The sequence below is a fragment of the Pseudorca crassidens genome, chromosome 17 (genome assembly GCF_039906515.1).
Source record: "Pseudorca crassidens isolate mPseCra1 chromosome 17, mPseCra1.hap1, whole genome shotgun sequence".
In the NCBI taxonomy this organism is placed as follows: domain Eukaryota; kingdom Metazoa; phylum Chordata; class Mammalia; order Artiodactyla; family Delphinidae; genus Pseudorca; species Pseudorca crassidens.
In genome coordinates this window covers 48,325,440-48,443,155 of record NC_090312.1, presented here as the reverse complement: position 1 = coordinate 48,443,155, position 117,716 = coordinate 48,325,440, and the positions used below count along the sequence as shown (strand labels likewise).

Genomic DNA, 117,716 nt, shown 5'->3' with positions numbered 1-117,716 from the left:
GCCACTTTACCAGATTCATTGATAGCTCTAGTAGTTTTCTGGTAGCATCTTTAGGATTCTCTATGTATAGGATCATGTCCTCTGCAAACAGTGACAGCTTTACTTCTTCTTTTCCGATTTGGATTCCTTTTAGTTCCTTTTCTTCTCTGATTGCTGTGGTTAAAACTTCCAAAACTATATTGAGGAAGAGTGGTGACAGTGCGCAACCTTGTCTTGTTCCTGATCTTAGTGGAAACGGTTTCAATTTTTCACCATTGAGGATGATGTTGGCTGTGGGTTTGTCATATATGGCCTTTATTATGTTGAGGAAAGTTCCCTGTATGCCTACTTTCTGCAGGGTTTTTATCATAAATGGGTGTTGAATTTTGTCAAAAGCTTTCTCTGCATCTATTGAGATGATCATATGGTTTATCTCCTTCAATTTGTTATTATGGTTTATCACATTGATAGATTTGTGTATATTGAAGAATACTTGCATTCCTGGAATAAACCCCACTTGATCATGGTGTATGATCCTTTGAATGTGCTGTCGGATTGTGTTTGCTAGTATTTTGTTGAGGATTTTTGCATCTATGATCATCAGTGATATTGGCCTGTAGTTTTCTTTCTTTGTGACATCATTGTCTGGTATTGGAATCAAGGTGATGGTGGCCTCGTAGAATGAATTTGGGAGTGTTCCTCCCTCTGCTATATTTTGGAAGAGTTTGAGAAGGATAGGTGTTAGCTCTTCTCTAAATGTTTGATAGAATTCGCCTGTGAAGCCATCTGGTCCTGGGCTTTGGTTTGTTGGAAGATTGTTAATCACAGTTTCAATTTCAGTGCTTGTGATTGGTCTGTTCATATTTTCTATTTCTTCCTGATTCACTCTTGGCAGGTTGTGCATTTCTCAGAATTTGTCCATGTCTTCCAGGTTGTCCATTTTATTGGCATAGAGTTGCTTGTAGTAATCTCTCATGATCTTTTGTACTGCTGCAGTGTCAGTTGTTACTTCTCCTTTTTCATTTCTAATTGTATTGATTTGAATCTTCTCCCTTTTTTTCTTGATGAGTCTGGCTAATGGTTTATCAATTTTGTTTATCGTCTCAAAGGACCAGCTTTTACTTTTATTGATCTTTGCTATCATTTCCTTCATTTCTTTATCATTTATTTCTGATCTGATCTTTATGATTTCTTTCCTTCTGCTAACTTTGGGGTATTTTTTGTCCTTCTTTCTCTAATTGCATTAGGTGCAAGGTTAGGTTGTTTATTCGAGATGTTTCCTGTTTCTTAAGGTAGGATTGTATTGCTATAAACTTCCCTCTCCCTCTTAAAACTGCTTTTGCTGCATCCCATAGGTTTTAGATCACAGTGTCTCCATTGTCATTTGTTTCCGGTATTTTCTGATTTCCTCTTTGATTTCTTCAGTGATCACTTCGTTATTAATTAGTGTATTGTTTAGCCTCCATGTGCTTGTATTTTTTACAGATCTTTTCCTGTAATTGATATCTATTCTCGTAGCGTTGTGGTCGGAAAAGATACTTGATACAATTTCAATTTCCTTAAATTTACCAAGGCTTGATTTGTGACCCAAGATATGATCTATCCTGGAGAATGTTCCATGAGCACTTGAGAAAAATGTGTATTCTGTTGTTTTGGATGGAATGTCCTATAAATATCAATTCAGTCCATCTTGTTTAATGTATCATTTAAAGCTTGTGTTTCCTTATTTATTTTCATTTTGGATGATCTGTCCATTAGTGAAACTGGGGTGTTGAAGTCCCCTACTATCAATGTGTTACTGTCGATTTCCCCTTTTATGGCTGTTAGTATTTGCCTTATGTATTGAGGTGCTCCTATGTTGGGTGCATAAATATTTACAATTGTTATATCTTCTTCTTGGATCGATCCCTTGATCATTATGTAGTGTCCTTCTTTGTCTCTTCTAATAGTCTTTATTTTAAAGTCTATTTTGTCTGATATGACAATTGCTACTCCAGCTTTTTTTGGATTTCCATTTGCATGGAATATCTTTTTTCATCCGTTCACTTTCAGTCTGTGTGAGTCTCTAGGTCTGAAGCGGGTCTCTTGTAGACAGCATATATATGGGTCTTATTTTTGTATCCATTCATCCAGTCGGTGTCTTTTGGTTGGAGGATTTAATCCATTTACATTTAAGGTAGTTATCGATATGTATGTTCCTATTCCCATTTACTTAATTGTTTTGCGTTGGGTATTATAGGTCTTTTCCTTCTCTTGTGTTTCTTGCCTAGAGAAGTTCCTTTAGCATTTGTTGTAAAGCTGGTTTGGTAGTGCTGAACTCTCTCAGCTTTTGCTTGTCTGTAAATGTTTTCATTTCTCCATCAAACCTGAATGAGATCCTTGCAGGGTAGAATAATCTTGGTTGCAGGTTTTTCTCCTTCATCACTTTAAATATGTCCTGCCAGTCCCTTCTGGCTTGCAGAGTTTCTGCTGAAAGATCAGCTGTTAACCTTATTGGGATTCCCTTGTATGTTATTTTTGCTTTTCCCTTGCTGCTTTCAATAATTTTTCTTTATATTTAATTTTTGGCAGTTTGATTAATACGTGTCTTGGCATATTTCTCCTTGGATTTATCCTGTATGAGACTCTCTGTGCTTCCTAGAATTGATTAACTATTTCCTTTCCCACATTAGGGAAGTTTTCAACTATAATCTCTTCAAATACTTTCTCAGTCCCTTTCTTTTTCTCTTCTACTTCTGGAACCCCTATAATTCGAATGTTAGTGAATTTAATGTTGTCCCAGAGGTCTCTGAGACTGTCCTAAGTTATTTTCATTGTTTTTTCTTTATTCTGCTCTGTAGTAGTTATTTCCACTACTTTATCTTCCAGGTCACTTATGCATTCTTCTGCCTCAGTTATTCTGCTATTCATCCATTCTAGAGTTTTTTGGTTTTTTTTTTTTTTTGGCAGTACGTGGGCCTCTCACTGTTGTGACCTCTCCCATTGTGGAGCACAGGCACTGAATGTGCAGGCTCAGTGGCCATGCCTCACAGGACCAGCCACTCCACGGCATGTGGTATCTACCCAGACCGGGGCACGAACCCGTGTCCCCTGCATCGGCAGGCGGACTCTCAACCACTGCGCCAACAGGAAGTCCCATTTTTTCCTTTTGTGTTCAACCGCAGTTGTCTTTTTCACTTTTAAAAGTTGCCAAAGGGCTTCCGGGAATATGGTGGAATGGTAAGATGGGGAGATCACCTTCCTCCCCACAGATACACCAGAAATACATCTACACGTGGAACAACTCCTACAGAACACCTACTGAACGCTGGCAGAAGACCTCAGACCTCCCAAAAGGCAAGAAACCCCCCACGTACCTGGATAGGGCACAAGAAAAAAGAATAAACAGAGACAAAAGGATAGGAACGGGACCTGCACCAGTGGGAGGGAGCTGTGAAGGAGGAAAGGTTTCCACACACTAGGAAGCCCCTTCGAGGGCAGAGACTGTGGGTGGCGGAGGGGGAAACCTTTGGAGCCACGGAGGAGAGCACAGCAACAGGGGTGCGGGGGGCAAAGTGGAGAGATTCCCGCACAGAAGATAGGTGCCGCCTGGCACTAACCAGCCCGAGAGGTTTGTCTTCTCCTCCGCCGGGGTGGGTGGGGCTGGGAGCTGAGGCTCGGGCTTTGGTCGGAGCGCAGGGAGAGGACTGGGTTTGGCTGCGTGAACACAGCCTGCAGGGATTTAGTGCGCCACGGGTGGCCTGAGGGAGTCTGGGGAAAAGTCTGGAGCTGCCGAAGAGGCAAGAGACTTTTTCTTCCCTCTTTGTTTCCTGGTGCGGGTATTAAGAGCGCTGCTTAAAGGAGCTCCAGAGACGGGCGCGAGCCGCGGATGAAAGCACGGAACCCAGAGACGGGCATGAGACGCTAAGGCTGTTGCTGCCGCCACCAAGAAGCCTGTGTGTGAGCACAGGTCACTATCCACACCCTGCTTCCGGGGAGCCTGTGCAGCCCGCCACTGCCAGGTTCCCGGGATCCAGGGACAACTTCCCGGGAGAACGCACGGCGCGCCTCAGGCTGGTGCAACGTCACGTCGGCCTGTGGCGCCACAGGCTCGCCCTGCCCTCGGTGCCCCTCCCTCCCCCCGGCCTGAGAGAGCCAGAGCCCCCGAATCAGTTCCTCCTTTAACCCCGTCCTGTCTGAGCGAAGAACAGATGCCCTCCGGCGACCTACATGTAGAGGCGGGGCCAAATCCAAAGCTGAGCCCCTGGGAGCTGTGAGAACAAAGAAGAGAAAGGGATATCTCTCCCAGCAGCCTCAGAAGCAGCGGATTAAAGCTCCACAATCAACTTGATGTACCCTGCATCTGTGGAATACATGAATAGAAAACGAATCATTCCAAATTGAGGAGGTGAACTTTGAGAGCAAGATTTATCATTTTTTCCCCTTTACCTCTTTTTGTGAGTGGGTATGTGTATGCTTCTCTGTGAGATTTTGCCTGTATAGCTTTGCTTCCACCATTTGTCCTAGGGTTCTATCCGTCTGTTTTTTTTTTTTTTAATTTTATTTTTAATAATTACTTTTTATTTTAATAACTTTATTTTATTTTACTTTATCTTCATTCTTTGTTTCCTTCCTTCCCTCCTTTAGACAACCAATCATCCCAAATTCAGGAGGTGGACTTTGAGAGCATGATTTATGATTTTTTCCACTTTTCCTCTTTTTGTGAGTGTGTATGTGTATGCTTCTGTGTGAGATTTTGTCTGTATAGCTTTGCTTCCACCATTTGTCCTAGGGTTCTAGCCGTCCGTTTTTTTTTCTCTTAATAATTTTTTTATTTTAATAAATTTATTATATTTTATCTTATTTTATTTCATTTTACTTTATCTTCTCTCTTTTTTCTTCCTTTCTTCCTTCCTTGCTCCCTCCCTCCCTCCCTCCTTTCTTTGTACTGCTACTAATTCTTTCTTTCTAATTTTTCTCCCTTTTCTTGTGAGCCGTGTGGATGAAAGGCTCTTGGTGCTGCAGCCAGGAGTCAGTGCTGTGCCTCTGAGGTGGGAGAGCCAACTTCAGGACACTGGCCCACAAGAGACCTCCCAGCTCCACATAATATCAAATGGCAAAAATCTCCCAGAGAGCTCCATCTGAACATCAGCACCCAGCTTCACTCAATGACTACCAAGCTACAGTGCTGGACATTCTATGCCAAACAACTAGCAAGACAGGAACACAACCCCACCCATTAGCACAGAGGCTGCCTCAAATAATAACGAGTCCACAGACACCCCAAAACACACCACCAGACGTGGACCTGCCCACCAGAAAGACAAGATCCAGCCTCATCCACCAGAACACAGGCACTAGTCCCCATACAACCATACAACCAAGCAATTCCACTCAGGTAGTTACCTGAGAGAAATGAAAACATATATGTTCACACACAGACTTGCACATGAACAGTCATAGCAGCATGATTCATAATAGCCAATGAGTAGAAACAATCATAATTACCACTATTACTACAATAATATATGGACCTGTTGCTTAATGGAGAGGCCAGGGCTCTAGATATAAAACTGAGCATCACTAACATATAGATGGTATAAAAGCCATGATCTGGTCTGGATCATCTAGGGGGAAAGTACAGATGGCAAACAGTAAAGGACCCATATTAGAGCTCTGAGGCATTCCAACAGTTAGAAATTGAGCAGAGGAAGAAAAAAAGAGGTAGAGGAAGAGAGGATAATAGGGAGTATGGTCTCTTGTGTCTTGGAAGGTATCAGAGGGAACGTTTCAAGGAGGGAAGAGTCAGCCATATCTAATCTGCTGAGAGGCCAAGTAAGATAAGCAGTATTTTCCAAAATTGCCATCCTTGGTAACTTGAACAAATGCAGCTTTAGTGGAGATATGAAAACAGAAGACTGATGGAAGTTTGTTAAAAATTGAATTAGAGGTGAAGAAGTAGAGACAATAAGTATGGACAATTCCTACAAGGTGTTTAGATCTAAATGGGAGTAGAAAAATGAGGTGGTAGCTGAAGGACGATATGGGGTCAAGAATTTTTTTCCTATATAAAGACAGGATATAATAATAGCATAGATCTGTATGACAGATGAATGATCCAGTAGACAGGCAGAGATTGGCAATGCAAGAGCAGAGAGAGAATATAAAGAACAGAATGCTGAAGAGAGTAAGGGATTGGCATCCAGAGCACAAGTAATACTGTTTACAATTGTGTAAGAACACTTTTTTCCCACTGTAAAAGAGATAAAGCAGGAAAGACAGGTCAAGTACAACTAAGTTTATAGATCTGGTAGTGGAACTACAAGGGAGTTCTCTCTCATGGTTTCTACTTTCTCAAAGCTCAAAAGAAATACAGAACATAGGGTGTAGGAGGTTTAAGAAGGGAAGATAAGGTACAATATGCATTGCAGCGAGCCGTTTCCGACCAGCAGAATAACGAGCCGCCACACGCAAGATTCTTCTCGTATCACACTTTATTGGAGCACAGCTTGGTTGAAGAAAGATGGAAGGAAGACCCTACGCAGCAGAATATGGCAGGCTTTATACTGGCCAGAAGGTCCACACAACAGCCCTGGATTGGTGTGTGTCAGTACATGTGACAATATATTGCTACGCCTACAATCCACGGGATGCACGCGTGGCGCCTTACGCGGCACTCCCGGGTAGTGCAAGCAAGATGCAACAATGTAATTTTGCCTTGCTCTGGACCAAGAATCCAGCTCCTTCCTGGCGGCGTCCCACATCTCCCCCTTTTTCTTTATGTCCTTAGACCACATAGCGGTCGCCCGTACAAGTCTTGCCCCCAAGGGGACATGGCTGTTCAAGGGCTATTGTCATGGGCGGCAGAAATCACCCTCCCATAGTGCAATGCTGCTTACAGCGCGGGGTGCAAGGGCTGATTTCAGGCAGAGGCTCCCACTAGGAGTGCAATGGCTCATGGCCATCCTGTGCAGGGGCAACCTCTAGGACTTGTTTAGCAGGGAGATCCAGGCACCGGCAGGCTGGCCATTTTCAATGGCCACCAAGGCTTGCATCAACATGATCTTCTGTGTGTGTGACTTACGTTTCAGACGACACACCAACCACAGGCATAGTGCGATCCCCACTGCACAAAGGATGCCAAAAGCCCCCATGCCTACCCATTCTTTAAAGAAAAGAAAAGTAGAGGATAGCCATGAAGCAAAATTCCCAAAAGAAATAGGGTGTAACTCGGTAGTATTAAGATGAATAATCTGTAATCGTTGTTCAAACAGCAGTCTTTCTGCTTCTTCAGACCAATTTCCTTTTAAATATTCTCCAATCAATTTACTTTGGTTCAAACGTCCTATAATTTTATAGGGAGTAACACAAAGATGATTAAATTTAGCAACACAACCAAGCTGAAGCATATCATACAACTCTTCAAAAGCATCTTCCAGCAAATCCATCCGTTGATTTAAAGATAAAATGCCAGCATGTAAATGTGTATTAAAGCGATTCTGATTTTCTAATGCTAGCGACGTTTGCTTTACTATACCATTAATTACAGCAGCTGATTGTACCTGATTCACCATTGCTGCAGCAGCAGTGGCGGCCGCCGTCACAGAAGCAGTTAAGGCAATTATAAGTGCAGCAGTAATCCCAAGATCCCGCCGCTGCCTCACCAAATTAACTAATGGAAAAGTAGCGGGATCTGCCTTAACTGGAATGGGAACAAATGTAGGTATACGTAGTACTACAGCAGTCTGCACGATTGTTCCATTCCAACATTGTGAAATCCAGCAAGAAACGCCCTTATTACATCCTTCTGTATCATTAGACAATAAAAACATAAAAGGGGGTTGTACACATATCACAGCTGCAGGCTTGGAATAATTATACAAAGAATTTAGTATATTACGTAATTTCAATTTATATATTTGACTTTTATTAGCTAATTTAACCTCCCCGCTCACATTATACAAGGTGCCATTACTAGAATAAATCATGGCCAACGCAGAAAGATCCATGCTAGCGCCAGCATCATTAGTCACAACCCAAGAATAAAACGGCCACCCTTCATAATACCAGGTAACATTAGAAGCATTACAATTTTTCCTGCCCGCAAAAGACTTTATATTAAATGATAATCGAAAACCATGGGCAACTTGCAACGATGCAAAATCCTTACCAGCACAAGATGTGAATACCGGAGGGTACCTAACATTTGGAACACAGGATAAAAAATTTAACGTATTATTTCCCCTGGTGTGATTAACTTTTTTATTCCTTACAGGAATCACTCCATCATGATAAAATAATAAAGTAGTCACATTCATTAACTCTAAGCCATTTGTTCCATCACCTGAGCCAGATTGAGCACCTAAGGATATTTTGGATAGGGCTTCAGACAGCATATTAAACGGCATTTGATTATGTTTCAATGGATTATCCCAGGCAACAAGTCTTTTCCATAACAAGCCTATACAGCTTACATTCAAATCCCAACTAAAACAAAGGGTTTTATTAATTCTAACAGAACTGCCATTATACAATATCCAATCCATATTCTGTGGATCTATACAAGGAGTATACATAGAGCAATCACTAGCATATAAAATTGGGAGTACTCGACTCTTAGCATGGACTGGCATGGGTACCGGCCAGGTTCTACTTATTCCCCAAAAGGTGTCTTCCATTGTCTGCATTGCTCCCCACAGGCAGCATAGTAGAAGTAACTGACGTAGAAAGGCCATCACTCTTCAACCGTTCTAGTGCAACGTACCGGCACCCAAACTGGTTCTTGACCCTGCGGGGAAACACATAAGGACCCCCTAGATCGTGTAAGAACAGCATCCGGGCCTCTCCAGGTGTTGGTTAAAACATCTTTCCACATAACTTTCCCATAATCCTGCAACTCCCGCACCGAATGGCGATCAGCCGCAGTACTAGCTGCAATACCCTCTTGTAAAAAATTTATTGTATATAGGGCAAGCGAAATTCTTTGTTTTGGAGTACAGCCTTCAGCAATTCCCCCTTTTTGTTTAAGTAAAACAGTTTTAAGATTTCTATGAGCACGCTCAATAATACCTTGTCCCTGAGGATTATAGGGTATGCCCGTAACATGGGAAACACCCATACGCTGACAAAATTGCGCAAATGATTTTGCAGTATATGCAGGGCCATTATCTGTTTTTAATTGTAATGGTTTGCCCCATGCAGCCCAGGCCTCCAGACAGTGAGTAATTACATGCTGTACTCGTTCTCCAGCCAACGGAGTGGCATGAAGGACGCCAGAGCAAGTGTCAATAGAAACATGAATATACTGTAATTTCCCAAAAGAGGAAAAATGAGTTACATCCATTTGCCACAAACTATTCGGAAGCAACCCACGAGGATTAACTCCAACAGGAGAAGCAGATGTAAAGGTTACGCAGACAGGGCATTGCTTTACAATTTTTCGAGCAGCGGCACGGGAAATAAAAAACTTTTTCCGAAGTACCACAGAAGAAACATGATATAAAGCATGAAATTCTTGGGCCTGCAAAAGGGGATCGAAAATGGGAAAAGCACGAGTTGCCAAATCTACTTGTGCATTAGCGGACGCCATTGGTCCAGGCAATAAACTATGTGCACGTATATGAGTAATATAAAAGGGATTTACGCGCTGTAAAATACAAGCACGTAACTGTACTAATAAAGGAGCTATAATGCTCGAGGGTTTAATAAAAGAAACTAATTCTAAACTTTTAACAGCATTCACCACATATAATGAATCCGAAACCAAATTAAAAGGCTGAGGAAATCTATTAAATACCGTTAATACTACTTCACACTCAAACAATTGAGGGGTATTAAGACAAAAATTTAAAATTACGGGGTCATTACCCTCTACCATATAAGCACCTTTCCCCGACTTAGAACCATCAGTATAAATGGTCAATGCATCCTTTAAAGGAGCTGAAGCAGTTATCCTAGGAAACAATATGGGATGATTTATTACAAATTTCAATAATTCACTTTTAGGCAAATGATTATCAAAAACATTAGGAAACATACACGCAAGAACAGACCACTCAGTCACAGTAGCTATCAAAACTTCCATTTGCTCTTTAGTATAAGGTATAATTAATTTATCAGGCATCACTGCAAAGCAACTCAAGCACTGTTTAATGCCTAAAATAGCTACTTCAGCAACCATGGAAGGATAATGGGTTAATGTTCGTAATCCAAGAGATTTAGTATGGATCCACAATAAAGGTCCATCCTGCCATAATACAGCAGTAGGAAATCCAAAAGTTGGCAAAACACATAACCAAAGGGGAAGGGATGAATCAAATCTAATCAATTGTGCAGCACTCATTGCTTGTTCCACTTTGGATAAGGCCGTAATAGCTTCTGGTGTTAAACTTCGGGGAGAAAGAAGATCGGAATCTCCTTCTAAAATACGAAATAAAGGCATCAAATCATGACGGGTTAATTTTAAATAAGGACGTAACCAGTTTATATCACCTAATAACCTTTGAAAATCATTCAAAGTTCGTAAATGCTCAGTCCTGATTATCAATTTCTGTGGCAAAATTGTATGATTAGTAATCCGCGCTCCCAAAAACTGTGTTACGTCACCCCTCTGAATTTTCTCAGGAGCAAGATATAATCCTTTCTCTTGCAAGCATTGCACTAGCACAGTCAAAGCATGTTCCAAATCTTCCATAATAGGAACAGCTAGCAATATATCATCCATATAATGAATGATACGTAAAGATGGACACAATTTTCGAAGGGGCTGTAAAGCGGTATCCACATATAACTGACACATAGTAGGGCTATTTGCCATTCCTTGAGGTAACACAATCCACTGGTACCGCTTATCCGGGTATTCATGATTCACCGTTGGCAAAGTAAAAGCAAAACGCTCCCTATCATTTTTATGTAAAGGGATAGAAAAGAAACAATCTTTAATATCTACTACTATAATCGGCCAATCCCTAGGAAGAGTGGACAAAACCGGTAAACCACGCTGAATAGGTCCCATTATTTGCATCTGCTGATTGATGGCGCGCAAATCATGTAGCAATCGCCATTTACCAGATTTTTTCTTAATTACAAAAATAGGGGTATTCCAAGGTGAAGTAGACTCTTCTAAATGTCCCAAATGTATCTGTTCTGTAACCAATTGTGTGGCTGCTAATAACTTTTCTCGGGATAAAGGCCACTGAGGAACCCAAATAGGGTCAAAAGTCATCCAAGTAATAGGAATCATAGACTCAGTGGCCTCTAAGAAAAACCCAAGCCTGCCCGATCTCTTTTTTGAATCAATTCCAAAGGGGATTGTGTACCTTGTAACCGCTGGCCTAGGCCTCTGTCGGGAACATAACCTTGCTTCAGCATTATTCTCTGGGCTGCTTCAGAATAATCATTGGTCAATGCCAACTTCATTTGAGATTGAACATCTCGGCCCCACAAATTAAAAGGCAACCCATCTACTACAAAAGGCTGAAAACAACCACTATGCTTTTCAAATTTCCAAGTCAACAATTTTAAACTAAGATTAGGTGTTTTAGCATATCCCAAACCTTGCAGAGTTTGTGAAGACTGTTGAAGGGGCCATGCTTTTGGCCAATCTTGTTGGGTAATAATACTACGATCAGCTCCAGTATCTATAAGACCTACAAATCTACGGCCCTCAATCCATAAAGTTATCATTGGCCGATCATCAAGAGACAAAGAAAGAAAGGCTGAATCAATGCCTGATGATCCAAATCCATGAGAGCCCCGTTCAGCGGGCAAAGAGGGATATTTATCATGGCAAGAGGGTAAAATTAAAAGTTGTGCAATACGATCACCAGGGGCAATAACTATTATTCCCCTAGGTGATTGACATAACACCTTTATATTACCTGTATAATCAGAATCAATTACCCCTGGGGAAACTATCAAACCTTTCAAGGTACAGGAAGAACGGCCCAACACTAATCCTACCGTGCCCTTGGGTAATGGTCCATGCATATCTGAATCTATAGGCTGAATGCCCATATTGGTTGTCAATACCATTCGGGAGGTGGCACGGAGGTCCAGCCCTGCGGAGCCTGCCGTGGCTCGCCGCGGGGCTTGGGTGGCTGCAAGTTCACATTCTCGTGGGCCCCAAAAATTTTCGGGCCCTGAGACCGTGGGCCCATTAACCCTTTTTTTGACTGGGCATTTCCAAAGGTTGGTTGAAAGCTCTTGGATTGAGTTAGGGGTAGTAAAGGCTGGCCATTAATATCCTTCACAGATTTACATTCATTAGCCCAATGCTTCCCTTTCTTGCATCTTGGACATGTCCCAGGAGGGCGTGCCGACTGGGACGTCTTAGGTTTAGCTCCTAACATTCTACATTGTTTCTTTAAATGTCCTGGTTTTCCACAATGGAAACAATTCCCAGATCGCACAGGATCTTGCATACCTTTAGCAGCTGTCATTACCGCAGCGGCAAGCCCTGCATTAGACAAAGGGCCTCCAATCTCCCTGCAAGCTTTCATCCACACTTCAATGTCCTTTCCTTTAAAAGGTGTAATGGCTCGGCGGCATTCTTTTGTACATTGTTCATAAACAAGTTGTTTCACTAGAGGCATCGCCTCATCCACATTACCAAAAATTCTTCCCGCCGCTTCCATCATCCGGGCTACAAGATCAGAAAATGGCTCTGTGCCTCCCTGTATTATTTTTGTTAAATTCCCTGACACCTCCCCTTTATTTGGGAGGGCTCGCCATGCACGCATATTAATCTCATTTATTTGATTATAAACTTGTACAGGGAACATAGTCTGATTATTTATCCACTGTCCTTGTCCTAATAACATATCTACATTCCAGGCAGGCTGCCCATTGGCAGCATTTTCCCTCGCTTGACTGTGAGCCAAATCAGAAACAATAGACTTCCAGTCTAAATATTGCCCCATCGTTAAACACGCACGAGCAATATCTTGCCAATCAGTAGGGGTCAAGGCATTTCTCGTGAGCCGCTGCAAAAGCATAATAGTATAATTAGCAGAAATGCCATCTCGTTTGGAAGCTTCTGCAAGATCTCTAATTAATTTATGAGCTATCATATCATAATATCGCTGGCTGGCGTGTAGCCGGATCTTCAAATACTGGAAACGCATTGGACAAAAAAGAAGGAACTTGAAACCAAGCCTCGCGGGGGATAAAAGTACATTGCGGGGAAGGAATGGAAGGCGCAGAACGCCTAGGTTGAACAACACTCCTTGAGGCAAAAAATTCCTGAGGTCGAGAAGGGGGCAAAGCCCCAAAAGGGCCATAACGCTCCTCCTCATATTTTGCAGCAGCTTCTGCCAAATCCGCAGCATCGCCGGGATCTAGCTCCTCATCATCTGATAAATACATGGCTTGCAAGCCAGACAATAGCGGATACATTGGTTCTCGCCCAGTCTCTTGGGCGTCTGGTTGTTTAGATTTTAACTTTTTCTTAACCTTATTATCTACTAATTCTTCTTTTGTAGGCCTATCATCTGTAGCCTTATGACTGCCTGCTTCAGAAGCACTATCTTGATATGACCGCAAAACTTGCGTCGCTTGTTTCACTATGTCTGTACACTTTCCCTCCTTAAGACAAGATCGAACTAAATTCCACAAAGGGAAAGTCGCACAGCACAGCTTACCCTCCTCATGAAAACGGTGCAAATCCTTTCCTAATTTCTCCCATGAAGGGATAGTCAAAGTACCCGAAACTCCAAACCATGGCGCTGCTTGATCTATATCATTCAGTAAACGGCCAAGAGTCTTGTGAGATAACATCAACCCCCGATCCCGTAAAAGTGCCTGTATCGGCTCATAAAAATTTGCCGTGGGGTTAACATGAGTATTCCCCATTATGTACTTTTACTGACTTTCACTAAAAGATTTACACCATTACACACACAACAAGACAGTGCAAGGCACAAAAGCTACGTACCGGCAAAATTACCGGTTCACTCCGTGTGTCGAGTTCTGAATCGGTCCTCCATGCAAGGCGCGAAGTTCCCGGGTTTCGGCACCACTTGCAGCGAGCCGTTTCCGACCAGCAGAATAACGAGCCGCCACACGCAAGATTCTTCTCGTATCACACTTTATTGGAGCACAGCTTGGTTGAAGAAAGATGGAAGGAAGACCCTACGCAGCAGAATATGGCAGGCTTTATACTGGCCAGAAGGTCCACACAACAGCCCTGGATTGGTGTGTGTCAGTACATGTGACAATATATTGCTACGCCTACAATCCACGGGATGCACGCGTGGCGCCTTACGCGGCACTCCCGGGTAGTGCAAGCAAGATGCAACAATGTAATTTTGCCTTGCTCTGGACCAAGAATCCAGCTCCTTCCTGGCGGCGTCCCACAATGCATTACCCCTGTCTTGTCTTCCTAAGTTCAGAATCTATTAAGAAAAGCCACACAATAATGAGAGATGATGATCAAAACATCACCTTTATTACTGATAAAGCTAATTGGAATCTGTCCCTTTTTAGATCTGTAGCATATGGGCTTAGTAACACTTTGTCCCTTCAGTTGACAGTTTTACTCACTCAGCTACAGGCCTCACCTGCTTCCATATGGGGAAGCATAAAACGTGTGCATCCTTTAGACAAGCTTACTTCTAAAAGGAGGAGAAAACTGAGAAGGGACTAGATAAGTACGCTTGCTTTTTCTCTAAAACTAACAAATGAGGAGGAGGAGTGCTGAGGGGCAGATAGGACTAGAAATGTTCCTCCCATGCTTTCCTTCTTAGGGATTGAAATGGAATTTCATCTTCACTTTGGAAACATGAAGTATGGGACTTACGCATCTCCTACAGTAGTACAAGATGATCATCTAGTCTGTAATTTGCAAACTTTTGGGTCTCAGAACTCTTCAAAATTATTAAGAGCTTTTGTATATGTTGGTCATATCTATTGATATTTACTACATTAGATTAAAACAGAAAATTTTAACACATCAGAGTATATGAAAACACATTCCATTATCCGTTGGAGCAATGATATCATCATACTTAATTTAGTCTCTGGAAAGATTTTTCCAGAGGATGAGAGTAAAAAGGGAAAACAATACCTTAATATTTATTATTTTGAAAAGTTTTGATTTTGTGAACCACTTAGAAAAGTCTCAGGAACCAACCCCACCTCCAGAGATCCCTGCACCACAACTTAAGAACAGGTGATATATGAGAATGGAATAGTAGATGTATTTGAGAAACATAACAGAATTGCTAAGTAGAGTTTAGTGCCTAGTTTTAGCCATTAATTTAAAGAGAAACCAATGAATTCCATTTCTGGCCAAGATGAAGAAACAAGGACCAATTCACCCTCCTGCCTTAAACAACCATTAGCCAGACAAAATGCATGAAACAGTGGTTTTCAAGACACTAGATATCAGGCAACAAAGGACAGTGATCTCTAAGTGATAGGAAACAACTGAGGTCAGCCTTATGACAGCCTGACTACCCAAGCTAACTGCCTTGGGAGAGTTTCCAGCTATACTACAGGGTAGAGAAGTAAGGCGGGGCCCAGAGGAAGCTCAGAGTTGAAGAGACAGGGCTGGGAGTTAGGGTAGACGGAGGCAGATAGAGTTTATAGGACAGAGCACCAAAGAGGAGAAGTACACAGAGAACTCCAGAGATCCGCAGAGCACTCCTCTCAAATATTCAGCAGCACTGATCAATGCAGGATGTAGAAGTAAGTAAGCCAAAAGCCATTGTTCTGCAATGAACAATAGGGAAAAACCAGGAAGTTTGTAGAGAAGTACTGCCTAATGGCATGATCTTCAGAAGAGCTAGAGTCTTTAGGGAATGGAGAAGAAATTATAGTTTGGAAGTGGCACTGGGGACAAAGGAGATATGTATTGGGATGGCCAAAAAGTTCGTACAGGTTTTTGTAAGATCTTATAGAAGAAGCCAAACAAACTTTTTGGCCAAGCCAATACATACACACATATATGTACATATATATACACATACATACACACACACACACACACACACCCTATTACATGGTTCTGGGAGATAAGATGTTAATCCATTATTATAGCAACTTTTGATTTTTTTAAATACAATGCTGATGAGCACTAGACATAAGTTTTGAATGGAAAATAGATTTGGTTTTCTTTTTTTAGTTGGAAAGAAGATTCCCAGTCTACAGCTTGTCTTTTCATTTTCTATAGCATCTTCTGAAGTGTAAAATTTTTCAATTTTTTTGAAGTTCAATTATCAAAGAATTTTTTTAATAGGTCTTGTTTCTGATGTCATATATAAGAGCTCTTTGCTTAACCCAAGATCATGAAGATTTTCTTCTATGTTTACATTTAGGTGATGATTCATTCTACTTCTGAAATAAATCTTAATTCTATCTGATTTTTCGATCTCCAGGATTGGTCTGGAAATTCTACTCTTGCCCTTCTCCAATCAATTTTATACATAGCAGTGAGTGATATCTCCTAAACCTAAATTTAATCATGTTATTTCCCTGAAAACTCACTTTAATGGCTTTCCATTGTACTTGGAATAAATTTCTAACCTTTTTATGATGATAGTCAACAGCCTCTCCTTACCACTTCAATCTCATCTCATAAAATAAAAACAACTTTGAATTAGAAAAAAAAACTTTGAGCTTGTCAGCTAACTTTCGTAGTTGTTCAAGGAATATTTTATTTACAGCGTATTTGTTATTTTTGTAATTCAAAAGGCCCAGATTAAAACTGTACACTAACTTAAGAAAGACGGTCTTTCATCTGGATTTTGTGCCCATCCACTTTCTATTAGAGAGATCATAAGTGCTCGATGAGGTATATCAAATGGCAAACTTTCTTCATTAGTGTCAGGTCGATGTCCTTGTGACACACTATACATAATCTGCAAAGGATTGGTGACTTCTGTCAAAACAAATATATTTCATTCATTAGAAATATATTATGATTTAATATATTAAATACATTCTAAAGCCAACCAAATGAACATGAGGGAATCTTAAAATCTTAGGAATAATTCATTACTTCCCTTTCTGTCAAAGGAATATTTAGATCCCAGCTATTGCCAGACTTGCTGCCTCTCGTGGGAGGAGTTTATATCTTCACCTCTTTAATTCTGGGCTTGGCCATGTGATTTGATTTGGCCAATGGAGTATGAAGAGAGCAGAGTAAAACAGAGCTCAGCAGAGCTGAGCAGAACCTAGCAGAGCCAAGAAGGGCCACAGCAACTAATAACCCAATGTGAATGAAAAATAAATGTTTAGTTTGTAAACTACTGAGATTCTGAGGTTGTTACACAGCAAACTGACCTAAATGAACCTCAAAATAAAGAAAGAGACAATATTATCAGAAAATTTTAAAAGTATTCTTCAGTATTTGCTGGTCTTTAGAAGAAGCACTAGTTAAATTTTCATACAAACGATTTTACAGCTGGAATGAATCTTAGAAATAAGAATTCAAAATTCTTATTTTGCAGATAAAAAAATGAGGACTTAAGAGATTTAGTGGCTTATAATAGAGTTAATTACTATCAGAACAAGAAGAATCTACACATTTTTCTGATCCTTAATCCAGTACTTTCCATCATACAGTGGATTCACAATGACAAACTGTTGTTTTTCTAGTGTGTTTTCCACAAAATGACTGTTAGGCAGATTTAAAATAAGTGATCTTTATTCAGATAGTTCTGAGTATGACTTACCAATATGATGTCACCTAGAATAAGGAAGTCAAAGTACACTTACCTTCAAAAGGCTGTTTTCTAGATAAGACTTCCCATGTGATAACTGCATAGCTCTTTAAGATAAAAATATACATATAGTACTTTATAAACTATTTATAATAAACTAAAATGGTACTGATTTTAAAAGCTGACTGTGAGATACCATTTTTTAAAGTAATAATGTAGTGAAATGCTGCTTAAAGAATCACTATATAGAACCAAGATGATGAATATTCATATACAGTTTTATTTTGAAAGGGAATTAATTCAATTTGAAAAATTAGGAAATTACTGTAATAAGAACTTGAAGTTATAGGCAAGGATAACTTGTGGATGATTCTTTAACACCTAGATAAGCTATGCCCTTTAATTACATGATTCTATTATTCACACAAAATAAAGAGCAATAAAAAAGGCTGTCTCATGTAGCCCTATTCTATTGACTCTTTTTCTGGTGTAAGTACTGTCTCTTTTGGTAGTGTTAAATGTTAACTGCACTGTTTCCCTCCACCTATCAAGGTCACATATGATAAAAACCCTTGAATATTATAAATTGATAGGACAACAAGATATGCTTTAATAATTTTTAAGGATGTAAAAGTAGCTTAAGGCGAGGCATCAGGACTTCCCTGGTGGCGCAGTGGTTAAGGCTCCATGCTCCCAATGCAGGGGGTCCGAGTTTGATCCCTGGTCAGAGAACCAGATCCCACATGCATTCTGCAACTAAGGAGCCTGCATGCTGCAACCCAGGAGCCCATGTGCCGCAACTAAGGAGCCCACCGCCGCAACCAAATAAATAAGTAAATAAATATTAAAAAAAAAAAGTAAGGCATCTTTATTTTCACGTTTTTAATTTTTAATTTTTTTTTTTTGGCTGCACCACACAGCTTGTGGGATCTCAGTTCCCTGACCAGGGACTGAATCTGGGCCATGGCAGTGAAAACCAGGATCCTAACCACTAGGCCACCAGGGAACTCCCAAAGCAAGGCATCTTTAATATGAAAAACATTAACCACTGTCTCTATTTTCACCACACTTATGAGAGAAGCATAAAAATCATACTTTTAAAATGTAGCTTCAAAATTCGGATTGATTAATCTTGTTTTTTAGACAAGGTTAACTCTGAGCAAAAGTAACATGCTGTACCTGTATATATCATGCTTGATATAGTAGCCCTTGATTTTTGTCCAGGTTCATAGTTTTCAGGTGGCATATAGATAATTGTCCCTCCTTCTGGTGCAGATTTACTACTTCGTGATTGTGAGAGGGACATCATGCGCCATTTTGATAAGCCAAGATCTGCAATCTGGAAGGGAAAAGAGTAATTGAATTTTTAAATTTTCTCTTTAAAAAAGTTCAAGAATTGTTTTTGTTTATATTTATTATATTTAGACATGAGACCAGAGTAAATGCTACATATATTAATATTTTATTTCTATAATAGTCTATTAGTTTCTTAACAAATTGGATTCCATAGTGCTGAACCCAACAACTCTAAAAGCAATATAAACTGACTTGAAGTTCAGCATAATATTACAAATTTTAAAAGAGACTAAGTTTTGAAAACTTAAACAGGAGTATTTTTGCCTTTTATTCTGAATGAGTATATACACTTCACTTTTTGTGACAAGTAGCTTTATATCATGTGCTTTCAAAATTTACCTATACCTCGCAAAACTGCTAAACTAGTCATATCTAATACGATTGTCACTGGGTATTGTTTACAACTCAGGTTTATATGTTCTTATTTATAATGTGCTAAAAATAGTATCCTTAAAGTTTGAAATAAGTAAAATTCCAATATAGTATAACTCATTATTATATGATTTATGCCTACCACTAAAAGAATATCTGTTAACAATAGTATAATTAGCATATAAAACATATTTATGTCCATGACAAGGAGTGCCTAAAGCATTATCAGTGACAAACATTCTGTACTTTTGATATGTCCTTTACAGTTTTACTTCACTTGTAAATTTTGTGCAGATACTATCAATACACAATATCTTATAACTAAGTATCTAAAACGTTCCAATTTTTTTTTTTAAAAGGGAGACAAAAATGTAAGAACAGAAACAATATTTAGTGAACAAAAGAGTATAGGAAAACTCTGAAGACATTTAATTTAAATCACTTAGATCTTCACAAGGCACAATTTAGGAGTCAACAGAGTGGAATGAGCTCTATCCAGCACACCATTTGTGGTTCAATCATTTAACTCTTAAAATGTTCACTAGCTTTAAGAGAAGAAATAAGTTATTTAGTGTTTAGATGAATTTGAGATTAAAAAAAATTATGGCCCCACTCCAAAAAGGGAGGGGGTAGCCTATATGAATCTTTCATACAGTATCATAATAAAAGGGTAAGTCTAAGAAAAATAATTAGAAAAGACCAAGAGGAAACATGGTGCCACTACATGAAGATAAGCTGGATTGATTTCTAAAGGCAATATAATATGTGTTCTGGAACATGGGTTCTAGAGCCTTGATTACTTAGATTTACATTCCACTTCTACCCCTTAATTAGCTGTGCAAACTTGGACAAGTTTTCTAATTTCTCTGTGCCTCAGATTACCCATCTTTAAACTGGGGATAATAACATAACACAGGGTTGTACTGAGGATATTAAACTAGTTATTCTAAGTGAAGCACTCAGAACAGTATCTGACACGTAGTAAATGACCCCTGTGTATTAGTATTATTAATGTTTTGTACATGGGAATAAGCCTCTAAAGATTGCTCTTATTCATACAATACTAATAAGCACAGTACATAGTTTCTGGGCCTTTAATACACTTTGAGGTGGTATTAAGACTCTGGGGCACCGTATATCCTACTTACTTCTACTTGCCACTACAAACTCTTATTCCTCCCACTCATTCTCTAAAAGCAAAAACAGTACTCCAGCTGCACATCTGCTAGGATAATAAGCATCACTATGAGAAGCAAAGTTTATTTCTGTGCCACAGTGAGAAATGTTAAAAAAAAAACACAAAAACTGGGATGTGGTCCATCTTATACCTGACCCACAAATTGCAAACTACTGGGCTAAATACTGGTTTGAATACAGTGCTGGAGAAAATGTATTCTGAGCTTGCTTCCTTATGTGCTCCTTTCACTTCACCTAAGGTCTTCATCTATGTTCTTAAATCTCACCTAGAAAACTTAATCAGAATTCCCTTTATCAGCTAATTTAGTTTGGCTTTCACATGGAACCATATTTGTCCCCCTTCTCTATTACAAACACCAGGATCTTCCAGAGAAGAAAAAAAAGTGAAGAATATGATGAGAGGAATACAAGTTCCATGATTTCTTGAGGGTCCTGGTATCATTCAGCAATGAAGACAGAGGATAGGAACTTTTCTATTCTATACAAGATCTTAATATGCATTTCAAAGGTAAAGGTTCTTTTTAGCTAAAAAAGATGATAAAAGCAACAAGAATTTACTGTATTAGCACAGGAAACTATATTTAGTATCTCAAAATAACCTATAAAGGAAAATAATCTGAAAAATATATAAAACTGAATCACTTTGCTGTACACCTGAAACTAACATAATATTGTAAATCAACTATACTTCAATTTAAAAAAAGATTAAAAAACTAGAGGAAATTAAAACACACTATTCATAAAAATCATCCATAATCTTATTACCCTACCAGAATAGCTATTTTCATTTATATAATACTATCCATGTCTGTAAATTTATAAAGTTATCAGTAAGAAGCTATGAGGAATAACTTTAAGTATTCTTAGAAGTTCCACACATGATGGACAGAATAGCTGAGAAATCAAACATGGTACATATAAACATTTATTTCAAATAAGCCTACCACAGGTTCATTTGTATTTAAGGTGCACTAATTGATACTGACCAGCAGATAAACAAATTGAATGTATTCTTTTTAAAGTAGAAAAGTCCTGGTTGATCTTAATTGGTAGTATATGTTTTTCTTTTAGATACTATGTTTCTGGTTAGCATTCCAGTATAAAAATTTACTTCAAAAAACTGTAGCAAGGTGTGTTTCCATTTAATTTCATTAAGTATTTTAAAAGATTTTTTGCACTTCATTTAAAGGCCCTTCCAAGAAGATAGGTAGATCAGGTAACTGTTACTTTTTCATGAGTCACTGATAAACTTTGACTTTTAAGGGACATTTATAAAATAAAAAGTAGAGACACACAGGATGCATATAAAAGAGTATCATAATTTATAAGAATAGTATTAGAAAGGTCACAGTTTTGTATGTGTTAAAGCTAATAAAAGTTAAAAAAAACACACAAAGCCAAACTATTTTAAATTCTATTTATTTCAAAGAAAGACCATGGCTACCCTACTGATCAATGAAAAAGAGAAAGTAGGGATCATCATCACCTATTACTTTGCTTCTGTTTTCTGTATCAAGAATAGTTTCTGGACTGAGATGAAGAAAATAAAGTCCAAGGAGGTTGAAAAGTTTATAAAGGACAAATCTCAGGTCATTTTACATATATTTCAGGTTTAGTTAGAATACTCGCGAATACCTCCATGGTGATGGAGAGGTATTACAGGATACGAGAAAAGCAAATGTCATTCTGATTTTTAAGAAGGGAAAATAATATTGATTTTGCAAATCTATATATTGGCAGAGACTACCCTTAATCCCAGGTTTAAAAATGTAATGAAAGGGTTACTTTATGAGTAATTGATAAAAGAGCCAGAAAGAACTAATGAAAAATTATATTAGCTCAGTGATCAATTTCAGACCTCATGCGACATATCCCAAGTACTTGGGATGTCTAGCACAACACTGTTGCTCCACAAATACTTAATAAAGGAATGACAGACTTCATTTCCTTTTTTGTCAGTAGGACTACTGTCAAAGAGTAAACGTTAAAACAGTTTGTATATTATAAAACATTCTGAGGTACTTTAATAATATCCTTGACTATTAAATTATCAGACCTATCGGGTATATATAGAGGATCTGGAATTCATTCATCTGTTCATTCAACAACTACTTATTGAATGCTTCTATACGGCATATGCTAAGCAGGTGGCAGTGAATAAAACAGACTACATTTTAGTCTTTGTGAAGCTTATTATATTATAATTGGGGAAGACGGTCAATAAACATATTAATAAAAAATGTTTTGTAAGATGGTGAAAAATACTATGGAGAAGCATTAATCAAGGTATGAGGATACAGAGGAACTAGGCGGGTTGTCAGGGAAAGCCACTCTGATAATGAGGAAGAAAAGGAAAGGGAGTAAGTCATGAGTATGTAACAAGGAAGAATAAATCTGACTCCATATTGGATCTGTTTCTTTTACTTTAACCTTCGTATTCTACTGCTTTTGCTACAAGTTAAGAATGTTGCCTATAGCCTGAAATATACAAGACAGCCCATTCTCAAGGCTCTGACCTTTAAGGGTATAACACTTTTCTATTCATACAGAGATAAAAAGTTACAGAACAGACAATTACATTTGTCTTGTTGGACGTTTACAGGAACATCAAGATCTGACCTACATGGACTGCTGCAAGAACAAAGGAGTCCAAGAAATTTGCAACAACCAACCACACCCTCTCCCCTTTTAGTCTGAATTCTAGCTGGGGTAAGGTGGTTCTTTGGGACACTAGTCCACCATCTTCTTGGTCTACCGGCTTTCTGAATAAAGTTGCTATTCCTTGCCCCAACACCTCATCTGTTGATTTACTGGCCCTGTCCTGCAGTGAGCAGTATGAACTTGGACTTGGTAACAAGGACACCTGGGAAAGCAGTCAAGCAAGGACTTTTGTAATATTCTAATGGGAAAAAATGGAGAAATATGGGCTGTATAACAACTCTTTTAGGAGTATTCCAAACAAAATGAATGCTTATTCTCCAAAAGCCCTAATTAATAAAAGGATTGATATTGACCTGAAAGGAGGTTTTCAGACCATGTTGTGTAGCTCTGATTTGAGCTCTGTACTGCTTAATAGTTAATCATGACTTGAAGATACAAAAAAGCAGCTAATTAAATTTGAAGATGACACAAAGCTGGAGGACAAAGTTAAAAATCCTTGGGCTACAGAAAAAACATTCAAAAAGGTCTTAAGAGCTGAAGTTATCACCCAAATGTAACAAGATAAACTTTGATGATGTCCAGAAAATATCCTGTGAAGTACATGACAAGGAGACATGACTTAAGTAACAATACATTAAAAAAAAAGAAAGAAAGAAAACCTCTCAGTGTTTTTTGTTGACACTGAGCCCAACTTGAATGTTGTTATAGGACTGCCCCCCAAAAGACGAATTAGTAAGGAACTATGAATACGAAGTAAAGTATTTAAGGACGATTCTACATTTATCACACCACATCAGGGGTGTAAATGACCAGGACCCTATGAGGCCTTCCTGGGACAGACCTCCCCCCACATATCTACTGCTTTAGCTCCTCTCTAAAGTACCTAGATAATAGTATCTGATGCATATTTCCTGAGTTTTTCAGATGCTAAAACCACCAACAAATGGAAGAAATTAACTACTTGATGATCATGGGCATGTAATCCCCAGACCTTCTAGCACCTAAGGTTTGACCACCATCAACCAATCAGAGAATTTGTGCAAGAGCTGACCACATACCCAAGGTGTGTCCCTTCCTCACCTTGCCTTTAAAAATGCTTTGCTGAAACCCTTTGGGTAGTTAGGGTTTTTTCAGCATGAGCTACCTCTTCTCCTTGCTTGGCCCTGCAATAAACCTTTCTCTGCTCCAAACTCTGACATTTTGGTTTGTTTGACCTCACTAATGTGTTGGCCACACAAACTTGTGTTAGGTATATATGGGTATTTGGATTAGTTTTGAGGATCAAAATTTAAGAGAGATTTAAACACAGATGCATCTAGATAGCACCTGGGATTAAAACCTATGTAATAAGGAAATTGGCTGAAGAAACTAAAGATGTGTATAAGGGAAAAGTGTATGTGAGAAGTAAGGGGATTATAGCTAACTTCAAATCTCAGAAGCACTGTCAGGTGGAAATAAAATTGGACTTTGAACTCACTTTATCACTAGGACCGATGAGTGGAAGCAACAGAGAAGGAGTTTTGACTGATCGTATAAAAAAATGTCACAGTCATTCAGTTACGGAGCTTAAACACTCTCTTGTCACAGGGTAACTGCCTTGGGAGATTAGGGATTGTTGTAGTGAGGATTCAGAGGACCAGCTGATTAGGGGACTAGAATAGGTCACTTCTACCTGTATGGTTCTATAACTGATGGAATAGATTTGTCTCTTTTTTTTAAGTAGTGTTGAGGCAGCAGCTTGCTTCTCTCTTCCTTTTCCTTCCATTTTATTCTAGGCAGAGGGAGTGCCTTCAATAAAGGTTTATTTTTTCACTTAACTTTTCTCACACTTTTTATATTTATTTTTCTATTGTTCCAACTTCCTTATTACTTATTTGAACATTTTTGGATACTTATAATAATCTTCAATTATGTATATTATTTGAAGTGCAGCAAAATACTATGTAAAAATAAAGTGAGTTACGTTTAGTATTAATTTCTCAGCAACTACTTTTTATTTGCTGTCATCAGTTACATATAGGGTAACTGAAATCACTACTGCTCTGGTGCCTTTAGGTATCTAAATCTTATGCTTTATGCAAAAAATTAATTCAAAACAGATCACAGATTTAAATGTAAAACATAAATCTATCATAGAAGTAAATCTGCAATACCTGTGGCTTCGTGAAGAGTGCTTAGACATGACAGCAAAAGCATGATCACAAAAGAAATAGATTACAACTTTTGCTCTGTGAAAGACCCTGTTAAAAGGATGAAAAGAACAAACTTTGGATTGGCAGAAAATTTTTGCAAACTACATATCTGATTAAGGACTTATATCTAAAAAATATACAGAACTCTTAAAACCCAATAGTATAAAAGCAAAGAATCCAAGTAGAAAATGGTCTTAAGATATGAAGAGATGTTTCACTGAAAAGGATATAGAGATGGCAAATAAATAAATAACAATATTCAACATTATAGGAAAATGAAAATTAAGACCATGGTGCTATATCACTATACATCTATTAGAATGCTAGAATAAAAAACTATGATAATACCAAATGCTGGTGAGGGTGCAGAAAAGCTGGGTCTTTCATACATTGCTGGTGGAATATACGACGGTACAGCCACTGTGGAAAGGAGCTAGGTAGTTTCTTAAAAAGCTAAACATATGCTTACCATATGACCAAGCAGTTACACTCTTGGGCATTCATCTAGGAGGAATGAAAACTTACGTTTGTTCAAAAAGTTGCACAGGACTGTTCATAGGAGCTTTATTGTAATTGCCAAAGACTAAAAATAACCAAAATATCTCTCAACAGCTGAATGGTTAAACAACTTTTGTACACCCATACCATGGAATACTATTCACCAGTGAAAAAGGAACCAACTGTTGACACAAGCAACAACTTAAATGGATCTCAAAGGCATTATGCTAAGTGAACAAAGCAGTCTCACAATATCACACACTGTATGATTCCATTCATATAGTATTCTCGAAATGACAAAATTATAGAGATGGAAGACAGGTTAGTGGTTGACAGTAGTTAGGTATGATGCAGGGGAGAAGGTATAAAGGGGTAGCATAAGTGATATCTTTCTTGTGACAGAGTAGTGCTATATCTTGATTGCTGTGGTGGTTACACAAATTTACACATGATAAAGTGATACAGAACTATATACATGCATTGTACCAATGCCAAATTCCTGGTCCTGAAATAGTACTATAATTATATGTTATGTAACCACTGGTAGAAATTGGGTGAAGGGTACATGGGACTCCTTTGTATTATCTTTGCAACCATCTATGAATCTATAATAATTTCAAAATGAAAAGTTAACAAAGGTATAATTGACAATTTAAATTAAGAACAGAATGACTGTATTTTGAACCATAATTTTACCAATGTCTGTAGTCTAGGAATAACTAACTCACTGCAGCAGGAAGAAGTGGCACTGAATTAGGGGCTATGGAAAAGGCAGAGATATTAAATTGGTAAGATAGAAGAAATAACTAAAAAGTCTTTAAAACTATTAAACACAAGGATGCAGATAAGCTTTTTTTTTAAAAAAAGTAACTACCTTAACGTGAAATTCATTATCCAATAAGATATTCTGAGTCTTCAGGTCATGATGAAGCAGAGGAGGATTCATATTGTGCAGGTAATTTACACCTAGTGCAATTTCATGCAGAATACGAAATCTTAATGGCCAAGGAACATCAGGATATTCATTTTTCTTCATATATGTGGAAAGAAACAAAACTAAAATTAGTGGCCAAATTTATTTCCACTTAGAAAATGAAATATTCCATGAGGAAATATAGTATTAAACTAAATATCTGGTATAACTAAATTCAGGGCAAAAAATACTCATTTTGTTATATTATCAATTTGACGTTATTTAACATCCTTGTATCTTACTTTCCTCAATTATTAGAGAAAATAATGACTTTACAGTACTGATATTTCCTTTTAGTTTATACTGGTAATGCAACTACATGGTATGGGGTCTTTCTTCAATTGAGACAGTTTTAAATTATTTTTTTATCTGTATAATACCCAGACATATATTTATACTCATACCCATCTTCCCATTCTATGGTTTCTTATCAAATAACTTGTGCCCATGAATGTGTACACACACACACACACACACAATTTGTTTCTATTCAAAATTTATATTTTAAATTTCCTATTAATATAAAACCATACTTGATTACGATGATAACCACTGCATCAATTAAAATTATGACCATAATATATTTACTTACTAAGCATTAATACTTCATATTTTTAAATCATATATTTACTTGCATTTCAGCTTGAAAAATTAGCATTTGGGAGTTTTGCTTTTGTGAAGGAGACAAAAATCATCTTCATTTCTAAGTATATATAACATAGAAACATTAAAAATGTAATGTTTTCTATTTCCTGGTACTTACAAGTGACAGTCATCTGAACTTTCTTAAATGTTTTCTGAACATAAAAGTTAATACAGCTTCCCAGGAGAATGAACATACTCAGAAAAATTAGATAATTTGGGAATATCCAACTATGAGTCATCAGGGACCATGCCACTGGGTACATTTTACTAAATAATATGAAAAAGTATGCTTCCACTGAGCTCAAAACTGTTCTTAAGAATTTTTTTTCTGCAGATGGGTCAGCTTATAGTTCATTGATTAACTAACTTGGCAGGGGAGTGGCTCAAAATACTTGTCTTTACATAGTATTTTGATTTTTTTCATCCATCTTTTGTGAGGTTGGGGGAACGTGCTTCAAGATAAATCCTGACCTAATAATACAGGACACCAAAAGAAACACAAAACACAAATGTTCAACATTACTTCCTCTTGTATACACAGACTCCCATCCCCTTGAGTAACTGAATCTTTTAATCTTTAAAAAGGTAACTTTTTCTGAAAATTATATAGTTTAAAGAAGTAACAAGGCCTCTCTGCAGTATAGTGCTATATGGAAGCTTTTGATCATGGAGAGGAAGGTAGATGAGTGCTCACTATGTATTTTATGATTCCTTCCAGGAGTCAGCAATCCCCCTGTAGGAGGCTCTAGAATTTCTAATGGGCTCCAAATTTGGGTACCAGAGCATCTACTGTGGTGCTGGGGTATGGGAAGACAACATTAGAATTTATGCTTATACTCATTTAACAAAAGGAAACTGTGTTTAATTAGTATTTGTATCTTACTTGCTGTGTTGGTTACACAAATCTTATACACTGACACTAGTTACTTTACTCTGCCCTTGTTTCAGATGGTCCTGTCACAAACAGAATGTGTTGTATCCCGAAATAAAGAGGAAGTCACTCCATGAGTGGTGACAGTGGCACCCATTCTCTCTTGTTTGCTTATAGATCACTGTGATGTATCAGAATTTAGGAGTGTTCAGTGACTAGATTTTACAGATTATGTTACTACTCAGTTTTAACTAAAGCACCCCTCACAAAAGAGACCGAGTTCTTTAAAAATATTTCTTGACAGAAACTGCAGGCTAGAGATAATCTTAGTAATATGAGAGCAAGCAAACAACAATAGATGGATACACATATTTTGAGAATGAGGACACCCCCCACAACCGGGCCATATTTGTTTACTGATGGGCTTCACAATTAAAGCCAGATAACTGATACCTTGGGAAAAAGGTACATGGCTCATGCCATTGTCTATTATTGGAAAAGCTCATGTATTTGATACTCAGATTTATTTGGTCTATTAATTCAGAACTTTATGAACTGGTATTATTAACATTTAATTTGAACCCTACATTGTCTTTAACATAAAATGAAATCTGGCTTAAACTAACAATAAATTGTATGGTGTGCAGAGTTTATCTTTTCTCTCTCCTGTTCCTCTCTTACATATATATACATGTGGATATTCGAATTCAATGTAAACCTCAGGAACAGTAACCTAAGCAAAATAATCTAGGTCACCTAGAATGCAGGGTCTGACTCCACAGTATTTTTTTTTTTTTTTTTTTTTTTTTTTTTTGCGGTACCCGGGCCTTTCACCGTTGCGGCCTCTCCCGTTGCGGAGCACAGGCTCCAGACGCGCAGGCTCAGCGGCCATGGCTCACGGGCCCAGCCGCTCCGCGGCATGTGGGATCCTCCCAGACCGGGGCACGAACCCATGTCCCCTGCATCCGCAGGCGGACTCTCAACCACTGTGCCACCAGGGAAGCCCCACAGTAGTTTTAACAACACAAAAGAAGCCATAAATCGTGAAGTTTTTCATTATTCTTATTTTGATTCATCTATATATCCCTAAATAATCTGATCATTTGTAAAACGAAAGTACTATATAGGTTGAATAACAGAATTATAACGACTGAAAATGTATAATACTTACCCTATGTAGGAGTTCATTTAATGACCCATTTGGCATGTATTCAGTAACTATTCCCCAAAATTCAGGCTCATTGCAAACTCCCCAAATTGGAAGACTGTAACTAAATCTAGCTTTGTGTAAAATTTCAGCTTCTCTTAAGACATCATTTCTTTCACTGAAGAAAGAAAATGTATAATTATTTCAAAGTAAGGAAAAATACATAATTATCAAGCCCATAAATATTAATTAATCCTGGATTTTTTCATTCATTAGCTTTTGACCTCATGTAAATTATGCAGCTTCTCTTAGTTTCTTCGTGTTTAAAGTTGGGATAATATCTACCCTATATATTCCATAGGTCTGTTTAGAGACCAAAATACCTGTATAAGCCACTGACAGAAAAAAGTGCTACATACAGATTATTATTGTACTCTTCTCAGGAAAGGGAAAGAATACCATGTTTAAGTTTATAAAGTCTATATTAGAATGATAGGTGCTTGAACTAATTACGTTAAGTTTATGTTGTATTAAAATGATCAAATTTGATTAGACTATTATATTAAATTTTATGGTTGCATACCATGTAAAAATTTTCTAAATATCCTGAATATTAAAACACTTAAATGTTGTAGATTTTAATGACTAGATGATAATAGTTGCATAAGGGTCAATAATGCTTAGAAATTATATACTGGAACACAGGAAAAGGACACTGAGAACAGGTAAATGCTTAGAATGGATCCCTGGGCTAACTCTGGATCCCAGGTTCATTTGATTTTTCATTCATAAAACAAATAAATATTGAACATTTATTATGAATAAAGAACTGTGCTCAGCATTATGGAGACTAGTAAGTTTAAAAAACCAAAAAACAAAACACATAGTCTATGACCTCAAACTGTCCAGAAATCTTTTTAAGAAAAATAAGTACTCACTGTGGTCTTGATTTACACTTCTCCAATGATTAGTGATGTTGAGCACCTTTTCATATACCTATTGGTCACTTGTATGTCTTTGGATGTGTTAATTATATTGATATTGGTAATTATTCCATGATGATGTATATGTATAGCAAATAATCATGTTTTGCACTTTAAATATATACGATTATATTTGTCAATTATTCCTCAATAAAGTTAAAAAATAAGAAAAGCAAAAAAAGAAAACCAAATACTTAAAATATAAGGCAGAATATGATAAGCGCCATCAAAAACAAGTAAATAAGCATGCAAATAAATAAATAAATATAGGGAGCTCAGAGAACTAGTAAATCTGGGCTAAGGGAGTTGCTACAGCCTTTAGAGAGAGATGTCAACAGTACCTTAAGGATGGATAGAATTTCAACCACTGGAAAAAGGGCATCCAAGATATGTGGTCCCTCTCCAAGATGGAAGAGATTTTGCCTTTCTTTTTCATCTGTGTCTCCCCAGGATCTGGAACAGTACCTGGCACACAGAATTTGTCTAATAGATGTGTATCAAATGAACTCAAGGAAGTTAAAGTACAGGCTATATCTGGAAAATGACAAATTGTTTAATATGAATCAGGATGTGTAACAGCGTGTGTAAAGGGAGTGAGGTGAATAGGGTAGGGTAGGGCCTCATCTCAGAGCCTTAAAGCCAGGTGAGAGCATTTACACTTGATTTGGTAGTCACTGAGTTGTGACTACAGGTTATTGAGCACAGGAGTGACAGGAGTGGAACAAACTTTTAGGATGATTAACTTGGCAGCAAGGTGTAGGATCAGCAGAAGGAGGTAGAGTTTGAAAGCCAGGTATTAGAAGATTATAATACTAGTTAAGATGTGAAGCAATGAGAGTCTGAAACTATAAAGGTTGCAGTGTAAATAGAAAGAAAAACACTAGCTGAATAGAATACCCAGGCTCTGGTGGCTGACTGATTGACCTGATTGACTAAGGGAGGTATATACATATATATATGTGTATATGTGTGTGTATGTATGTGTGTGTGTACGTATGTGTGTGTGTACATATATATGAAGGGAACTGCATTTGTCACCAATTTTTTTCCATGGACGGTTTGGTATTGGTAGCAGCAGTAATAGAAAGAGAACTGTCTCTAGGAGAAGCTTATTAGGTAAACAATGATGATTAGTTGGTGCTTAAACCACCCAAGCTCTTGATGAATGCCTGCCGAAATAAGAAAAGCAACAGACATTCCAGACCAGACTATGAAGCCTCCTTTAAAAACAAACAATAAGCAAAATAAAGCAAAAACATCTTAGTCATCTATGTTTTGAAGAGGTAATATACTTACATGTTTCAAAATTCAAGAATTACAAGAATGCATAAGAGTTTCTCTTCTTCTCCCTGCTCTTCAGCCACTTAATATCCCAACTGTGAGGCAACCCATTTTACCAGTTTGTGAGACCTGCTTTAATTAAATTTATATTTCCTAAGCTGAAACAGGTCTGTATTTGCCTCATGAAATGTAGGTCAACAAGACAGTTATTGAGTAGCACCTTTGCTGGGAAGGTTCCTGGATACTCTGAGAAAGAATTATAGAGAGGGCATGCTAGGGGATATCTTACTGATACTTAATGTACTAATTCCCCCTCCCATGAAGAGTATGATGCATTCTTCCTTCTCTTGTGATCCTATTATTTGTTGGCCACTTTACTACAGTTGGTTTCATTATCCCTACTTTATATATGAGAGCACGAAGGCTCACATAAATTAATAATTTCTATTGGTCATGCCAACAATAAGTGGCAGATTTGGAGTCAGATTTGAATTGCAATTGTGGGACGCTAAAGCCTTTGTTTTTTCCATTCACTGCTTAATCAGAGAAGAAAAATTCTTGAAGTCAGATTTCAGGAAGAATGAGTGGGAAAACAGAAAAAGCCAACACAGTTTAAAACTAGGTTTTTATATTAAAAAAATAAAAATGTAAAACAGCTTTTACAGACATATTACCAAAATTACCCATAACAAATTTCAGTTACAAAACAGTTACACTGTTTACACAAGGTATTTGAACAACCTATCAGACTCACCTATTCATAAGGCGTTGGGAGATTGCTGGGGAAGGTCCTCTCATGGGCAGAAGTCAGGTTACAGAGAATAATTCACCAATCACTAAAATAAGAACATGTTACAGCACATAAACTTAGTTTTCTTTTGTGATCTCAAAGAACAATGCAAACATTATCCACACCAGAGCCCAAGAAGTACATGTATCTGTTATTCCCACTTCATAAGTGAGGACATAAAACACCCTGTGAGTCAACTGCAGAGCCCAGTCCTATGCTCAGACTACATAAATACAGCTAATGTTAACATTCTAGGAAACAAGTGGAAGAAAAAATGCGATGCAGTAATGCCAGAGTGTTGCACTGGTCCTTATGGCGTCTTTGACGGCAGAATTAATTTCCTACCCGATTTAGTGAAGAATTTTAGATTATGAAATTGTTAATGAGCACGAGAGGGAACTCCCTTCATTTCTTGGCCCCAAATGGCACAAAACTTAGATAAATTAAAATCTTGAGAGGCAGCATCCAAAATGGGAGGATCAATCTCCTTTAAAATACCTAAGGAGTCCATCAGTGCTAGATTTCCACATATTTTAATAGTTGATTCTAAAATACATCTACCCTCTCTAATCAACCACCACCCTTCAAAGTTGACTACATACACATAATTTCCCAGTAATCGCTCCACAGAATTCAAGACCCAGGGTAAATATACCCTGTATATCACTAAATCAGGATTATGGTACACAAGAAGCGGGAACAATTTCTAGAGGTGTCTCAAACTTACTGTGAGATCTAGCCCATCCAAGCCTGATAGCAAGAGAGCAAGTAAAAGCCACAGGCAGATGAAAGTCAATACCATTAGCAGGGCTGAAGCTGAGGAATTTATCTGCTGTTGGATACTGACAGCCTCTAGCTAATCAGGCATCTAGCATGATGTATTTTCACTTTAGATATAGGGGGAGGAGAGGAGAATGTTGCAGTCATGGATGTTAACTCACTAAGAATTGAATGCAGGGCCTAGTTAAATTCCTATTGGAAGGAAAATACACAAGACTAGTGACTAGACTCACTGATTAATATATATGGTTGAAAGGTTTTTCTGGAAACAGGAACTAATCTAGCCTTCCCTTGAAATCTGGACATTGCACTAAACTTGGTCCAGGATGGGAGAGACATTCAAAAGTTTGGGTCATTTAACAGCTTTCTGATTTCAGTTTATTGTTAGCAAAAATAATACAAGTTTCCTCTAGAGACAGGCTTCCTTCCCTGTGACGGTAAGAGGAGAAACTAAATTGAGTTTGATATCTAAACTTTCATGCCTACATGTGTAAACCAAAACAACAAAAAGCCCAAACCAAAACGTCCCAGACTCTACAGCAGTGCTGTTCAATAAAAATATAATGTGAACCACATATACAATTTGAAATTTTCTAATAGCCACTTTTAAAAAAGGTTAATAGCCACCTATGGCTAAGAGCTACCTATTGGGCAGTGCAGCCCTAGAATTCGACTTCAAAAAAGAAAAAAAAAAAGGGAAAAACAAAGCAAACAGAACCCAACTTCAATAAAGAGGACGTTTAGAGTTGGGCTGTGATTGCTGATTTTTGGTGTCTGGAGAAAGGAGGCCCAGGAGTAAGAAAAAAAGGAGAGGGCAGTGAAAAGAAGCGTGATTGCTGCATCTCCAGAGAAGCCTGCTCTCCCCACCATGTTAGCCCAAGCGTTGAACGGCTGCCTAGAGGTGACGAGGTGTGCGGCCGATCCCAAGTGGTCACCGTCGCTTGGGCTTCAGAGCCCGCTTGCCGGGGGTTAGAGCCAGTGGGGTGGGGAACGCAGATTTCGGGGCTCCGCGGTGGAGCCGCCAGGGCGCCCTACCTGTCGAGCAGCGGGCTGTGAATGTGCAGGTGTTTCACGGCCACCCGAACGCGCCAGTCTGCGTGGCGGGCAGAAGACACGGTGCCGGACGCGCCGCGGCTCAGGTAGCGCAAGTCGGCGAGCTTGTGGTACGGGATGGTGGGCAGGACGCTGCAGATGGCCTCCTCGTTCATGGTAGCGGGTGGCGCGGGCACTCAAGCAGCCGATCGATTCCGGAAGTGCCCGCCGCTCCCGCGGCTCCACCCCCTGCGCGAGCCGGCTCGGCAGGCACTACAGCCTGCCGGACATGAGGTCACGAGGCCGTCCATTCTCCGCGCAGCGCACGCCAAGCCGCTGCTTATCCGGAGCCGGAGCGGACTCTTCTCTTCTAGAGACTGGTCAACTCTGCGGCGGCGGGGCGCACAGGGGAGGAGCTTCCTCTCTCCGACCTGGCCCTCCCAGGCGCTGCCAGCCACCCGAGCCCGCCTTTCGGAGCTCCTCCCTCCCCAGACTTCTCACGCGACGTCAGCGGCGGATGCCGAGGCGGGGATGAGGGCCACTGGCCCGCGATCCTCCCAGCAAGGCTCCGGCCTCGGCCTCAGGCCCGAGATCTCCGCCTTGTGGCGACCAGACGACGTGTGCCACACCGGCGGGGCTCGGGCGGGGGCTTGGGAGTGGGGAAGTGAGCCAGGGGCGCTCAATTTGTCTTCTCTCCCCGCAACCCACAAGGTTGGAAAGGTTTTCTTGTGGGGAAATTTCCTCTCCGCAGCTTCACACTCAGTCAGCGGACCCTCCCACCCAGGAGGAATCTCCCCTGGTCCCATCGGCGCGTCTTCCGGGAGTCGCCAAACACCAGACAGAGGTAGCGGGGTGGGTGTGGCAGCTGCCGTTTCCTGCGCGGAAAGCCCTTTGAGGACGTGCGGTGGTGACTTACTAGGGCTCCGCGCTTCTCAGCCCGGTGAGTCAGGTAGGGGTGTAGATTCACTTGCTTATCTGGACTCCAGTCTAACCTCACTTGCAACTACTTCAGTCGTGTGGGGGTGGCTGATAAGCCCTGTCAGAGTTTAATCCTGTCTAAACGTTCAGATGTTTAGTTCCTGTTGAGTGCTTCTCTACTAGGGACCTATTTTTCTGACTTTTTTTTTTCTCTCCTGACGTCCATAATTACAGACAGAGATTGAAAAGTAACCTTGAGAGAGTCCCTCCCTTGATTCCAGGTAAGACTGCAAACATTTCTTTCTTATAGATCTGGGAAGAATGCGGTGTTTAATGCCAACCAAAAAAGACTGCAAAGATCTTTTTACCTTAAACAAACACTTTTCTACACCTGAAATGGCTATTTTGCAAAGTGTGGTGCAAATACTATACACAATACCAAGTCCATGCTAGGCATTTAATGAATTCTAAAGCAAAAGTAATAGGGAATGCCTGACTTCAATCAGGGATTTCTGCCTACAGAAAATCAGTGCTTCCTGTATTTTTGTATTGCCTGAAATGAGAGTAGCAGTGTTACATTTTACAATAAATGGAAGCTGTAATGAAAGAGTGTGTTTTAAAATTTGATAACTTAAAATAAAATACTTAGCTTTAAAGATATGGTCTGATAATCTGTGGTTCATTCCTTAATAAGCTTTTTGCTACAAAGAGTGCTCAGAAAACTTTTCCCATTCATTCATTCATTCATCCAGTCAGTTTACAAACAGAATTCTAGAGAAAGAGAACAAAAATTAAGAAGGGAGGAAATGATCAAAATAATAATTCAAGAATTTCTTCCAGGACCAAAAGACAAAGATGTTCATATTTAAAGGACCCACCAGCTACCCACAGTGACTGAAAAAGGACCTATGTTAAAGCACACCATTAAAAAGATCAGAACACTAAGAATAAAGAGAAGATTCTAAAAGTTTTCAGATGGAAGGAGCAGGAATAAACGGATGAGAATTAGAATGGCATTGGGTTTCTCAACAATAACACTTTTATGCTAAAACACTACAGTGAAATTTCAAGTTTTGTAAGACAATAACTTCCAACCTAGAATCCTATAGTCAAACTATCCATCAAGAGTAAGAGTAGAATAAAAACATTTTCACATATACAAGGATGAAAACATTTATTTTCCATCCATCCATCCACCTTTTTTTTTTTTTAAGGGAAAGTTACTAGAGGATGTGCTCCAACGAAACATGAGAGCAAGACAAGAAAGAGAAAGATGTGGGATCCAGAAAAAAGGACCAGGAGAATGTGACGGGAAATTCCAGGGTGAAAGATATGTGGCAGAATTAGAGAGCAGTCGTTTTCACCAGAGAAGGAAGATGGCAGACTCCAAGAAGAAAGACTGGTTAGTGTAATTGAATTTATTTAGATTACTAATTTTGACTATTTGGGTAGTTATATTGATAGATGTTTGATAGATCTAATGAAATACGTGATAAAATTCGAGAGAGAACTTAAAAATATAAGCAAGTAGAAAAAGGAAGCAATTATTAATTCCATGAAAGCTAAAAATTAGACAAGAATGGAAACAGCGTTTCTCCGACTGTTCTGTGGTGAAAATTTTAAGACTTTTTAGAGCTTCTGAAATACTAGTATATTATAAATCTCGAAGGAGAGAACATGCAGCATAGAGCACTATAAAATTTATGTATATTTTTAATTACATTACTTTAAAATTTTTAAAAATTAGTATTCACACGGTTCAAAATTTAAAAGTGTAACAGACAGATAATTCAATAGAAAATTAGGCAAAACACCTAGATACTTCACACAAAGGTATATCTAAATAGCAAATAGTAAATGCATGTGAAAAGGTGCTCGACCTCATCAGTCATTAGAGAACTGCAAGTTAAAACCACAGTGCAATATCACTACACAAATACAAGAATAATTAAAATTAAAAAGACAATATAGCAAGTGTGGGTGAGGTTTTGTAACAATTGGAGCTCTTGCACATTGCTGGTGGGAGTGTCAATTGGTACAATCAATTTTGCAAACTGTATGGCAGTACTATTAAAATTGCAGATATGCAGATCCTCAGCAATTCCTTGCCTAGGTATATGGACATGCATATGCATATACTAGAAAGTTCATAGTAGTGCTATTTATAATAGCTTCAAACTGGAAATTACCCAAATATCCATAAATAGTGGAATGGGTAAATGATTTGTGGCCCATTTTTTTACACAGTGGGATACTAAACAGCAATGATATTGAGCAGTGTGCAATATTGATGAATTGCACAAATACAATACTGAATGAAAAAGCTAGACACAGAAGAGTATACATTTTATGAGTCAATTCCTATTAAGTACAAAAACAAGCAAAACTAGCCTATGCTTTTAGAAATCAGGGTAATGTCTACTCTTGTAGAGTGGTCATAGTGACTAGAAGGGACAGGATGAGGCCTCTGGGGTGATAGAAATGTTCTGTTTCTTGATCTAGGACCTAGACTCTTGGTGCCAGTTGCACGGGTATGTTCAGTTATGAAAATTCTTTGAGGTTACACAATGTGCACTTTTCTGTATATATATATGTTACACTTCAATAAAAGGTTAATAGGTTTAAATACAAAATAAATAATACATGTGGGTGTATATTATGTCTCTTACTTTTATTTAATTAGTATTACAGTATATACCTGTTCACCTTGCTTGTCTTTCACTTAGTAATCTATTTCAGATATCTTTCCATACAAATGCATAAAAAGCTTTCTCAACTTTTTTTTTTTAAATGATGGATATGCCATAATTTACCCCTCATTGGTGGACACTTAGCTGGTTTCCACATATTTACTGTTACAAATTATGCTGCAATAAGTAATCATTACATATGTCATTTCATACATGTGTAAGTGTATCCATATATATGCCCTAGAAGCTGAACTGCTGGACAAAAGAGTTATGTTCATTTGTAATTTTGGTTTGTATTGTTGAATTGACCTTCACTGAGGTTGTTCCAGTTTTCTTTTTCTGCAGACAAATGAGAGTGCTGTTTTTCCACACACCTTCTTTCATTTCTTTTCGAGATAGATAGTATAATATTGATCTGCTGATTCCTGTATTTCAGTGCTTCTAAACTCATTTAAATGCTAAGATTCTTTTTATTGCAGACCTTCTAAATATCTGGCTTCAATTTTTTATCACAACCTCAAACTTTAGCTTTCATGATAGTTTCACCATTATACAGCTTAAAAAATATGTATTCTTAGTGATATGTACAGTGTTTAATTAATGCCCATAATGAATGGCTGATGACAGGAAACCTAAAGAATACTGATGCTAAACTACATCAACTAAATGAGAAACAAAAAACATGAGAATAATTATGCAAATTAGGCTAAAAAACAAGCCTCACACCTATATGTTGAATTCATCTATTCAAAATTCTGTAGAATCATATTAAGTCATATTTTCCATTTACTGAGAATAAAGGTTATTTATATCTGCATGTGCTATTTTAGGGACATGGTAGCTTGAAATGGCATGCTTGAAATCTCTCATAGCGTGTTTTTTTGTTTTGCTTGTTTTTTTAACTTCAATGCCTTTTATTCCTGTAAGTTCTTTTTATTTATTTATTTTTCTAATTTTTTAAAAAATTAATTTTTATTGGAGTATAGTTGCTTTACAATGTTGTGTTAATTTCTACTGTACAGCAAAGTGAATCAGCTATATGTATACATATAATGTCCATGGACAGAGGAATGGATAAAAAAGATGTGGTATATATATACAATGGAATGTTATTCAGCCATAAAAAGGAATGAAATTGGGTCATTTGTAGAGACGTGGATGGAGCCAGAGACTGTCATAAAGAGTGAAGTAAGTCAGAAAGAGAAAAACAGATATCATATATTAACGTTTATATGTGGAATCTAGAAAAATGGTATAGATGATCTTATTTGCAAAGCAGAAATAGAGACACAGATGTAGAGGACAAACGTATTGACACCAAGGGAGGAAGTGGGGGCGGGTGGGATGAATTGGGAGATTGGGATCGACATATATACACTATTGCTACTATGTATAAAATAGATAACTAATGAGAACCTACTGTATATAGCTCAAGGAACTCTACTCAATGCTCTGTGGTGACCTAAATGGGAAGGAAATCCAAAAAAAGAGGGGATATATCTCATAGTCTTTTAAGTTAGAAACAAGACAGAAAAGTTGAAAAATAAACCACTTAAAAAAGTACAAATGCAAGAATTTAAAACATCTCATATTCTAATTTTTTCTATTCTTTGGTCTGAAAGCATCTGGTAACCATTGGGGGAAAATGGGTGAAGGATATGTGGGACCTCTCTGTATTATTTTTACAACTTCCTGTGAGTCTATTATTATCTCCAAATAAAAAGTTTTAAAAAGTTGTACCTGGGTGTATTAGTTTCCAGGGACTGCCATATCAAAGAACCACAAGAATTATAAAAAGGTATGTAAATGAGAAGTAAGGCTTCCTGATTCTTCAGATCTCCAGTTCACCTTCCCTAAGACAACAAATAAATTTAACAAATATTATGTGCCATAATGCTAGGTGCTGGAAATAGAGGGATAACAAAAGACACATGGTCTCTGTCCTTAAAATGCTTTTAGTGTTCTAAGGGAGAGAGAACCTAAGCATACAATTACAGTACACACTACATGTGTAACACTGGGTAGGCCCCTTAACCTCTTGGTTTTTTGAAGTCCTCAGTTGTAAAAATGTGAGGGTGCTATGAATTTATATTTGGGGCACGACAAGGTCGAGAAGAGTGTGTCTTTTCCTTTATTCTTCCAAACTGGAATGTCTTCCCTCTCTTGCGCATGGGTCCAAATCTCACTTGTCCTTCAGGCCGACTGCCAAGGAGCCTTCCCTGATTCCCCAGGCCACACAAATCTCTGCCTCTTAGGGTCAGTGCCATACAACCTAGCTGTCTCTTACGTTAATCTTGTCTCTCAAGCCAAACTCAGGATATGGGTCTCTCTTGCCCTCCTGTGGCCCCTGCGGCTGTGCCAGCCCACCGGCACACCCCACGTGGGGTGTCTACTACACTAGGGCATGGGTGGGGAGGCCCAGGGGTGAGGGGCGAGGCAGAGTACCTTTGCCTCTACCCTGTTCTCCTCCACAAAACTGCCCCTCCTCCTCAAGCCTGCCCCTCAAGTCAAAGGTTCCATATATGACCTCACTGGGTAGTGATGCCCTCACAGGCATTCTCAGAGTTTCCATGGCAGCATAACTGTGCAAACGGGCTGCACTCAGAGAAACTTCTCTACCAGTTCTCCACCAGATACCAATCTTTTTGGCTGTCTGTGTGAGAATGTGTGACCGGATAGTGTATGTGTACTCTAACCTGTGCTCTGTTCCCTGGGTGGGCAGTGCAGCAGGTACACCCAGACAGGGCAACTCTACAGGAGGTGTGATAAACACACAACCTCACCTGGCTGGCACATGTTCCTGTGGGGGTTGCCAACTACGTACAGCTGAGCACTTTCCCAGATGTAAGTAATACCGGTGACCTGGGACGCCTTCAGGGAAGCACAGTTCTCACTGCTGAGGACAAGTGAAAGGTCATCCCTGGACAAGTGTGCAGGACGGTTCTGAGCTTTATAAATGTAGCCTTACCCTTTGGGCTACAGGATGCTTCCATTCAGACCCTTTCCTGATTGGCCTCTTAACAAAAGACAAGTGCATTTTTGTTGGCAAATTGTAAATGGAGCGGTTTGAGGAACCGGACCACTCTTGAACCGCACCTCCAAACCCAGGCACCACTGTGCTATCATGGAGACATCTATATCGGTCCCCTCAGACACATCCCTTACTGAGTTGCTGAGTACTAGGGGAGAGGGTGTTGCCATATTGATGGGAAGACCGTAAGAACGAAGGGGGGGTGATGAAGTGCTAATGAGACTGGAGGGCTGAGGAGATGGTGTCCCAGGAGGCTGGGTTGATGTGAGCCTAGACTTGTACCCAGAACCCGGTTCTGAGTCTCCTGATCACTCTGCCTCAGTATTTGTCCTTGTTCTAATCGACATAAAAGTATTAGACAGCTAGAGTTCAGTGTGGTTGAAATAGGCAGTATAAATGGGGCCAAGAAGGGTTGCCAAGGTGGGCAGGGTTCTTAACAAATTTATATTAGATTATTTTTTTCCAAAACTTGAAAGACATTTCCATGAAAGCCTCAGAAGTGACAGACTGCAAGAAATGTTTTCTCTGTTGTGGAAGGGAGAGATGGAGAGGATCATGATTGCAATTACTTTCGGGTTCTACTGTTTTCCCTGGGAACGGTGAAGAGACTTCCTCATCTGCTGCAGCCCTAGGCTCTAGGGATTGCTTTTGCAGCCAGTGTCCCTTCTCTAGGGACTCATAGAGATGATGGGCCAAGGCTGTGTTTTGGACGTCAAGTAGATTAAAAGGTCTTCAGCCAGAAACTGGGAGAGACATGAGAGAGGGAGATTCTGGCAGGAGACTGTGCACAGCAGAAGTGACTGATCAGTTCTGATTTTCTTTGCAGCAGCAGTGCCTCCCGTTTCTCGTCCTACACCTGGTCACTACCATGTCCTGTACCGCGGGTGTGGAGAAACGCAGTTGGGCTGGCACGGGGAGACATACTGCCTGGTTGGTGGCTACCGGCTCTACGGGGATGTTCCTTTGGCCACGCCAGCTAAGGTAGACGCAGAGAAGCCAGTCCCCAGACGTGCTCCGAAGAGAAAGCACTCTCTGGAATGGTCGGACGAAGACCTGGGTTGCCCCAGACCCAAAATCCGGCGATTGGAGCTTTCAAGCAGCACAGGAATACAAGGTGCTTTGATTGTCAAGCAGGGTGGCCCAACCTCTGGGCACATCGCCTCTGCAAGAGCCACAGTAAACGAATGTCCCATATTTGCTCTTTCAAGGTCGGCAGCAGGGAGTCCCCTCCTAAAGAAGGTTCTCTCTCATTGCCACACTATCCAAGGTTGCCACAAATGTTCCTTCCTGTGGGCCTCATCAGGCTAAGGGCAGAGTTGTCTCTTTGCTTCTCTGAGTCGCACCATATGGTCTTAGTAACACCTCTTCACCCTGTTGACCATGTTTTTCACGGGGGCTGCTGCTGAGGCTTTATCTCATCCTTTCATGGTAGAGAGAGAGAGGATTCTAATGAATTTTACTTCCACGGGAGAGGGGAGTGTTATGATTATGTTGTCATTTTCTATGATGTCCTTTTGTCATGAATTTCTTTTCAATTTCATGTTAAAATGGGCCCACCATTCCCACTTTGTGAGGTCATTCAGCACCCTCGTTTTGCACCTTTAACATCTCTCTCAGTATCACTTGGAAATGTTTGAAATGGCATGAGCTTGTCCTCACATTCCTATCAGCTGTAAATCCGGAGCCCCAACGTGAACCTAATCATTGAGCAGAACACCTCTCCACTACCTGTGTAACACTGGGTAGGCCCCTTAACCTCTTGGTCTTTTTAAGTCCATAGTTGTAAAAATGTGAAGGTGCTATGAATTTATATTTGGGGCAGGACAAGGTAGAGAAGAGTGTGTCTTTGCTTTTATTCTTCCAAACTGGAATGTCTTCCCTCTCTTCCCCTTGGAAGATGCTCCTTTGGCCACGCCAGCCAAGGTGGAAGCAGAGAAGCCAGTCCCCAGACGTGCTCCGAAGAGAAAGCACTCTCCGGAAATGCCGGACGAAGACCTGGGTTGCTCCAGACCCAAAATCCGGCAATTGTAGCATGGTGCCAGGAGGCGGACCCCACAGAATCTTGCAGGTGAGCCATCCTGAAGAGAAGGCAATGGTTTAAATGCCTAAGGCAGGGAATGCCTCTTCCTGCACTGACACCACCACCTCCCCCCCCCCCCCCCCGCCCACTGCCCACTGCCACAGATTAGAACCTGCATCTTTTTGTCTGAGCCTTCCCCAGCCAGGAGCCTCCTTCTATACTAAATGGCCATAAGCCAGGAGCCTCAGAAACTGAGGTTTGTAATGAGAGTCTGCCCTGAACATCCCAGGGCTGAAGCTGGCCTGGAAGAAACCCTGACGTTCCTCTGCTTAATCCTCAGGGGCCCCTTTGTGAGCTGAAGAAAGAAAAGTCTAGAAAAAACGGATAGCTGGGAGGGGAAGATGGCAGAAGAGTAAGACACGGAGATCACCTTCCTCCCCACAGATACACCAGAAATACATCTACACGTGGAACAACTCCTACAGAACACCTACTGAATGCTGGCAGAAGACCTCAGACCTCCCAAAAGGCAAGAAACTCCCCACGTACCTGGGTAGGGCAAAAGAAAAAAAGAAAAAACAGAGACAAAAGAATAGGGACGGGACCTGCACCAGTGGGAGGGAGCTGTGAAGGAGGAGAAGTTTCCACACACTAGGAAGCCCCTTCGCGGGAGGAGAGTGCGCGTGGCGGAGGGGGGAAGCTTTGGAGCCGTGGAGGAGAGCACAGCCACAGGGGTGCGGAGGGCAAAGCGGAGAGATTCCCGCACAGAGGATAGGTGCCAACTGGCACTCACCAGCCCGAGAGGTTTGTCTGCTCAGCTGCGGGGGTGGGCGGGGCTGCAAGCTGAGGCTCGGGCTTTAGTCAGAGCGCAGGGAGAGGACTGGGGTTGGTGGAGTGAACATAGCCTGAAGGGGTTAGTGCACCACGGCTAGCCGGGAGGGAGTCCGGGAAAAGATCTGGAGCTGCCGAAGAGGCAAGAGACTTTTACTTCCCTCTTTCTTTCCTGCTGCGCGAGGAGAGGGGATTAAGAGCGCTGCTTAAAGGAGCTCCAGAGACGGGCGCGAGTCGTGGCTAAAAGCGCGGACCCCAGAGACGGGCATGAGACGCTAAGGCTGCTGCTGCCGCCACCAAGAAGCCTGTGTGCGAGCACAGGTCACTATCCACACCCTGCTTCCGGGGAGCCTGTGCAGCCCGCCACTGCCAGGTTCCCGGGATCCAGGGACAACTTCCCCGGGAGAACGCACGGTGAGCCTCAGGCTGGTGCAAAGTCACGCCAGCCTCTGGCGCCGCAGGCTCGCCCCGCACTCCGTGCCCCTCCCTCCCCCCGGCCTGAGTGAGCCAGAGCCCCCGAATCAGCTCCTCCTTTAACCCCGTCCTGTCTGAGTGAAAAACAGACGCCCTCCAGCGACCTACACGCAGAGGCGGGGCCAAATCCAAACCTGAGCCCCTGGGAGCTGTGAGAACAAAGAAGAAAAAGGGATATCTCTCCCAGCAGCCTCAGAAGCAGCGGATTAAAGCTCCACAATCAACTTGATGTACCCTGCATCTGTGGAATACATGAATAGACAACGAATCATCCCAAATTGAGGAGGTGGACTTTGAGAGCAAGATTTATCATTTTTTCCCCTTTACCTCTTTTTCTGAGTGTGTATGTGTATGCTTCTCTGTGAGATTTTGCCTGTATAGCTTTGCTTCCACCATTTGTCCTAGGGTTCTGTCTGGTTTTTTTAAAATTTTTTTCTTAATCATTATTTTTATTTTAATAACTTTATTTTATATTACTTTATCTTCTTTCTTTCTTTCTTTTCTTTCTTTCTTTCTTTCCTTCCTTCCTTCCTTCCTTCCTTCCTTCCTTCCTTCTTTCCTTCCCTCATTTAGACAAAGAATCATCCCAAATTGAGGAGGTGGACTTTGAGAGCAAGATTTATGATTTTTTCCCCTCTTCCTCTTTTTGTGAGTTTGTAAGTGTATGCTTCTGTATGAGATTTTGTCTGTATAGCTCTGCTTCCACCATTTATCCAAAGGTTCTATCCGTTCGTTTTTTTCTTAATAAGTAGTTTTTAATTTAATAACTTTATTATATTTTACTTTATTTTATTTTACTTTATCTTCTTTCTTTCTTTCCTTCTTCCTTCCCTCCTCCCTTCCTTCCTTCCTTCCTCCCACCATCCCTCCCTCCCTCCATTCTTTCTTTCTTTCTTTCTTTCCTTCTTTTCTTCTTTCTTTCTTCCTTCCTTAAATTAAATTCAATATAGATATTTAAATTTAAGGTAAAATTAAATTATAATTTGAAATTATATATGGAGTTTTATTTCCTAAAGAATATTTTGGAAATTTCAACTCCTATTTTAACTTATATTTTCAGAGAAAGTATTTGGTCCAAATGAAGAATATCTTCAATTATTGTTCTTCTATTGCAAGCAAAAAAGGATTTATACTTCTTTTCATGAAATATGGTTGTTTGACAACAGAAGGATAAATATTTTATATTTTTAGAAACAACAGTCAGGCTACTGATATTCTTAATGAGTTTTAATAAATCTGAATGCTTCTTATCATCTACTCTTTAGCTGGTACCTGAGGAGTTGTATACCTCCAGGAAGATATGTGCTCCAGACCCGTAAATATGCAGTTCACAGAGCCCACCACCAGAGGACAATAATGAAGTAAAATCTTGAAACCATGTAGTGAAAATAGTGGGAGTTTAAATAAAAGCAACATTTCACAGTATGCTTTTCTGACCAATGTTATATCTAATACCCTAATGGATTATATGTACATGGATTCTGAAAAGTCAGCAGCACACTTCACTGGTCAATTTCTATGATAAGGGGAACGGAATTTGAGTGTAGAAAAACAGTATACTTACATCTTAAAATTCCACCCCTACAGAATCTACTCACTATTGAAAACTGGTAAGAATAATAGCTTTCTGTGTCTCAGTGACCAGTTAACATTTTCAAGAGTAGAATTTATCTTCCTATGATGCTCAAATACACAGGAAAAATGCATATCTAGGACAATGGATAAACTCTATATGACATGAGAAAATAGTTATTCAAATGGAAAAAGTATAAGATCTACAAGGCACAGTTTTATATGCATTAGTGTGGATATATACATAAAGAAGCTCTAAGAAACATAGAAATCACTTCCAGGAAGCAATTTTAGGTAGAAGAGAATTAACATGGATGAGGAAGAAAAGAGAGTTGGTTTTAAAATAGTTTCATTGACTTGTTTTTTTTTTGTTTATTTATTTGTTTTATTTATTTGGTCTTTGGAATATAAGAAAACAGTGGCTTTCAGATCAGTATCCCAGTGGAACAAAGGGACTGAGGTCTATCCTGGAGCCCAGCCATTGTTTGACTATCTTGTAATAATACTGGTGAAATACAACCAAACCATTTGAAATATAAGCATCCTCTCTGACAATAAACTTAAGACACCAACATTATATATTAAAGAAAGTAAAGAGAGAATACTGTTTTCTTTAGAGAGAAAATACAGATCCTGGACCAAATCAATAATGTCAGCAAACCTCATGGGTATAAAATATTCTGCTGCCTATCATTTAGAACATGCCTCTAGAAGAGGGAAACTGGGCGATAATTTCCCCAGATTTTATATTTAATTCAAATATTTTAGATAAGAGGCATCTCTAGTAAAACATTGTATTATTGATTCTTTCCAATATGATAGCTCAGAGGAGTTCCTCTCTCCTTCTCAAATACATATGGGGAAATGGAGGTGGGTGTGGGTTATAGGAAGTATCTAAATAGAGCATAATAATCAACAGCTTGTTTTTTAAAAATAGAAATTTCTATTCAAATTGTTTCCAGAGACAGAAACACACAGAGACAATTCCATGTGACAACAGTGAAAGAGACCAGAGTGATGCAGCTGCAAATCAAACAACTGCCAACACCAGTGATTGATGGCCACCACCAGAATCTGATTAAGACAAAGAAGGATCCTCCCCTTGAGGCGTCAGAAAGAACATGGCCCTCTCAACACTTTGAGTTTGAACTTCTGGCCTCTAGAGCTGTGATAAAATAAATTTCTGTTCTTTTAAGCTAACAAGTTTGTGGTATCTTGTTATGGTAGCCCTAGAGATGACAGTATTTGATTCCTGAGCTGGCAACTGTATTTTGACTATGTAATGACTATTCCAAGAAAATCAACAGACACAAAGATAAAGGCAAGAGTGAGACTAAGCCCAGTTCTTTTTATTCCCAGAATAATAAATGATTTTTTAATTAATTTAGATCTCTTTGTCTAACCCCTCTGCTTTTCAGAAGAGTATGTGGGACCAATCAAGTATTCATATGTTATACTTTCATTTTAATTCATCTCAAATTATTTCTAATTCCCCTTATGAGTTCTTACTTGACCCATGAATTATTTAGGAATATATTCTTTAATTTCCATTTGTGATTTTCAACAAATTTCTTTCTGTTAACGATTTCTTATTGCATTCTGTTGTCATCTGAGAGCACTCTTTGTATTGTTTATGTCCTTTAAAATGTACTGAAATTTGTTTTATGGCCTAGCATATAGTATATCCATGTGCATTTGAAAAGAATGTATATTCTGATGCTGTTGGGTGGAATGTTTTATAGATGGCTGTTACGTCTACTTGATTGATAATGCTGTTCAAGGTTTTTATTTTCTTGTTGATTTTCTGTTGTTCTGCTACTGAAAGAAGGGTATTAAAGTATCCAACTATTATTGTAGAACTGTCTGTTTCTCTTTTCTGTTGTGCCGATTTTGCTTCATTGTATTTTGAAGTCCTGTTGTTAGGTGCATATAAGTTTATAATTATTATGCATTCTAGATGGAATAATCATTTTATCATTTTAAAATGTCTTTGTCGCTAGTAAAAATTTTCGTCTTAAAATGTAATTTTTTTCTGATATTTTCTTAGCCACTCCAGTTTTGTTGTTGTTGTTTTGTTTTTACTGTTATGGTATATCTATTCCAACCCTTTTACACTTCACCTATATATTTTCTTGTGTTTTTTTTTTGTAACATCTTTATTGGGGTATAATTGCTTTACAAAGGTGTGTGAGTTTCCGCTTTATAACAAAGTGAATCAGTTACACACACACACATATGTTCCCATATCTCTTCCCGCTTGCATCTCCCTCCCTCCCACCCTCCCTATCCCACCCCTCCAGGCGGTCACAAAGCTCCGAGCTGATATCCCTGTGCTACACGGCTGCTTTCCAATAGTTATCTACCTTACGTTTGTTAGTGTATATATGTCTATGCCTCTCTCCCACTTTGTCACAGATGACCTTTCCCCCTCCCCATATCCTCAAGTCCGTTTTTGATTGAATGCTGGCTATTTTATTTGGCTTTTTTTGTTTTTCTCAGTGGAAACGTTGTTTTGCTTCAAAATATTTTATTCTACCTGGAAGTAGCAAATCTTCAAATTACAATTTTTTAAATGCTTTCAAATATCAATACTATAGGTGTCACAAAATCTAGAAAAATGACATTTAAAAATTAACTACTGCCAGATGTGTCTCTATAAAACTTTTCCCCCACTCTTTTAGCTATATATTCTTTAACTGCCTCCTCATACGACAGTTTATGTATTTTCGAAATAAAATTTTAAGAAATAAACTTTGTAGTTTTTAGACATAGATTTCTTGTACCATGGTTGATTAGAATTTGCTTCTAGTTATTAATAGTTTAGAAAAGTTTATTTCAGCTTCACAATTTATTATTGATAATGTCACATTAATTTTCATTGTTAACTTTGAGAAAACCTCTATGGATTACTTCGTCATAAGTATTTACTATTATAAATGCATTACTGATTTCAGTACTGCTATAGGTTTGTGCATTACAGGGATTCTGATAAAATACTCATTCACACCATTCCATTACACACATTGTTGACGGATTATATTCATTCATTTATTTATTTATTTATTTATTTATTTATTTTTGGCTGTGTTGGGTCTTCGTTGCTGTGCGCAGGCTTTCTCTACTTGCAGGGAGTGGGGGCTACTCTTCGTTGCGGTGCACAGGCTTCTCATTGCAGTGGCTTCTCTTGTTGCAGAGCATGGGCGCTAGGCACGCAGGCTTCAGTAGTTGTGGCTCGCAGGCTCAGTAGTCGTGGCTCACGGGCTCTAGAGCTCAGGTTCCGTAGTTGTGGCACACTGGCTTAGTTGCTCCGTGACATGTGGGATCTTCCCGGACCAGGACTCGAACCCTTGTCCCCTGCATTGGCAGGTGGCTTCTTAACCACTGCGCCATCAGGGAAGCCCCTGGAGTATATTCTTGATAGAAGAAAATTTCCGTTTTGACTAAGCATTGATGAGAACTGAATCTTTTTTTTTTTTTGAGAACTGAATCTTTGACTTATCTTTCACATGCCTGATGATTGAAATAATTTTCCACAGATTAGCTTCTGGTTTTGTACTTTTCAGTTCTTTTTTTCTTCTTCAAACGCACATGCTTTGAGAGCTGTGAAGTGCAAGACATGGCTATATTGTAAGGTGGTGTTTGTCCTTATGCTTCTGTGTCTTGTGCTAGTTAAGTCAGTAGAGTAGTCAGTATGAGTACTGGAAGTTATTCCTGTAATGGGATAGTATATAGTCAATTACATATGGCGGTGTCTGAAAATCACATAATAGCCTCACTTAAAACATCTCCCTAGGGCTTCCCTGGTGGCGCAGTGGTTGAGAGTCCACCTGCCAACGCAGGGGACACGGGTTCGTGTCCCGGTCCGGGAAGATCCCACATGCTGTGGAGCGGCTAGGCCCGTGAGCCATGGCCGCTGAGCCTGTGCGTCCAGAGCCTGTGCTCCACAACGGGAGAGGCCACAACAGTGAGAGGCCCGCGTACCACAGAAAAAAGAAAATCTCCTTAGCCAGATTTCAAAAAAGCCTGTGGCCATTCCAATATGATCCAACATAACGGAATATGATAGAAGGAAAATTGGCAAAGAAAGAGACGCTGGTCTTAACTGATGGAAGTTAAAATATCTCACTTTTGACAATTTTTGCAAAAACCTATAATTCCACGAACTAATTTCTAGGGTTCTTCATAGGACCTAAAAAGGAATCCATAGAGTTGTGGAACAACAATAGAAGCTGCTGTGATGGAAGCCCAGGCACCCCAACAAAGAGTAGCCCCCGCTTGCCGCAACTAGAGAAAGTCTGCACGTAGCACTGAAGACCCAACGCAGCCAAAATAAAAATAAATAAATAAAGATAAATAAATTTATTTTTAAAAAAGTAATACTCAGGTTTGAGGCATGAGAAGTATGATGAGGAGAAATCAGCTAATCCTTTCAGAACTTTTAAAATATCAAACTCAGTCTCTAAGATTTTAGCATTATATGCAACATCGGTTACTTATTAGTGGTTTGGGAAGGCCAATTTAAAATTTTCTGATCTTACTGTATTGAAATTCACGGCCCTAATGTTTTCCACATTGACTACATGAATGATGAAGTAAAGTCAATCATGTATTTCCTTCCCAACTGGACAGAAAACAAAATTTTAAACAGTGTTTGGACTACTGACTTTTGATTTCTTCTAAGGCAAGTGTATAGGTAATTTTTATTCCCTGATGAGGAGAAAAATGGTGGAAGAGGGCAGGGTTAAGAATTAAGATTTCAAGAGCATGAGAGGTAGATGGCCAACCAGAGTTCCTAAGGTTCGGTGCCTGTAACTGTTGCCGCCGCTTAAGCCTACCAAAGCAGTGGTATGGCTGCTGCCCTCGTATTTGCTACCTCTAGAAACATTCTTGCCAGTAGTGGCGGCAGCAGGACTCAATTACCCGCTTTTCTCACTCTCTCCAGAAGCTCCAGATGGCGTCTTCTGTGGGCAACGTGGCCGACAGCACAGAACCAACGAAACGTATGCTTTCCTTCCAAGGGTTAGCTGAGTTGGCACATCGAGAGTATCAGGCAGGAGATTTTGAGGCAGCTGAGAGACACTGCATGCAGCTGTGGAGACAAGAGCCAGACAATACTGGAGTACTTTTATTACTTTCATCTCTACACTTCCAGTGTCGAAGGCTGGACAGATCTGCCCACTTTAGTACTCTGGCAATTAAACAGAACCCTCTTCTGGCAGAAGCCTATTCGAATTTGGGGAATGTGTACAAGGAAAGAGGGCAGTTGCAGGAAGCGATTGAGCATTACCGGCATGCATTGCATCTCAAACCAGATTTCATCGATGGTTATATTAACCTGGCAGCCGCTTTGGTAGCAGCAGGCGACATGGAAGGGGCAGTACAAGCTTACGTCTCTGCTCTTCAGTGCAATCCTGATTTGTACTGTGTTCGCAGTGACCTGGGGAACCTGCTCAAAGCCCTGGGTCGCTTGGAAGGAGCCAAGGCATGTTATTTGAAAGCAATGGAGACGCAACCGAACTTTGCAGTAGCTTGGAGTAATCTTGGCTGTGTTTTCAATGCACAAGGGGAGATTTGGCTTGCAATTCATCACTTTGAAAAGGCTGTCACCCTTGACCCCAATTTTCTGGATGCTTATATCAATTTAGGAAATGTCTTGAAAGAGGCACGGATTTTTGACAGAGCTGTGGCAGCTTACCTTTGTGCCCTAAGCTTGAGCCCAAATCATGCAGTGGTACATGCCAACCTGGCTTGTGTATACTATGAGCAAGGCCTGATAGATCTGGCAATAGACACCTACAGGCGAGCTATTGAATTGCAACCACATTTCCCTGATGCTTACTGCAACCTAGCCAACGCTCTGGAAGAGAAGGGCAGTGTTGCCGAAGCAGAAGAGTGTTATAATACAGCTCTGCGGCTGTGTCCCACCCATGCAGACTCTCTGAATAACCTAGCCAATATCAAAGGAGACCAGGGAAACTTTGAAGAGGCAGTTCGCTTGTATTGTAAAGCATTAGAAGTCTTCCCAGAGTTTGCTGTTGCCCATTCAAATTTAGCAAGTGTATTGCAGCAGCAGGGAAAACTGCAGGAAGCTCTGATGCATTATAAGGAGGCTGTTCGAATCAGTCCTACCTTTGCTGATGCCTACTGTAACATGGGAGACACTCTAAAGGAGATGCAGGATGTTCAGGGAGCCTTGCAGTGTTATACTCGTGCCATTCGGATTAACCCTGCACTTGCGGATGCCCACAGCAATGTGGCTTCCATTCACAAGTATTCAGGGAATATTCCAGAAGCAATTGCTTCTTATCGCACTGCTCTGAAGCTTGAACCTGATTTTCCTGACGCTTATTGTGATTTGGCTCATTGCCTGCAGATTGTCTGTGATTGGACAGACTATGATGAGCGAATGAAGAAGTTGGTCAGCATTGTGGCTGACCAGCTGGAGAAGAATAGGTTGCCTTCTGTGCAGCCTCATCATAGTATGCCCTATCCTCTTTCTCATGGCTTCAGGAAGGCTATTGCTGAGAGCCATGGGAACCTCTGCTTGGATGAGATCAGTGCCCTTCATAAACCACCGTACGAACATCCAAAAGACTTGAAGCTCAGTGATGGTCGACTGCGTGTAGGATACGTGAGTTCTGACTTTGGGAATCATCCTACTTCTCATCTTATGTAGTCTATTCCAGGCATGCACAATCCTGATAAATTTGAGGTATTCTGTTATGCCCTGAGCCCAGATGATGGCACAAACTTCCGAGCAAAGGTGATGGCAGAAGCCCATCATTTCATTGATCTTTCTCAGATTCCATGCAATGGGAAAGCAGCTGATCGCATCCATCAAGATGGTATACACATCCTTGTAAATATGAATGGTTATACCAGGGGTGCTCGAAATGAACTCTTTGCTCTCAGGCCAGCTCCTATTCAGGCAATGTGGCTGGGCTACCCTGGGACCAGTGGCGTGCTTTTCATGGATTATATCATCACTGATCAGGAAACTTCACCTGCTGAAGTTTCTGAGCAGTATTCTGAGAAACTGGCTTATATACCCCATACTTTCTTTATTGGTGATCATGCCAATATGTTCCCTCACCTGAAGAAGAAGGCAGTCATCGATTTTAAGTCCAATGGGCACATTTATGACAATCGGATTGTGCTGAATGGCATCGACCTCAAAGCATTTCTTGATAGTCTCCCAGATGTGCAGATTGTCAAGATGAAATGTCCTGATGGAGGAGACAACGCAGACAGCAGTAATACGGCTCTTAATATGCCTGTCATTCCTATGAATACTATTGCAGAGGCAGTTATTGAAATGATTAACAGAGGACAAATTCAGATAACAATTAATGGATTCAGTCTTAGCAATGGACTGGCAACTACCCAGATCAACATTAAGGCTGCCACTGGAGAGGAGGTTCCCCGTACCATTATTGTAACCACCCGTTCTCAGTACGGGTTACCGGAAGATGCCATTGTGTACTGTAACTTCAATCAGTTATATAAAATTGACCCATCTACTTTGCAGATGTGGGCAAATATTCTGAAGCGTGTTCCCAATAGCGTACTGTGGCTGTTGCGTTTTCCAGCAGTAGGAGAACCTAATATTCAACAGTATGCACAAAATATGGGCCTTCCCCAGAAGCGTATCATTTTTTCACCTGTTGCTCCTAAAGAGGAACATGTTCGGAGAGGCCAGCTGGCTGATGTCTGCTTGGACACTCCACTCTGTAATGGACACACCACAGGGATGGATGTCCTTTGGTCAGGGACACCCGTGGTGACTATGCCAGGAGAGACTCTTGCTTTCCCGAATTGCAGCTTCCCAGCTCACTTGTTTAGGCTGTCTTGAGCTTATTGCTCAAAATAGACAAGAATATGAAGACATAGCTGTGAAACTGGGAACTGATCTAGAATACCTGAAGAAAATTCGTGGCAAAGTCTGGAAGCAGAGAACATCTAGCCCTCTGTTCAACACCAAACAATACACAATGGACCTAGAGCGGCTCTGTCTACAGATGTGGGAGCATTATGCAGCTGGCAACAAACCTGATCACATGATTAAGCCTGTTGAAGTCACTGAGTCGGCCTAAATAATGACTGTGTGCACAGGAGAATTACCCTGTACCTGAGCCTCAACCTTCTGGGGGAAAGGGAACTACTTTTTCCTTATCTGTACAATACCATGCTGCAGATGGGTGACAGACAATGATAAGAAATAGCACAGCCAGACTTGCTTCCTGCATGATCATGATCATGATAGGGAGAGACACAAGAGATGGGAAACTGCTGTTGCACAAGGAGTCTCCATAGAATTTTGCAGCAGCCAGGTGTCTGGAAGGTCTGGAAGGTAAGTCTGGAAGGTCTGATCTCCCTTGGTCTTCCATGGGATGGATGGTTAGTGTGGAAGGGAGATAGAGATTGCCCAGCCGTTTTGTGATTATCATGGATTGATTGAGTCTTCTGAATTAATATTTTTCTTTATATTTTGGGTATTGGAGCTTTTAAAAATGTTTGGTTTCAGGTATTTTTATTCATGTGAAGTGTATATGATTCTCTTGAGATAAGCTTTTAAGCTAAAATATTCCTTGTTTTAGTTTCTGAACTCTACAGATAAATGGGGACTTTGCTGGTGTAGTCTTTTTGTAGGTTTTATAAACCACTTGAGCCTATATCAGTCATTTTAGTTTCTGACATAATGTTTGGAACTATCAGTGCTTTGTTGGTTTATAGATGATGGCTTCAATTCTTCTCCTGGTCCGTTTCCTTCTTCCCTTCCCCCCACTTTAAAAATTCTCCTGTAACTTGGCTAACAAAAAACCAAGTCTGATTCAAAACCTCCCAGAGTGTTTCTCTTAACCGCATCATCTGGTGCCAAATGAAGATTCTTAGGAGTGATTATTAATTCTGAAGGGCACAGCTGTGGTACTGTCACTGATGATAATAATAACGGATTTTTGGCCTAGAGTTTTGACCTATTTCACCAGTGTTTACCATTGACTGCCCCTCTATGCTGCTTCCAAAAGTGATAGTGTGTGTTAAGATTTTTACGTTCACTTCTAAAGTTTGTTTTTTTTTTTAGTGAGTCCTGTTCTTCCTTTTTCTTTCAGCAGAAATGAAATCCCAGGTAAGTGTAAGTATTCAAATATTTGATCAGTAAGTCACAGTTATCTCCAGTACATTAAATAACTTTCATCAAAAAACATGTTATAGGTAAAAAGCTCTGAAGGACCAGCTATGTATATGATAATTATGTTTCAGACCTTCTAGGGTATTATATATAATAACTTGTCTTCTGGACGTGGTCTTGAAGTCTTTATGGATTCAGCCTCAGTAGTAGTGAACTGCACTGCTACTTGGTTTGGAGTACAAATTAGACTTTAGCCCTCCTGGAGGTTGAGTTTTTGGTATTGAATACCATAGGAATGAAATTATTGTATTTCAATAAAGGATTGAGGGCTTGAGGCTTAAACAAGGCAACATATGTGTGGGAAGCAGTCAGCCTTGAGAGCAGGTAAGGACATGTTAGGCATGCCGCCGCTGCTCGAAGGGACTGTCCCTACTTGTTCCCTTCCTTGTTCCATTCCATGGGAGATAAATCACCAGGGCCCAGAAATCAGAAAGAATGTAAAATGAGACAAGCAAAGCTGTCTCCCCCCTGCACATGCAGGTTATTTTTGATGCTTCTGGGTTTATGGGTTTCCTCCCAGGGAAGTTAACCTTGAGCCGAGACAGTCTGTAGATAATGTAAACCACCATCTGGCAACCTTCCGATTTCCAGTCTAGATAATCTGCAACTGTAGCATAATAAAATTTGCCTTGCAACCATCAGTTGTCTTGGTCCTTCTGACCCCATGCGTCGGTGCTACTTCAGTTCCTTACCCCTTCCCTTCTGACCCTGGGCGGTGAGATCCTCTTTCTCCGGCTGGTCCGCGGCAAGTGGCACTCGAACGGGGACCTGAAGCGTGAAGGCAATTAAAAGAAAAAGAAAGTGCAGGTAAGAGAACCCTTATGCAAAATATGTGTGGCCACCAGTAAAAGTGAAACGAATAGAGGCATAAGGCAATAGTCGGAAGTGAAATAAGATGGGGCAAACGGGCTCAAAGAGTGTGAATTATTTGCTCAGGTTTTACTTTCGATGCTTAAAGCTCGGGGTAATAAAGTTTCTACCTCACAGTTGACTGAATTTTTACAGCATATCCATGGTGTATCTCCCTGGTTTCCTGATGGCGGCTCCGTTGACATAGAAATCTGGCAGAAAGTTGGAGAAGATTTAAAAAATTATTATGAGTCTCGAGGGCCTACTCATACTCCTGTTGTTACATATAGTTTGTGGACTCTGATAAAAATATGTCTAGATTCTTCTCATGATAGTGTTGATTTGAATGTAAAGTCAGAAAAACATAAGCCTCTGAGAGAAGGAGAGACTGTATTATCAACTACTGTGTCACCACTTCCTAAACCGAAAGAGCTAATTAATTTAAATATTTTAGATGAAGAGGAACATTTTGACTTAACAGATGAGGCTTGTAAACATAAAAGAGAGAAATATCCTGAGGATGATTTTCTAATGGCTGTGATAGATAAGTCAGTGAAAAAGCTGCAGGTTAATAAGGACTGTCTTCCTCAAAAATCTACATCTGTAAAAATGCTCAGTCCCTTGCAGCGCGCTGTACAAGGAGCAATAAAACGAGGAGAAGATCCTATTTTCTGTTGTCCCGTCATAGAAAGACCTGATCCTAATAATCCTCAACAAGCTACTAGGGAGCATCAGGCTCTCCCTTTGAAAGTTTTGAAAGATTGAAAATCTGCCTGTGCTCAATATGGGCCCACTGCTCCTTTTACTACTGCTATGGTTGACAGGAGAAGCTCTTCCCCCCGCTGATTGGAAGTCTATTGCACGAGCTTGTTTAAATGGTGGAGATTATTTAATATGGAAGTTTGATTTTTATGAAGGGGCTGCTGAACAAGCAGAAAAGAATGCTGCCCATAATATTCCAGTTGATTATCATATGCTGATTGGGGAAGGACAGTATCTTTCTTTACAAGATCAATTAACTTATCCCTTTGTTGCTTATCCTCAAATAAATCATTTGGCATTACAAGCCTGGAGGAAATGTCCTTCTACACACAAAACTGAAGATCTTTCAAAACTTAGACAGGGACCTAATGAACCATATGCTGATTTTGTAGATAGGTTGTCACAGGCGGTGGGGAGACTCATTGTGGACGGACTCACTGGTATGATTGTAGTTAAGCAACTTGCTTTTGAAAATGCTAATAATGCGTGTCAGGCTGCGATTCGACCTTGGAGAAAACGGGGAACATTGGAGGATTATATTCACCTTTGTGCAGACATTGGGCCTACTTATATACAGGGTGCTGCTGTGGCTGCAGCATTAACTAAAGTGGGGTTTAAAAACAATCAAAAGAAAACAAAGACTTGTTTTAAATGCAGAAAGGCAGGTCATTTTGCTAGAGAATGTAGATCTTTTAATTCTAACCCTAGTCCTTCCTTCCCTACTCAGAAACCTCCAGATGGTCAGAGAATCCCTGGTTTATGCCCTAAATGCAATAGGGGAAAACATTGGGCACAAGATTGTTGCTCAGTGGCCCACAAGGATGGGCCACCACTGTCGGGAAACTCCTCCCGGGGCCTTCCCCGGCCCCAACAAATAATAAGGGCAATGTCTGTGTATCCTCCTCAAATTATCAATCAGACATTAACCAAAAACAAAAACATACAATATGCTCACTCTCCAGAGCAACACCAGGAAGCGCAGGACTGGAGCTCAGTACCTCCGCCCGATATGTATTAACTCCTGAAATGGGTCCTCAGGCCCTCTCTACGGGCATCTGTGGACCTTTACGCAAGGGTTTGATGGGACTATTATTGGGAAGAAGTAGTGTCACCATGAAAGGTTTAACTATTATGCCAGGAGTCACAGATTCTGACTACGAAGGAGAAATAAAAGTCATGGCACAAACTATTAAAAATATAATAACTATTTCTCCTGGTGATCAAATTGCACAATTGCTACTTTTGCCCTTTGTACCTCATGGACAAATTTTACAACATCAAAAGAGAGAAACAAAGGCTTTTGGATCGTCTGATGCTGCCTACTGGATTCAGAAGATAGGGAGAGAACGTCCAGAAATGAAATGAACCATTAATGGAAAGGTTTTTTCAGGTTTTTTAGACACTGGAGCTGATGTCTCTGTTATGACGCAGATACACTGGCCTAAACGTTGGCCCATTAGGCCTACTATTACAGAACTTCACGGAATAGGACAAAGTTCTTCTCCTATGCAAAGTAGTCAGTTTTTATTATGGCAAGATAGTGAGGGCCATTCAGGATACTTCCAGCATTTTGTTTTGCCTGGGCTGCCTTTAAACCTCTGGGGCCGAGATATATTAAAAGAAATGGGAGTATTACTTTATAGTCCAAACTCTCAAGTCTCTAATATGATGTTGGAGCAAGGATTTCTTCCCACAAAAGGGCTGGGAACAAATCAACAAGGAACTGTCTATCCTATTGATGTGAAAATAAAATATGATAGACAAGGTTTAGGTTTTTCTTAGGGGCCTTGGATTCTCCTCCACTCACTGCTGATCCAATTACTTGGCTGACTGATGACCCTGTATGGGTGGACCAATGGACCCTCACAAAGGAGAAATGAGAAGCTGCAGAACAATTAGTACTGGAGCAATTAGGACATTTAGAAATTTCCAGTAGTCCTTGGAATACTCCTATTTTTATTATCAAGAAAAAATCTGGAAAATATAGGTTATTACAGGATCTAAGAGCTGTTAATAAAACTATGCTAATAATGGGAGCTCTTCAACCAGGCCTACCCTCTCCAACAGCCATACCACACAACTATCATCTTTAAGTTATAGATTTAAAAGATTGTTTTTTCACTATTCCTTTGTTTCCTGAAGATAGAAAACATTTTGCTTTTAGCTTGCCTGCCTTAAATTTTAAGGAACCCATGAGGAGATTTCAATGGAAAGTATTGCCTCAGGGCATGGCAAATAGTCCTACATTATGCCAAAAATATGTGGCTCAGGCCTTGACTCCTGTGAGAAAAAGGTTTCCATCGTTATATCTCATACATTATATGGATGATATACTTTTAGCCACTGATAATATTTCTTTATTAGAGACTGCTTTTCAATTTTTACAACAGTCCTTACAATCATTTGGCTTGGTCATTGCCTCAAAAAAAATTCAAAGACAATCTCCATTTTTATATTTGGGAAAATATATTGATAACACTACTATTAGGCCTCAAAAACTGCAAATTCGAGTTGATAATTTAAAAACATTAAATGCTTTTCAAAAATTACTTGGAGATATTAATTGGCTAAGGCCTTCCTTAAAACTTACTACTGCTCAATTACAGCCTTTGTTTGATATTCTTAAAGGTGACTCAGATCCTTCTTCTTCACGCTCTATGACTCCAGAAGGATTTCAAGCTTTACAAATAGTCAATAGATCTATCAGTTCTACACAATTAACTAGAATTCATACTCACCTTCCAATTTTCTTAATAATTTGTCCAACTCCTCATGTGCCTACTGCCATCTTATGGCAAACTTTTGGAATTATTGAATAGATTCATATGAAAACTACACCCTCTAAAGTTATTAACCCTTATTATGAACTTATTAGTAATTTAATAATGCAAGGTAGAACTAGATGCTTACAACCTATAAGTATAGAACCTTCTCAAATTATTATCCCTTATTCAGTTAGTCAACAAGATTGGCTTTTTCAACATAGTAATGAATGGGGTCTTGCTCTTGCAGCATTTTCAGGTACCTTGGAATGCCATTATCCTGTTGATAAATTGATCCAATTCAGCAAACTTAACTCATATCTTTCCTTCTGTAATTAGGCAACAGCCTGTTCCTCATGTACCTTCGGTTTTTACGGACGGTTCTTCTTCAGGAGTGGCTACTGTAATCATTGATGATGGAACAAACCTCATTAAAGAAACTTCCTTGACTTCAGCTCAACGTGTTGAACTGTATGCTGTCATTATGTCTTTTAAACATTTGCCTTCTATACCTTTTAATTTGTTTTCTGATAGTAAATATCTTATTAGCTTATGATTTCTTCTGGAGACTGTGAGCATAGGACATACTAATAACCCTGAATTATCATCCTCTTTTCGTTTGCTTCAACAGCTTATTCGTTCCCATGATGGTCCTGTTGCAGGTCTGTATATCCGTGCTCATTCTAACTTGCCTGGTCCATTGACTAAACTTAATGCGACTGCAGACGTTTTAACTCGATCTAAACGTGATCTTTATCCTGTACATTTTCCTCCCAAGAATAGAGTTGAAGTTACTCCTCCTCCTCAATCTCTTTTCCCTAAAGCAGGACATGTCCCAATTTACCGTACTCCTCCTTTCCGTTCGTCATGCTGTCAAGAATGGCTAATATACTGCATTCATTATCTCCATACTCTTGATACTCATGGTCCATGTCCTGGACACCCTCATATTATGGTAAGTTATGATCAAACTGCTTCACAAGCAGCACAGCAGTTGCACGCTTTACACCGTCAGTCAGCGGCTACATTACACACACAATTTTCCCTTACTCGTGAAGCCGCCCCACAAATTGTTAAGCAATGCCCACAATGCTTACCTCACCTTCCTGTTCCACATTATGTTGTTAATCCTCGTGGATTATTACCTAGACATTTATGGCAAATGGATGTTACTCATATCCCGTCTTTTGGGAAATTACAGTTTGTTCATGTCACTATCGATACTTATTCTGGTTTCCTCTGTGCTACAGCACAGACCGGAGAAGCTACTAAACATGTTATCACTCATTTATTACACTGTTTTGCTTCCATGAACATTCCCAAAATTATTAAAACAGATGATGGGCCCGCTGCTTTTGCAACATTTTGTAATTCATTACAAAATTACCCATATTACAGGCATTCCATATAACCCTCAAGGACAAGGTATTATAGAATGTGCAAATAGATCTTTAAAGCTAACTATTGAAAAAATAAAATGGGGGGAATTGTATAGAACAACGCCACATAACCTTATAAATGATGCTCTGTTTATTTTAAATGTTCTCACTGTTGACAAATTTGGCTGCTCTGCAGGGGGAAGGTTGGTGGCTGAGCCAAGATTGGCCTCTCAATCTCCGGAGGTCCTCTGGAAAGATCCGTTAACCAGCACTTGGCGTGGTCCTGATCCTGTGTTGATTGGGGACGTGGTCACATGTGTATCTTTCCCAGATCAGCGCCTGGACCTTGCTGGCTTCCTGAGCGCTTAGTCAAGCAAATAGATGGCTCGCCACAGCTCACAACTAGTTCAGAAGATGAAGAAACTCTGCATCTCTCCCGAAAATTTGACAGTGTTGATTCAGAAGAAGAAAAAGAAGAGGAGAGCACTTGCCAGGACAACTCAAAGGAGTGATGTTCCAACTTGGGGACAAATTAAACAACTGGTTTCATGAGCTCAAGAGTCAGTGAAACAACAGAATAATCCTGTTACACCTGTAACTTTATTTTTGGCTATGTTGGCAACTATTTCATGTGTTCCCTCTGTTAATGCAGCAACTTACTGGGCCTATGTACCTGATCCTCCACTATTACAACCCATATCTTGGTCTGAAGCAGAGTTTCCTGTATTTTACAATGATAAGTGTTTATGGGCCTCTTATTGGGAATATAAAACAAATCAATATGTCTGTAAATTATACTAACTGGTTTAGTACCCATCCTGTCTGTCTTAGCCCATTGAATCTGGAAACTGGATGTGTAAAGGCTATTAGTTATGAGCATACAGATGTTTATGAGGGAACGGATCAATCAATTCGTTTGTCAGCCTCTCCAGGCATCCTTCGTTTTACAGGAACCAACATTACTCTTACATGCCCGGCTACCAGCTGACGAGAGTATCTTAAGGATACCATCATTTGGTATAAAATGGGCAACCTATTAATATTAAAGGTCAAATCTCATACACCTCACCACTTAGGGATTCCGCTATTACTATAGCCAAGGTTACAGGTGAAGATTCAGGAAATTATTTCTGTATGAAGTGTTTACTTGGAGGACAAGGGATACTTATAGCTGGACATAAGGTTACTATGCTTAACAGAAAATCAAAAAATCAATTGCCTCCCCTTATGACCGTTAACTTTCCTGGATCCACTTTTGAACGTTGCAGTGCATCTTCGAATAATAACCAAATATGGTGTACTATAGATTATACCAAGGTGTCAATTCTTATCTCTTCTATTCCCATCATAGATAGGTTTATCACATTTCAAAAGAACTGGGATATATGGAAACTAGCTCTAACTTATTCCAATACACCTGTTATAACTTGTGTTGCTCCTCCATATACACTTTTGTTTGGTTCTATTAACATTGGTAATTCTTCCAAAGGAGGATATAATATTAGCTGTGTTAATTGTATTTTTAGCAGTTGTATGTTCCCTTCTGCAGGAACGCAATCTGTGCTTATACTAAAGCAACCCATATATGTTATGGTGCCTGTACATCTGAGAGAACCTTGGTATGAAGATACTGGAGTACAGGCATGGGTGGAACTCTCTAAAGCCTTGCAGAGAAGGAGACGCTTTCTTGGGTGGCTAATAGTAAGTTTACTTGCCTCGGCTGCTCTGTCTGCTACCCTGGCTACTGCCGGTCTTGCTCTTTCACAGAGTATTAATCATGCTCACTTTGCTAATCAGTTATCTCAACATACCAGTCTTGCTTTATCTTTACAAAGTCACGTAGATTTACAGATTAATAACAAGTTAGATGAATTTAAAAACGCAATTTTGGGGATTGGAGATCAGATGGCAGCATTAAAATTGAGGATGCATCTAGCTTGTCATGCAAAGTATACATGGATGTGTGTTACTCCTTAAAAGTACAATGACTGTATTTGGGAATGGGAAAAAGTAAAAATGCATCTGCTGAGTGTTTGGTCAGATAATAATATTAGTCTTGATCTTAAGAAATTAAATGCTGAAATTCAGGATATACAAAATGCACATATTGATGATGTTTCGCCAGAAGATGTAATTCAAACTTTACTGGATCATTTAAAGTGGTTAAACCCTCAGTCTTGGATTACCGGAAGGTTGTCAGGATTTATTACCCTGGCCATAATTTGCCTATTATTGATATTAATCTTCTCATGTCTGTTTCGTATCCTCATGCAACAGTATACTACTCACGGCACTAAACTTCATGGAATTATTTTGCAGCAAAAGTTAAAAAATAAAAAGGGGACCTGTGGGAAGCAGTCAGCCTTGAGAGCAGGTAAGGACATGCCAGGCATGCCGCCGCTGCTCGAAGGGACTGTCCCTACTTGTTCCCCTCCTTTCTCCTTTCCATGGGAGATAAATCACCAGGGCCCAGAAATCAGAAAGAATGTAAAATGAGACAAGCAAAGCTGTCTCCCCCCATACACATGCAGGTTATTTTTGATGATTCTGGGTTTATGGGTTTTCTCCCAGGGAAGTTAACCTTGAGCCGAGACAGTCTGTAGATAATGTAAACCACCATCTGGCAGCCTTCCTTTTTCTAGTCTAGATAATCTGCAACTGTAGCATAATAAAATTTGCCTTGCAACCATCAGTTGTCTTGGTCCTTCTGACCCCATCCATCGGTGCTACTTCAGTTCCTTACCCCTTCCCTTCTGACCCTGGGCGGTGAAATCCTCTTTCTCCGGCTGGTCCGCGGCACACATGAATATATGTTTTTGTCTTGCTGTACTGCACCTGTGCTGTCTAGTAACAGATATTTTGTCTGCTAGTAGTGTTCTAGATTATGTCTTTCCAAAGCGCTGAGGCAGCGCACCTATTCTGTAGTTGCAGCTAATGCCTGAATGTAGCCTAGCTGACAAATTATTGATTAATAAGAACTTGAATTTCTCAAAGATTTGTACTGTTAACCAAAATCTGAGCAAGGAGTCTCAAATGTAATTCTTAGCCAGAATTACATGTTAATGAACCATTTAACAGTGTGAATCAAGGAACATCAGTGTAAGGATTTCTTTTAATTTATTTTTTACCTGCTTGAAATATCAGTTAAAGTTTGCCAGCTTGGTTGCAGATGAACGGACGTTTGAAGTTCACCAAACTACTTAATGTGGGATAGGATAATAGACTTCCAGCGCCCTCAAGGCTGTGACCTTGCAGCCATTTTACATAGCACATCCTCCTCCTATAGGGATGAACCTTTCCCTGGCCCGAAAAGTAGCAGCTCTGTTGAAGCTTTGCTTATTGTAACAGGCTTTTGTTTCCAGGTTACATGTCTGTGGAAGACTTAATTCTAATAGAGATATAGATATTACTGGAAACTAATTGTTTTTTCTATTATACTCTGATTTATCAAAAAAGTAAAACATTTAAACTGTGCTACAGAAATTCAGAAGTTGTCTTGCAATCTTTAAACAATAAATGAATGAGTTGCCCTTAAAAAAAAAAAGAATTAAGCAGTTAGGCTTTGTGGGACATATACAGTTTCTGTAACTTCTCCTACCCTTTTATCTTCAACAACCTTTCTAGACGTGAGACATTATTAGCTCACAGTCCCACAGATCCAGGATGAGAGCCTGATTTGATTTGTGGCCATTATTTGCCGATTCCTGCTCTGCGTCCTTACTGAGGAGGGGGACCATGTTTGAGTAATCACTTCTTTGAATCAACTGTTGGTCTTCTGGGGCTTGTCCTTACTCTCCTACAGTCTCTAATCAACATGGCATCCAGAGAAATCTTGTTAAAACATAAGTGAGATCATGTCACTTAAGTCTCTTCAATAGCTCCTTCACAGGAAAAGCAAAGTTCTCAAAGTGCGTCCACAGCCCTAGAAATGTGGGCCTCTTTTTCCTGTCTGACTGTTTCCTTCTCTCCACTTTGCTCCCTCTGTTTTCCACATACTGACATCCTTTCTGCTCCTTGGATACTCCAAGCCCACTCTTGCCTCATTGCCTTTCCATCTGACTGTTCCCTCTGCTTGTACTATTCACTTCCCAGATATGCACCTTGCTCCCTCTCACAACCTTAAGTTCCCTCTTATATTTTATCTTCCCCAGAAAGCCCTCATCGATCACTTAGTTTCAGATCGCAGCCTCCTCCTACCAGCTAACATTCTCCATCTCCCTTCCCCGCTTGCTGTTTTTCTCCAACACTTACCTGATATACTATTCTATCCATTTAATTTTTATTTACATATTTATAACTATGATTTTTTTTTTTTTTCGGTACGCAGGCCTCTCACTGTTGTGGCTCTCCAATTGTGGAGCACAGGCTCCGGACGCACAGGCTCAGCGGCCATGGCTTACGGGGCTAGCCGCTCCGCGGCATGTGGGATATACCCGGACCGGGGCACGAACCCGTGTCCCCTGCATCGGCAGGGGGACTTTCAACCACTGTGCCACCAGGGAAGCCCTATACTTATGATTTTATATTTGCTTATTTACTTTTGTCTCCCCCCTCAGCTCAAGAGAGACTATATTCATCTGTGTTAATCACTGCTGTGTTTCCTGAACATGCCTATACATCATACTGAAGAATGGTGCCTGAAATTTGGTAAGGGATCAATCAATTTTCTTGGCTGGATGAAGAAATGTGTTCATAAATTAATGAACAGATCTTCGGGGCTTCTGACTTGAGGACTAATGGGAAGAGGATGGCAAATGGTTGGGACAGGGTACTGCAAGAAGTAATATTTGGAGTACTCTGATAGTTATCCTAACAGATAAGATTGTGTTCATTTAAGTAGTTCTAATGAGAGAGCTGGGAACTAGGGACACACAGCATTAAGGTTTTTATAATGCATTCTGTAGAGTTATTTTTAAGTCTGTACAAATATCATTGAAAATATATGCATACAAATACACCTCTGTTACTTTACTCAGCGCTTTACGAGAGCCCCTCAAGGAAGGGGTAGTAGCAACTCTCAGTATCCTTCCTTTATGATGAGCTTAATTTATTCAAAGTTACATCATAATTTATTTGTAACTGTGAAACTAGACTTAGTTATTGAATAGACCCTCCCTAGAAACGTATGACATTAATAAAACCAAAAAAACTTTGTTCAGTTTCCAATGATAGACACACTACAGACTCAATTATGGGCCATCCAGTTTAATGAAGGGAAGAAGTGATTGAACAAATATAGAGCAAACAGAATATGAAGTTTTATCCTCCATTAATATTAGTAACAGATAGTGTGGGCTCCAATGCCTTCAAGATAGCTTGAGACCATCATCTCTGTGTCATGGGCAGGGGGATGTTCAGCCAGGATGTCTTTCACTGTCACTGAGAAAAATTTCCATAAGATATAATGATACCTACTGAAACTGATATGGGACATTTGGGTAATAAGGAATCCATTAGCATATTTTTCCAGAAGCCTTGACTACAAAATGAAGACAGTAGATTTGGACACTTTCAGCCATGAAGAAGTTGTTTGGATATTCATCTTTATGCCTAATGAAATAAGCTTATTTCATCTCTGCAGCTTCCCATATACCATTTTCCCACCTCTGTTTTATGTTTAGAAAGACTTTTAGAAATTGAAAGTCAAGTTAAATGGGGAGGGTGGGAGGGAGGGAGACGCAAGAGGGAGGACATATGGGAACATATGTTTATGTATGACTGATTCGCTTTGTTATGGGGCAGAAACTAACACACCATTGTAGAGCAATTATACCCCAATAAAGATGTTAAATAAATAAATAAATAAATAAATAAATAAATAAGTCAAGTTAAAAAGTGAGTGACAACTTAAATGATATATGGATATTTTGCTGACTTACAAGAGCATGCAGAATTAAATATGACCCAGTTCAAATGTTTATTTTAACGTGTATGTTGAGGTGGCGTTTTCAAGGTGCCAGAAAATGAGAATTCACCTTCCAGTGTGTGTTACCAGTTCTGTTCATTGCACAGAATCATCTTCATAAAACATACTGTTTTCTATGTACCTGGTATATATCTCAATTAGTTTGAAGAATTTCTCAGATACCTCTTAATATGTAGTGCTCCAATTCCAATCTTGCCATGTCCTGTACCAGTGACACAGCACACAGGAGTTTTATTTCTCTTTATTTCTCTGGGTTGTTCAGAACCCAATGAAAGAACAATGGAATGGGATCCAAGAGATCAGGGTTCTTCTCCCAGATTTACCGTAAAATAATTGTGTCCTCTTGGGAAAATCATAGTCATTCTAGGTCCCTTTTCTTTACTTTGACAGAGCTGCACTAGATGACCCCAAATAATATAGCACCCTTTCAGTAGTAGCTTAGATGTTATTGGTATTCTGAAACAAATGAAGACAATGACACATGGAGCTGTGCAACATCTCTGTAACTCTGTTGTCTTAGAGTTGCCTCCATTCTACAGATGATAAGATGACTGTGCATAGAAGTAGATGTTTGGAACCAGCGGTTCCAAAGTAAGTGGAGGTAAACCGCAAATTTCCTTCCTTCCTGAAGCTCACTTAGCCAAAACATAGGCTTCTGAATATTAAGCTGTAAAGTATATTATCAGTACATTTTAAAAGAAGCTATTCTTCTAGGATTTCCAATTAATAGCAGGAGGTATTGAAATTCTTAAAAGATCATCTAATTTTGTGAGATTTACAGCTCTCTTTTCCTGTCAAACAAGTTGTATTAGTGCCAGACAATCATCTGAGCTTCTGGATGCTTCTCTGAACCTCTTGAAGTTTTCTTCTTGCTATCTGAAATTCATGCCAGATAAGCCTTTTTCTAGAGCGTATGTACAGACTTGTGTATTTTTATATAGGAAAGCGAGGCAGTGAGTCAAGTCGGGGGTTAAACCCTCATTCTCAGAGTGGTATTGAGCTCCTGGTGAAATATAATCATCATTTCCTCAGAATCGAAAAGCAGTTATCTCAGGTGTATAATCCCATTAACTATTTATACATTTACATATGATACATGGATTCATTGTACCTACGAGGTGTGTTCTCTTTGGGAAGTACAAAGCTCTTAGAGACATAGGTTGTTCATTTTTTTGCTTTCCCACAAATACTGTGACCCTTTAAGCAGGAAGGTCTATATTTTACTAACGTCTAGAACCAGCAGTTAACACGGTGTCTAAGATGTAGTCAATAAATATGAACTAGATAAATGAACACATTTTTACGTAAGGGCCAGGACATGGACAAATAGAAATTTTTCATTTTCAGTCACAAAGCAACAACAGACATAAAAATGATACAGACAACAAGTGCTATGGTCATTCAAAGAAGGCATAGAATAGATAGAAGGATCTCCTCTATGGCACAGGGAACTATACTCAATATTTTGTAATAACATCTGTATGGGGCACCTGCTCCACACCAGGCCCTATGACAGGTGCTTTTATACTTTCCCTCTCCCCCATTCTATGGGTAAAGTACCTCTGCTATAGATTTAACATTTGCCTCCCCCATTAATAACTCTTTTAAACCTTATTCACATTGCATCAAAGGGATGCTTTGATGCACTGCTGAGGTCTTCTCAGCAAAGCTCATGGGAATTTGGTATATGAGGATCCACAATAGCGATCCATTTCATCGGTGTCAATCTTTCTGGACAGTTTGGGTGGGAAGGACAATTCCTGAAGGTGTGATACCTTCACCACATGTACTAGCATTGGGTCTTGCTTGTGTGTGTGTCACCGACTTCAGCCTTGCTGTAGCAATAATAGCTAAGATACTGTAGAGCTGAGAGGCTATTTAAGTATTTATAGATATATACATAAGATAAAAGCACCTAACTTTTTTCTACCTATTGCTTACTTTCCACAGCAGTGTACACACCACACTTTAGGAAACAGTGATGTAGTCCAATTTGTCTTCTCATTTGAAGATGAGAAATGAAGGTCTGGAGACCTTTCATTGCTCAAGGTCATTTGAGTGTTTAAGGGCAGGATGCTGGGGTTCCTGACTTCCAGGGAACCTAACTTTTCTCTGAAATTATACTGCCCCTTAATCTCTTAGCAGTACATAAAACAAATATTGGTGACCACGTGACATGCCAGCCCTTGGGTGAAATGGAGATCTGTGACTGGTTCTCAAACTTTTAAGAAATAGGAGTCTAGAAAAAAAAACCCAAAACAGTCATGCAAAGACTCACTGGGCTGGAAGGGGAGCCCGTGGTCGTCTAGCTCAGTGCTGGGCTGAACCCTGGATCGTCCAAGGAGGGTCTTGGAGGCCTCTCTGGAGGCCAAGTAGTCAAGGCATAAGGGGGAATCAGGCAGGTTTGCTTCTGTTTCTTCATGTTATTTTCATGTAAGATAGCACTGAAAACTTCAAAAGTAACACTGGAAATGTGCTGTGCTTGTCCATTTTCATCTTATAGGTAATGACATGAAGGCTCAAAGGGGGATCATGTTTTTCTAGTTAATAACAGACAACATTCCTCATCCAGCATTCCTATAGCTTAAAAAAGCAATAGAGGCAAGTGGGTCCATGAACGTGGGTTTTGTGGTCACGCAGATTTGAACTTGCATCCCAGCAGGGCTTGAATGGAGTTTTTCTCTCCAAATTAGGCAAATTCCTTCTCCAAGGCTCATGGGGTGGTCAGTGTTGTTATAGGGGAGTGAGGTAAAAGCATTTTCTTCACCATATCCTGCCCCAGACATGTTATCTGAAAGGAAGGAAGGAAAAATGGGAGGGATATATGGAGAAAGAGGGAGGAAACTAAGGTGGCAGAGAACATTCCTAAAAGTCCTCCATGTTACTTCTGCTGTGCTTCCACACGCTCCTTGGGACCTCGCTTGCCAACAGAAATGTTGATTAAGCACTCTGGTTCTTATGTACTTTCTGCATTGGGAACATTTATAGTTAGGTTTCAGGGCTCTGAACTCCCCAAACTGGGGAACTTGTCATTAAAAGGTCCTTTTAAAAAGCACAAGTGCCCCAAAGTTTAATGGCATTAGATTTTGGCAATGATTTCTTGAATATGACACCGAAGGCACAGGTAACAAAAGGAAAATAGAGAAATTGACTTCATGAAAATTTTTAAAACTCTGTGCATCAAGACCCTATCAACAGAGGAAAAGGGCAATCACAGAATGAGAGGAGATGTTTGGAAATCATATATCTGATAAGGGATTAATATCTAGAGTGTACAGAGAACTCCTAAAACTCAACCACAAAGCAAACAACCTGGCTAAAAAATGGGCAAAGGACTTGATTAGACATTTCTGCTAAGAAGATACATAAATGGCCCATAAACACATCAAAAGATGCTCAGCATCACTGATCATTAGGAAAATGCAAGTCAAGACTACAGTGAGACACCACCTTACACACATTAGGGTGGCTACTATGAAACAAAAAATAACAAGGGTTGATGAGGATGTAGGAAATTGGAACCCTGTGCACTACTGGTGAGGATGTAAAATGGTACAGCCATTGTGCAAAATATCATGGTGGTTCCTCAAAATTAAAAGTAGAATTACCATATGGTCCAGTTCCACTTCTGGGTATATACCCAACATAACTGAAAGCAGGTTTTCCAAGATACTTTGTATACCTATGTTCATAGCAGCATTGTTCACAATAACTAAACTGTGGAAGCAACCCAACTGCCCACTGACAGATGAATAGATAAGCAAAACGGGGTGTATACACAGCAGAATATTATTCAGCCTTAAAGAGGAAGTTCTGACACAGGCTCCAACATGGATGAATCTTGAGGACATGATGCTAACCTACCAGTCACAGAAAGACAAATGCTCTCGATTCCACTTGTATGAGGCACCTAGAGTGGTCAAGTTCATACAGACAGAAAGTCGAATGGTGGGTGCCAGGGGCTGGGGGTAGCGGTTGCTGGAGGGCAGAGAGTTCCAGTTTTTCCAGAAGAAAAGAGTTCTGGACATTGGCTGCCGCACAACGTGAATCTCCTGAACGTTTCTAAACTCTACACTCATAAGTGATACGATGATACAATTTTATGTGCATTTCACTACAATTAAAAACCAAACATGGACTTCCCTGGTGGCGCAGTGGTTAAGAATCCGCCTGCCAATGCAGGAGACACGGGTTCGAGCCCTGGTCCGGGAAGATCCCACATGCCGCGGAACAACTAAGCCCGTGCACCACAACTACTGAGCCTGCACTCTAGAGCCTGCGAGCCACAGCTACTGAAGCCCGTGTGCCACAACTACTGAAGTGCATGCACCTAGAGCCCGTGCTCTGCAACAAGAGAAGCCACCACAGTGAGAAGCCCACACACCGCAACGAGGAGTAGCCCCCGCTCGCTGCAACTAGAGAAAACCCGCGCACAGCAACGAAGACCCAACGCAGCCAAAAATAAATTAATTAATTAATTTAAAAATTAATTTAAAAAACTATTAAAAAAATAAAACACCAAACACAAGTGGCCCTCGGAGACACAGTAAATATTTTTGTCGTTCACAGTTTAGAGCTGCCTCATTGTCAGGGTGCTAGTCTTCAGTCAACTAGCTGAGAACTGGTACGGAGGGGATGGGAACTTCCATGAAAGAGCTTCTGAAGCTAAGTAGCCTGGTCCATTTCCTAATTTCTTCAACGAATATCTGAGTGCTTGCTGGAGCCAGTCACTGTACTTGGTCCTCGAGATAGACAGCTGTGAAAACATTATACAGAGAGCCTTGCAATCTGGGAGTGAGTGGTGGGGTAGGGAAGGACCCGCAAATGAAAGCATGGAAGTTTTTAGCATGTTACCAGATGATGCAGGTTACGGGAACGATAAAGCATCAAAGGGAAAGAGGGCTACCCTAATTAGAAGGGGACATGTGGACAGACCGGAGAGAGCAGCCCCTGTAGATACGGAGAGAAAGAACATTCTAGGCAGAGAGAATAGTAAGTGCAGGAGGCTATGGGGAGGGAGCTGCTAGGAACAGCCAGGGACAGCGTGCCAGTGTGTCTGGAAGGGCTTGAGGGAAGGGGAGGGACGGTGTGTGTGTGTGTGTGTGTGCGCGCGTGTGTGTGTGTGTGTGTGTGTGTGTGAGAGAGAGAGAGACAGACAGACAGACAGAGACAGAGACAGAGTGGGGGGATGGGGAGGGGGAGAGAGGGAGAAGACTGCTTTTATTCGAATCTAGATGGGAGCCTCTGAAGGATTTTGAGCTCCGAGCAACACGATCTGACTTAGGACGTACCAGGATCACCGTGACCACTGTACCTAGAACGGATTGAATGGGAGGGGGCAAAGCAGAAAAACGCATTTGAAAGGGGTGCACAGAAGGGGAGAGCAGGGCTGGTGGGACCTGAGGGGAGAGGTTTTCTGTCTCTTGCAGGGTGCCGGCTAGGGTTTAGTCTGGGAGTGGCCGCCCCGCTCCCCGTCTGCAGCACTCTGCCCTCCTCACCTCCTGTAAACGGAGGCTAAGTGCATCCTTGAGGCTCTCCCAGAGAGTTGATGGCCTGCCTGGGACAGTCCTGAGTCACAGCCCCTTGGCTGTCACCAGCTCCAGGGATGCTCCTGTCCTGAGCATTAACCTCCCTCAGGGGGAGTCCTCATTCTCCAGGGAGGAAATGGATATCTCACTGCTTCGGGCTCTTAACTCCTGTAAAGCTGCAGGACAAATGACTTCGCTGAACATGCTTCATGCAGGGAAGAATGGGTAATCTCAGAGAAGGGAATAAAACTTCTCAAAACTCCGAAGCGGGGGATTGCAGAGAAGCTCGCTGTTTTCTCTCTTGGGTGCGTGTGTGTGAATCGGGGAAGGAGAGGGCGGGCACCGACTTGGGTCTCCGTTCGCCCCCGCGGACCATTCTTCTAGGGCAAGTTTTTCTTAGCGTCACTCGATTTCCTGAAGTGGGAGAATGAATACCCAGTGTAGAAAAGGGGGAAGAAAAGCGTGTTAGTTAGCATGAAATATGGTCATCTGATGACTTGTCCATTATGTATTTGAGGAAGCGGAGATTCTGAAGACCTTCATCTACTCAAGGAGAGGAAATTGCTTCTGTCTACACCAGAACCTCTTACTTTTGCCACTGGTGACATTTTGTGTCCGATAATTCTTTGCTGTGGGCTGTCCTGGGCATTGTGGGATACTCCTACAGTATCCCTGGCCTCTGCCCAGCAGACGCCAGCAGTCCTTCCCCAGCTGTGACAGCAGAGATGGCTCCTGAACTTGTCAATTGTCCGGGGGGCGGGGAGCTGGGGGGAGGGGGGCAGAGTTGCTCTGGGTTGAGAGCCCCTGACCCAGGCTCAGCAGGCACATGGGTGAAGTCAGGACTGTGTATGTCATGTCCTCTCTGGCTAACAATAATTGATGGAGTTAAAACTAATAGTGGCTTCTGCTTGGTCACTGGGACAGAGGAGCATTCACTGTTCTGCCTTGAGAGAACAATTTTCCTGTGTTTTAACTAATAAGGCCCTTGTGATGGCTGGATTCTGGGCACCCCAACTAATAAGCGTGCCTATAAGGCAAAGAAACCAAAACCAACATCCTCCCTGATTGCCAGGGAGGGGGCATGTTTTCTTTCCCCTCCCTCTCCTGGATCCATGCAGTAATTAGCCAAAGTAAAATGAATATTAGCTCATGCTTAATTGCCTTTACAGCGTACTCGCCAGCACGGATGCAGTAGTGTTAAACTAATTTTTAAAATAAATTTTAAAAAATTTATTTATTTTTAGTTTTGCCTGCCTTAGGTCTTTGTTGCTGCACGCGGGCTTTCTCTAGTTGCGGTGAGCAGGGGCTACTCTTCGTTGCGGTTCGCGGGCTTCTCGTTGGGTGGCTTCTCTTGTTGCACAGCACGGGCTTTAGGCGCGTGGGCTTCAGTAGTTGTGGCACGCAGGCTCCGTAGTTGTGGCACACGGGCTTAGTTGCTCCGTGGCATGTGGGATCTTCCCGGACCAGGGCTCGAACCCATGTCCCCTGCACTGGCAGGTGGATTCTTAACCACTGCACCACCAGGGGAGTCCCTAAACCAATTATTTTTTTAACTTTATGGCTATAAATAATCCTTGGCTCTGAAATTCCCTGTACCCCTCAGCTACGTAACCACAGGCCCCTCTGCACTAAATCCTTTTCTTATACTTTTGTAGCTTTTTAAGCAAGGCCCCTCTTTAGGAAGACATAATCCCTTCTCTGTAGAAAACATGAAAGACCTGAACAAATCAAGATTTCCCCATGGAGAATTCAGCTAGTCCTGTGCTTAGCTCCAAACAAGGAAATCCATCTCTCTACCAAGGATGCCATTAACCAGACTAATGCCTGACTTGAATAACAAGCAAATTGTTGTGCTTTTAATTGTACCCTGCTGGGTCACAAAGCTTGTGAGAGAGGAATGTGCCCAGCTTCTGCAGGAGAAACAGGTCAGGTCTCTAATCCTCCTTTTCTGTCACCTTCCCCTCCCCCTTTCCAAGCCTTTCTCTTCCCAGCAGAGCAGAGGGAAAAAAAAGAGACAGCTAAATTATGTTTAAAATGGAAGAGTCTAAAAGAAGAAAAACGGCGGTCAGTACTGACTTGGGAGAGGATGCATTATCTATCCACAGCCTCTGCAGTGTGGCCCATTTGAGGACAATCAGTGTTCTCACCGGCTTGCTGGAGGCGATATCTGAGAGCCTAAACCAGGCTTTCTCAGCCTCAGCACGACTGCTGGGTGGGGTTGAATGCTTCTTTGCTGTGGGCCTGTCCTGTGATGGAAGGACATTTAGCCTCGCGTAACTGTGACCATCCAAAGTGTCCCAAGACACTTTCAAATGTCTACTGGGTGCAAAATTGCCCCTGGTGGAGAACCACGGCCCCAAGCCCTTCCATATTGGGATGTATTTGCTCTCTCTCTCAATCTCCCCCCACCCCCAGTACACAAAACCCAAGAAAATCATGGTTCCTGTTTTAAAACTGGGGAGATCAACGTGCTCTTCATGTAGATAGAATGAGTGGAAAGGAAAAAGACGCTGACTTGTGTGTAGGCAGGGGACAGAGTGGGAACCCCCTCAACATCAAGACTGAAAAGAGTCTTAGGATGTGGGTGTGTTTGTGGCTCCCTCTGGGAAGTGGCAATGCCCCTGGTTGAACAAGCCAACTTTCGAACGCCTCTACCCTGTGCACTTTGGAATAGGGCTTGCTGTGGGCGAGATGAGGAGTGATGGCGAGGCTGCAGAGATGAAGGCGCCTCTGAAGGTGCTGACTGTCTCCTCCCACACTACTTGGGACAGGGGAGAACTATCCAGCTTCACAGAGATACCCATTGCTCAGACAATGACAATCCTGTCTTGGACCTAAACATCGGGATGAAAGAGGGCTACTGACAAGACAGACGTTGTGCAAGCATGGGGTTGCACTTTCATTACAGACATTGAGGCAAACATTTCACTCCTGGTGATATAAGACCTCCCCTATTTTTAGGAACTTACAAGAAGCAGTATTGCTTGTTCTTACCGGCCAGAAGGAAAGGCGGGAGAACGAGCACACTGCAGTGAGCCCCCATATCCACTAGATGGCGGTGTACATCTTCCTCAGAAGCCAGGCGGGCAGCGCTCCGGGCAGCTCGTTGGCCTAAGCAAGACAAGGGCCACTTTTCTTTCCGGAGACAGGCGTCTCCTCTCATTGTCGGCACAAACAGCCCCAAACAATTGCACTGACCACACAGCTCTAAGCCATGTTCCAGGGCACTGCCATCTGTTCAGGAGTGAATGCTGGGGAAATGAACCACGCTGCTAATTTGCTTGATTGGGGGCAAAAATAAGATCTCAAGTGACAGTGGGTGTGATTTATTTTTCCAACAAGAATAGGGGCAAAGCCATTTCATCCACCCCCCCACAACTGCTACCATAAATGAAAGCAATCACCTAATTAGTCCTGAATTACTAACTGGCAGGGTAAAGATCTGCTGGAAGTCAAGCTGAAGTGGGGAGTCTGGAGAAAGGGATGTGATTTCTGCAGGGGAAGAGGGGAGGGGTAGGGCGGGGTGGGAGGGGCGGGAGGGGAGGGAAGGCCTGAAGCCCATTGTGAGGTCCTGCGCCCCTGTGGTCTGGGGGCCGTGCTGGCCCTGACCCTGGGAGAAAAAGAGGCTCAGTGATGTCTTCAGGCCGTTCATTTTGTGCAGGAGAATGACTTTATAAAGTGAAGGAAAAAGAACCTGTTGGAGAAAACCTATCCGAGAGTTTCTCTGAAAATGCTACAGATGGAGATGAACTGGCTTGGGAAGGAGAGCACAGCCCTGTGGCGCCTGGCCACCCCGCTGCTGGTGGACCCCCCGAGGAAGGTTCTGTCATGGAAACGACAGGCAGATCTGAAACCAAGTTGGGCTTTACGTCATTAAGAAATCCCCCAAAGGAATGGAATAAAGGCCTCCTTTCACACCTTGGGTTTTGCATGTGTCCTGAGCAAGCGCCTCTTCCCCAGCTGAGACAGCGCGCTGTCCCCGCGACCCAGTGAGCGGCCCTCGTCCTGCGGGGAAAGCAAAACAGCAGCGGGGTGGGGGCGCACCCAGAGCTGCCCCTCTCGCAATTGATTTGTTCAGGGGTGACTTATTGCGTTCTATTTAGATGTGACTTTAATCGAAGTGCTTTCCTAAGGCGATTTATCACAACTGTGAACGGTCAGTTTGCACAGCTGCTGCTCTTTTAGGGAAACGCACAGGCTCGGGAGGCGGAGGGGCCGGCGCGGGCTCCCCTCTTTCCCACGGACCGGCCCGCGTGCCCCTCGCCCACCAGAAATATGTGCACCGCGTCTTCAGAGGCCGCCGCTTCTGTGCTCAGGCTCTTCTGCTGTTTCTGGCTGCTGAACAGCCATCTCCTCTCTCCTGGGAGGGGCAGCTGGTTTCCTTTTGGGGCGCTCTCCTTCTCCCCGTCTCAGCTCCTGCAGCGGAGACGAGGCTGCCCCTCTCTCCCTGCACGCTGTGAGCTGGGTGTGCAACCCGGCTCGGGCCACAGTCCCCCCCCTTCCCCCCCCCTCCGTCCCCGCCGACCCCACTGGGTGTCCACCACAGTCGGCAAAGCCCACACGGGGCGCTCAGTTAAAGCTGAACCTTAGGTGAAAACCACGATTTTTTAGGGTGTCTTCAACATTGCATGCAACATACTTCTACTAAAAATTTACTGTTTCTCTAAAGTTCAGCTTTAACGAGGCGGGCATCCTGTATTTTGTCTGGCAGCCTTCTAGGTTCTAAAGAAAATGTTTGTCCAGAGCAGGTCAAATTGGAATCAGCCTAGGACTTTTAACTGGAGCTTTGGGGAACAAATACTTAAAAGGTATCTGTTGGGACTGCTAGGCTGGTAGGATTCATGCTTGCAACTGCTGGGAGCCAGCTTTGCTATCATGTGGGGAGAGCTGCTTGAACTAGAAGCCAACACCACAGAGAGCAGACCTGTTTCATTTGAACAGGTGGATCCAGCTGTTCTTGAAGCTGGCCCGGTGGGTGGTAGAGGTCAGGGTGCTGATGGCCAGGAGGGATAATAATTTCCTACCCCTCAAATCTGGGAAGTGAAAACAGCAGGGCTGAATGTGCCCACGGGGCATGGCTTCTGTTCAACTGGAAGAGTGGTGAATGGCTATTGGGTGACCAAAACAGTCGGTCTACTATATTCTTACTTTGTTTGCTAATTGTTTTGCTGCATGTAAACTCTTTGTTGCATTAGCTCTTGTTCATGACATCATGTCTGGAGACAGGGTCTGATAGACTTACATGTGGAATTGGAGACTTCAATTTCAAATCTGCCTCTGCCTGGTTGAGTGGCTTTAGGGTCCTCGTAACCTCTACAAAGTTGAGTTTCTGGGTCTGAAACCTAAGGACAGAGGTGATCGTAATCCATTTGGGCTGCTATAACAAAATACCAGAGTCTGGGTAGCTTATGGAAAACAGAAATTTATTTCTCATAGTTCTGGAGGTTGGAAGTCTAAGATCAGGGTGCGAGCAGATTCACAGTCCGGTGAGTATCCTCTTCCTGGGTCACAGTTGGCGTGTTTTCTCTGTAACCTCCCATGGCAGAAAGGTCGAGGGACCTCTGCGGGGTCTCTCTCATGAGGGCACTAATTTTGTTCATGAGGGCTCTACCCTCATGACTTTATCACCTCCCAAATGCCACACCTCCTGATACCATCACTTTGGGGGTTAGGATTTCAACATATGAATTTTGGGGGAGGCAAATGTTAAATCTATAGCAGAGGCACTTTCCCCATAGGATGGGGGAGAGGGAAAGTATGTAAGCACCTGTCATAGGGCCTGGTGTGGAGCAGGTGCCCCATACAGATGTTATTATAAAATATTGAGTATAGTTCCCTGTGCCATAGAGGAGATCCTTCTATCTATTCTATGCCTTCTTTGAATGACCGTAGCACTTGTTGTATCATTTTTATGTCTGTTGTTGCTTTGTGACTGAAAACGAAAAATTTCTATTTGTCCATGTCCTGGCCCTTACATAAAAATGTGTTCATTTATCTAGTTCATATTTATTGACTACATCTTAGACACCGTGTTAACTGCTGGTTCTAGATGTTAGTAAAATATAGACCTTCCTGCTCAAAGGGTCACAGTATTTGTGGGAAAACAAAAAAAATGAACAACCTATGTCTCTAAGAGCTTTGTACTTCCCAAAGAGAACACACCTCGTAGGTACAATAAATACATGTATCATATGTAAATGTATAAATAGTTAATGGGATCATACACCTGAGATAACTGCTTTTCGATTCTGAGGAAATGATGATTATATTTCACCAGGAGCTCAATACCACTCTGAGAATGAGGGCTTAACCCCCGACTTAACTCACTGCATCGCTTTCCTATATAAAAATACAAAAGTCTGTACATACACTCTAGAAAAAGGCTTATCTGGCATGAATTTCAGATAGCAAGAAGAAAACTTCAAGAGGTTCAGAGAAGCATCCAGAAGCTCAGATGATTGTCTGGCACTAATACAACGTGCCTGACAGGAAAAGAGAGCTGTAAATCTCACAAAATTAGATGATCTTTTAAGAATTTCAATACCTCCTGCTATTAATTGGAAATCCTAGAAGAATGGCTTCTTTTAAAATGTACTGATAATATGCTTTACAGCTTAATATTCAGAAGCCTATGTTTTGGCTAAGTGAGCTTCAGGAAGGAAGGAAATTTGCGGTTTACCTCCACTTACTTTGGAACCGCTGGTTCCAAACATCTACTTCTATGCACAGTCATCTTATCATCTGTAAAATGGAGGCAACTCTAAGACAACAGAGTTACAGAGATGTTGCACAGCTCCATGTGTCATTGTCTTCATTTGTTTCAGAATACCAATAACATCTAAGCGACTACTGAAAGAGCGCTATATTATTTGGGGTCATCTAGTGCAGCTCTGTCAAAGTAAAGAAAAGGGACCTAGAATGACTATAATTTTCCCAAGAGGACACAATTATTTTATGGTAAATCTGGGAGAAGAACTCTGATCTCTTGGATCCCATTCCATTGTTCTTTCATTGGGTTCTGAACAACCCAGAGAAATAAAGAGAAATAAAACTCCTGTGTGCTGTGTCACTGGTACAGGACACGGCAAGATTGGAATTGGAGCACTACATATTAAGAGGTATCTGAGAAATTCTTCAAACTAATTGAGATATATACCAGGTACATAGAAAACACTATGTTTTATGAAGATGATTGTGTGCAATGAACAGAACTGGTAACACACACTGGAAGGTGAATTCTCATTTTCTGGCACCTTGAAAACGCCACCTCAACATACACGTTAAAATAAACATTTGAACTGGGTCATATTTAATTCTGCATGCTCTTGTAAGTCAGCAAAATATTCCATATATCATTTAAGTTGTCACTCACTTTTTAACTTGACTTTCAATTTCTAAAAGTCTTTCCAAACATAAAACAGAGGTGGGAAAATGGTATATGGGAAGCTGCAGAGATGAAATAAGCTTATTTCATTAGGCATAAGGATGAATATCCAAACAACTTCTTCATGGCTGAAAGTGTCCAAATCTACTGTCTTCGTTTTGTAGTCAAGGCTTCCGGAAAAATATGCTAATGGATTCCTTATTACCCAAATGCCCCATATCAGTTTCAGTAGGTATCATTATATATTATGGAAATTTTTCTCAGTGACAGTGAAAGACATCCTGGCTGAACATCCCCCTGCCCATGACACAGAGATGATGGTCTCAAGCTATCTTGAAGGCATTGGAGCCCACACTATCTGTTACTAATATTAATGGAGGATAAAACTTCATATTCTGTTTGCTCTACATTTGTTCAATCACTTCTTCCCTTCATTAAACTGGATGGCCCATAATTGAGTCTGTAGTGTGTCTATCATTGGAAACTGAACAAAGTTTTGTTGGTTTTATTAATGTCATACGTTTCTAGGGAGGGTCTATTCAATAACTAAGTCTAGTTTCACAGTTACAAATAAATTATGATGTAACTTTGAATAAATTAAGCTCATCATAAAGGAAGGATACTGAGAGTTGCTACTACCCCTTCCTTGAGGGGCTCTCGTAAAGCGCTAAGTAAAGTAACAGAGGTGTATATGTATGCATATATTTTCAATGATATTTGTACAGACTTAAAAAGAACTCTACAGAATGCATTATAAAAACCTTAATGCTGTGTGTCCCTAGTTCCCAGCTCTCTCATTAGAACTACTTAAATGAACACAATCTTATCTGTTAGGATAGCTATCAGAGTACTCCAAATACTACTTCTTGCAGTACGCTGTCCCAACCGTTTGCCATCCTCTTCCCATTAGTCCTCAAGTCAGAAGCCCCGAAGATCTGTTCATTAATTTATGAACACATTTCTTCATCCAGCCAAGAAAATTGATTGATCGCTTACCAAATTTCTGGCACCATTCTTCAGTATGATGTATAGGCATGTTCAGGAAACACAGCAGTGATCAACAAAGATGAATATAGTCTCTCTTGAGCTGAGGGGGGAGACAAAAGTAAATAAGCAAATATAAAATCATAAGTATAGGGCTCCCCTGGTGGCGCAGTGGTTGAAAGTCCCCCTGCCGATGCAGGGGACACGGGTTCATGCCCCAGTCCGGGAAGATGCCACATGCCGCGGAGCGGCTGGGCCCGTGAGCCATGGCCGCTGAGCCTGCGCGTCCGGAGCCTGTGTTCCGCATTGGGAGGGGCCACAACAGTGAGAGGCCCGTGTACCGCCAAAACAAAAAAAGCTATGAAAACAAAACCTATGGATGGAGACCTACATGAAAGATGGAAGAGTATAATAATGGCCAGAGTACATTATTGTGGCAGAAGCAGCAGCCCTTAAGGAGGACAACTTTATAAATTACAAATTGGATTTAAATAGACAGGGAATTGAAAGTGGAGACATTATTTTCTGCAGAAGATGATGGACAGGGGAGAACAAAGAAAATAAAACTGAGATTGTTAGCAAAATACAATGCTAAGCATGTAAGTTAGGACTGAGTCCTTAACTTTCATTTTTATTAATGAGTGGGTGAGTATAGATAACTGACTACACAGAACCAAGCCTGGGAACACATTTTATATTTATGATCTTTGTGCCTAAAACTAGATTCACCTGCAATTTAATATGACACTAGGACAATGACTCGCCAAGTTTTAGATTAATCACTCTTACACAAAGATTTTTCATTCATATAATCTCAAACAAATACTGCGTCACCAATTAAGTTCCAGATCCTATGCACTCTGGCTGAAGATATAAATATCTTGCAAGCCCAGCGTCACTTTCCTCTTTCTCTGGTAACAAATCACACTTTCTATTATGACAATGGCCCCAGTTATCGGCCCAGGAATAAACACTTGACTCAGGAAGAGCCAATTAAAGCCCTCCTTTAGAGTTGATCGAGAGCTTTAAGGTTAGAGTATTTCAATCTTACGAAATTTTTGTAAAACAAAGTTATTTCAAAATCGACTAATTATTCTTTAAGTTCTAGAAACTGCATTCTGCGACTAAGAGGACAATTTATTTGCCGTCGTTTCTGCTCTGCCCACTTTATGTTTCTGTTATTGTGAGATAAAGGCAGTGGGGAATGGCAAACCAATTCTGATTCATTCAACACATGAGTGCTTCTTAGGTACAAAACACCATTCTGAACATTGTCCGAGGTAAAAAGATAAATAATACCTAGCCCCTTATAATACCTAGCCCCTTACCCTCAAGGATCTTCCAACTTAGCAAGGGAAATAAAACATGCACACAGATTACTGCAACAAAAAGAAGATAATGATTGCTGCCAGATGTTTGGGGAGAATAAGGAGAGCAAAGAGAGAACACAGAATAAGGCAACATTCAACAGTCAGCCAAGAACTATTTGTTGAGCAATTGCAAGCTGTGACCTGGAAATGGAAGAGGAGAACATAGATCTTCACATGGGCAGGTGAAAAATCAAGTGTTATTACTTGTAACACAGCTCTTCAAATATATTTTTTGGCACCAAATGCCTACTAAATAGCCTTAAATTAAAAACTAAATAAGGATACAGTCTCTATCAAATATAGCCTCAGGTACTGATGCCTAAATACTAGGATCACAGTATTTGTGTTCCCAAGGATGCTTTTCTATTGCTTTGCTTCTTTCCCCCTTTCCAAATTAGCTAATGCTGCCTTACCAGGATATCTATTTCACTTATTCCAGCCTTTTTGATCCAATGTATTGAATAGCAGAATAGGTGAGTTACAAGAGGATATTTTGATTTCAAACAACAGAAATAAAATACTATATAATTGAAAAGAAAGAGGCAATCTTTCAGGCACATGTGGATCCAGGAGTTCACATGTTTTAACCAGGTCCCTTTCTCTCTTCCCCACCCCTTCTTCTCTCTGCCTTTTCTCCTCTCTGGTATTTCTCATTATGGGATTCAAATATTTCCCTGTTTATGTGGGAGCTTCTGGCACAGCTGCGGGCTTATATGCTCGCAGCTCCAGGGCTGGCTGGAAGGGGCGGGTGCATCAGAGCATAAGGTTGCACAAGGTGTGCACTTATATAGCAGGGCATCACATCTATGAGTGATGGATGATCACATTGTATACAGGGGTAGCTTCGCATAGTTTTTACATCACTTTTCTTGAAGATGGCAGTAAAATGGTATGTTTTTACAAAATCAAATAGTGTAACATTGTCCAAAAGATATATATAAAGCATTTAGAGGAAGGAGGCTCCTTTTTCTTTTAACTCCGGCACGGATTGTCTATTGAACAGTGGTAACCCTATGTCATCAACCTCTTTACTCCAGCAGAAGTCCAGGGATTAGCCCTGCATAACTCTTGTTAGCCTCTATTCCCTTCCTTGAACACTGTAGCCAGAAGTTTTTTTCCTCCTCAAACCTTAAGTATTGAAACCTGGAGGAGGGGCATGTCTGAAAAGAAAATGATGGACTGGACTCTCCCTAGAAGGAAGATAAATGGGTGGTCAACAAGAAAAAAATAAAATCCTCTGTACCAGGAAATGTTTGAAGTGTTGTTTGGGTATCAAAAAACAGGTGCCCTACACATAAAGCAACAGAGGATATTGGTCTAAAAAGAACACCATGGCCAAAGGTGCATGACCTATTTCAACAGAGGATTTGAAAGTTAAAAGTTAACCTGTAAAACATTCAATTCAATGTCATCATTTTACAGATGGGCAAAGTAAAACTCAGGCACAGGGAACAGAAGTGCCAAGGTCAGACAGGTGGTTGGTGGAAGAGACAACCAACTTCCCAACTTCTGACTTTTTAGGTGTGTGTGTGTGTGCTGTTTTGTTTGTGTGCAAGGACATTTTTCTTTAGTACACTAACATTACAACAGAAAGTATAGTCTTGTTTTGGTTTTCTCTGCGCCCTCAATTCTGTATAAGACAGTTTCGCTGCACTCCAACAGAAAGGCTCAGCAAGAGTAGAGACCACCATAAGCAGTACACGTGGGCACCAAGGGCAGATACATTGCCCTTCCTTGTGTAGGAACTAGGGCCACTTGTTGCTTTAATGGGCCAAGTTTGGGCTGGACCTGCAGGAGGGGACACCTTTGAAAAACAGCTTCCTAACTGCACTACAACCTGCTCTGGCATCCTGATTCCACTCCCCAAACCCCCCAAATCTTCAGCCAGGAAAAAAAAAAAAGAAGAATGGATCACTGGATCACTGGATCGATGGGGAGATTTCTGTCTGCTCCTCCTACTGCCACCTCTTTCTTGCTATTTCCTGCCCGAGGAAACCTGACATCAGCCCAAAAGCATCTCTGGAAATGGGTAGGAGGGAGCCTTACACCTGTCAGCGCCAGAGAAGAAAGTGCGCTCTGCAGAGTTCTCAGTTGTTCCATCTCTTGCGATGAAAGGAAGAAAAGGAGCGAATCCGCCACAGATTTACTGGAGACCAGGGTTACTTCATCCGGCTCCGGCCACAGTAACCCCTGAAGACCAAAGATGCATTTCCATTCCCAGGATTTCTTGTTGGCATCTTTCCCTACAGGCTAGCCCAGTGCCTGGCCCCGGAGAAGTCTCTGCCTAAAGGTTCTTTAGGTCATCAATCAGCCTCCTGTGTGTATGTGTGTTTTTCTTAGGAAAAACTGGCACAGACGAATTAGCAGTACAGACTGGGGTCTCTCTACTACCCTTCATGCTTGGCGGCATCACCTTCGACTACCTCGCATTCTCCCGGCGCTGACAGTCCCGGCTCCGGACCTCAGGGTTGGAAGCAGTCAGCCCCAGCTAGAACCGCCCTGTCCGGGGCTGATGCCACCCTGTGTCTAGAATGTGCGTGTGGGTGCAGGCGGGCTAGCGAGCGGCTTCTACAGTGAGACCGAAGCAGGAGCTCAACCTTCGCCTGCGACCTGCAATCCCCAGATTCCCTGGGGACCTCGAAACTCCGAATCGGAGGTACTCCCCCCCCACAGCCGCCCACCCATTCCCTCCCCCCTTACCTCAGCACGCAGCTCCTCCCTGCGTGATGATGCAAAACCGTGGGGAGGGTGGGCGCTGGGAAGGGTGGGGAGAGCCTGAGAGCGAGCGAGGGTGGGAGGGAGTGGGCGGAGGAGGAGAGGGAGCCGAACGCGCATTTAAAGCGATAGCCATCCTCGCTCTCTCCCCAGTGCTGGGCTGTTGGAGAGCTCGAGCTGCAAGCCACCGAGCGCGAGCTCGAGCGCGGCGCACTGGCCGGGGAACCCAAGAGCGCACGGCGCCCCAAGCTGGCAGGCGCCGCGGGACCCCCCCCACCCTCGCCGGCTGCCCTTCCCCGGGCGCCCCTACCCTCCTCGCCCGCAGGAGACCCTGGGCTTTCCCGGAGGAGCTCACCCCAAGGGGCCAGGACTCCGGCGAGCCCGCCACCGTCCCCTCGAGTGCCGCCGCCACCACCGCAGCCGCGGGAGCAGTATGGTCCAGTTGGGGAAGCTGCTCCGCGCCCTGACTTTGATGAAGTTTCCCTGCTGCGTGCTGGAGGTGCTTCTGTGCGCGCTGGCGGCGGCGGCGCGCGGCCAGGAGATGTACGCCTCGCACTCCATTCGGATCGAGGGGGACGTCACCCTCGGGGGGCTGTTCCCGGTGCACGCGAAGGGTCCCAGCGGAGTGCCCCGCGGCGACATCAAGAGGGAGAACGGGATCCACAGGCTGGAAGCGATGCTCTACGCCCTGGACCAGATCAACAGCGATCCCAACCTGCTGCCCAAAGTGACGCTGGGAGCGCGGATCCTGGACACTTGTTCCAGGGACACTTAGGCGCTCGAACAGTCGCTCACTTTCGTCCAGGCGCTCATCCAGAAGGACACCTCCGAAGTGCGCTGCACCAACGGCGAGCCTCCGGTTTTCGTCAAGCCCGAGAAAGTAGTTGGAGTGATTGGGGCTTCGGGGAGTTCGGTCTCCATCATGGTAGCCAACATCCTGAGGCTTTTCCAGGTAGGGGGGCGCTCCCTCCGGGGCAGAGCGCGCCGTAGCTCCCCGCGCTCTTTATCCTGAAGGCTGGCTTGGACTCCAGGGGTGCGGGGTCTGGTCAGCCTTCGCTCATTTCCACCCTGGAGATCCTGCCGAATCCCTCCCACCTCACCCGAGGAGGTACTTGCCCTGCTTGATTCCTTTCCCTTCCATCTCTCCCCTGTCCGCGCTCCACTCCATCCGGCTTGACATTCTGGATTTATGGCCCCATTGACAAGAAACAGTCTCCGAAAAACAAGGCGATGATTTAAATGGGTTTGCATTCGAGTGAAATATGGTTCCAAAACAGGCTTGTAAAAGTGCCGGGCTCCTGTGAGAGCCACTTAGGCGCAAGGAATATGAAAGATGAGAAGACGCCTAGAAACTAGGCATTTCTCAACTCCCCAGCTTCCCTGCCCCAAGCCGCCCGACAAGCTGCAGCTGCCTTGGAAAATTTCGAGAAGAGCTTAGGGAGGCAGTTCTTAAACCGAAGGCTAGGTCTTCACCTACATTTGGACGTGAATTGCCCATTTCGCTCGGGTTGGATTTCCCGACCTGTCACCTATCTCTGCGAGGGCATGGGGCGGAAGGCGTGGGGACTGTCCTCAAGCGGGGAGAAGCCACCCGCAGACATGCCCCCAGGTGATTTGCTCTGGGCAGTTGTTTGCACCGTCTAAACTGCCTTTGCGATCCGGCCACTGGCAGGAGCCGGGCGATCAGCTTTCTACTCCTGCCAGCTCAGAGCCCGGAGGTGAGCTCGTGCTAACTGCGAGACACAGTCGCTTTTTCTGCACCCACCCTGTGCCCATCCTTTCCCACGACCTCCCTAACGCAGCCCCCAACCCCAGTCCTGGGTTTTGAGGACGATTCTCAGAGCCAGACAAGAAGGCGCCTGGAGGGAGGCAGTAGGGTGCGCTGAGCAAGGCCGGGCGGTCCTCTAGCTCCGGGTGCAGGCGGGCAACGGCGGAAGATGCGAGGACGGCGGATCGGGCCCGCTGAGCGGTGGGCGGTGCTGCAGTGCTCTCTCACGGCCTGCTCCCGCAGCCTGGGCCCCACGGCTCCTGTGCCGCCCTGGGTATAGATGGATGGCTTCTGGATGAAGAAATTGAGTTTCAGGGTCTGCGTGACTATGGGTTCTCTTGTTTCTCTGTCTTTCTTCCTGTGTGTCTCTCTCCTTGTGTCTCTTTCTCCCTGCTTTTTTTTTTTTTTTTTGTCTCTCTGTTTTTATGTTCTCCCTTTCAATTTCTGCCTCTCTTTTCCTTCTCTACCCCTATCTCCAGGTTTTTTGTTCATCTCTGTCTTGAAGTGATCCTTTCCTAATGCACAGCTCTCTCCCTGCCTGGTAGGACCCAAGCTCAGTTAGTCCCTTCTCCAGATGTTCTGGCTGACCCTTATGCTCCCCGTAGCTAAAAAGTCGGCTCCCTCTCAAGTGCCTTTCCTGAAGCATGTTGGGTTTCTGGAGGGGACTCCTTGTGAGATTCAAGCTGTCACTACATCAGCACCCAGGGGTATGAAGTTTGTGTTTGTGCCAGAAGGAGGGGTGCCTGTCTAAAGCTGCAGCCTGGTATGGCCCCTCTGAGCCTCTGAGCATCCCTAGCACCTGTTGAGTATGCCACCTCTAGATGTTTGCAAGGCCAAAAGTGCTTCTGGGCAGCCTTCACTTTGAGGTAATGCTTTCAGGAAGAGCCTGGGTTGTCGGAAGCAAAACCCAGAAGCACTTCCTTTACCTCTGAGCTTAAACTAGAGAACCTGAGGAGGCAGCGCTGCAGGGAGGATGAGGCCAGAGGTCACCTGAAAACCACAGGGGCAACTCACAGTATTTTTACTGGAGCTCTGGGGGTTGAAGGCACATTTGCTGTTTGACATTTAAAAAATTATTTTGGTGCCTTCACTTGGAGCTTGGGAGCTTGCAGATGGGCCTGCCTGTCGAAAAAAGAGTGAAATCTTAAAGTCAAGAGAGAGCTTGCAGACTAGGTGAAGGATTGTGTTTGCTGAAAAAGATTCCAGGGGGAGCTGATTCCTTCTCTGGTGTGTGGATCTGAGGCACTTGCAAGAAAAGAGAACGCTTGCCTTATGCTTAGTTCCCCCGTTCCCTGGGCTGGGAAGGAAAGGAACTGAATGCCAGCATTAGCAGTGTGCGTTGGGACCAAAACCATTCAGAGAAAACACTGTCATTTTCCTCTAATTTGCAAATTGCAGCTATTCATGTTGGATTGAACAGCTGAGGGAAAAGAGCCCCCAGTTTTCACCTGCATTTATTGAGAAGAGGCTGGTAGTAGGAGGGACGCACCAACTTGTAGCTTGTGCTGCAAGCTGGATATAAGCTTGGTGTGAGCATCCTGGTTAACCACTGCCCATGTTCAAATATACAGAGATAGATTCCAACAATCTCTTCCCGTAGCCTTATTTTTGCGTGTGATCTTAGAAGCTCCTGGCATGTAAGTCCAGCCCCCAGTTTCCCAGCCTCTGTAAACCTGCAAAATGAATAGAGAGAATAGTGGAACACAGACCCCTTGTTCAAAGACACAGTCACTTTAGGGAAAGAGGAAAAGAACGGGTAGGTGAATCTTCTCTGGGATTGCAGGGTTCAGCTCAATGAAGACTGTCCTGTATAAAAGAAACTCCTCTAAATGGTTGAATTCTTAGCTCTCCAGAGATCTGAGTTTTCTTTTCCCCAGTCCCTGTGGGTTGCTGTGGGGAATGTGCCAAACCTATCATTTGAGATAAAAATTTATGGTGAGGTAAGCTTCTAGGCTGGGGGAAGGAAGACTTAGTGACTGAAATGGGGGATGCTAAGCACTGGGGGGCAGGAAGGAACAAGGAGCTAGTAATGGATGTAACAAATGCTGCAGCTGCCAGCAAAGCCTGGATTGAAGTTCCTTCCTGAAAATGAGGACCCGGGCAAGAATGACCACTCAGATGTAAACAGTGTCTCTGACTGGGAATTCTCATCTGCCTGCCGGTGGGCCAGAGCTGAGCAAGTCCTTTCTCTGCTCTGTATGCACACTGAATTGGTTAGTAAGTGACATGTCAGAGGACAGGAATCATATTCAGTGGATCTTTCAAATCCAGGAGTTTGAGGCTAATGAAATTAGTGTGTGGCCAGGGCTCTGCCAACTAGAATTAAGTCACTGCAGCCACCCTGCAATGCATTTTCAGCCTGAAGGGAGCATCAGGGAGGAATTTCGGGAGATTTGTTTCTGAGCCTGTACAAAATAATACTCTCCTAATGCTAAGAAAGATTAAATGTAAATTAATATTGACTACGAGTAACATATTTAAAAAATAATCGCCGAGTGGGGGATGGCTTAAAGTGGAGAGATTATATAATATGGTGTGCAAAGAATAAATCTCTTCTGACCACTGTTTCATGGGCTATAAGTAAGATCTATTACAATGGAAAGTAATGGGAACGTTTTTATTCAAGGCTTCTCTGCTATTGACTTGAGAGCAAACACTCTGAGAGTATAAATTACTCTTGCTGTGTGCTGACTCTGAATGAACAATATTTCATGTGCAGTGACATGGTCTAAGCTATAGACTTGGAATTGAATGGCATCTGTTTCAATTGTTTTGTTCTCTCAAGAGCAACTAGATAGAAAAAAGTGGTCAATTTGACCCTTGTGGGAGCGTGTTGCAAATCTAAACCTGTGTCCCTCATACCATAAATGAAATACATTTGTAAATTTGTAAGTGTTTTCCTTCTGTTCATTGATGCTTGAGTATAATCTCAAAGTTTGGCAGCAACATTTTATACATAAGTACTTGGTTTTCTTCCTTTCTTCTTTCTCTTTCTCCTCTCTCTCTCTCTGTTTCTCCATCTTATGTAATTGGATAGAACTGGGCACTTAGGATGATGTGGTGTTACTATAGTGGGATTTTTTTAAAAAAACAACAACAACTCTAAGTTACCCTTTTAAAAATTTCATAAATACAGTTGTCAGTGCCATTTGGAATAGTCTCTATAACAATTTCTGTCTCCACATTTACTGTGTTTCAGCAAATTTACCTAACAGATGTTGAGTGGGCAATTTTTAAAGGGGCATTTTTTAAAAGAGCGGAGAGGGAAGGAATAGAGACAGGCACATACTATATTTGAAGTTACCTCCACGTGTATTTTATGTATGTATACCCATACAATTAAGAAGTCTTTGGATGTTTTATCTTCAAGAATAATTCAGATAATGGATTACTTGAATATCATAAACATTTAGGGTTTAACAGATTTGTTACATATACACGTTGTAGCATGGATTTAAAAGACCATAGCAAGCGGGCAGCGGCGGGCGGAGCGACCGAGGGGCGGCGCGGGCTGGGCGGCGGGTGCGGGGGTCCGTGCTTCCTCGCGGTGGAGGGCTGGGGTTCGCCGGCGACGCCGGGTTGTTCCGCGTTGCCAGGTTACCGAGCGCATTCCCCGCGCCCGCTCTTCCGCCCGGGCCGCCCTCGGCGCCGCCTGAGCCGCGGTGCGGGCTGCGCGGGTCGCCGGTTCCGCGGAAGCCTGGGTCGGGCGCTGCGTGCGGGACTCTCGTCGCTCGTGGACGGGGCGCGAGCGCGCGGGGGACGTAGGGCGCCGACCTGGGCCTCCCCGGCGCTCCGGCTCCGCTCAGGGCGCCCGCTCAGGGGCCTCCGGCGCGAGGCCCCCTTCGTGGTCAAGATGGCGGCGCCCAGGCGGGCCGCGCCGAGGTGAGCTGGAGCCGGGCCCGGAGAGGGGCGAGTCGGCCACGCCCTGACTTGGACCCCGGGCTGGTCTCCCGTCTCCCGGGGAGCGGCGGGTGAGTGGGTGCGGCCGCGCGTAGGTCCTTCTCGTGGGGTGGTCAGCTCTCCGTGCGTCCGCAGACTTCTGTCGTCTGATAGTCAGATCTGGGGTGGCCCAGGTTGGAGGCGAGGGTGCTTGATTGGGGAAACATGAGGGGTTTAAAGACTCTGTTGGGATCGTTTCAGACCCCAGCAAGAAGCTGAGCAAGTTTCCTCCTGACTCTCTTCCCGGCTAAGTTTTCTTCCTTTTCTGAAGGCGCCAGCTTTTCTGAATCACCTTGTTCCCCGGGGGGATACAGTTGGTGGTTCTGACCGTGGAACGTAGGACCCGGCGCGGGGAAGCCTGAGCTGGTTCTAGTTACTTTGTTTGTAAAGCACTTGTCTTGTCTTTGGAATCTTTGTGTATGTAACCAACGTTGGGAAGAGCCAGCGTTTTCTCCTCCAAAACACTGCGAGGGGTAACTTTATACGTAAGAAACAAGTGGGTGTTCACATCCATCTCTTTTCCAGCCACTGAGTTTTGGTTGTGTTTCCTTTCTTTAAGTTTGTCTCGTTTTGAAGTGATAACAAAACAAACAAAAAAACCATAGCCAATTACACAAAGTATATACTCTAGTCTCAGTCCTGCCATTAATTAGCTATGTTACCTTAAGTCATTTATTTTTTCTAGGCCTCATTTTTCTCATGTGATGTTTTTTCTTTGAAAAAGTATAGTTTCTAGAAGTCGCTAATCTCTGTGTCATAGTTCAGCTTGGAGAAAACCTGTTCTTATCCAAACTCCATGACATTGTATTTCCAGCTCCAACTTTGGACTTTGAGTGAGTTGGGGGCAACTTTTTAAGGATATTTTCACACAGCTTTTTTAGTTAATATCAGTCTAGCTGACTTGTCATACTCAGACTTTCTCCCATATTCTTTTACCAGTGTGTTCCTTAGTCATATATATAAAGACTGTTGTGGGAAAAATGACCTCCTGGGTCAGCTTACTGCATGGTCATCGACACAGGGCAGGGAGTAAGATTCTGTGGATTTTACAGAAGCAGATACAGGTTTCATTATCCATGTCCTCTCCCCTTTCATCTTACAAAAACAGCAGGCTTTTCTTGGAGAACTGCCAGATAATGCCATTCTGCCTCCTCATGAGCCCCGGGGATGAGTCGCCCAGGGACTGAACTCCGGTAAAGCAGGTGATTGGCTCATGGGTAGGCATCTGACCTCGGCTAAGTCTATCAGACTGCTCCCCAGGACTTTTGTCTCAGAGCAAAATGGAAGAATTGTCTTTTCTCTCTGGAATTTCTAAGCTGGGGAGATATGACTCTGGGACTCCCAGTGACCATCCAGCACAAGGAGAGACTTTCTGTAAAATAAAGTCTTGCAGAGGTAAGCAGGGCTGAGCGATGGAGAGAGAGCTGGAACCCTGCTGATAGTCTGGAACTTCCAGATCCAACTGTATCTGGCTGCATCCCTGAATTTCAAGTACTTGTTTGTTGAGGTTGTTGTTGTTGTTTGGTTTTTGTTTTTAAATTTCCTTTGACTATTTTGAATTTGTTTTCAGCCATGTGCATTTGAAAGCATCATAGCTAAAAGAGCTAATTTCCTACATTAATATCAGGTTTGTTGACTGGCATTCCTTAAGTGAAAAATAATATCCACTATTTTCTTTAAATACAATCCTTCTAGCTCAGGTTTGAGATATTCAAAACTCTGCCTCCTACCCCCCTCTTTTCCAACATTTACTATATCACCTTGAAGCATTTGTGACCACATCTTTCCCATCTAGACGCAGTTGAGAGAGAGAGCAAAGACTTCTGATATAAACTGCAACCTATGCGCCTCCTACCTGGAAGCTTTAGAACATACTTGATTCTTGTCATTAAAGCAAATCTCTTGTTGTTGTCTCCAGGGCACAGAAGCATTTTCATGGCATAATGGTGTACAAAGTACATTAAGCCTAACTCTACTTCTCATCCTCTTTTACTTTAAATAGGCAGAAAAGAACAATCTCAAACACATTTTTCCAACAAATAAAATACATATACGATTATGTTTAGAAGACGTTTATGCAACATATAGTTAGACTGATGAATTAATGGACCTTTCGCCAATTGGCACAGTAAATATATATGTTCAATGTGTTCAATTAAAAAGAAGACAATAACATATTTTTACAGGTTAATTATCTGAGAAGAGTATTGTGCCAGCACACTTGATACTACAGTATTTCATGTTTGACAGGTAATCTTCTTTCAATTATATTTACTGCTAAATGTTTCTTGGATCAAGCTATTAAATTATAAGGTCAAAAGTAAAATGATATGAAATTACAATGATAAAGGGACACATATCCCACTTTATGAGAATAGAAGTTCTAATTTCTTTTCAATACTACTAGTAGTGACCACAGTACTAATTTGAGCCCTTACTATGAGCCACTGTGCCCATATACATTTAGTTCTTACAGTAGTTCTGCAAAGGGCATATAATAATCCACAGTGTAAAGCTGAAGAAAGTGATTCTCATAGCTGAAAGTCACATAGCTGGTGAGTGGCAAAGTCTAGATTCAAACTTAGAGTCGTCTGACAATGCCCAGGTTGTTGACCACTATGTACACTGCTCAATTGTTGCACCAATAAAGAAGTGCTTGAAATAATTATAGATTTGCCTACCCTGAAACTGCAGTGATTTAAAGACATCAAAGTTGCCAGTTGCTTAACCACATCTACTTACAGTAAGAAATTACATTTTATTTCATTTCTAAAACAAGATTAATTCTGCAGGCCCATAGAAACTTGAGCACACAAATCCTACCTCCAAATGAAAGATGCTTGTTTTCCATTATTCAACACATGGCCCTGTACAGAGGCAATAAATATATAGTAGAATTTTCATTCAAATAAATGAGAAGAGAGGTTTCTTCTTGTCCTGATTCAGTGCCCATCATTATGGATTATGATGGCTCTTCCCAAACTTTACTTCATTCACTCCACTCTTTCTACAAAACTCCAGTAATGGAATCCATCATTCAGATATATGTGCAAAGCAAAAGGACTGTATTAATACAGTTGCTGAAAGTCAAGTTGATAGAGCACAGGAAATACATCCTAATAAATGCAACATTAATGTTTGTGTGGGCCTTGGAGTGAGGGGTAGAAGAATTTTCAGTTTAATGGAATATTTTGCCTCTTGCTATGAAAGTGTGGCTTAATAGTCTTGTAATTGGTCATTTACAGAATCCTCCATCTCTGGGTTTCATGCTTTCTTTACTCTGCAGCTGTTGATTCCTTCTCTTGTTCTGGATGGAAGGTAACAACGAAGCCACTTCAAAGGGCTCAGCCTGCCTTTTTGTGTTATTGTTTAGATGAAAATATTTCCATTTATTAAAGCACACTATTTAAACATTTTTATCATGTTTCAAACTTGACTGTGTCCTGAAGGTATGAGCACAGGCAGACATAATGGGGGATGTTTTCCAGGAGAGAACATACCCTTATCAAAGGAATTATCAGAATTTTCATGTATGGATTGAGAATCAAATTCTGGAGTTAGACCTGAATTTAAATTCATACTCACAACTTATTACCAGTCTCATCTTGATCAAACGGTTACCACACTTCTCATCAATTTCCTTATCTTTGAAAGCAGAATAAGAGAAGTATGCCTGGTGGAGTTACACATAAAGCTCATCTGATAGAATATTCATAAGGATTTTGCATAAAATATACATGGAAATATTTTAGCACTGAGTTTAGCATGCGATTCATCTTCAATACATTTAAGAGCTATTATTTTATTATTATTATGCTATCATTAAATATCACTATTACTTAAATGTCATTATTGCTAACATTGCTGTAAAACTACCGCAATAACCCATGATGAATTCCCCTCTTCTGTTTCCTTTGTTTAAATGGAAAATATATATATAAATCTAGACAGAGAACACTTTAGTGATCCTATTCAGTGGAGTGAGAATTTCCATGGCACTGATTAAAACAAATCCTGAATTGCATGGACTTAAGATAGCAGAGAGGGGCTTCCCTGGTGGCGCAGTGGTTGAGAGTTCGTGACCCGATCCGGGAAGATCCCACATGCTGCGGAGCGGCTGGGCCTGTGAGCCATGGCCGCTGAGCCTGTGCGTCCGGAGCCTGTGCTCCGCAACGGGAGAGGCTGCAACAGTGAGAAGCCCGCATACCGCAAAGAAGGAGGAAAAAAAAAAAAAAAAAAAAGATAGCAGAGAGGCTAAGAGATTTGAAGTTAGACATCCCCAAGTGTGAATTCTACTGTGACTCTCTTCTAGCTCTAGAACCTTGAGGAAGTTACTTAAACTTTCTGAGCTTTACTACTAGTTTCCTCATCTGTATCTTTTTCAGGACTATTTATCAAGCATCTTCCTGTTCTCTATGCTTGGACGTATCAATGAATAAATTAGACAAGAGCCTTTGCCTGCGTGCTCCTTCTTGCATGCTTTCTCCCTCCTTACACTCTCGTGTGGAAACGGATGTTCTAAATAAATTCTATGCTTTGTCACAGGTTGATGGGCGCTACGGGATAAGGAAAAGGATGTGAAGCTCACTGAAGAGGCTTGGGTTGGGAGTGCTGGAGGAGTGTACAGGTAGGTTCTGATTTTAAATAGGGTAGTCAGGGTGGATTTTATAAGTTGACATTTGAGCAAAGACTTGAAGTGAGGGAGTTGTCAGAATGTATGATGGGGAGACCACTCCCTGGGAGCAAGAATAACCAGTCCCAAAACTCTAAGGCAGAAATATGCCGGGCAGCTTGGAGGAATATCAAGGAGGCCACCCTGGCTGACTTAGTCAGTGGGGAGGAAGAGACAGCAGGAGGGCTGGAGGTCGGATATGTGATGGGATGGATTGGGTAAGTCCTGGGAGGCCATCACATGCATTGTGTCTTTTACTCTAAATGTAGGCAGCCAGGGGCACGATTTTAGCCGAGGTGTGGCATGAACTGTCTCTTGTTTGAAAAGCATAACTCTATCTGTGGTCTTGAGGATGTGGGGAGAGAGTGGAGTCAGGGAGAATCTCGGGAGGCGACTACAGGATCCTCGAGGTCTATGTTGGTGGCCTGCACCAGGCTGCTAGCGGCTGGTAATTCTCAGAAGTGGCACATTGGGAAGGTTGTGACAGCATTTCGTGGTAGATTGAATGCAAGAATGGAAAGGAAGAGGGGGTCAAGGGTGAATTTGAGATGCAGGGCCTGGGGAACTGGAAAGGTGTGGTTACTGTCACCTAAGATGGAAAAAGTTTGGGGTAGAGCATGTTTGGGGGATTAAAGACCAGTTTTGGAGGTATAAGATTTGAGATGTTTTCGTGACATCCAAGTAGAGATGCTGAGTACACAGTTGGATACACAAGTCTGCAGTTCTGAAGAAAGGTCTAAACTAGAGATACACTGTAATACAATGGAGATATTAAGAATAATTACGTGGAAGCGCTATTTTAAAGATAAAATGAAGTAATGCAATTAGCACTGTGTCTTCTCAAAACATTTAATAACTGTTAGCTAAAATAATTACCTGAAGTGAAAAAATACCTATAGTTTGTTTTGTTGTTTGCAGTAAAAGTGAATAAAATGTCACAATTATTTTAATAGTATTTGTGACACAGTAGTTTTAGTTAAGACACCATGACTACAAACATTTACACTAAACCTTTCAGTCTCCTGCTTTTCACTCTGATAGGGTACTTGGAACCATATTTTGTAAGGTTTAAGTTAGTTGTCATAGGGTACCTCTTTAATTAGAAGTAATTCTGAACTGCCTAGTTCCATGCAGTTTTATATACATATATGTATAATTATTATTTTATGATTTATCAAACTCAGTTGAAAATTTGCATCACTGATATACATTAGAATTTAAGCATTTACCCAGGTACTCAAGGAAAAAAATGTACTTGTCTTGTAATTTCCATAGGGGTACTTACTTTCACATCTTCCCTTCACTTTGCAATTGCAAACATGGCAGGGGAAATATTATCTTACTGGTCTTTGAGTTCCCCTTAGCTATCTGCAAGTCCTTAAACAGCCTTTGGGGCTTAACCAAAATTCTCTTCCACCTTCATTCCGCTAACAGATATTGGTCTAAGCATGTACTTATACTAAAAAATGCATGACCACGTTGTCTCTACACATCTATAATTTTATGTTAACACTATCATTATGTAAGCTGTACTTGAATTGTAATTATAACAGATTTTATGTCAACACACATCCATTTCTAGTGTTCATCTGGTGTTCAAGGGGAGAGCAGCATGTCGTAAATTTTATCAAAATATAACATCTGAAGAATAGAACAGAGGGTAATTGTGTAATTCTGTATTCACTCTAATTAAGTTCAGTGGAGTTGGCATAATAGAATTAAGATGAAAAAAAAAAAGACATCGAGGTACCATGGCTCCCTCTCCTAACACACCCTTTTCGTATCCGAGAGCAGAGACTCAGCACCTTTCTGTACAGAAATGGAGACAGGAAGAGGCCAGAGGATGAATGACAGGCACGAATGAGGTGGAACTTTGAAGAGCAACATGGAAATGAAATACTTCTTTTGTATTTGTTAGGTGGGGAAAATGTACCAGCGTGTATGCCTACTGGGACCACGTTTTCCAGAACAGTTAAGCCCAGTGTCAACTGTGCTGTCCCACCTTCCTCGTAAGTAGGAACATACTGTTACTTGAATCTTTGCGTCCTGTTTCTTGATAGCTGGTTGAGAAGATTATCACAGGAAGTGCATCTTGTTAGCAAATACACTGTTTTGAAATGATTGACACTCACTGAAGAGTGGCAACTCCAAGCTTGCTCTCTCTTGATCTTGGACTATTTAAGTCTGGAGTGCAGGAGTGGGTTACGGGGAAAGACCATTGGAATTCTTATGTCTTCAGCATAATGGTTATAGCATAATGGTTAGGAGTGTAGGTGCTGGTTCAAATCTCTGCTTTCCACTTGCTAACCATATGAGCTTGGGCAATTTACCTGATTACCTGAACCTCAATACTCCTGCCTATAAAATGATGTTAATAATATTTCATCCCCATAGACTTGTTTTCAATATTAAAATGAAGTCACTTACACCAAGCACTTAATACAATGCCTAGAGCATAGTAAAGTCTATTATTATTACTATTACTACTACTACTACTATTATTATTATTACTGTCACGATGCCAGGTGCTATTTTTCCTATGCCTTATTCCATTATCTTCTGCCCTGTCCCCCCATTTCTGTCTTGTTTCTGTACAAGGGTAGGTTTGTCACAGAGCATTTTCTTTCCCTAGTGTCTGACTCTTAGTCATCAAGGTGACTGGTCCACGACCCGCCATTCATTGCTGCTCGTTGAAGCAACGCATTTTGAGAAGGGGAGTTGGGTATTGATGCCAAGTTGGGTCAAGGAGAGAGAATTTTCTCTCTTCTGCACTCAGAGAGCTAAGTGAAATATTCAGGCCTCAGAAGGAGAATCAGGCAAAGGGCAACATGCTTAATTTCATACCTTAGTGATTAAGAACAAGGCAGACAGGCTGGATTTGAACTCATTTCCGTCATGTACTGACAACGGGATCTTAGGTGCTTTTGTAACCCATCTGAGGCTCAGTCAACATCTGAAAGAGACGAATAACATTATCAGGACCTAGCATATAGCCTTGTTGTAATAAGTGAGTAAATCCTTTTAAAATGTTCAGCACGTTGTTTGGCATATAAACACGTAATAAAATTTAGCTTCTTTGACTACTCCCGCTGCTAATATTATTAAGTAGCTGAGCAGATCCGAGGCCCATTTTTTTCTTAGATTGCACATAATCATTTGGACAACCAGCTCACATTGATCAACCGTTGCTTATATATAAACCCCCATGAACCCAAAGGTGCTTTAACTCTCTCCCAGTCAGAGCCCGTTTGTGGGGGCAGAAGCAACACCGGCACTACCCTCGTCATCTTTGCCTTTATTGTCACTACACTCGCCTGCCGTACTGAGCACTTTCTGTTTGCCAGGCACCAAATTTAGCCCTGCGTATGCACTATATCATATAGTTCTCACACTCAGGTGGGAGACATTATCATCGTCCCCAATTTTCAGATAAAGACGCCAACGAGGTGTTGGAAAGGTAAGAAACTTGACCCACAGCAAGAGATGGAGCCGGAGTATTCAAACCCTTCTCTCTGACCTCAAGAACCCTTAAATATTAGCATACTACTACATCCTGGTAAGAAAATCTGCTTCCAGCCACTCTGGTGAGAGTAGAAATGATTCTCAGTCCCCACATTCCTCTATTGCCCATGCCACCCTAGCCTCAGGACTAGGGGGGAAAGGAAGTGATCTCTTCAAAGAGCAGCCAAAGGGAACCTACTCCCTTCTGCCTTTTCGTAATCAACTAACCAATATTTTATTTCCTTCTTAAGAGTCCCCACGTGTTCCTTTTGGTACTTAGCTTGGCCTTTTAGAATTCTGACATTCTGTACATGACTCATCCACTGTATTTCATGTTAATTTATTGAGGTCAAGTATAGGGTCTTACTCATCCTGAAGTCCAGTTATCCCCTGTCACATCTAACTCTGTTCTTTTCTTCTTGTAGGACATCTGCAGATATTTATTTGAATTTTGTTGAATTGTTCTCATCAATAGTACATTAAAAGTTATACAGAAAGTGCTTTCTTATAAGGAAAACCATCTAAATAGATTTCTAGCTCTTTACTTTTTATAGCACTATTGTAGAGATTATAGATCTCCAGGTAATATTTTTTAGATTGAGTTCTTCATATCGTCTTATTTTTACATATAATGATAAATCTGAATTTTCTCTATCAAAGCTCCGAGACTTCACTGGCTTGTAACTTAGCTTGTTGATTAGGTGTTGTTGACTTTTCCATTTACAATGATGTTTGATCCTGGTAAGGATGGGGCTGGGTGGGAAGGTACATCTTAGGGCCATCAATTGGTTTTGTAGAGAACTAACATAAAGATCTAAAGTCTCATCATATTTCTGCAGAACTCATGAATCATTTTATTATAATTCCATTCATCCAGGGAGTATAAAACCATTTTCAAATTGTTATTCCTAATTTGTTCATCTTCTCTTCCTTAGTCTTAGTGAGAAGAGAGCAGGCTGAATGGAAGAAAGTCATTATGACCACTGGGGCCACTAAGGTAGGCATCAGTCCCAGAGTTTTGTTTTCATCTCTCCGCTATGAATATTGGCTAATGTCTTGAGTGCTTACTTGGGGCAAATTACTTAGCCGACCATGGCAAATGGATTGTGTCATTTCATCCCCTGATAGTCATACAATTAATGTATGTATTATTATGATATCCCATAATGCATACATGGAACAGAGCCTCAGAAGTAGTTATTTGCTCACCAAAATATGGTAGATGTGGAATTTGGACTCAGGTCTGATAGACTCGTAAATCACTCCTAGTGATTTTTACCACGAAATTAAAGTTGTATACCTCTGGAGAGTAGATAGTTTCTAAAATTTCCTCAGCTCTAACGTTTTATAATTAAATTTTTGTCTGATGGCAAGCTTAACAGTTAAGATGGGTAGGAAGGAATGCCAGCCTGTTGAATGGAATTTCCCTGAAATAAGCCTGTTTTATGACACCAGTTCACTCATTCATTCACTCAGCATGTATTGAATGTTTGCTCTGTGCAAAGGCATTTTAGGCATCACAGTGGAGTGAGCGCCCCTTCCGTAGACTCTCCTGCAGCACTCAGAGAAGTCTTGGACTGGTTTGCCTGTTATGGAATGGGGCTTGGTGATAGAAGCCTGGTTTGTCCTCCACTGATAAAACTAAGACATACTCATATGAGTTTAGAGGCATCTTGAAGCCGTGGGATAGTAACACACATGAATCTTACCATTTTTGCCTGGGATTAATGATATAAAGGCTTTGGATTTGGGTATGGAAAATGGGTGCAATTATGGGTGTGTTGGTTCTACATATATATGGACATCACGTGTCATCAGCCTGCAGCTACCTGCAATTCCTCACTACTCCTTTTTTTCACAAACCAAACAAGTACCTTCTTATCTCTCCTGTGGATAAGCTCTTGACAGTGGCACTAGGGCCTCCCTCAATAAGTACATCATTGGCTAAACTAGTGGTTTCTCAGATATGCTCATTGAACAACCCTTAAGGTGGATTGACATTCCACTGCCGAGAATAGAATATGGTGTTCTTTAGAAATCGGGGGGAAAAAATAGGCCACCAGATGTACTTTCTTTAATTTAAATTGTATATATATATATGAACAATTGATATATATGTGTATGTATACTTGTTCATATATATGAATGATATAAAATTGAAGAGATATATATATACACACAGACATATATATATGTATATTTAAATTTTGGCTTCTGTTAGCAAGTAGTAAATTAAATTATTAGCAGATCCATACTGCAGAGAAATAACCAATCAGATTTCATTCAATAACTTGCTTTTTTGTAGATTTATGGTTGTGATTTTATATCTGCAGGTATGTTTGCTGAAGAAAATATTTCTGCCACTTTACACAAAATTAAATTCATTTAATACCAATGTGGCATGTCTCAAATGTCTTAATACAGTTTTAATCTTGAATCGCATCAGAAGTATGAAATTAGAAACATACCCCCAAATCATTTGAAGATATAATTACTTTCATTTCCCTTATACTTTTGAGACTTTTGAAAAACGAGTATTTAGTTGTACTTATCTGTTTTTGTCTCTCTAAGGATAGCAAACACTGAAACACAATTCTTTTTAAAAGTCAGGATTAAAAATATATTGTCCAAGATGATCAAAACTAAGGAAGTGGCAAAGAAATTCAAAAATTTAAACTTTCAAAGGGTGCTTTTTTTGTGAATATGTAGTACTTGTTCTTCTGAAGGAATTAATCTTTTTAAAAATTTAATTAACTTATTTTTTATTGAAGTATACTTGGTTTACAGCGTTGTTAATTACTGCTGTACAGCAAAGTGACTCTGTTATACATATGTATATACATTCTTTTTCATATTCTTTTCCATTATGGTTTATCACAGGATATTGAATATAGTTCCCTGTGCTATATAGTAGGACCTTGTTGTTTAGCCAATCTATATATACCAGTTTGCATCTGCTAATCCCAAACTCCCAGTTCATCCCTCTCCCACCTGCTTCCCCCTTGGCAGCCACCAGTCTATTCTCTATGTCTCTGAGTCTGTTTCTGTTTCATAGATAGGTTCATTTGTGTCATATTTTAGATTCCACATATAAGTGGTATCATGGTATTTGTCTTTCTCTTTCTGACATACTTTGTTTAGTATGATAATCTCTAGTTGCATCCATGTTGCTGCTGCAAATGGCATTATTTCATTCTTCTTTTTATGGCTGAGTAGTATTTCATTGTATATATGTACCACATCGTCTTTATCCATTCATCTGTTGATGGACATTTAGGTTGTTTCCATGTCTTGGCTATTGTGAATATTGCTGCTGTGAAGATCAGGGTGAATGTGTCTTTTTGAATTATAGTTTGGTCTGGATATACGCCCAGGAGTGGGATTGCTGGATCATGTGGTAGGTCTATTTTTAGTTTTCTGAGGAACCTCCATACTGTTTTCCACAGTGGCTGCACCAACTTACATTCCCACCAACAGTGTTGTAGGAGGGTTCCCTTTTCTCCACACCCTCTCCAGCATATGTTATTTGTAGACTTTTTAATGATGGCCATTCTGACTGGTGTGAGGTGGTACCTCATGGTAGTTTTGATTTGCATTTCTTTAATAATTGGCAGTGTTGAGCATCTTTTCATGTGCCTATTGGCCATCTGTATTTCTTCTTTGGAGAAATGTCTCTTTAAGTCTTCTGCCTATTTTTTTGATTGGGTTGTTTGCTTTTATTGTCATCAAGTTGTATGAGCTGTTTGTGTATTTTGGAAATTAAGCCCTTGCTGGTCACATCATTTGCAAATATTTTCTCCCATTCTGTAGGTTGTCTTTTCATTTTGTTTATGGTTTCCTTTGCTGTGCAAAAGCTTGTGAGTTTGATTCGGTCCCCTTTGTTTATTTTCATTTTTATTTCTATTGTCTTGGGAGACTGACCTAAGAAAACATTGGTATGATTTATGTCAGAGAATATTTTGCCTGTGTTCTCTTCTAGAAGTTTTATGGTGTCATGTCTTATGTTTAAGTCTTTAAGACATTTTGAGTTTATTTTCGTGTATGGTGAAAGGATGTGTTCTAACTTCACTGGTTTATATAAGGCTGTCCAACTTTACCAACACCACTTGCGGAAGAGACTGTCTCTTTCCCATTATATATTCTTGCCTCCTTTGTCAAAGATTAATTGTCAAAGATTAACTGAGGTGTGTGGGTTTATTTCTGGGCTCTGTATTCTGTTCCATTGATCCATATGTCTGTTTTTGTGCCAATACCACGCTGTTTTGATTACTGTGACTTTGGAGTACTGTCTGAGTCTGGGGTGGCTATGCCTCCAACGTTGTTCTTTTTCTTCAGGATTGCTTTGGCGATTCTGGGTCTTTTATGGTTCTGTATGAATTTTAGGATTATTTATTCTAATTGCGTGAAAAATGTCATGGATAATTTGATAGGGATCGCATTAAATCTGTAGATTGCTTTGGGTAGTATGAGCATTTTAACAATGTTAATTCCTCCAACCCAGGAACATGAGATGTCTTTCCATTTCTTTGAATCATCTTCACTTTCCTTTATTAATGTCTTACAGTTCTCAGCATATAAGTCTTTTGCCTTCTTGGTGAGGTTTATTCCTAAGTATTTTATTTTTGGGGTTGTGATTTTAAAAGGCATTGTTTTTTTACATTCCCTTTCCGATATTTCATTGTTGGTATAAAGAAATGCAACCAATTTCTGTATGTTAATCTTGTATTCTGCTACCTTGCTGAATTCGTTTATCAGTTGTAGTAGTTTTCATGTAGAGTCTTTAGGGTTTTCTCTATATAGTATCATATCATCTGCATCTAATGACAATTTTACCTCTTCCTGAAGGAATTAATCTTGAAGTTCTACTAAGACTTTTGGGATACCTGTTTTAATGAGCCACTACTTCCTGCCTGAGATTGCACTATGCACCAGAGATTCTAGAATTAGCATAATAAAACTAATAATGTAAACAACAGCAACAAATCTTCACAAACCTTCCTTGCAAGGAAGTAAAGTCCACTGGAAAAACAGACAAGTGAAACACACATTCAAAATGGCAGTGATTCTCAAACATTTATGTGCTGAAAAATCATGACAAGCATGATACCCAGGGCAATTACTAGACCCCTTCTCCAGCTGGTCAGGTGTAAGGTCCTGTAACTCTATTTTTGGTGAATGCCTCCAGGAGAGTGTGAGACAGATGTTCTCAGTTGTCGTCAACCTTTAGTGTACATCAGATTTGCCTGAGAATATTGTTAAAACACAGATTGCTGGGCTCCAGTGCCAGAGTTCTAACCAGTTCCCAGGTGTGGCTGATACTGCTGGCCCAGGGACCACATTTTGAGAACCACCTTTCAAAACTGTGCAGTATGCGGTTGTGTGTGTTGTGAATGCAGTATGCGGTTGTGTGTGTTGTGAATGAGACGGGCCGAGAGAACCAAAGGAGGGCAAAGGGATTCTGCCCTAAATTAGCCAAAGGTAACAATAGCAGCTAGAATTGATTGACCCAAGAAAAAATTATAAGAACTTTACCTGCATTTGCTCATTTAATCCTTTCAGTAAGGTACATAGGTGCTACTTAGTGTTCCTCTTTTACAGGGGTGTCCAGAGAAGGTAACCACTTTGCCCACATCCTAAACTGGTAAGTAACAGATTAAGAATTCAAGTCTAGGAAGTCTGATTTCAGAGCCCACACCTCTACCCTTTCTGCATGTAGAGAGGAGTAAAGGGTTGTCAGTGAAGCCTTCCTGGGGGCCCTGGCCTCTGAGTGTAGATAGAAGGATGAGTGGACATAAAGATCATTATTTGTGTGTGGTGGGGGTAGGGGAGGAAGTATGAGGGCTTCCAGAAGAGCCCAGCCTCCCCATACATCTGCTATAAGCAAGTCTGATGATCAGGAGTCCGGAACGTGAGTATGACTATGGGATACTGAGAAGGGTTCTAGAAGCCTGAGGTTAGAGTTCTGGATCAGTTAGTAGGTAACAGAAAGTGAATGAGTGATTTACCTTACTTTCCACGGGTAGCAGGAAGTTTGGAGATAGTCCCTCTAGCGTTAGTCCAGCTGCTGAAGGGCATCACCAGGGGACTGGGTTGCTTCGCTCTTCCAGCTTCCACATCTCTAGCACGTCCACATAGCTTCAAAGTGACCCCAGAATCTCCAATAGTGTTCCAACAATTTGGGCAGGAAGAAAGAAAAGGAAAAAAAAAAAGAAGTAAGAAAAAAAGGCAATGTCTAACTCAGAGAGCAAATTTTTTACCACAGATGGTCAGCAGACTTGCACTTAGATCTCATCAGCTCGGATTTTAAACTGGCCACCTTAGCCTTAAGGATAATGGGGTCTCCTAAACCAGGGCTCTGATAGTAAGGAATAAGGAGAGAGTGGTACTGATTAGCAGTGCCTGCTGTCCCAAACAAATATTATCCCCAAACTATTTTTTTAATCCTATATTTTACTTTAAAGAATGGAGGGGAAACATTATGTATCTGTAAATAGCCTTTTAGAAAGGGTACAATTATATAGTTATACAACCCCCTGGAGGGCTCCTTTCTTCTAAAATCTCTTTAAAAACTGTTCAAGGTTAAGGACATTTTTAACTTAATTTAGTCACTTGCAGTCGATTATCTTGGAATGACATCCTCTCTCTGCACATGTTCTGTCAGGCTTTAGAAAATTCTAGAAGTGGACAGAGACGTGTTATGGTACATGTATTTGCAATATGCACGTCTTTGAAATGAAATCCATTTAGGGACCAAAAGGCATTTCATGTCTTTGCTATACATTTTCACATATTTGCCTTTCCAGAATTCCTTTGAGCAAATCTCTTAGATGTAACCCATCCGTTTCTCCCATCTGAATTCTTTATTACTAAACATTCTTCAGTATGCTCTCACTCCCCTCTGTCAAAGGCGTTTCTCTGGGTCCTCACCCTTCTCATCTCATATGTGAATGCGTATCTTAAACTGAAGCAACAGTCTGCTATGACTTCTCCATAACTTGAAGAACCCGTCTTTGTGGGAAGAAAAGTAGACTTACTAACTTAAAAGGTAAAATGCGCGCAATGTTTCTGAGAATTAAAAACTAAGATAAAAACATAAGCAAGGGAAAAAACTTACAGTGGATCCTTTTCAAAGACTTTATTTTACAGAGAAGGCAACTGAGGTTTAAAGAAAAAATGCGTTAGTTAAACACTAAATAATAAACCTTAAACCTCAGTGGAGCAACACATGGACAGTTCATTTCTCACTCACTCAGGAGTGTAGTATGGACTTTGGTGGTCTGAGGGTCAGTTTTCTGCTCAGTTATTCAGGGACCCACCAACTTCATCAAGTGGCTCTACGTTTGTCCTAAAAAGGAAAGGAGAGAGGAAGCTGCAAGCTACAATTATCAACTCGTTATCCTTCAGACATAAACTGTTCAGGTCACCTCTGGTCACATTCTTTGGGATAGAACCATACCCAGATGCAAGCGGAGATGGAGAATGTTGTTCCTATCTTGGTCCTAGTGATGCCTCTACAGGCTGGAGGAGCTAATTAAAGTGTAGTCAACAGCTCGTTGTTTCTGCCACAATGAGTGATTAGCCTAAGGCTGTGGATTAATTATGTGTGTGTCACATATACATATAATACACACCAACATATATATGTGTGTGTGTGTATATACATTTTTTAGCATGAGTTGACACATGGGGCTTCTGCCATATCAAGAGTACAAACTGCCTCTTGTTGCTTTTTCTTAATTGAAGTTGACTACTACTATCTATTTCCCTTCATTTTGCTACCTCCCCCCCCCCGCCTTTCAGTATTATATGAAAATTCTGAAAGAAATAATTTCAAAGTTTCCAGTGCTTTTAAAGGTAATAGAATACTCAGACCTTAACAATTTTCCTGTGTGAAACTTTTGCCAGACTAAAATGTTAACTTATGAAAAGTAAATTTAGATTGATACAAAAGAGAAAATAAGCTGATTTTTTTTCTTTTTTAAACAAATACCCTGAGCCAGGGTGGAAAATACATGGAAAACTGGAGGAATTTAGATCCTTTTGTTGTAAATTTAAATATTTTTAATTGTAAAAATAATACAGGCTCATTGCACAAACTCCAAAATTGAAAGGATTTAAAGAAAAAAGGAAAAATAACTCAAAATCCCATTTCTGATAAATCATCTCTGTAACATTTTTGAGGGTATCTTTTGAAACTTTTTTGTGACGGGGTGCATATAAATACAATACAAGTATAAAATACCTTTAATTATTATATCAAACTACAAAACAGTTCTATAACATTTTTATTTAGTAATATAAGTATGATTACTCATCACCTAATAAAAATCTGCAGCATCCTTTTTAATGGTTGAACAGCATTCTATTATTTATTTAACCAGTCCCTACTGTTCAACATTTAGATTATTTCTGTTTTGCTCTGCTAAACAATGAGACAAGCATCCTTGTTCATATGTCTTTGAGCATTTGTTTATTTCCTTAGAATGGACTTCTAGAACTTGAATGGCTGGTTGTCAGTTCTGGTACATACTGACATATTGTCTTCCAGAAAGGTTACCGTGCTTTTTATTTCTACCAAGAATTTAACATCCAGTGTGGTTTCTTACACACACTCATCAGTACCAGTATTATCAATATCAATACCAGTATTATCAAGTTTTTTAAAACTTTGTCATTCTAGTCAGTAAAATATGACACCTGAATTATTTTATTTGTATTTCTTTGATTAATAATACCAAGGTTGAACATATTTTCATATCTTTATTGGCTGTTAATACTTTTTAGTTTGTGACTTTATGACATCCATTTTTTATCGATGTATAACAACCTTTTATATATCAATGTGTTTATTTTGTTGTTTGTTGTAAATGCAATTTTTTTCTCTTCATTTATTAATTTTTATTTTGTGTGTGTTGAACTTCTTTAATACTGTCAAGTCTATTCAAAAACCCTTTAATGAACACAACAAATGTGGAAAATCAGTCATTCTCCTGCATTTTGTAATCAATGTATTTCCTTTTGGGCAGTATGGAAATGTAGGTTCTTATTTCATCTTATGGTTGGAAAGAATCTATTCCCTCGGAAAGGGATTATAGTCTCCATGATGCAGTAATGGAGATTTTATAGGGTAGGTAGGGTCTACAGAAGAAAAAACCCTAAATCACACTCCATTGGTGGTTGCCTTATTTATAAAAATGGCATTTGAGGTTGTGTGACTGCCATCAGGTAAGCAAAATTAATTTTTAGCATGAAGTACTCCTATCAGCAAACACAGCCTAGGATAGGCTAGCAGTAAGAAGTGAGGGGTTATGGGATTGGGGCATAGCCTCTGTTTCCTCCAATGCAGCTGGAAATTTAAACTCTGGGGCTCCTACTTGATCCAATCAGCCCAGCTAGTATGTGTTGCCAGGTAGGGTGAATAGACTCAGAAGTACAAGAGCTCATCCTTGGTCCCCTCTGGAAATGAGCAGAGAATACTGTGTCAAGCAGAGGTGATCGATCAGTCCATGGTCTGGAGACTTGGATCTCCTCACAGAGTCCTTAAAGTCAGGGTGAGACAAAATGCCAATACAAATTATATTGATGACAGTATCAATGAGGTGACATTGAGTCCTTTGACCCAACGTGTGTCTGCAGTGTGCCATCCATTAGTAAATGGGCAAAGCCATTTGACAGATCTATCTGATACAATGAATGAATCTGACACTCATAGTTTGAAAAACTGAAACTGTATCCATTTGTCAAGAACAGTGGCTACTTGTTCTGCTTTATTCCCCCTGGTAGAACTAGGTAACATTGCAGGCAGTAAGACGTTCCGGCATTTCACCCTGGAGTAGCCCCCAAACTGAAGAAGCTGTCTTATCAGTAGTTAGCTCCTTGTCACCAAGAATATTAAAGTAGATTTGTATGATTAGCAAATTAAAGAGACTGTAGTGCCTACCACTACTGTATTCACTAAGGCACCCAAGTTATTCTAAAGAAATCCTAATAATACATTAGGACCGTTTTGAATATTTTTATTTGATTAGCCATAATCTTCTAGTTATACCATCCATCACCATTTTGACCACTGAAACTTGGCCTTCTTTTCTTACAGCCTAGCCCTGTGGTCTTGGGCTAATCACTAACCTGCTTAGATACAATTTTCTTCTCTATGAAATAGAAACAATATTATATGCTTTGAAGGACTGCAGGAAGATGAGCTGTAATGTTTATCAAGTGCCTAGTAAGTAGCCTGGCCCATAATAAATACTTGGCTAATTGTAGATGTTAGTTTCATTTTTAGTTTTATTTCCAAACATTGCTCTTTACTTTTGGAACTCTAAAATTTGTTTTGAGAGTGGAGGACTTGTTGTTTGGATTCCTCCAACACTCTCTGTATATTCTGTACTTCTATCCCTACATCATTTATATTAATGGAATAAATGATCTTTGGTGTGGTGATTCCAAGGTGACGAGGAGCTAAGTGGAGGTTCCGTATACACCTGGAAGTATGAATTTTCATGCCCAGTGCAAATGTGGGAAAGGCATTATTCCCACATTATAAATGGGGTAAAGACCTCCAATTTGAGGAGACTCTGGGTTGAGAGATGAGAGATCCTACAGGGTACCACAGGGGCTTTTATGTTCTGTAGCAAGACTTTGCACCTTATACCCTTGTAGTTAGAAGTAAAGCATACCACATAACTAATATCTAGTAAGCATTAGAGTTAGAATAGCTACCATTTAGTTAACGTTTCCTTTGTGTTAAGCATTTTACAGTTATAACATATGGATGGATACTATATTGTAATGGTTAAGAGTGTAGTGTTTTGAGCTAGATAATACTGGATTGGAATCTCATCTTTATTACCTCTTTTTTTCCTGTTTTATTGAGGTATAATTGACAAAATTGTAAAATAGTCAAAGAGTATATCATGATGATTTGATATACATATGCGTTGCAAAAGGATCCTTTCCATCATGTTAATTAATACATCTAACAGCTCATGACACCTTTTTCCTTTTTTTCTTTTTTTGGTGAGAACACTGAAGTTCTATTCTCTCAGAAAATTTTAGTTATACCATACAGTATTATTGACTGTAGTAACTATGTTATACAGTAGATCCTCAGACCTTATTCATCCTGCAGCTGAAAGTTTGTACCCTTTTACCAATCTTCCCCTCTTTTCCCCACTCACACCCCAGCCCCTGGCAACCAGTTTTCTACTCTCTGTTTCTATGAGTGTGGCTTTTTTTCTTTTTAGATTCCATATATAAATGATATCATTCGTATTTATCTTGTCTGGCTTATTTCATCAGCATAATGCACTCCTGTTTCATCTATATTGTCACAAATGAAAGGATCTCCTTCATTTTTTTAAGGCTGAATAATATTCCATTACCTCTTAAATGAGTGACTTTTGGTACATTGTTTACACTTTCTAAGCCTCAGGGTTTCTTTTCTTCTGTAAAAAAAAATATATATATATATATATACTAAAAGGTTACTTTCTGATATGTGGAATGTTTGTTGAATCAACAAATATTTAGCTGAGATCATAAATGTGACACTTAGCACTGTATTAACATTTATTAATACTCTCCCTGTTAATTTCTACAGTAAATTGTATAAGTAACAATAATAATAGTACTACTAGTAGTTTTAGAAAATGCATAGGATGTGCCAGGCATCATATACTGTGCTACCCTCCTTCATGTGTACCACAAGTTACATGTGGACATCATCTTCCACGTTGTTTCCTTTAAAGAAAATTGAAGCTCAGCAAGATTGAGTAGCTTGCTCCAGATGTGAACAAGTGATTCAGGTCTGAATCACTCCACATATAGGTTCTTAATGACTCCATGTCTTTAATTCCACATCTGCATTTGTTTGTTGTTGTTTTTAACTTTCCAAGCATCTGATCTGAAATTCCTTTCTCTGGGGAATTTTCCACTTTGTGGGTCTTGGTGAGAAACAGAGCCTTCCTCTCGTTATACAAGCTGAACATGTCAGATACACTGTTTACTCACATGCTCAGTCTCCCTTACAGATGGAAAACAGTCGGGCGACCTCGGGTTGGCCAACTGCACCCCTCTCTTGGATTTTGAATTACAAATAAATGATGTAAAGAAGCAAGGCCAGCAGTGCTGGGTCAACCTCCTGTTTCCTGTTCCTGCTTGGTAGCAAGGCCAGCTAGGACTTATAACATCACTTTGGCCTGATCCTATAATTGCAATAGCATAGCCTTGGCTTTCGGTTGTTTCGTCTGCTTCTAGTTACTGAGGCCTAACCATAAACTTCCAAAAGTTTCCTTTTCTGCTCAAATTAGCCATATCTGGTTCCTGATGATTACAAATAAGACCTTTCCTGATATACAATGGTGACCTACTTATCCAGGCAGATGTAACATCGTCCTGGCAGGGACAGAGGGCAGGCAAGTTCCTTGAACAGCTGAACAAGAAGAAAAAGACCTAAGAAGGAGGAATTGAAGCCAGTTCTGCTTGTGTTATAATTCTACCCGCAGCTGCCTCTGTTTCACAGAGCACATGGTAAGGACCATGTCCCTTCCCCTGTAACAGACGAGCAAAGTAGACCCAGGCCTTCCAACCCAGAGACCAGCTGAGCTGTACCGTGGGCAATCTAGGATGTGAAAGACTTCACTCAATGTCTTTGTCACTTGACACATTGCTCCTCTCTTTGGGAAGTAGCTTCTTTGTGTGACAAGAATGTGCTAAACCAACAGTTAAGTGGACAGAGGTGAAAGATGCCAAAATTAGCTACAGAAAAAAAGGCGTAAAGACTTGTATTTTCTGTTATTTGAAGGTGTTAAGACCCCACATAGAATATGAGTCCTTTAAAGGAGAGTTGTGAATGGCCCAGGGAATGTTGAATTTCCATGTGGCAATATGTTCGTGATCGGTCATGATGATGATGATGGTAGCATCAGTAGCATTTATCAGTGTTTCCTGGGTGAGAGGCACTTTATCCTAATGACCTTTTATCCCCATGACGACCCTATGATGTAGGAAATACTGTTTCAGCATCTTCAGGGTTTTTTTTTTTTTTTTTTTATAATCAGGAATTTACCCTAGATCACAGTTGGGTGGTAGAACGACCAGAACTGGACACTAGCCTTTCCTGAATTCCCAGAGTGTGATCTTAGCTGTTGTATTGCCTGATGCAGAGCCATGTAAATGTTGCCAAAGCAATGAAACGTGTACCTATTTCTAAGAGATTCTAACTCAGAAGCTCTGGGGTTAAGTGCAGAGCAGTTGAGTGTGATTGTCTTTACAGACAGTAGATAACTTAAGAGAAGTTGTTTAAAAGTATATTTGCATATTGCACTACACTGTCATATCTGTGATTGGTTAGCTATTGAGTAACTAACATAAATCCCAATCCCATCTCTAATCTCATTCATCTCTTGTATGATATTTGACCTTATTGAGGCAGATTTTTTTTTGTTCTTTCCCACAAACACACATCGAACATCCAAAACATGCTTACCATTTGTGAGCATATTCTCTTAGTTATTTAGGAGTTGAGTAAGAGTGAGAGAGAAGGGCTTCCCTGGTGGCGCAGTGGTTGAGTGTTCTGCCTGCCGATGCAGGGGACGCGGGTTCGTGCCCCGGTCCGGGAAGATCCCACATGCCGCGGAGCGGCTGGGCCCGTGAGCCATGGCCGCTGAGCCTGCGCGTCCGGAGCCTGTGCTCCGCAACGGAAGAGGCCACAACAGTGAGAGGCCCGCGTACCAAAAAAAAGAAAAAAAAAAAAAGAGTGAGAGAGAAAAAGACACAAAAATATGAAATACGGTCATCATGTTTTTAATAACCTTTATGTTGTTAATCCCTCTTAGCATTTACTGCCATTCACTCATTTGTATTATTTGGGGTATAGCAGTTTATTCACACAGCATTTTTACATATGGCTTATCATTTGTATTCTATTTTAATAACACTAATAATTATAGACTATTGACAAACTCATCAGACCCTACATATTCATTTCAAAATCATGAAAATAAGGTGGAAAATGAGGTGTAAAGTGGAAAATCTATGTGTACGTTTTCATTGGTGGAATGAGGAGCTACCTGAATATATCACTCCTTTAGCTTTTCCTTCAAATGGTGCACTTTTTCCTCCATGCATAGGAGTCCCTTCCATTAGGTAAACAGTAGTCTTGAGGGCAAACCTCAGAAGTAGAAACGGGAGAACTTTTCAGTTACGGTAAAATCAAACATATTTTTCTTCAGTAGTGAAAAAAAAAATTCTTCATGAGAAGTTCAACCACCGTGAGTTCCATGGTGAAAAACTTTCCACTTATAGATGCAACTTCCCCCAGAATTCTGAGAAATGTCGGTAGTAGAGAGGGGTGTTGCATACACCTGTTTCATTTCCCTCTGACTTTTCCTTCTCCTTTCTCTATTGACATTAAAATCTATAGTGAAAGCGCATAGTAAGCAGTCTAGGACAATTGATATGACATTTGATCTAAATCTCCAAAGTCTATTTTAGATGGGGATGCTATGAGAGTCACAGGAGGGGAAAAATCTAGAATTATTCTTATGTGATCAAATGTACTAAGATAACAAAAGCAAATCTTATTTCTAGCTAATAAAATAGCATTGCTTATATGATGTCATATTATGGCAGAAAAGAAATATATGCGTCTATTTTCTTCTATATTAAAACTGCTAAGGAGTGGGGACCAATGAACTAAATCAATTGTTTTGGGTTCAAGTTGTAGTTTTTAGTAGCCATCCTTCTTAGCAAGTTTTCCGAAGCAAATGTAGTTCGTTTACTATCACCACTAAATGTGCAGTTGTGTAGATTTGTGGAAAAAAGTATTATCAAATATATATACTTTAAAATGATTTGTGTAAATTTATCTATTCATATTATTATTCTCCCCAAGTAAATCAAAATATACTATATACTATGTTTTTCTTCTATAGCTTAAAAGGGGAATGTATGTTGAAACTTATTCAAATATTTATTAGGTGTCTACTAAGTGCCAGGCACTCTACTAGGCAGTAGAGATGTTGTAGTAGAGGTGGAAAATGTCCTTGACCTCCAGAACTGATACTCTTGTAAGAGAAATACTGGGTCAAACTAAGTCAACAGTTTCTTTGCTACAGAGCTTTTCACGAGTCTTGTGAATTATGAGTCTCTGATAAGGAGATGTAGTGGACAACAGATCCCAAATTTATTTGAAATCTTTTCCTTCATGGACTGTCTCATAGGATTTATGATCCACTGAACACACCTTGAGAGACACTAGTATTCTGCAGTGGTTAGTTAATTGTTTTCTATTAAACAGCTGTATACTGAATCCATGATATTATTATCTGGATTTTTTGGAGGATACAATGATGTACATGGCCACTGTGATGATAAGGGGGTCCAGTTTAGTTAAGAAGAGAAACCACAGGAGCTGTAACTTAATGTAACAAAGAAATACACACACATATACATATATTTATATGTAAATTACTATTTATATAGTATACAATGTCTTGTGAAGAAGATAAGAGTTGTTTGTAACTTGGGATCTCACAGGAGGTTTCACAGAGAAGGTAGACCCTGAGCTGGGCAGAATTTCAGTAAGTTAATTTGTTTCTGACCGTACGATAAAATCAGGTATTTGCACTGGTCAATCTGACCTTGATGGAACAGCATTCCATTTGCAGGGAATGGTGTGATCAAACATGCAGTGGTGGAGATTGCCAGATTGTAATATTCCAGTACCTGGAAAGTGTTGGAACACGTGCTTTCTCCACGGTCTAGAAAAGTGAATCTCAAGTGAAATGCAAGTATAATGGAGGCCAGTGCTCTTTGCTTTGTACACTGCTTTGATTCTACAACATGCAACAATGTAGTGATCTGTTTCAGATTGTCATTATTCGAGAGGGTTCTTAGTAACAGGAGTGGAAAAGGAATACCTCTCTTCCTGTGTTTCTGCCCTATGCTCTTAAGCCAGAAAAGGTACCAACATCACTGACCTGAGCTTGTCTCAGGTATCTATCAGGGTCTACTAGAATCATTCTAGTGAAAGGTAACTAGACGTCCAAAGGACTTAAAAGATACACTATAACTTTTGTATACTTAATATACCTGGTGAAACAAAAATGTCACCTGAGTGGTCCCCTTCCCTAGAAATACCAGTATGTTTTTCCAGTGCATGGCAGAACTTTGCAGGTAAAACTGGGATAAAGGTGAAGAACAGTCTTAAAATTCTAGTCCTTGAACAGCACCTAACACACAACAGGTTTTCAGTAATCTTAGCAACAGTATTCACAAATAATGACCATTAGCGTAACTGCTCTTTTGTGCCAAAATACATTACCATATTACTTTTTTTCCTTCAGCTTTACAACTTGGGTTCTATTATTGTTTCCATTTTACAGATTAGGAAAGTGAGGCTCAGAGATGCTAAGTCACTTGGGCAAGGTCACAGAACTTGTAGGAGATAAACCTGCAGCCTTACTGTTGGATCCTACAAAGCAGACCATAATTTAAGTCCTTCAAAATATACCTCAGAACATTTGAGTAAATTAATGAATAAATCCTCCTAGTCAGACTGACCAGATCATTATATTAGGTTCAGCTGTAAGTGGAGGAAAGTCATAATCATAGTTGGACAGTTAATACAGTAATTTACTTGCTTTGAATTTTCTAAATGATGTTTAGCTGGTAGTTTCATGATGATAACCATCGAATAAAAACAGGCATATTTTGGTGTTTGGAATAAGATCTCATATTGAGTAAAATACATATTGATTCCTAGACCTATATGATGTGAGTAACAGATGACATTGAGATGCCATCTAGAAGTACTCTTGTTCAGTTCATCATGTCAACCCAGCTAATAATTTTAGAATGTTCAGAGTGAATAATATATGCAGCCATAAAGCATATTTATAATCAATGCAAATAATGTTTTTCCTATGCTAAACCCAGAGTTAAGTTATAACACGCATCGTAAGATTAATGGGCCATTTTTTCTTCATCACTTTGCTAAATTACTTAGTCTGGAAACCATTCAGAAGGTTGCGAATTGGAGCTGAGCAGTAGTAGTGAGACTGTGCCTCTGATGATGAAACTATTTCCACCCCGACCCCTACTGCTCCCTTCTTGGGAAAGAAGGCAACATTTCTCCTAGAAAAAGTCACAGGTTTATAAGCTGGCTTGTATAATACGTTTGGAGGAATATTGTGTCTTTTAAGCAGAGCCTATCTCAGCATATAAAATAATTTTTACCTACCATTTAATGAAATTAACACTCACTTTGAGGCTAGGTCTTTTGCCATTTGACTCCTGGATCATGTCTATGGATATATTTTTTTCTTGAGATGAAGTGTGAACCCAATATAGTATCCATCATTCAGTCTATCTAGCTGATGTACATCATCTGAAGCACAAGCTCCGTGAGGCCAGGCACATTATCTGCTCTATCAGTGTAGCCCTGATGCCTAGTGTCTAGCTTTTGGAGATTCTTAATAAACATTTGTACTGAATAAGGTATGTATATGGTGAGCAAAAGTTGGCTTCCCATTTTACAGTCAAGAGTATCCCACTCATGTTCTGTGAACACTGGATAGCAGAATCTTACTATGTTATTTTTCTGTTCCCTTTGCAAGTTTCCTGAAAGGGCATTCCTGTCCTTAGAATGTCCATCTCCTCCCATCTTCCTGGAGAATAACTCTTCTTTCTTAAATACTTAGTCCCATTATTGACTCTTTAAGATTGAATTTATTACCTCCTTACAAACAGAAAAATGTAGTGCTGTTTTTTTTTTTGGACATTTATCACCAGAAAATTTTTCTAACACCTGAAATTCTGGACCTAAAATGCCTGGACTAGTGGTTCTCAAAGTCTGGTGTCCAGACCAGCACATCAGCTGCACGTAGGAATTTTTAGAAATGAAAGTCTTGGGCCCTGCTCCAGACCTACAGACTCAGACACTCTGGGGGTGGGGCCCACTACCTGTTTCAGCAAGCTCTCTTGGTGATGCTGATGCATACTCAAGTTTGAGAGCCACTGCTTAGACCTAGAACTTAAGGTTTAGGCTTTGGACAGATCTGAGTCCTAAACACTACTGAGACACTGGAGTGACCATGAGCAAGTTACTTCTGGGAACCTCTTAGCATCTGTGTGCCTTGCTTAGCTAATAGTGATTTTAATTAATTAGAATAATGCACACAGTGTACTCAAGAGAGTAACCAAAGCATACTTTATGTTCCATAAATTCTAGCTGTTTACCATTATCATCAATCAGAGCTTACTGACACATCCTGAAGACATTCTTCTAATAAGTGTAATAATGTGGTTTGTAAAATTAACAGCTTAGAAGAGCATATTACAAAGTTCATCAGACAGGGTCTCAGCAGGAAATCAGGGGTACATCAATAAGGATAAATTGAGCCCAATGTAGAGAATCAAGAGATAGTGTAGTGCCCTGGGTTCAGTAAAAGTGTGGCTACTTTATAGGAGATGAAAGAGAAAGGAAGCCTTGCTGGAGAGAGAGTCCTCCCCAAAGATGCTGTGACGCCCCACAGAGAAGCACTATATGTTAGTTGGGGGATGCAGCCAACTCCCAGCAATTTGGCAAGAATTAATACCCTAACTTCACTCCCCTCCTTCGTTCCCTACAATCTTCTATTGGTACTGTTCATTGGTGAGCCAAACGGAAGCCAGAGCAAGGACACTTACTAAGATAGGCCATGCAAGCCATCCATATAGAGTTGGGTGGAGAAAGGATGTGGAAGGGCAAATAGGACATATTTCCCACAGGTGGTGAGCGAGCTGTAAAATCACTCGCCCTTCTAACATCATTGCCATTGCAGGAGCACGGAGGAGCAAGTGGTTAGTTCTGACTTGGCAGATCCAGGAGACTGCAGGACAGAACTGGTATATGAGTTGGGCTTTAAAGGTAGATTTGAATCTTAATGGAGAGTATGGAGTAAGAAATGGTGAAGAACCAAGGGAAAGGGAGATTCATTGCAAATGGAGAAAAGAAAAGTGGCATAAAGATAGGAAAAGTCAAGACTTACACGGAAGAGATAGCAAAT

At 40.9% G+C, this 117,716-nt stretch overlaps 2 protein-coding genes, 2 long non-coding RNA genes and 1 pseudogene across 13 annotated transcripts; 3 read left to right on the top strand and 2 right to left on the bottom strand.

The window, feature by feature from the left end:
• Positions 1 to 360: 360 nt before the first annotated feature.
• On the bottom strand, positions 361 to 34,633 carry LOC137210221 (receptor-interacting serine/threonine-protein kinase 2-like). 3 transcript variants are annotated; one of them, XM_067711862.1, is made up of 6 exons: positions 34,403 to 34,633; positions 29,558 to 29,711; positions 26,772 to 26,927; positions 18,801 to 18,960; positions 17,677 to 17,728; positions 361 to 4,321 (listed from the first exon to the last, which is right to left on the bottom strand). In XM_067711862.1, the coding sequence occupies exons 1-5, from the start codon at positions 34,573 to 34,575 to the stop codon at positions 17,694 to 17,696; spliced, it is 678 nt and encodes a 225-aa protein (XP_067567963.1). In that variant the 5' UTR covers positions 34,576 to 34,633; the 3' UTR covers positions 361 to 4,321; positions 17,677 to 17,693. The 3 variants fall into 3 exon arrangements, 2 of the variants coding, with proteins under 2 accessions (XP_067567963.1, XP_067567964.1); XR_010936377.1 differs by lacking the exons at positions 361 to 4,321; positions 17,677 to 17,728; positions 26,772 to 26,927 and adding exons at positions 25,361 to 25,447; positions 30,858 to 30,981 and having other exon boundaries at positions 18,826 to 18,960; XM_067711863.1 differs by lacking the exons at positions 361 to 4,321; positions 17,677 to 17,728 and adding an exon at positions 25,361 to 25,447 and having other exon boundaries at positions 18,826 to 18,960.
• LOC137210220 (uncharacterized) lies at positions 34,523 to 47,786 on the top strand. Of its 8 annotated transcripts, XR_010936371.1 has the most exons (10): positions 34,523 to 35,251; positions 35,552 to 35,598; positions 36,532 to 36,719; positions 39,030 to 39,195; positions 41,865 to 42,152; positions 42,936 to 43,106; positions 43,399 to 44,303; positions 44,554 to 44,649; positions 45,629 to 45,724; positions 46,898 to 47,786. XR_010936371.1 is itself a non-coding variant. In XM_067711861.1 (3 exons), exons 1-2 carry the CDS (start codon positions 34,538 to 34,540, stop codon positions 35,560 to 35,562), a joined length of 717 nt encoding a protein of 238 aa, XP_067567962.1. In that variant the 5' UTR covers positions 34,523 to 34,537; the 3' UTR covers positions 35,563 to 35,598; positions 36,158 to 36,522. The 8 variants fall into 8 exon arrangements, 2 of the variants coding, with proteins under 2 accessions (XP_067567962.1, XP_067567961.1); XR_010936375.1 differs by having other exon boundaries at positions 34,523 to 35,243; positions 44,937 to 47,786; XR_010936373.1 differs by lacking the exon at positions 45,629 to 45,724.
• Positions 47,787 to 50,886: 3,100 nt separating this feature from the next.
• LOC137210214 (UDP-N-acetylglucosamine--peptide N-acetylglucosaminyltransferase 110 kDa subunit pseudogene) lies at positions 50,887 to 55,336 on the top strand (annotated as a pseudogene).
• Positions 50,889 to 55,887, bottom strand: LOC137210215 (uncharacterized). Its single transcript, XR_010936344.1, has 3 exons — positions 55,818 to 55,887; positions 53,029 to 53,161; positions 50,889 to 51,024 (listed from the first exon to the last, which is right to left on the bottom strand). It is a non-coding gene; the product is annotated as an uncharacterized lncRNA (long non-coding RNA).
• A 3,995-nt stretch (positions 55,888 to 59,882) lies between these two features.
• Positions 59,883 to 60,777, top strand: LOC137210212 (uncharacterized). The gene is made up of 2 exons (XR_010936343.1): positions 59,883 to 59,969; positions 60,130 to 60,777. It is a non-coding gene; the product is annotated as an uncharacterized lncRNA (long non-coding RNA).
• The last annotated feature ends 56,939 nt before the right edge of the window (positions 60,778 to 117,716 follow it).

Bases quoted from the DNA above. Each gene is read 5' to 3' on its own strand.
- LOC137210220 (XM_067711860.1), top strand. From the start codon at position 34,538: ATGGTGGGCAGGACGCTGCAGATGGCCTCCTCGTTCATGGTAGCGGGT.
- LOC137210221 (XM_067711862.1), bottom strand. From the start codon at position 34,575: ATGAACGAGGAGGCCATCTGCAGCGTCCTGCCCACCATCCCGTACCAC. The intron at 26,928-29,557 runs GTAAGTATTATA...ACATATATGAAG, and splicing joins TAAATGAACTCCTACATAGG to AAAAATGAATATCCTGATGT. The intron at 17,729-18,800 runs GTACAGCATGTT...TTTATCTTAAAG, and splicing joins ATCAAGCATGATATATACAG to AGCTATGCAGTTATCACATG.